Source organism: Numenius arquata, chromosome 2 (assembly GCF_964106895.1).
Source record: "Numenius arquata chromosome 2, bNumArq3.hap1.1, whole genome shotgun sequence".
Taxonomy (NCBI): Eukaryota; Metazoa; Chordata; class Aves; order Charadriiformes; family Scolopacidae; genus Numenius; species Numenius arquata.
Window position 1 is genome coordinate 66,024,927 of NC_133577.1, and position 106,811 is coordinate 66,131,737.

The 106,811-nt window shown below is 49.2% G+C and overlaps 2 protein-coding genes across 4 annotated transcripts; both read left to right on the forward strand.

The window, feature by feature from the left end:
• Positions 1–5,170: 5,170 nt before the first annotated feature.
• On the forward strand, positions 5,171–43,250 carry LOC141479711 (sodium- and chloride-dependent GABA transporter 2). Of its 3 annotated transcripts, XM_074169000.1 has the most exons (16): positions 10,254–10,281; positions 10,383–10,448; positions 11,977–12,195; positions 16,744–16,878; positions 17,909–18,049; positions 18,594–18,678; positions 21,587–21,719; positions 25,721–25,855; positions 34,768–34,871; positions 37,982–38,106; positions 38,656–38,768; positions 38,909–39,046; positions 40,202–40,304; positions 40,968–41,068; positions 41,505–41,675; positions 42,745–43,250. In XM_074169000.1, the coding sequence occupies exons 1-16, from the start codon at positions 10,266–10,268 to the stop codon at positions 42,862–42,864; spliced, it is 1,905 nt and encodes a 634-aa protein (XP_074025101.1). In that variant the 5' UTR covers positions 10,254–10,265; the 3' UTR covers positions 42,865–43,250. The 3 variants fall into 3 exon arrangements, with proteins under 3 accessions (XP_074025098.1, XP_074025101.1, XP_074025100.1); XM_074168997.1 differs by lacking the exons at positions 10,254–10,281; positions 10,383–10,448 and adding an exon at positions 5,171–5,320 and having other exon boundaries at positions 11,961–12,195; XM_074168999.1 differs by lacking the exons at positions 10,254–10,281; positions 10,383–10,448; positions 16,744–16,878; positions 17,909–18,049 and having other exon boundaries at positions 11,982–12,195.
• Positions 43,251–54,758: 11,508 nt separating this feature from the next.
• LOC141462528 (sodium- and chloride-dependent betaine transporter-like) lies at positions 54,759–96,380 on the forward strand. The gene is made up of 15 exons (XM_074144415.1): positions 54,759–54,790; positions 61,517–61,722; positions 65,240–65,374; positions 68,913–69,053; positions 70,609–70,696; positions 72,302–72,434; positions 75,331–75,465; positions 77,664–77,767; positions 79,190–79,314; positions 79,594–79,706; positions 80,123–80,260; positions 81,693–81,795; positions 91,293–91,393; positions 92,468–92,638; positions 95,951–96,380. The coding sequence occupies exons 1-15, from the start codon at positions 54,759–54,761 to the stop codon at positions 96,092–96,094; spliced, it is 1,869 nt and encodes a 622-aa protein (XP_074000516.1). The 3' UTR covers positions 96,095–96,380.
• Positions 96,381–106,811: the final 10,431 nt, after the last annotated feature.

The following is a 106,811-nucleotide window of genomic DNA, read 5'->3' on the forward strand; positions in this document are numbered from 1 at the left end:
TCAGTCCTGGTTACTCCTTTTCACAATTACTGTTGTACGAAAGGAGACATGTTGAAGTAGCTTTCCAGAGGGAAACCAGAGTCTTTGCCTTGTGGAGTGGACAGGCTTCCTGGTAATGAACGTGTGTCTGAAGTGCCTACTGATTGTGAAGGAGGGAAGAAGCTGAAGTAGCTGGACACTGATGCCCTAATCCTTGGACCGTCACACACTGCGTCTGTGGGGAATGTAGCTGCAGAAAAAAGTTGATCATAAGTGGTTTTCAGAAGAATTGAGGGGTTTAAGAGAGTGCTTCCCACCATGTTTGTGATGTTTTAGTGGCCTTTCATCTCTCTGGTATTTTTGCCAGGGAAATGAAGGGATTTGTTAGAAGGGAATGGATGGCAGGTTATGGATTGGATAGTAAAGATGCAATACAGTGCCCTGAAAGGAATCTGCCCTGTTCCCGAATGTGGATGTGTGCACAGGGAATTGAAGGCTGGAACACTGATTTTTTTTTTTTTTTTTTTTTTTTTTCCCCCCCCGGCTTCTGGTAGGAATATGCTTGGGATGGAGGTGACCCAGTATTTAGGGGTGTTAGAGAATACACAAAACTGAACAAATAATGGAAGAGAGTACACAGCATCAGAAAAGCTATTTACAACTTAAAGGTTAGTGTGGTTTTTTTCTTTTTTCTTTTTTTTTTTTTCTTGCTGAGTAAGGCAATTCTAGGAAGCTGATGGGTCAGATTCCTGTTTGGAGCAGAAAGCAGGCACTTTTTTTTTTTTTGTAACTCCTGTTTACAGAGTGTGCAGAGTGCTGCTGCACAAGCAACACCTGAGATTTCTGCAAAAAAAACCCAAAACCAACTTGCTTTGCTTTGTTCTAAGAAACAGCTGTTCAAAGTCCCTGTTTCTCTCTCTGCTCCGGTGATCTCAAAGAAACGCATCTGTTTCATGTGCTTTTTGCTTTCTTCCCTTTGGGGCCTTCCCATTACACCTTGGGAAATCCCTGCTCCCAGGGTAGTGAGGCCAAAGGAAATCAGGACAAACTCCCTTTGCAGGGTCTTTTTGCTCCTCCCAAACCACTTTCCCTTCCCAGCAGGTCTCATCTCCCGCCTTTCTAATTCTAAGGCTGCCTGTCTACTTCCAGAGAAGCTGTGAGGCCATGAACTGCCTCTCCAGAGCTTTTCCTACCTTGCAGCTCAGTATTTCCTTACCCTACTGCAGGGAAGCGTGGAGCTGTCGTTCCCCCACCTCCAAACTGGAGCATCCTCCCTGTGAGTTAGCACCTTGCTGCTGTTCTGCCAGCCCTGGATGATCCTCCAGCTTCTCCAGCAGACGATTGCTGGAAGCAGAGGGACTCTGCTGCTCCATCTTCCAGGCGGCCCTGGGCTGAGCTTGGGAATGGTGTGGGAGCATGTGCATCTTCAGAATACTTTTGACAGTGGCTGTGAGCTATTCCCTGTGCTGCCACAGCCAACAGGCTGTGTGGGGGCATCACTTGGGTCCCTCACCATGGCAGAAAAAGCCTGGTTTTATCTCTCTAGTAAGTTCCTCCCTCCTGAAGTCCCACTAGCCTCTGTCTTTCTTCCTCAGCAAGCCAAGTGCTATGTCTGTGTTCATTAGCATCATTAGGACCAAATTTGGACTGCAATAGAAAAGGGCTGTTGTCGGGTTTGCTCTGGTGTAGACTCATGGCTTCTGCTCTAGCAGTAGGGTGTATGCTAGTACTGCTATGCAGTCTGGACGGTGCAGTAAGAAACTTATAGAATAAATAAGAATATCGAAGACCCAGTCTCTTTTTCCACTAGATTCCAGTTATGGTGAAATATCATGTTTAAAGGTTTAATTGGCTCCATATTTTTAATTATTTCACCCACCTGGACACATCACCATGGATGCTTGCATTTTTTTTCTCTGATTGCCATGAAAACTGCACATCTGGGCTGTGACTGACTTAATGAAACCACATTTGCAGCACTCATCAGATGATTGGCAAGCAGTGCCTGACCCTCTGCCTTCATTTGCAGTGACCAGGAATGAAGTGTCTTCTATCAAGAAGAGCAGTGATGCTCTAAGCCTGTCTGGCTGAAGGAAAGTAATTAACTGATTAATTAAAGTTCATGATGGAAAACTGGCTTTGTGTATTTCACCCTTCTACTTCTTGGTCAGGTCAGTCCCTGTGTGTTTTATTTCCAGTGAGCATCAGCATTTGAATTCAGTGGTGGCAAGAGGGCAATGTGGCTTGGAATTTGATATTCAAAAATGATAGAGTGAAGCACGTGAGCAGCAGCACCCCTTTCCTTCCATCTGGAGATGGCTGCTCTCAAGCAATGCCAAGAAGCTACCTGCTCCATCTGGCATGTGCCTTAGATAATAACTGTCTGTGCCTCATGCCCGGGCCACCAACCCCCTGCCCCACCACTGTTCCTCTTGACTGGAAGGGTTAGCTTTCTTCAGGCATCAGCTGGATCTAATTTGAGGCTTAGCTTTTTCATCTCTGGCACTCATCAATAGAAAAATCAGATTGCCTTAACTCATAAATGACTCTTTACCTAAATTTTTGTGGCAAAAAAATGTCTAAGCCTGAAAGAAAGAGACTCGGTGCCATGATGTGTTGCAACTGACCACCAGAACAGGAATGACTTGTAGACAGAAGTTCAACCTCTGTGTGAAGCTTGCTTCAGGCAGAATCCCATCTGTCTGGGAAGATGTCTTAAAGGCTTTAGGTCTTGCTCGTGTTATGTCTCAGAAGCCCCACCAAGCACTGAAGCCACTTCAGTAGATGAGTGGTAGGGAGCATGTTTGCAGCGTGTGAGCTCCTTTTTAATCTGTCTGCAGGGGTAAATCTGCACTTGTGTGTGTCTACCTACACTACCTTGCAGGCACGTCAGCAGGGCAGATGAGGGGAAGGTTAGAGAAGATGGGCAGCACAGGTCCCTCTGCTTCCCCCTGCCCTGCCTCAGGCTGGAGGTGACCACAGAAGCAAAACAAAGACACAAACTGCTTCTGACGAGCAGCAGCTGGGAGTGGATGTGCTCTGGGATGATGGCAGGGAAGCTCTGCAGAGCCTTGTGGGGTGCCTGGGACCAGGTGGCATTTCAAGGGTGGGCTCTGGACTCTCAGGTGGTGCTTCTCTGTGCTGGCCCAGGAGCTCAGCTGGGGCACTGCTCCTGCCGAGATGAGAGCTGCCTGGGATGTTTTCAAGAGGTAATGCCTCCTGGCAATGCAGGGGCTCTCTAAACACCTGCTGTATTTCTGATTTCTGGGGGCTGGAAAAACTGAACCCATGTTTTATTCTTATTGACATCTTTTGAAATGCCAAAGTTTTTCACTTTGTTGTCTCTAACTTCAAAAACTTAACCTTTAAAAACTTTCATTCTGTCCACCAGTGACCATCTATTGGACTTTCTCCCAGAATGGAAACTTTGTATTCTGAGTAGTTACCAGCCCAGTAGGTCTCACGATTTAAAAAGTATCTTTTTTTTTTTTTTTTGAGTATGTAAATAAGTACAAACAGATTCTCTGAGATCCTCGCTGAGACCTTGCCTGTTTAAAACCAGATTATGGGTTTCCTGTGCAAGAATCAGTTAAGTGGGAGCAACCCTGTCTCACCTCTGAGAAAAGCTTTTTCTCTTTTCTGCCAGAACATCCCTCTTCCAGGCAGACAGGGCACAGGGGCATCTAAAATCCCAGTCCTAGCAATGGCTTTGATTTCATTCGTTCTGCAGACAGCCTGTTTCAGATTTATATCTTCATCTCAGAGGAATAAGGTGTGCAGAGCATAAGGAAAAACCATCATCCTAGTGGTCATAGAATCACAGAATAGTTTGGGTTGGCAGGGACCTTAAAGATCATTGAGTTCCAACCCCCCTGCCCTGGGCAGGGACACCTCCCACTAGATCAGGTTGCTCAAAGCCCCATCCAGCCTGGCCTTGAACACCTCCAGGGATGGGGCATCCACAACTTCTCTGGTCCCAGTATAGAGCTCCTTTGCCCCCCCAGTCTACGCTGTACTTAATCAATCTGCTGATTGCATACATCTCGCTTGGGGGCCACTTCAGCAATACTGCTATTGTTACTAGCCTGAAATTATGATTTCCTTTGGCATATGGTTCTTCGTAGGAAAATGCCCTCAAATTGGCTCCTTGTCTGCAAGAACAAGCTGGTGAGTTTTATTTTCTGGATGCAAACTGTCAATTTTCACATCAGGAGGTCGATGACTAGCCTTCAGAAGGATGATTATTCCTGCCCTCTCCCTAAAATATGCTCAGGCTCTGTTTCTGCAGTTACTCTGTGAGGCTTTGTTCAGGCTGCCCAGTTGCTGGTAAAGTGGAACAAAGGAAGAGCCCCGAGGAACTGGTGGTAGCTGCTGGAGTTGGGAGGAAAGCAGGAGGAGATGCTAAAAAGAGTGAAGTCTCCAGGTGCAGGAGTCTTTTCTTGCTACTCAACTATTGGCTATATTATATATTATCAGCGTATATATAGGTATCTATACATACATTCTTATAACTGCATAACCTTCTAATGCTTTTATTTTGCCCATAAATGAAATGGGGATACTTTGCAATTCTGAGCAGGAAAAAATCCTGTTCCTTGCTCATGTGGGCACAGGGCCAGAGTGTTTAACAGAGACAAGCTGCTAAGCAGAAGCCAAAGCAGAGGTAAGATGCGGAGCACTGCAGATCTGCCTGCCTGGGCACTCCTGCTGTGCTGGTGTTTGTTTGTGCAGCCCAAATGCCTGCACGTTCCCACCTTAGTTTTGTGTTTGCTGTTCCAGAAGAGCAAGCGCACACTTGAGAAGCACTGCTGTTTCCATCCACTTCTGGGGGAACGACTGTCAGCACTGGATGTAGCTGAGACAGTGGCCATGGGAATCGGCAGCTCTGTTGCTGCCCCTCTGTTATGTGGCTAGGAATTCATGTTACAGCCAAAGCAGATCTGAGAGCACGGTCCTTTTGGTCTCAACTGATCTCCCCCTGTGCTCTACCACTTTTGATCAGAGGTGCATAGAGAGGGACTCACCAGCACGCTGTCAGCCTGGGCACCGAGCACCGTGCAAGCTTCACCCTTAGCTTCCGCATGCAGAGGAGCCGGGGGTAGAGCCGTGATATCTGCAGGAGATGGTTCTCCAGCGCTGTACTCGCTGTGAGCACGCTGTCCTGCAGGAGCGTCATTCGTTTATCTCCTGTATGCAGAGCACAGTGCCCACAGACAGTCGTATCTTGCCCCACAGGCAGCCTGGGCACAGAAGTGAGGCCTCTGCTGCTCTGCAGGCATCCAGCGGGGACGGGGTTTTTCTCGACTTGGGATTCTGGCCATTGGGGTCACTATTTGGAGCTGTGTGTTTTCTAGGAAGGCTGTGTCTGAATGAGGCTGTCCAAATGGCTGCAGTAGCATCTTCTGTCACTGCGGGAACTGCAGGCTCTTGCAACGGCTTTTGGCTCCTGCCGTTGGAGTTTCCAAATATATGTGCCTTTCTGGGAGGGAGCTTAGTGGCTCAAGCAGGAGTCAATCCTTTGTGCTTACTTTGGCTTCTTTCTTTGCTGAGCAGTCTCCAGGTTCCTGTATTGTGCCAGCCGATAATATCCCCTTTCTGTGCATATTTGTGACAACTTTGCTTGCTACAGCCATGGTCACTTAAGCTGAATAATATTTTCAGGCTGTGAAAAGGCCAGTAGCAGGGTGGTTATCAGATAGAGGAAATGCATCGTATTTGCTCTGGCCTTTACTTCCCAGATAACACAACGGCAAATTGTGTTCCTGGAAGCTGGGGGGTGGCTTGCGAGATTACAGGCCCCTAGAACACATGGAGGCAGTTTGTCACATGTGACAGAGGCGCGGAGGGGGTGGTGGAAGTGGGGAGTATGGCTGCTCTTGGTGCTCAGCAGAGGTCAGACATGGCTGATGGCTTCTTGACCTCAGGAACACTGAAGCAACAGCAGAAATTGTGCCCTAGTCGCTCTCCTCCAAAATGCTTTGGTGGGTTAGGAGCATAAATCCATTTGAAAGTTGCTGCTACTTGCAGAGCAGTAAGAGATTGTGTATATCTTCCAGCAATCATTTTCCTTTCCTCTTTTCCCTTCATCATCCCTCTAACTGGATGCTTTTGAATCCCTCCTTTTAGGTTCGAACCATCTCTCTGGGTGGCTGGGTGATTTGGAGGAGGGAAATCTAATTAACACTCGTTCCCCGCTCAGCTGGATGTAGATGTGAAGCAAGACTAGATCTGGGAGTAGGTCATGTGGTTCCTACTAGAGCATGCAAGGCCAGCACTTGTGTCTGTTGGCCCTGCATGATGGGGTGGGCTGGGGCCAGTTCTTATGCACATCTGACCCAGAAAATGTCAAAGTACTTTGTTATCTCCAGAGGAAGCTCTTTCCAGGATTGCTTTGTCTGGGCCATGAGCACTTCCTTGGGAGAACAACCTCAGCTGCTGGTGGAAGAATGGTGCAAAACGAAAGACAGAAAATCATAGAATGATTAGAGTTGGACGGGGCCCTAAAGATCATCTAGTGGCAGGGACACCTCCCACTAGACCAGGTTGCTCAAAGCCCCATCCAGCCTGGCCTTGAACACCTCCAGGGATGGGGCATCCACAACTTCTCTGTGCAACCTGTTCCAGTGTCTCACCACCCTCACAGTAAAGACTTTCTTTCTTATATTTAATCTAAATCTCCCCTCTTTCAGTTTAAAACCCTTACCCCTCATCCTATCGCTACACTCCCTGATGAAGGGTTCCTCCACATCTTTCCTGTAGGCTCTTTTTAGGTACTGGAAGGCTGCTGTAAAGTCTCCCTGGAGCCTTTTCTTCTCTAGGCTGAACAACCCCAACTCTCTCAGCCTGTCTTCACAGGAGAGATGCTCCAGCCCTCTGATCATCTTCCTGGCCCTCCTCTTGACTCTCTCCAACAGGTTGTAAGGTAAAGAGAAAGCTGAGCAAAATGCAATGTAAATATCAGGAGAGGAACCAATAGCATCTAGAATCAGGATTGTCCAGCCCTCATCCTGGCTGAGGCATCGGGTACATTGACAGAGACCCTCTGGTCCAATGCTCTTGCTCTTCTCCAAAATAGTTGTTGGGGAGAAGGGACTAACTCATGCCTTGTGCACCAGCACTGTGCTGCCTTGTGCCAGGCAGCTTGGCAGCCTGCCTGGACCTGGAAGCTGCTTCGGGACCCGCTTGGGGAGGCATCACTCCAGCACAGGCTGTCCCAGTAAACGGTGAGTCACAGCCCAGCTGCCTGGGACGGGGCTGGAAGGAGGGTGGTTGCTCCGGCTGGCACGTCTTCAGCCCTGTGCTCTGGGGGCATTTCTAAACAGGTAGCCTTCCATTTCGTACCTCTGGTAGGGGAATAACCCCCTTGTGCCATCCTGGAAGTGGCATGGGAGTGATGCACACGGGACAGGCGCCAGCGCTTCTGGCTCTGGGAGGAAGATGCTCTGCAGCCACCCAGTGAGGTTCAGCTTGCACAACTCTGGGTGGCACAAGCTCCTGTGAAAGACCTTCCCTGGTGTTCTCCCTATTTGTATAAATAAAATATATGTACGTGTACCTGTAAAAATATTTTTAAATGGCATTATCTCAGCAGATCTCTTGGTGAAATTATTTTCCTTTCACTACAGTGTGCATATTTTCTAGGCTTGTTCCTTTATTATTTTGTTAAAGATTCACATTCTTCCATCCCTCTTATTTGTTTCTTGCAAACCTGTTTCTTAAGGTTTTATTTCTGACTGTACCCTTCTTCCATTTGGCTTAAATATGGCTACAGACTCAAAATCTTAGACATTGAGATTTCATCCTTTTGCATTTTTCCCTGTAGATTTTCGTTGCTTCTGATGGGCTGAATAAAGTCCCTCCCAGTTTCTTTGCCTTCTGCTATTTCAAAAATATATATTGAGAACATCATTTTCTGTAGTCTTAACTGATGCGTTGTGATATTTGTTGGTTCTCTTCTCTTCCTGTCCTCAGTAAAAAGATTAATTTTTTTTTTTAATCTCTCAAGTAACATCTCCCAAAACCATATGGACTTCTTCCCGTTTCACTCCAGAAGATGTGTAAAGTGATGTTTTACTTTAAATACGCTTCGCTCGGGACTTTCCAGCTTGCTTTTGCACTTGTAGATTTAGTATTTCCCCTCGCTGCTTATGTTTACGCTGAACATTTGTTTTCATTTTCAACTTATTGTTGTGTTCAGTGCCGTCTTATCTCGCTGGACGGAAGTCAAATTGTTTGTTATTGATTACACAGCGTCCTATCAGAGTCTATTAGTTCCAGCCAATTAGCTTGTCTTGTTGATAAGATTATTGCCATTGGTGTGCTGTGGTGATCATGGTTATACAGGGTTCTTTGAGCAGTGATGCTGATGCAAACAATAGTTTTGAGAATCTCTAGAAATGTTTCCTTATTCAATCTCCTCTCTCCTTACACCAATTTGTTGCACGAGGCAAAGTATTATTTGACTTTGCTGTTGTATTTTAACCCCTATATCCTCACCCTGTTTAACAACTACTCTATTTGCTGTGAAATGGTTTCTCTGCAGGGATGTTCTCTGCTTCTCACTGTCTCGCCTAATTCCTCGTCTAGAACGTGTTCCCTGGTTTCCAACAATCATCAATTTGAGGATTGGAGTGGACTGTTTTATTTGGACCATCCTGTTTAATCACTGCTGCTGAGGAGGAGCAGCCCTTTGTGCATTTGCCTAGTTCCTTTCTGAACAATATTCCATGGCAGCACCCACGGGTACCACATTTAATTAATTATGCACAGTGGGACGAAAAAAGTATTTCCTTTTGGTTTGAATCTGAATATTTCATCAGATGCCATTAGTTCTTGCTCTATGAGATGTAGTGAATGATATATTCATCTTCTCTGTCTTTTCCTTGTTTCCTAGACCTCTGCTGTCATCCTCTTTTTACCCTAGGCATCTCTTCCTGAGATAAGGAGTTGTGTATTTGATCACTCCTTGGTTGAATCTGTTCCTTACCTCTGCCCATCCCTCTTTTCTTTCCCTGTTTCTCCTGTAGGAAGTCCAGTGTTGTGTGGGTACATCATAAATTGATGTGGTGACGCTGCAGTTTTTGTGGCTTCATTCCTGTTGTCCTCCTAACACCTCCCTCAAATTGCCTGTGCACAGCTCAGGTTTTGCTCCTGCTTTGCAGGCCTTATACAAGGACTCTGAACCCAAAAGCATGACTTTTTTTTTGTTCTCTCTTGCCGCAGATATTCATCATTAGATGTAATAAAAATATTTTAAAACCTTGCCTTGCTTATGTTCTTGGACCATCACAGCTGTAACACATCTACTGTGAACAATATCTTGTTCTGTTTGCTTTTTTTATGGCCTCAAAGCATGTAGCTAATGTCATCGAGTAACTACCCGCAGTAATCCCAAGACTTCCTTCCCAAGCAGCCACAGCTAATTTTGCAACCCACTGTTGGGTATGCACAACTGGGGCTGTTTTTCTCCCCGCTGCTTGATTTTTCATCTACTGCTTGATTGCCCGCTCCCATTGCAGCTTCTGGGGTGATGTCCTGGGATGCCTGCCAGTGTTCCTTGCTCTTCTTCATGTCCCAAAGTGTTTTTTAGGGGGAGGGGAGAGGTTGAAAGTACTGCTTTGCCTTTCTTTTCTTTTTCTTTTTCTTTTCTTTTTTTTTTTTTTTTTTTTTTTCCTCTCCCTGGACTGGGGAGAGTGTCATTTGCTGCCAATGCCTTTTCCTACTCTCTTGGCGAGGGAGTTGCAAGCAGGAATGAATAGCAGTGCTGGTCCTGGGAAAGACCAGTGGCAAAGATCCCTGCATGTGAGGGAAGAGAGTTTGCAGCCTGCCGAATTTCTGAATGAGGCTGTTTTGGGCCATTAGTACGGAGCAGCAGAGAGGTTTAGCAGAGTTTAGTTCTAGTTCAGAGCTCTGCTGCTTGCTGCTGCTCCTGGCCACAGCACAGCCCGGTTGCCCCCCTGGGCATCATGGGTCAGGCTGCAATGCAGGACCTTGCCCTGTGCCTATGTCCTCCCTGCTGAGGGGAGACCTGGCGATGCAAATTCACTGTGAATTCCTGTTTCAGCTTTTACCTCTTCCCAGCAGGTCTTCGGGCTTCGGCTCCCTTGCGTAGGACTGTGAGGGCACCGGTGTGTGTGCCCTTTCTCCCGCGCCTCCAGGGACAGCGTTGGGCAGAGGGATGATGGAGAGCGGGAGCCAAGCGGCCCCTGGTCCAGGAGGGAGAGCACTGGCGGAGGCTGTGTGAGCCCTTCTCGCAGGCAGGGGGAACGAGCCCCTTTGCACTGGCCATGAAATCAGTCATGTGTAGGTTTTTGTCCAGCCCTGGGGGGTGGGGGAAGGAATGTGGGTTGGGCAAAGTCTAGGATTACACCACCGCTGAATTTTTCTTTCCACACTTTAAATAGCCAGCACCTTTCGGTCCTGCCTTCGCGTCTCCCGTCAGCTCGCGCCCCGACAGCGCCATCCGCAAGGTAACACCTCTGCCCCTGTTTTCTTCTGCCCTGCTCCCCCTGTGCCCCGCACCCACCTGGGTCTGCCGTGGATGAGAGGTCACGGTGCGCTTTCTGCCTGTTTAATAATTTTCTAGCGTGGAGGGGTCCTCCCAGCCCTTCCCGGCAGCCGCTGTCAAACGCCTGCCAGTGGTTCTTGCTCCTCTTCATGTCCCTAAGTGTTTTATAGGGAACTATGTAGGGGGAGGGGAGAGGTTGAAAGTGCTGCTTTGCCTTTTTTTTTTTTTTTTTTCTCCTTTTTCCCTCTGCCTGGATGGGGGAGAGTGTCATTTACTGCCAGTGCCTCTTCCTGCTCTCATGGCAAGAGAGTTGCAGGCGGGAATGAATGGCAGCATTTGGCTGGGGCTGGGGGAGCTGCCTCTGCGGGACATGAGTGGGCTCGAGGGCTGGCACTGTGCAGGGGAAGGTGGCCTTCTTGGCACAAGGTCCTCAGCAGGCTCTCGGTGGCCAGAAGGGCATCCTGCCCACAAAGAACAGGCTCAAATACCCCCTGAGACTCCTGTGTGGCTGCAGCAGAGCTGGTGCCACCCGTGCCTGTCTCCTCGCCATGCTCTGTGGCACCAGCTGTGAACCAGCAGTCACTGATGCTATGCCCTGGCTTTCCTGAGAGGAGAAGTGTCCTCTCAGGGGTTATTGGGGGAAGGTGGGACAGCAGGAGAGGTGCCCACCTACTCTGTGCTGAAGCTTCTACTTTTCTTAGAGATCTGTATAGACACAGGAGAAGCTCTTGCAGTGCCAAAGCTTCCCAAGAGCGGAACTGTGGGGAGCCTCTGCAGGCAATGGGGAGATGTTTGGAGGGGCAGACTCTGGGAGAGGAGAGATCCCAGATGGCCATGGATGGCATCTGCACTTTTTCTTCTCGTGCAATTACAAGGATAACACCATCCTGAAAAATTACCTTTTTTCACAGCCTAGTAGATTGCCAGCAACTGTTGCCACCGCTGAAAGCGGAGACTTGTTTCCCTCTTACCTCAGTTTGTCCTCTTCCTGTATTTAAGACTTCTGTGTGTTTTGTCACTATCATGACACGATCTGTAAAACCAGACCTTGGTAAGCAGCAACAGGGGAGAAGAGAAACCCTTATAAACTATCTTGTAAAGTATTTGATCACACTCTCTTCCCCCTCCAGTCTTAAGTCTGTTCCCCATATCTGCTGCAGTGGGAGCTCCTGCCTGGCTGAACCACTGGGTCTTCTCTGTAAGGCTGTGCTTAGAGGATGGGCTTCCAGAAGCAGAAGTGTTTTGAAATGAGTCGATTCAGAATAATGAAACTGACAGTGGCTTTTAAGGACTGGTTTTGGACTAAGAAATGAAAGTGTACGCATGCTTTTAGCACCTTGCTGCCAGCAGGAATCATCATAAGGAGCAAGAGAGGAATGATACAGTGTGTGTGTACGTGTGCCCTCTCCCCTCTCTTGCCTTCCATAGCCCAACTTTCTGCCTCGTGGCATGGCTTGTTCTGAACGTAATGGAGGAAACTCCTTCTGAAGGTGCAATGGATTACAGAGTCCCTGGAGCCGTCAGCAATGGTGAAATGGTGCCCACACACCCCGGCATGGAAAAGGAGAAGGAGGAGAAGGAGGAGGACCAGACCTTGGAGCGAGGGCAGTGGAACAACAAGCTGGAGTACGTCCTGTCCGTGGCTGGGGAGATCATTGGCCTGGGAAATGTCTGGCGCTTCCCCTATCTCTGCTACAAGAATGGTGGAGGTAAGTGCAGCCCTGGCCAGCCCCAGGGATGCCTGGTCACTGGCGTACCTCCACGATCTCTCCTGCCTCTGTGATATCTGTGTCTGGCCCTGCTTACTGCTGGCAGCAGCTTCTCAACAATGCCCAAATCATGAGTCTGAAGAGAGGATGCCAACCTGCCGGCGTGGTGCCACTATCTGAGCCATGCAAGGGGGCTGCTTTGACCTTGTGAGACGAGGGTGACCAAGCGGTGATGTCTCAGGGTTTCTGGTGGCCTTATTTCCCCAAGGTGTGTGGAGCACTGGTCCTGCTCCCACTGGTCAGGTGGGTGGCCATCAGCAGGGGGGCAGGCAGAAGGACCTGGCTGGGGGGCTCTATGAGCAGTGTGACTCACTCCAGACACCTCTTCCTTGAGGAGCACTGGGCACCCTGGGCAGACAAGGTGGCAGGTCCTGGTGATGCAGCAGGGAGCAGTGCAGGAGGCTGCAGGGCACTGTAGTCCTCACGGGAGCTGCAACATTTCCTGGAGGCTCAGGGAGCCTCCAAAAGGGCTCTTGACCACAGGTCCTGGTCTCATGTTTGGTCATGGAGGGGTGCCCCGCAGGGACTGGTGCCGGAACAGGGACCGGGCAGAGTGAGAGGGTTTTCCTTGCCTTGGTGCAGAAGCACAGCACCCCTCCTGCACCCCGTGCTGCCCTCAGAGCATCCGCCAGAGCTGTGAGCGTGTGGGATAGTGGTCATATGCCTCTGAGCCACATGGCAGGGCTGTGAGGTGTGCGGATGGATGTGTTTGATGGAGAGAGAGGGAGCGGTGTGTTGCTGGCACATCGGTGCTGCTCAGGCTCTGCCTGGTGGTGACCAGCGGCTGATGCCCCATGAGGCCGGGCTGCCTTGCTGCTTGGCCACAGAGCCCAGCTTTTGCAGGTGGAGGGTTGCCGTGGGCTTTTCCAGGTGTTTGTGCCTGCTTTTAGTTTGTGGTTGCCTTTTAAGAGAGAAAACTATTAAAAAAATGAAAGCTCAAAGCTTTTCTTGAGTTTGGCTTGATGGCATATGGAGAAGAGGGAGTTGCTCTCCCTGTCTGCTGATTAATTGCTAATTGGGCTCTCCGGAAGGGCAGAGGAGAGGGGAAATGGTGCTTGGCTGGGAGCTGGCAGGGAGTGAGCGCTGGGGACCCGGGGCTGAAATCCCCTGGCTTGAGCTTGGGGTAGTCTCATGGGCCTCACTAAACTGCTTTCATTTCATCCCAGTGGCATAAAAGAGGATTAATCACTGTTTAGCTACTTTCACGCCGTGCTTTGCTCAGCGCTTGTTTCTTTTCACCAGGTGGTCGGGCATTTTCTTTCCCTGTTGTTGAAAAAGGAGGATTTATCGTGTTTTCTTTTTCCACGGGGAAAGTTTCTTGGCTACTTGCTGAGCTGTGTCTGCTCCTACCGCTGCACCCTTCCCTGGTGCCGTCCCATCAGGGGGAGCAGGACTTGGGACCTTGTCCTGGCACCCCCTTGCCTTGGGTGCCAGGGGAGAGCTCAGGGAGGGCTCTGGGGAAAGGGGAGCTGTCGTGTGTGGTTGGACAGCACAGGCAAGACACAAAGGGATTTCTCAGCTTTTTTCCCCCCAAGAAATGGGCCTGAAGCAAAGCTGCTGTGAAGCAGCAGAGACTGTAAGGAGGTTGAAGTCTCAGGCAAACTTGCAAATTTTTCACCTCCGGCCCCCTTCCCACGAGGTTAGAGAAAGGATGGTGCACAAGGCTCTCATACAGAGGCGAGAGGCTTTCCCATACGGTTTTCCTTGGGGCAGGGCAGTGCGATGAGGGTGTGCAGGACTGGGGACTCCCTCCTTCACCATGGAGTCCAGCCTGCTGGTGTTGTATCCCATCCCTTGTAATGCCTTGAGATTAGTTTTAAAAGCTGCTGGAGGCTTTGTCCTGTACTCCTTTGGGAAGGCTGGTCTGGGCACTTGCTTCTCTGGTACTTTGATAGAGGTGAGGGACCTTTCTTTAATTTCCAGCTCCAGGTCAATCGTGGCCAGCTTATAACCATGGCCAACCTACAACCTTGTGCCAGTGTCACCGTCCGGCTGAAATAGCTGTGCCCCCCTGCCTGACTTTTCCTCCCCTCGCTGAACTGTGTGTAGGCAGCGGCAAAAACCGCTCCCAGCTCCTGCTTTGCTGCCCTAAATAAGTCAGGCTCTTCGCAAAAAAATGTATCTGCAAAATCCGAGCTATGTAGAGAGGCAGCTGGCCACTTTTCCTTTCTTTAGGGATATTTCCATATAACAAAGAAAGAGTAGTCCCTTATATATTTAGTACTCAGTCTTTGATACTTAGGTCCTATATAGTGGGGGGAGAGGGGGAAGGGAAGGAAAAAACAGCAAAAAGTGTTCATTTTGCTCTTGTTGGCTTTTGCTTTCACTTCCCGTGACGGGGTCAGGCCCTCCCTGGGCAGGCTGGCCCCAAAGATTGGGAAATACCGGGGAATCCTGTCTGGTGGTGTGGCTGCCAGTGCCGCACACCCTCCTCAGCACTCCCCGAACCAGCTGGCCCCAAGGACCCACTGCTGTCCCCGCAAGGCACACCTCTGCCAAGTGTTGGGGTTCACCCCCCGGGGACTTTGGATGGGCTGGGCTGGAGGGATGCCAGCCAGCGCCAGGGGGCTGTGCTGCTGGACCCCCATCTGCTCTCAGCCCCCCACCGTGGGCTGCCCTCCCTGCCACCCCTCAGGACAGAGCAGCTGGGCAGGATGGCCCTGCTAGGCACCTCTCCTCACCTTTTTCTCCCTGCCTGAAGGCTGTCCTGCCTGCTGCCCTTCCCTGCCCCCTGACAGCTGAAACAAGATGGGGGTGGTGGTGGGGCTGGCATTGGGGTTGTCCCACCCTGCCTGTCGCCTCAACCTGGGGAACGAGGGGCTTGGGGCAGGATGACAGCCCCTGGCCTAAATGTGTCTCTGGAAATCCCTCCTTCACCCCACTGTAATTTCGCGTTATTTCGCAGCCCGCATGTTGGGACCCTCCAGTTAAGACTCCCAAAGCGTGAAGCGTGAGATAAACGCTGAGATGCTAAGGAGGGTGACAGGCCAGACGGCAGGCTGCAAAATAAGGGAAACCCAGGCTGGGGATCTCAACCTGCCACGTGAGGACTGTCCCTGGGGTCCCTTGGCTGCAGTTTAGTTAAATATAAACTTTCATACAAGAAAAAGACAACACTTTTTTGATTATATGATTGCATGCAAGTTGGGAGTTGAGGGCATGGTGTCGATACAACCACTTCCCCTGCCCTTTGCCCTCACCAACTTCTCTTTATTGGTAAAGGAAGAGCTTGTGGGCAGATGCTCATTGTTCCCCTGGGGCTGCCAGGTATCAGCATCCCTTCAGCTGCTGCTCGCCCACAGGGAGCTGCTGAGATGCTCTCCCTGTCTATTTTGTTGGTTGCAATATTTTTTGCAAGAAGGGGAGGGCTGTGGCTCTGTACCCTGCTGGGATGAGCGTGAGGTGGGACTTCTGGCTGGTCCCCAAAGCCCCTCTTTCCCTCTCCCTGTCTCTGCATGCTAGCTAAGCTTCTTAATGAAATCTCTTGGGTTTTGAGTTTACTTGTGCACTGGGATTGTTATTTCCCATACACCCCCAACAACCTGACCCCAGACCAGTTAGCATCTCGCTGGCACAGAAAAGGCTTACGCGAGAAAAAAGTAGTTTAGTGGCTGGGTTGTCACCTCCAACACTGTGTGCACCTCCAAGGCCACCGCAGCCCCGCTGCTGCTCTCCGCTCGGGGATACCCCTTTTCACGCCATCTCCCCATCCTGTCCCATGTCCCTGCCTTTGCAGCAGGGCTTGAGCAGCTTTCATGGCTGCATGTTAGTGCAGCAGAGAGTGAGGACCATCTTTCAGGGCTATCTCCTGTGCTCTCTGGGGTAAAAGCCATTCCTGCATTTAACATTAGCCTGGGGTAATCAAAAGCCTGATGCATTTTATCTCCCCCTGCCTGGTTTCGTGGCAGGGCTTGGCCAGGAGGGCAACCCTGGCAACTGGCCCGAGGCACATGCTTTCCTGCACTTCTTGCTTTTCATTTGCCTGTCTGCTGCTATTTGGTGAGCAAATGATTGAGCAAACCCACAGACTGGGTGAAGGTGTCACTCTCTATGTGCTCCTCAGTGCCTTGGTGCTGTCATCTGTGGGCTTGTCAGCTTATTCAGTGAGAATAATTAATGTTAAAAGAGTCACCAACTTGACTAAAAGTCATAATAGTTTTAGAGCAGGCTGTTCTCCTGTATTTCTATATAAAGCTACTGAGAACTTGTTTCACTCTTTTCTGCACAAAAATCAGGCCTAGAGACTTTCCTTTCCTCTCCACCTCTTCTAAATGTTTTCTTGTGCAATCGCATCACTCTGGAACAAGAGACATGAGGAAAATACCTTTTTCCTGGCACCCCTGTCCAAGGCCTTCATGCCCCACAGCCCCCATCCCTCCCAGGCTGTGCCCCCACCAGGAAGAACTTGCTCCAGGCAGGGTTGAAGATGGCCTGACCCCAGTCACCCCATGGGGCTTATTTCTCCTATCTGCTTCTTGAATCTGTCAGGTGCCTTCTTCATCCCCTACCTCATCTTCCTCTTCACCTGTGGGATCCCTGTCTTCTTCCTGGAGACAGCGCTGGGGCAGTACACCAGCCAGGGAGGGGTGACAGCCTGGCGCAGGATCTGCCCCCTCTTCGAAGGTGAGTGGGGTGAGCCTGGGAGGGCATGGCAAGGTGGGGGGACTGCGGGGCCCCAGTGGGATGAGCAGTGATGGGTTTCCCACAGCCCAGCTCCTTAAATACCTCCACACATCTGCTGCCCACCCCTGGGGATCCCAGCCTGGGAGGGCCACCAGCTGCCCCCTTTCCAAAATTACACTGGAAAAATTGATTGCCTTTCCAGCAAAGCAGTTCCCATCATTCATTGCATCCTGGCTTCCTTCTTCATTGCTACAGCTCTGGCCAGGAACTTTGTACCCACTCAAGGTTGTTCTCTAAGAGCTAAACACTGAAAATGCTTCTAGAAGTTATGAGGAACATAAAACATGCTACTGTTTTTTTAAGTCCATGCTATGTCATTTTCCTGAGCTTGTAGATGGCTTAAAACCTTAGTGGTGAAAGGTGTCGGCTGTCTTAATAAACTGTTAGCAGTCAGATCCACTTCTAGCACTGTTTCAGCACAGTCATCCAGCCTCAAGCCCACTTTCCATGATTTCTCTGAAAGTCTCAGTTGCCTCCTTTCCGTGTACATAAACCTTCAGATGCTCCTCAGGCACCTCCCTGAAAAAGTGTGTGGTGTTAATACAAAAGCTTCCCAAACAGTGAAAAGAGATGAGTGAACAAAATAAAAAGTTAATTTTGGTAGAAGAGGTGCTATTCAGCAGGTGGAGCACTGTCATATGTTTCTGTCCCTTTGGGTGGCTTTCCAGCCATAAGCTGCCCATCCCCTGCCCAGACTCCCTCCCGTTGCCACCCTTTCACCAGGGAAGGCTGTGGTGGATTGGTAGGAAGAGGGGATCCCTTATGACCCTGCTTGGACCTCCACTGATGCAGCATGGTGGACTGTGGGGAGGGGATGATGCTCTGGCAGCCACCCCAGTGGCATTCATCTGGCAGTGCAGGCAAAACATGGAGCAGCAGATGAAAATGTAGGGTGAGCAGCTCCCAAGGGGAGTCCTGTTCCTGTCCCCGGGCACGTGGGTCACCTGCCTTCGGGGCTTGCTTTCTGCAGGAATTGGCTATGCCTCACAGGTCATCGTCATACTGCTGAACTTCTACTACATCATTGTCCTGGCCTGGGCCTTGTTTTATCTCTTCAGTTCGTTCACCATCGACCTCCCTTGGGGCAGCTGTGACCATGAGTGGAACACAGGTGGGTGTGGAGCCCTTTCTCAGTCCTCCACCAGCTCTTGGCTGAGGGAAACCTGCTGCTGCCCTGGGCCAAACCTCAGGAGAGTGGCTTGCCCCTGCTTGGGTGGGACTGTTGGTCATAGGGGTGGGGAGTGCTGGGTCACTGCAGTGCTTTTGGGGAAGAGACTCGATTGATCTGGGTCTTTGCTAGAGAGCACCAGCGCTGGCACGGCCCAGACACTTGCAGCACTTCTAGTCATCCTGTGCTGTGTGTTAGCCATAGACCCAGTGCTGATCGAGACTGCTCACCATGTGAGCATGGAACTTCTAGTTCCACCCACTAGAAACAAAAATTAAATGTCATTGTCTTAATTGTCCCAGGTTTCTTGCCAGCCTTACCCTGGAGAGGACTGCTTTTGTGCATTTTTGGGACTATACAAAATTTATCTCAGAATCAATGTCAATGAGTGTTGACACTGTGGATGAAAAAGGAGGAATTTTTCAGATCCTCTGGTACCCCATCCACTGCTACTTACTCTCCCTCTCTCCCTGGGCCTCTCCCGCAGGGAACTGCATGGAGCTCCAGAAGGCAAACTCGACTCTCAATGTGACCAGTGAAAATGCCACCTCCCCTGTCATCGAGTTCTGGGAGTAAGTAAAGGACAGGCCTGTACCCCCTTTTCCTCCAGGACATACCTTCCCTGGGGAAGGAACAAACCCTGCAGCAGCACTTCCTATTAACCCATCTTTGCCGGAAGAGGACACAAGAGAGAAGCTGAACGGGTCAGGGTGAAGGCTCTCAGGGGCAGTGCCGTCAGTGAGGGTAACATCACTGGGCTTGTGGTGTTTGTCTGGAGCTGTGCTGGCATGCTTCAGAGCCATCTGACTTTGTCCTTCTCTGATGTCGCATTCCTGTCTCTCTGGACCTTTTGGGCTTCTTGGTCTCACTGACCTCAGCAATGGCTAGCTGACTGTGCAAGACCTTACCTCACCTCACTGGTGCTTTGACTCCTTTGGTCCTTGATGTTTCATTTATTCTCCTTTTCTCCATTTGTGCTGCTCCTCTCCCTGCCTCCTCCCTTGTTTTTCATTGCCAGCTGTGAACTTCCTTGTACAGTTGTTTCCTCCCGCAATATAGGTGAATTGGCTGCATGTTCCCCATTCTGAAGCTTTTTACCCAGGGTGCAAACCTCAATAAAATTAATGATAATCCCTCAGGGTATAGTGGCCATTACCTGATAGTTTGGTTTAGATGTCTGCTGGATTATCCATTGCTTTTGCTGTGTTTGGAGCAGCCTGCCCCATGCAGTCGTTGACCTGCCTAACCCATGCTCAGGACGTGGATGCCAAGGCTATGGGTGGGAGTGGGGTGAGATCTGTGGTGATTCACAAAGCAGCAGTTCTGCAATGGGCTTTTATCTGCATGTTTTGCAGACAAAACAGATGTTTTGTTCAGCTGTTGAAAAGAAAGCCTTAAAACCCTGTGGTGTACTGTATGCATTCACAGTGGTGATGGAGTAGGTGATCTTTCATTTGAATCCACGTTACTGTGGGGTACTACCATGTTCCTGGGCTGCTCTAGCATGGTGGATGGTGGCTTTTGTATGTGAGGTAGTCCTAGTCTTCATCTTAAAAGCAGGAAAAGTCATGTTTTTACTTTAGAGTGACTAATATGCAAGCTATCTTGAGGGGAGAAGCTCACCAAAACTGAAGAGCTCTTCATGGTGAAATTTGCTCCCTCATTTTCACTGTTTTTTTTTCCCCTTGTGTTAGTTACCCCGAGGTATAGAGTAGCTTTGTTTCCAGGATGAAGGCATAGGCCTGTTGGCTTGGGATCTCTGATGATCCTCAGCATCTCCTGGGAGAACAGGGACAGTTACAGGCTGAGCCCTGGCTAACAGACTGTGCAAGCAACCCCTCTGCTGCCACCGTGAATTTCCCTTGCGCATTTAGATGGACAGAGGGCTCTGCTCTCGGCAGTGCTGCCAGGTGCTGTCAGTGCATGGAGCACACGGTGCCTCCCGGGCATCCCTGGCTCAGCACAGGGATGTTGTTTTTAAATTTCAAAGCTTTTAAACTTTGTCTCCTGTGTGCTCCCTGAGCCTGCGCTCCCCCTGTGCCTGCTGCTCACACGTGATTAGGAGGTGGCCTGCCTTGGACTGCTTTTCCTGAGGCTGGATGCTGGAAAAGCTGATGTTCCCATCACTGCTGTGACCATTTCTGTGTTACTGGGGAGTTGGCACATGGGACTGGAAATTTCCACTGCCCATTGCTTCTAATGCAGCATCTGTTCCGGCCCTCCCTGGGTGGGGAGGTAGGAGGCCACCCTTTCTTCGAGAAGCACTGACCTGCCAGTGGGCTGATGGCATGCTTCTGAGGCCTCTTCTGGCTGCAGTACAGTGCCCAGTTAGTTACGGTCTGCTGGTACCCTTTCTGCACTGGTTACAGAGTCCATGTCCTTAAGAAGCAGGGAAAGAGCAACGTGATGAAACATATCTGGTGGAGCAGAGCGATTTTTCCAACCCCTCTCTCATCCTTTCAATCTGCCATGAGGCTGTGGGGCTGGAAAGGAGATAACGTGTCTTAGACTGTTGTTCTCCGGGAGCGTGACCTTTATTTTGGGATAATTGCTGTCTTTTGCAGCACGGTGGGCATTGCTGCTGGGCTCCAGGGTAGTGTGTGTCCCTCTCTGCCTATCTCAGGCTTGGGATTTTGTGACTGTGCCATGGTGTTTCACACTCAGATCCACCTAAGCGGTGTAGGAGATGGAGGTGTGTGAGTCCATACTTCTGTAAGCGATGAGGAAGATTTGACATACACATGACATGGAAAGGTGCTACGTGGTCGGGGTGAGACCATAAGACCTTAGCTGAACCAAGATCCATCTAGCCCAGGATCCTGTCTCTATACTGGCTGAAAGAGCATGCCCAAGGTGGCCTCTTCTGACTGCAATGGGGATTACTGTGGTCTTGGTTGGGTCTCAGTCATGATATGGGATGCTATGCTGCTCTGGGTCTGAGGTGAAATACATAGCTACTCCTAAAGACAAAAGTGTGCCATGGAGAAGGGGTTGGACAGCATTGCTTCTTGGGTGGTCCTGATGGATTTGGCATGGTAAGTTCAATGTATCATTCACTTTGACATTTGAAGCACATAGGTGAACTTTGTAATGTGCATGAAAAGGCCCAGGCAGAGCTTGCATGTGCAAAGTGCTGCATGTTCCTGCAGAGAGAGAGCTCTTACCCTTCAGGACAAGACAGATGAAGGGTGGGAGGGAGGGCAGGAGAAGAAATATCTTGGCCCAACAGGCCAGCACTGGAGTGAGCATAGAAGCAAGTGTCCAGGAGTGATCTTCCAGGCTTGTAGTACTTTTAAGAGGGGAGCATTGCTTGATGCCTCTGAGGCTTGCAGCTCAGACCTGAGTCTTTTTAGTGAGACAGCTCTTCTCCTCAAAGCCATCAGGTGCTGTGGAGGTGTGGTGAGAACTAGTGTGGTGTTGGGAACATTAGCGGCCAACATCAGTGACACCTGGGTGTTCCTTTGCCTCCCCGCAATGCAGGAGGAGAGTCCTAAAGATTTCTGATGGCATCCAGCACCTGGGCAGTCTGCGCTGGGAGCTGGCTCTGTGTCTCTTGCTGGCATGGATCATCTGCTACTTCTGCATTTGGAAAGGGGTCAAGTCCACAGGCAAGGTGAGTCCTTGGTTCACATCAAGCCTCTTTTCTTGGTCACAGCTGGAGCGCTTGATCTACTTGTCTTTTGTACATTCAGAGAGGTCCTAGGGATCCTGTGGGAACCACTCTCCGAATAAGCTGGAAGGAGCCTGTGGGTCTCAACTTGCAGCAGAAGTGCAAGCCAGGCTCTGTGTTTTGGGTAGGAAAGGATGGGAGTGCTGAGACGTCTCAGAACATCAACTTCCAAGATGTATATTCCCATCTGATCCCTCTCTACCCACAGGCCCAGGAGACTTTGCAGTCTTCCTCTTTATGGGGTGATTGCATGTTCCCTTCCCTCTCACCAGAGTGAGCAAGCAGCATGTCTTTGCCTCTGCTGGCAAGTACTGCTGGAAAATGTTCAAATTCATTAGATATTAACAAAGGTAACTCTGATGGTCTCAACCCTCTCTGCCTCATTGTCATAGAGATCTTCTTTTTTTCTTTTTGTTCATTGTAACTCTTCCTAGAGTTGCTTGTATTCCCCAGGAATAAATGTTGTCTTTTTTTTTCCCCACACTGGCCACCACAGAGGTATTTCTTTGAATCCTTCTGGGAAGGGTTGGTGTGTCCGTCCAGCTCCATTTCATGCTCCCTCTGTTGCAGACCGTGCCACTGTCATTTGCACTGACCCCATTACTTAGTTTCTGCTACTGCCTCCTGACCTGTTCCCAGCCCGCTTTGTCTGGAGCCAGCAAGAACAGATGGAAATGAAAAGGTTTAGTATGTTGTCTAAATGGTGTCTTTTCAGCGTGCTTTGAACAAGACATCATGTGTGATGGGGTGTAAATTTTAGCTGCTTCCATTTCCATCAAGTTGATGGCATGGATGTTAGCAGTTTCTCCTGCTTCCAGAATGGTCTGGGATTATGAAACATGACGGGGAAATCAAGCAGCTTGCAGTGATGATGTTTTCTGGTTTCCATGGAGTAAAATTAGAAGAAAAGAGCAACTGCTTGCTGTGGTGGCCTGCTAAAAGAAAGCAGAGGCAGTACAATAACAGAAAATATGATACTAAGATACAGCAAACATAGTGTGGGAAGTGCTGAGAACAAATTCCATCTATTTTAGATAAAAGTTCTAGGTTAAATGCAAGTTTATTTTAGCAAAAAGGACTAGCAATGGTGAGATGTCTCCTTGAAAATGGAAACCTTTTAGTAAAGTAACAGTGTCTGTAGGTTTATCAACCCTCTGCATGTATAATAATCCAGCTAAAATGATGTCTGTGGGAATATAATCCTGTTGGGGAAGAGATATACCTTAGTCCTGGGGATTTGCCGGTGGAGGGGCAAACACCATGAGCTGGAATCACCCGACTCAGGAGAGCAGCAGCAGTTGGCACCCTCCGACGTGGGGACTGCCTGTCCCTGAGGAGTGCTCGCAGATGCAGGAGGTTGTCACAGATGGAACCACTTTGCCGAGGCATGTGGATCAGATTCAAATAAAACCCTGGATGTTGTTGACCAGCATGTGACAGAACGATCACACTGATCCCGGCAAGGTTCCTAGTGATGTAGTTAGTGCTAACAATGCCCGAGAAATAAAAAGATTGGGTCCAAGCCAAGCATTGAGTAATATCTCATTGGATCCAGATGTTCCTGTTGTTAGATAGAAGTTTGGCATCCTCAATCCAGCAAAACATTCTCCAAATTCAGGCCTCTGGTCTCAGTGCAGATGTGAGTGACTGTTGAGTGAAAAGCTTTATGCGCTAACTCATGCAGGCTGTAAACCACAGAGGATGTTACCAAAATGTGAATCCAAATCACATGCCAGACAACTACCAGTTTGCGTTCTGAGCTCCTAATACTGATGTTATGGAGAGAACCAGCTGAGAATGTGCAAACTGGAGTCCTGGAAGAACGTGCACTAGGATCCAAAGGCAATGGGTTGCTTTTATGATTTTTGTTTTTAATCTTGCTTTCCTGAGCTGAGAAAGATTAGACTTGCACCCTGTCATTTCCTGAAGGAAGATTTTGGTTGTGTGGTAAATACAGGGTTGATTGTTAAACTCACAGGAACTGCAGATTTGATTAACTGTCACTGAAAAGCTCTAAATCAGAGACTCCTTGAAAATTTGAGAATGAAATGAATGATGGTGTTTGCCTGTGTTGGAGGACGCTGTCCCTGGGTTCCTTCAGTCTTCAGGATGCAGATTCAGAGGGACACAGATGGATTGGCTCACAGAGCCATCTCAGGCAATCATAAGCCCCAGCAAGGACGCGTTTGTCACCGACCTCTGTGGCATTACCCAAGACTGCTGTGATATATAGAGCAGGGCACATGAAATGCATAGAAAAACTGGAACTTCAGGCAGAGATGATAACCTAGTAGTGTGTTTTTCAAGGATGGGATATCTCTCAAACCCTTCTGTCCTTGCGCATTACAAAACGGACTCACCGATGAGTGTGTATCTTGACCTAGAGGAGGGTTTGTGCTGCAGCGTCAGGTGCTTTGGACGTTGCTTTATTCAGATGGAGTACATTGGAGTGGATCCAGAAGAAATCTGTTTTTAAATCGTTATTCAGATCATAATGAGTACCTAGGGCCAGAGCGAAGGTGGTTGTACTGTCCAGGGAAACCATACACTCGTTCTTAGTAGGACCTCCTCTAATGCAGAAACAGCTATAGCGGTGGCAGAGCCTGTAACCCCCACTCAGGCATGGTGGGTTTTAGGTGAATTTTGAACCACTTCATTTTGGATGGATGAGCAGGCATGAGAAACAGATCATTTCACATCATTACTTACTGCGGTTCCTCCAGAGACGAGCTTTAGGACTCTGGTGCGTAACCGCCCAAGCTGAGAAAAGAGCTGTAGGGTAGTATTCAGGTGAAGCATGCTGATGTAAATCCTCACTCATCATGTCCACACAAGAAAAACCTGAAGGAGCAACATTTCTTTTTTGGCCTAGCATGATAGAAGAGACTAAACAACTTTTTTCAAGGCGATCAGTAAGTCTTGAAGGTGTGGGAGCAATGCAAAGGGAATTAATGACACTACTTGAATTGCTGGAAAGGCTACATCAGCTCTTGACATTGGGTTGTTTGTGGGGGAAACACAGACCACAGCCTGTTGTTGTGGCACACTACAGCAATTAGCCTGAGCAGTCCTGAAAATACCCCAGTAATCCCCAAATTGAATGTTATATTTACCAGACGTGGAGTCCCTGAAAGGATTAGCTGATGCTGGCCTGCAGTGTTCCCCCAAGGGACACGGCTCCTTTGCTAGAGGAAGGAATTTCAACCCTACCTGAGTACATCTGTGTTGCTCATGGGGCTAGGGGCGTAAAAAGCAAGAGAATACAAGTTAAAGGTCCTGCTTGGGTCTGAGTCCTTGGTGGCAAGTCTGAGATGTGCTGCCCTGCTCTGCCTGAAGTGCCCATGTTGGGGGTTTGAACAGGAATCAGTCAGAGGCAGCGGCTGTGACTCCCTGCAGTGGGCAGCTGTGGGCACAAGCCAGTTGCCAGTGCCAGCCCTGAGTCGGGGACCCCCTGTGTTGTCCCTGGCGGTCCTTTCTTTGGTAGCAATCACGTTTCAGGATGTATCTCTCATCCGCACACCTCCTCACCCTTGCCACCAAATGTTGCAGAGAAGAGACTTCCTGTGTGTGACTCAGGCCTCTGTTTGGGGCAGGGATGTGCAGGGCGATACTTCACTGATGCACATAGATATCACACCGCTGGCTTCACTGGAGCTACTCCAACCTGGTGACAGCCTGGCTTCAGGGTCTGAATCGCTCTTAGGACTAGAAAGGTTTTCTCTGGTTCCAGACACGCCATGATACGTCACAAATTTCCTGAGCACGTTTTAAAATGCATTTCTTTCCACCGCAGGTGGCAGCAAGATGCTCGGCGAGGAAGCCTGACCCATCCGCTGCCACTGCCCATCTCCCCCAGCCTGGGGGTTGGTGCTGTGCTGCCGGCTGGCTCTGTGTGCTCTGCCCCGTGCTGCTCATTCATGCTTGTCCCTTCATCCTCCTCCCAGGTGGTGTATTTCACGGCCACATTCCCATACCTCATGCTGATCGTTCTGCTGATCAGGGGAGTCTCCCTGCCTGGGGCATCCCAGGGAATCCTGTTTTACCTTTATCCAGACATCAGTCGTCTTGGGGACCCCCAGGTAAGGTGGAGGGGGGACCAAATGGCTGAGCTGTGCTTGCATGGATGCTTGTGGCTGTCCTCTTCTCCTTTTCCTTTTCTTACTCTCTTTCCTCCAGTTTCTTCTTTCTGTCTCCTCTTTTTCCCCCGCTGTGGGCATAAGGCAGGACTGTGATATTGATGTGTACTCTGATGGTCCCTGCCCTCTCTCGCTCTCAGCCTTCACCTCTGCTGTTACTGCATTTTCTAGTCTGAGTTGGGTCTGAATTGCCTGGGGTATGGGCAGTGGGATTTAACCCTTCATCATGAGTGGTGCCAGCCACCCCCACCCCCACTTTCTTGGGGAGATTCCTTTGCTGTGGAGGCAGCCAGTGGATGGGGTGCCGCCCTGCACCATGCCAGCCCTGCTCCTGGCGTGCTCACTCCGGCTTCCCTGGGAAGCATGCTGGCTGCATGGATGGTGGGAGCCGTGGCATGCTGCAAGCAGTTCCCTGAGACCCGGCTGCCCTCCTCGCCTCCCAGTCCCCAATGAGAAATTCCTGCCCGTCTGATGGGAGGGTCAGCACCCGACTGCTGCTTTTAATCTCTTTGGGACAAGTTCTTCCACGTTAAATCCTGGCTCCAGCTGAGCTGCTGTACCAGCCTTTGTGTGAAGGTGTTTCCAAAGGAGATTAAAGGGTGCCTGCCTGGAAAATAGGCCAGCAAAACCCTTTGTAACCCCATTAACTCTTTCTGGTCTAGTCCCAGTGTTGCCTTGGTTATTAATTTTGCAAATAGGGGTATAAGTGCTGGTGGAGAAATGACTCCGGCTGATCCTGCCCTCCATGATGGAGGAGAAAGGATCCCTGTTCCCTGTGGTTTGGGGGTAGCAGCGTGTCCGGGGCCACTGGGCATCCCCAGGTCTTGTTTGTGCCACCAGTGTGGTGTGGCTCTGTGCAAGTCAGTTTGACTTACGGCTTCCGATCCGGGGACCTAAACACAAGTGTCCGGTTTCTAGCTCCAGGCAGTCTGGTTTTTATCATGGGAAAGACTCTGAACTCCTGCTCAGCTTTCTGGAAGCTGCTGTCTGGTCAAGGCTGTTCCTGAGCAGGGGGTGAAAAGCCTCATTTTACAGTGTCAGCTGCTCTCCTGCTCTCTCTCGGTTTGTCTGTGGACAGGAGGTGGGTAGGACAGCTGCTCCTCGGTGTGAAGGTGCAGCAAGGCTTGGAAGGGGGTGAGGACAGATCTGTGTATGTGGTGTTTGTGGCTCCATTTGTGCCGATGAGGTGCGAGAGACTTCTAAAATGAAATAACATTTTCAAGCAGTGCTCATTCACTTATGAAAAGTCCTGTTGTTACTGTGGCTGTGTCGCCCAGGGGACTGAATTAAACCACTTCAGGCATGGCATGGTTTTGCTGGTACTAGCTGTGTCCTTATTAGGTCCGTCCTGGCAAACTTTTCCAATTACAGCCTGAGCTTTAGAAGCACAGCTTCCTTCCAGCCTGGAAAATGCTAATGCGCTAGTGGAAAAGCAGAGTAACCCTTCAGAGCAAGAGGATGGCTTGTCCTCCAGTCAGGGAGGGAAACTGGCTCCTGCCTCCCCTGTTCCATTCCCCAATTAATGCTTCACTTCTGCGGGAGAAAAGCAGGAGTCAGGAGCAGTGGTTGCCTTCCTCCAGTGTGCTTTCACCGTGCTACTGAACCAAGTGGCAGGAATTGGGGTTTCTCTTGTGTTTTCCCATCGGAGAGGGAAGGGAAGGGTTAGTGTCCCAAGGCCCACACGTGTGTGGCTGTGCCCCCCTCTCTCCGTGCAGGGACAGCGTGAGTCCTGCCAGCCCATCGGGGCCAAGTCGATTATAATTGATTTGCGCTCAGAGGACGGCGAGCTGTAACTGTTTACCCGCAATCCTGCACTGCCCGGAAAAATGGAAGATTCTATAGTGTCTGGGAAGGCATTCTGGAAATTAAAAAAAAAAAACAACAAAAAAACCCCATTAAAAATACCCTCTTCAATCTGAGCCTTATGATAAGTCATCTCAGGGAGGTTTAAACAAAGGGCAAACAATATACAAGGGGACAAAATCAAAATTCCTTTGAACTATATGAAAAACTAGGTGAAAAGAGGGGATGAATTATTTAGCAGATTCTACCAGGGGAGCAGCAGCAGCCAAGATGTGATTAAGTGTCAGAATATCAGGCTGGTGTGTGAAAATCATTGCTTTTCACCTGCCAAATATCCTTGTACAAAACTGGGAAATCCTGCCCACGAGAGCTCAGGCTAGTTGATTGATGGTAGTCTCTTCTGGCCATGAAGTCTACAGTGCTCTAAATCTTCCTGCACCTTCATTTTGTAAATTTATGAAATGCTTGTAATTAAAATGGTAAATAAAATGCAGTTGATAGGTAGATAAGACTACACAGAGAAACTGCCAAACAAAAGTTTTGAATAATGAAGTCCAGTTCTGCTCAAATACAAGCAGATAACAGCAAAACCACCAAAGAGATCATCTATTTTGAACTAAAAATATAAAAAAACCCCAACACCATGGTTCATTTTTATTTGTATAATATTTAGTATTATGATGTTAGCATGACAGCCATTAGTATGCCCCAATTTCCGCCCCCCACCCCTTGATTACATTTTCTGTGCTCTAGAAGGTTCCTACTTATTTCATAATGTGGGATGTGTTTCAACTGAAAGGGGGTCTCAGGGTTGTTCACCATTTCAACTTTTGATCGCTCCGCTCCTTGCAATTATCTTTGAGGCAATTTTATCAATTGTTTATTTCAGTAGATAACGCTGGGGATTTACAGATGTGATTAAGGAGAGGGATGCACAGTGTGATCCACTAGTGGGAAGCTGAAACGAGAGGAATTCAGAGTACAGAAATAAGGTTTAAATGTGGGAAATGTCATTAGAAGAACTTTTCTCAGGCACTGGCAGGCTCTCTTGCTTGGTGCTTTCATACCACAACCAGGCACTGTTTTAATAGACAGATTTAAAGAGAAGATTGATGGGCTTGATGGAGAAAATGCCGGCTGTGTGTTTGGGTTTGCTTTAAAGAGAAGAAATGTAATGGTCTCATTTCACTCTGGTATCGTCTCAAGTGATTTTAGCTAAATTTGATTAGATTTAATGAGTGAGAATGAAGGAGCTGTTAAATTCAGCAGCCTCTGAGTATAATACCCTCCCCTGGAAAAGCAGCAAATGTTTCTCAAAACCTCCCACTCCTGTTTTCCTCTTGAAATTTCCAGAAAACCCACCACCTTGCTGTATATGCTTAGCTTTATCCAGTCTTTTATGTAAAAGGAAGAATTTTCTGTGGTGAGCTGTTTTCCATCTAGCCTGGATGTCCCAAAGGCACTGGTGGGGGCTGTGCCCCTGTTCCTGGTGGCAGAGAGGCACTGGTGGTGCTGAGGACCTGCAGAGGACCCACAGCTCTGCAGACACCCTGTAAGCACTCCCCACCACGGCACTGACACAGCGCCGTGCTGGGATACCCTGACTTGCTCTGTGTGGCTAAATTCAGAGCATTACCTTCATCTAGCCTCTGCTAATCATTGTCTCTCCCTCTCTCATCTGCACTGCTTTTCAAATAACCTTCCCTACGTCCCTCTCGTTTTCTTGCAGCCATTTCCCTGGTGGTCGCTTTCTGGTGCGGCGTTTGCCCCAGCAGAATCCCCACAGGGCTTCTGCTTCCCTATGGATGTGGCAGGAAGGGGAGGCAAGAGATGAAGATGCCCTCAGCTCTTTGGGCAGCTGCCTGCTGTGCCTGTGTCTGGAGAGGGAGGCTGCCGGCGTCTGGATCATGGTTTGCAGCTCTTGCTGCCATGGCTGCGCTGAGGACAAGACCCTCAGGCCACCACAGGGAGGATGGGATGTGCGTGCATCTTGTAGGGCTGTGACCCGCTGGGTTAACCATGGGCCTCCGTAGCCACGCTGGGGAAGGGGTCAGAACCCCCAGATCCTATCCAAATTCAGGCCCCTCCTGCTGCTGCTCTGTGGCCAGAGAGAGCTGCTGCTTCCCAGCAAGAAGGGAGGGTGACTGTGGGCCTGCTAAATATTATTTGTTCCCCTTATTTATTTTTTTCCCAGCAAGCCTTTAACTTGACCCCATGCACTCGGTTTGTGCTGTTGCCGGCCCCCCGCTTCCCCTTTCTAAAGGCAAGCGTGTTTGTTTTTGTGCTGGAGGGTGACCCGCTGCGTCTGTGCGTGGATGGGCTGCTGCTGGCACTGTGGACATGCCCCACACCCCCCAGCCCCGGCAGAGGGTCTGCAGAGGGTCTGCGAGCCCAGGCACTGCTGTTGTCCCTGCCTGGGGGATGGAGGATAGGTACGGGGCAGCGGGGAGGGAGTGCTGGCAGTCCTCTCCTCCCCCTTGCTGGAGCAGTCCATCCTCTTGGGTTGAACCACAGCTGTATTTACCTTGTGGGGCTTCCTCCTCCTCTTCCTCCCACGCCTCTCACCAGCCGTGCTGGCCTGGGACCCAGGTGGCTGGCTGGCTGTGGCCACGCAGCCCTGCTGAGTCTGATCTCAGCGCTGACATAGCAGGAAGGAATAAAGCTGTCTGTCTTTCTGTCCGCCCAAAAGCAGCAGGGCAGGGAGGACCATAAAGCCCGGCTTCCCAGCCAGCAAGGAGCACTCCTCGAAGCATCCCTCGCTCCTCTGCACCACCCTGGGGCAGACAGCTGTGCTCTTTGGGATGAACCAGAAACCTGTTTGTTTTCATGTGGTGTTTAAAGAAACCCAGCAGTAGGAAAGCTCCCTGGGTGTAAAATGTCCCTGTGGGTCAGCTGGTGCCCCAAGGTGTGGGGGTTACATGAGGTCGGGGCATTGTGGGAGCTTTGAGTGCTGGTACAGGGAGATTAACCAGGGAATAAATGCCCTGTCCCCCACTCCCAAAGAGTCCAAGGATGTATTTTCCAAACAGCTGGGGCTTGGGGCTGGGAACGTGATGCTTGGCTCAGTGCAGGGCAGGCAGAAGGACCAGGAACGCTTTATGGAAATGTCAGTGGCTCATTCCCTGCCTCCTCTCTCCTGGGGTAAATGAGGATGAGGAAAAACATTCACCTAGGCTGTGCAGCATGGCAGTGGGCTATTTGCAGCAGGGCCCCAGGGCCACACAGCCCTGCGCTGCTGCAGTGCTGTGGGATGTGGACCGGGTCTTTGGGCTGGGGTCTGTGGGCCAGCCCTGAATGATGGGAAAAAGGCAATAGTCTGGAAATGGTGCCCTGGGCGTCTCGAGATGAAATCTTAGGAATCAAGATCTCCCCTTGTAAGGCTGGGCTGAAGCGATGCCTTTGCATGGTGGGGCTGGTGGACAGCACAAGCACCACGGGCTGAGCTGTGAGCCGTGATGCTGGGTGAGAAAGAAATGCTGGTTGAACTGCAACTTAAGGCTTGGGTGGTCTTTGCTCTCTGCTCTGCATTACACCGAGTGTGACCCTCCACACAGTATGTACCCCTTTCGTGCTGTGTCATCTCTGCTTGCTGATGGGGACAGTTTGGTGCTTCTCAGCATGGCATCTGTATTTGATGTATGACATGCACTGGGGTTCAATAACATTTTGCTCGAAAATGGTCTTTACTGTTATTTGTAAGTGCTTTGAGACCTTCCTAAGGAAGGATATGTTTCAGTACAGGGGGCTATGAAATTCCAGTACATGTAATAAAGCGAATATTGCTGAGAAAATTAAGGGCTGAAGGAGTATGTCCTCTTACAGGCCATAATCGTCTTGGATAACTGCAGCTCAGGTGTGAAGGCTTTGGCTAAACACAGAGGCTATTACGAACTGGAGTAAACAACATGTTCAAGGAAATTGAATTATGAATTAAATAAACTAGATGGCTTAGAAAACTGCAGACAACAATCAAATCAAAATACCCATGCTGCCAATGTGCCAGCGAAATCTGAACAGGATAAACTCTACCAGTCTCTTTGGGAGCAGTGGCCAGGGAACAGCAGCACGCTTTTATCTGCAGGGGAAAGAGAACCCTGCCTGACCCCAGTGAGCCCCTTTAGTCAGAGTGGAAGTATTAAAATAATGAGAGGCTGTTGAGCAGCAGCACAGGAGGGAAAGGTGGATCTTGGAAGGGCTGAAAAAAACATTTCTCTGAGTCACTGCAGGGACAGAAATGAGCACAGGCAGCGGGTTGGGAAGATTTGAGATGCTGTTTTCTGAAGCGAGTGGTCTGTGTAGCCCCCATGAGTCCCCATGTCCAGGTGGGCAGCAGTGCTTCTCGTGAGGGTCTTGAGGAGGAGGCTGGACCACAGGTGGGATGAGGCCCTTTCTGAGCCCAGTGACCCTGCAGTACTGGGAGTTGCTGCCACTGCTTGGATCCATCAATAGTGGGTCAGGAGCACCCACGGCATCAGCCGTGTTGTAGTCCATTGACCTCCAAGCAATTTGGGAACTGCTAGGGGGCTGGGAAGGACACAAAGGTGGTTTGGTCTTTGGCCCAAGAGCTTTTAAAATTGGAAATAAAGTGCATGCAGCCCAAGCTGGTGCTCAGAATCATGCTGACTGAGTAGGATCATAAGCTCCGCAAGCCAACCTTAGTTTTATTTGCAGTTTCAGCCTCAGGCTGCTTTGCTTCAAATAGGATCATATGCTAAGGCAGGTCCTGTATTCCCTAAAGACGTCCATTTGGGGCTGGACTCCCACACAGCCCAGTGTGCACCCCACGGGTGTTGTGTTGGGCAGGGAGGGCAGCTCACAGCCCACACACTGGTCTGCTGCACAGACAGTCTAAAACACTGAGTTTTAGAAACGAGCCACTTCAAAAGCCACAGAGCTAATGAAGCTTGGTGTCTTGATATTTGGCTTCTACCATGGCTGGTAAAGCACCAGTTCTTTTCCTACCCCTGGGATATTTCTCATGTCTCTTGCTTGTGTGATTTATCTGATATTTAACACTGGTTGACTCTTCCTCCCTGTAGCTTTCTACTCAGTGGGGACACTGATTTCCTGCCTTTTTCCTGTTCCTTGGCTGTTGTGAAATTCATAAGTAGTTGAAAGCTCCTTGAGGTTTCTACCACCTGTTAAATGTGGTTGATACTTGTCAACTGGGTCCAATGTTATAGCAAGTGTGGGGTAGGCAGTTTGATGGCAGAAGTCTTGTTATCTTGACAAATTGAAATACAAGAGGTCCAAAACCCATGAGAAGGTGTGATTTGAGCTTGAATTTGACGAAAAAACAGAGCTCTAGCAAAGAACAGCAAAATAAAAACCAAACCAAACAAAACATTTCACCCCGATCTGTGCAAAGATGCTAAAATTGTTGATGCAAAGGTGTCAGTTGGTCCAGTTCACCTCTGTGCCTCGCTGTGCCTAAAAAGTAGCTGAAAAGGGAAGGCTGTTCCCTTACTGCTCACCAGCATAGTGATGCTTTAGGAATCAATTACAAAAAGGGCTTTGATTTTTTCCTAATCTTTTTGAAATGCAAAAAAGAGCTACTACAATGTTCTCTAAACCCACCTCCCCATGCAGCTCCTCCAAAAAGAGTAAAATACACCGAGGTCAAACACTTTTTCAGTGTCCCAGTGACTTGAATTAGCTGTCCCAGTCCCACCTCATCATCTGTCCCTTCCCATTCTATAAGTAAGAGATTTGATCTGACTACCTATGAAATTGTGAACAGGGTTTTCACGGACCAAAGAGAAGGTATTTGGGGCTGCAGATGCTTGCAAGATGGTCAGGGAGAGCAGTTTCACCAAATGTAGCCCATGTGAGGTGAGGATGGCCTGAGCAACAGGGGCGGTTGGGCAGGTGCTGCCCAGCTGACCATTGCCTCAAGACATGAGGTCTTGGCTGACAGGTACAGGTATGATTTGGAGTCATCAGAACCATTTGTGGTGCTTTCCATTGACCTCTGTTCTTCTCACAGGGGATCCTGGGGCAAGGCTGGAGTTTGTCTGAGGGCTCACCAGCACTGCTACTCTGGGGAAGGAGGGTATAGCCAAATAGAGACTTTTCTCATGAAAGTTGTCCCTGTAACACTTATCTTCTGCTTTTCTTTCCTGGCCAGCTTCTCTTTTGTCTCTAGAATATGGCCGCCCTTCAGCACTGATTGAATGATTGTCTTATCTCTATTTTATAAACCCCCTAGGAAGAAAGATCTTAGGAAACAGAGGGCTTTATTAATTATCTTTGTCATTGCTTCATTCCTCACTGTTGGTTCCTGCTTTTGCTGTTCCCTGCAGAAGGCAGTGGCGGTGGTTGCACTGGTGACTGCACACAGCTAGGCTTTCAGATCAAATTTGGCATTGACAAATGTCAGCCTTGGAGCACTGGGATGTGTTATTGACAGTGAGAGCAAAGCGGAGTTCAAAGGTGCCTCGTGGGACTAACAGAATTCTGGTATTTTCTTTTAGGAGCTGTCTTTGGCAAACAACTCTGTTTATTTATAGTACTCCTCATGTCCCCAGTTAATTTTCTTTTAGGTTTTGGAGCTTTTAAACTAGGTCTTGGAGAGGAAGGCCACCACCAGAAGCTATATGTACCTGTGCTACCCAGTGGGAGACCAGGCTTGCCCAAATCAAGTGCCCCTTCTGTGCTACCAGAGGGCTCTTTCAGCTCCCTTAAAAAGTGTTCATTTGGTCTCTCGCTGCTGGGAGGCTCTGGAGAGTCACAGGGTTCTGCAGATTTGCCCAAGGAAGAAAGAGACGATGATGAAGAGCTATACGTTCCGTGGTTTTGCAAGGCTCCCCGTTCATCCCTTCCCTTTGGCACTCTTAGCACCTCCTGGGTGCCTCACTGAGCGTTGTGATTCCTGGTACTGTATAACTGTCCCTAGAAAAGGCACGTCTAAATGCTGGGCATTGCTGACCTCCTGATCACTGGCCTTTCTGCTGGTTGTGGCAGCTCCTGGGGCTCTGCCTCTTTGCATCCGTTCAGTGTCTGCTCTCTGTGCTGGTCTTTTCTTCTCACCTGTGTTTGCATCTCCCTTGCAGGTCTGGATGGATGCAGGCACTCAAATCTTCTTTTCGTATGCAATTTGTCTGGGATGCCTGACAGCTCTGGGCAGCTATAACAAATACCATAACAACTGCTACAGGTAACTGGAGCACGGCTCTGCTGCCTAGAGCCTTCCCCTCCCTGAATATCAGTGTACATAGGCTGGTGAACTGCTGGAGGCTACTGGCTTTTTGAAGCGTTGTGTTTTCTGTTTCTAGTCAAGGCGTAAGAACACTCTTTCCAGGTGTTTTCTCCCCAAATCCAGTTCTCTGTGCTTCCTACCCAAGGGAACTTTCCATGGATAACAATATCATGGTCCATACCACGGATAACAAACTCCCTCTTCCACACCAGCTGAGACCCAGCAAAGTCAGATCCTCTTCACTAGCTTTGTGGACGCAGCCCACACCACAACCTTCCGTATTACACGGGTGCATGAGTAGCCATAGGGGAAGCAGAGCTGTGAGATCTAATGGCTCTACACTGGAGTCCTTTCACCTTGTGATTTATCCTTCATATGTTCATTTGGACCTAGTGTCTTGCACAGTTCTCAGTGCTCTGGGTTCCTATGTGCTGTCTATGATCTACATATAAGCCTGCAGATATGACTTCTGTTTCTCGTATAATCTCCTCATGCTGGACTGCCCTTCAACAGAGTTGGGCCAGGTTGCCAGATAGATTCAGGCTGTCAAGTTGAAGTGGTCAGGTGAAAATAACTTATTTTGCTGTAGATGTATTCAGCATCTGGAGCTGTATTCCCAGGGGCAAAAGGCTAGTGTAAGTGGAAGGACACCTCTAGGTAAAACTACTCACCTCTCTTCTCACCCTTTCTCTGCTGATAGTGTTGCTTCTGGCACTGGGTTCTTCCCCTGTCTTTTAAATTCAAAATTGTGTTGTTGCCATGGAAGGTCCAAGCAGACCACTGGCTCCATGGTTCTTGCTTGGCATTTTTCTCTCTCTTCACCTTAGAAATAGTTCACCCCTCTGTAGGGATGCCTCTCCAACAGCAGCTGGGCTGGGACTCTTCTTCCTTTTCATGTCCCTTCTCCCAGATGCAGTTTAGAGAGAAAAAGCTGTAGGAAAAGAGGAGATAGTGGATCTAAGTCTGGCCTGCTGCACATCTTTGGGCATTAGCCCTTTGCATCTCCAGTCTGGATGTGTAGCATGGAGATGATGACAAGGGCTGCTTAGCAGCAAGGTTGTGAAGAGCTTCTGTAGCTGCAGCTGGGAGTGCTACAGAAAGGGGAGAGATGTGTGTTCACTCACAGACCCTTTATGCTATTTGGGTTGGCTGGGGAAATTGTTCTTAGTTTTGGTGTCAAACCTCCAAAAAGCCTGATTCCAAACATGGACCCAGTTTTAATGAGTCAGTCCTGTGCTCTGCAGCCTTGATTTGCATAGGAAGACAGGATCAGGCTTTAACATGGCAGAGGGACACGAGCATGGTGCCTCACTCGGTTATCCAGGCCAGGTGACCTGGGGGAGAAAAGGATGTGGGCAGCAGTCCAAGATGGCACCAAACGGCACAGGCCACTTCTCATTTTTTGGGACAGTAAGGAATATCATCAGGGCTCCCTGGCTTCCTTTCAGGTGAAAATCTGAAGAAACCTCTTTGCTCTGGCCATTCCTCACATGTTACCCTCCACCACGACACCACTGCTCACCTACCAGGTGACTGGAGAGCACTTCCCAGCCTTTCCAAGAAGTGTTTGACCTGTCATGCATAGATCCAGGGGAAAGAGGGAGAAGTACCATGAAGGAAGAGGAACTATTTGAAATAAATGGGAATTTGTATAAAATGGCTGAGAATAAAATTTGAGTGGAGAGCAACCAGTTTATAGCAACTGGAGAAACAAGGTTCTGGTGTGGGTTTCCACTGGGTTAGCTGAGCTTGGTGGAGTATGACCCTGCTTACCAGTCAGGAGATTAATGGGGACTCACCCTGCAGGCCTCTTTCACAGAATCACAGAATAATATGGGGTTGGAAGGGACCTCTGGAGATCATCTAGTCCAACCACCCTGCCAAAGCAGGTCCACCTAGAGCAGGTTGCACAGGAACATGTCCAGGTGGGTTTTGAATGTCTCCAGAGATGGAGACTCCACCACCTCCCTGGGCAGCCTATTCCACTGCTCTGCCACCCTCAAAGTAAAGAAGTTCCTCTTCATGTTTAGGTGAAACTTCTTATATTCAAGTTTGTGCCCATTTCCTCTTGTCCTGTCACTGTTCAGTCTCTCCTGCCTTAGAAACCAAGTGCAAAGGCAGAGCAACGGTGCTAGATGCTAGGCAGTACTTGACAATGCAGAGCTGAGCTTTGGAAGGAATAATCTGAATTTGTACAGTGTAGGGGCTCTGCACAAACTGTACTTTCTCTCTAAAAATGGTTGCAGACTGTGAATAGATCTAGTTAATGTGCAGGGAGGAGCATGAAGCCCCCAAAATGCTAGATACCAAAAGACTGATACAGAAAATCACAATGGATTTGCAGAATAGCATTTAATAAAGTCAGAGTGGGCCACAAAATGCCAAAAGGGGTGTGTTCAGTTTGGTTCAGAATATCTCGGAAAGATGCTGGAAATGTTACTGTTGTCCCCAGGGTGGCAGTCACAAGAGGACTAAGGAGACTGGAGCGTGAAAAGGAATTGGATAGATAAGAGATGCTTAGTTTAAAGCATAAATGGATGAGAATGAGATGAAACAGAGACAAAAGAGAATAGATCAGAGAAAATAAATTGGATGGCTCTGTCCATCTTTTTCTCATAATGCGAGGACCAGGAGATATCTACTAGTGCTGAGAACCAAGAAGATTGTGACTGGTCTGAGAAATCTATTAACAAAAAAAGACCATGCCCCCTTCTCAGGCAAAAATAATCTCTGGTACTGTCTGCTACGGGAGGGAACCAGGAGAGAGAGAGAGATAAAGAGAAAAAAAATCAGTCATTTAGATGTGTAGAAAGACTATCTCATGAGCTTAGGTGAGGAATGCATCCCTATGCTAACCTTGGAGAAGGCTTTCCCTGGGGGAGACCCTGCTGTGTTGCCTACTCTGGGACATCCTCCTGCAGCTCCTGGTGCTGAGCTGAGATGTGGGGGTGCTGGGAGAGAGGGCCTGCTGTGGATACAGTGGCTGTGGGGGGAGAGTGGGTGCTGCCCTGGGGGGCGGTCATGGAGTGTGGGTCATACCTGGCTGATGCTGTGCCCCCTCCTCCCAGGGACTGCGTGGCTCTCTGCTTCCTCAACAGTGGCACCAGCTTCGTGGCCGGCTTTGCCATCTTCTCAATCCTGGGCTTCATGGCGGGGGAGCAGGGTGTACCCATCGCCGAGGTGGCCGAATCAGGTGAGTGAGGCTGCAGTGAGATGGAGATGGGGGTTGCTGCTCTTTGCCCCCACTCAGCAAGGGCACCATGCCCACAGGATACCCACCCTGGGACAAATCATATTGCAGCTGCAGGTTGCCATCCTGGCGGGCAGCTCTGCTTTCTGCCTCCAAAAACCAGGGAGACACAAATGCACGCTCATGAAATATTAACATGCAGTGGCCGTGTCTTGAGGCCAATATAAGATGCCTACAAGGGTTATGCAGCTGCTGTCTCTCAGTGTGGGGGTGAGGTGCCTGCATGGCATACGCCCAGGCTTGTGCTGTGCTCCCAGGCTTTCCCCGGCTCCCAGCCCTTGCGATGGTGATGCAGCTGGAGCTTGCTGTGCCCCCTTTCCCTCCCTTCCTGCTGGGCTTCTCTGTTCCTGGAGGAGCCTGGGTTTCAGGCGCAGCACTGGTTGGTATAACAGGAGCAAGAGGGCTGCATGGCTTCAGGCTGTGCCTTGGCCGGGTGGCTGCCTCAGGTGTGGAGCAGGCTGCTGCCTGCTCTGAAAGCACTTCTCCCTGCAGGGCCTGGCCTGGCATTCATCGCCTACCCTCGGGCTGTGGTCATGCTGCCCTTCTCCCCACTCTGGGCATGCTTCTTCTTCCTGATGGTTGTTTTGCTGGGACTGGACAGCCAGGTAAAGGCACAAGGCAATTCCCCGCCAGACAAAAGCCATGGTCCCTTCGGGACAGGCTTGAACTTGGCTGAGGAGGAGACAGTGGGGCGGGGGAGCTGGTCAGGATGGGCTGACAGAGGTGAGATCTCTGCTCTTTGCAGTTTGTCTGCGTGGAGAGCCTCGTCACAGCCCTTGTGGACATGTACCCCACCATCTTCCGCAAGAAGAACCGCCGGGAGACCCTCATCCTGATGGTCTCCATCCTCTCCTATCTGGTCGGGTTGGTGATGCTCACAGAGGTATTTTGGGCTCAGACCACCTGTGTGGTACTTGATGGGTCTGAGTTTCACCCTGGCAGAGGGGACCTGGTGGGTGGGGGGGTCCGTGCTGGGGCCAAGAGCTTGTGGGTGAGCCCCAAACTGCTGTGCAGTGCCTGGGGGAGGTTGTCCTTCCCTCCTCGTGGCATTCGCATTTTCCCTTCCAGCCCTCGCCCCTTGTGCCAGTCACAGTCCTGACATTCTCCTGCCAAGACTGATAATTTGAGTTCTGGACAGCCCATGGGACAGCCCATTATACATTTATCTTTACATGAGCCAAACCTTTACAGCTGCAGCCTGTTGCATGGTGAGGGGAGCGCCTTTGTCCTTCTCTTTCCTCCTGGATAGAGCTACATGAGCACTTGGTGTAAGGAAATTTGGTGTGCCTGAGTGTGCCCACATTTATTACACCAATCTCATATGTATTCCCCTTGCTGTGATTAATTGCCTGGGAGTTAAACTGTTCCCGTTTAAAACCTTTAACTCCTGCTAGCAGTATGTGTGTGGGGATCGATGCTGCCATGATGCTCTTTGCATCTTCTGGTTTCATTCAGGCATAGTTTTGAAAAATCTGCCTTCGGTGCTGCACCTGCAGCTTTGTGCCTGGACTTACACCGTGGGCCCATTTTGCAGACAGCTTGCAGACCCGGGCAGTGAAGCTGCCAGCCTCTGGGCCCACAGCAATAGCTGCTTGCAAAACTGCCACCACAGCTACTTCCCTCTGCAAACTGGCGGGGGGTGTGTGTGTGTGTTTCTCAAGTAAATTAGATTGATTGTGTCTCTAAAGAAGGTTTCCACCCTCATTTCCAGCTGCAAGAGCTGCTTTGTTTTTGCCTTCTCCTAAAATAATCCCATGACCTCTGGCAGCCACTTGACCTCCCCTGCCCTGCTCTGGAATGAAGGGTTGCATAGACTCCTGACAGCAGGGCGGCTGCATGTCTCCATCAGTTCTTGACCACAAGGGACAAGGCCTTTGCTGTTGGTTAAAACCATGCCCCAGAGAGAGGAAGGTGCCTCCAGCTCTGGGGAAGATGTTGAGTTTGTCTCCTGCTCTGGCTGGAGCTCTTTGCTTGTGCCTGATTCCTCTTCCCTCTCTCCCTCCCCACCTTGCCTCGCTGCCCGCTTGGCCCTTCCCAGGGTGGGATGTATGTCTTCCAGCTCTTTGATTACTATGCTGCCAGTGGCATGTGCCTGCTCTTTGTGGCCATCTTCGAGACTCTCTGCATCGCCTGGGTCTATGGTGAGTATGAACTAGGGTGGTCCCCGGCTCTGGTCTCTCAGGCTCTTGCTTGGTCCATCCTAAATATGCTGGTCCATAGCTTCTCTTGGCAATCGCTTGGCAGTGCAAGGCAGACTTCTAAACCCTGGCTCTGGTGCCTGTGGACTCAGCTGGCAGAGGCTTCGTCACAGCAACACCCTAGAGGATGTCCTCAGCAAATATCCCCAGCATGTTCTTATGTGCCCCTACTTTTGAGGCCCTCCTTCATTGTGGGGACTTGAAGTTGGCTGGGAAATCTTTTCCCAGCCTGTGTGTAGAGGAGTCTGAGACCCTCAAACAGTTTTGAGAGCCCTGTCTCAGCCTTGACATTTGCAAGGGATGGGTAACCACCTGGGTTTAGGTCCTAGCCTGAGACATGCCAGCTGAGGGGCTGACCCTGCTGACCCACTGGACTGTTCTGGGGGGCAAGAGGATGTTAGTCTAGGACACAAACTGAAGCTGTCCACACTCTCCTGGTGAGCTCCACAACTGGGCTGTGGGCTGTGCTGAAGTTACTGCCTCCTCTTCTGGGGAGCACCTAAACAGTGGTGGAGCAGGGCCCTGCTCACCATCCTCCCCTGGACACACAGATCCTGCTGCCCTCATTCCCTGGTAGCAGTGAGGCATCCTTCTCGTCTTCCGCAGGTGCTGAGCGATTCTACGATAACATTGAAGATATGATCGGCTACCGGCCATGGTCCATCATCAAATACTGCTGGCTTTTCATCACCCCAGCGGTCTGCATGGTGAGAGGCCACAAGAAGAGGAGCTGTAGGGAGGGAGATGGGCAGAGCTGGGTGCCTCTGAGATATAGGTACCTACCTATATGCAGAGGGAAGTGCATACGTATAAGGGGTTATATGGCCTGTACTTTGGGAGCCTGTTGTTCTGTGTGTGGCTTTTGGGGTCAGGTGTGGGGCTAAATAAGGGGGAGAGGGGCCCCGCTCAGCAGTGATACTGGTGTCTGCTGGTGGAGCAAGCTCCTCGCTGCCGTGCTCAGTGCTGCATACGGGGGCTGTCCCAGCTAAACTTGCTTGACTGGTGTCTCCTCTGTTTGCTGTCCTGGGAAGCTTTTTGTTACCATGAGGCTCTGTGCAGGTGTGGACTCACCAGGAAGACCTCTCTTGGCTAATGGTGTTGATTTTCTTGCTCTTTTTCTCTTGGTCTCTTCCATATTGCCAGGCAACCTTCCTGTTTTCTCTGATCAAATACACCCCGCTGACCTACAACAAGAAGTATGTGTACCCATGGTGGGGGGACACCCTGGGCTGGCTGCTGGCCCTCTCCTCCATGGTGTGCATCCCTCTCTGGATCGTCTACAAACTCTCCACCATCAAAGGCTCCCTCAGAGAGGTGAGGCTGTACTCTGGTATCTGGGCATGGGCTGTGCTTCTGTGTTGAAGTCCAGCCTTGCAAGGGGATCATTTGTGTGTTGCAGGTTAATTAGCAGGGAGCCTAGAATAAATCGATTGAGTGAGTCCATTGCTATAACTGATTGTTGGTTTTATTAAGTTCTGCCCGGCTGGAGGGCTGCTCCAAGCTGGCCGTTGCCTCTTGGTGCCCTTTGTTTATTGCTTTTGTCTCTTTGCAAGCACCGTTAGGAAAAAGTTCATTGGACAGAGAGGATAAAAATGATCTTCAGTGCATCGAGTCAGTTTGGAGGCTGCCTTTGACCGAGCTGTGGGGACTTGCTCTGAGGAAGCTCCAGATCCCTTGAGCATTGTGGGCAGCTGAGTGTCAATGGCCTGGGCCTGCCCAGCTCCTGGAGCTTCTGTGACCCATTTCTGGCTGCCCTGAACATGCCTTGGGAAAGCCAGGGACCTGGAAAAGCAGACCTTGCTCCAAACAGGCATCCTGTCCCTGCCATGGCTCACTAGAGGTTTCGCAGACATCCTGATACCTCAGGACCCCACCTGTTCTCTGCCTCCTGAAAGTGCTCAGGAATGGGTTGTGATAGCAATGGGCCCCTTATTTCCAGCATGGAGGAGCGGGCACAGCTGTGGGAGCACAGCAAGGTCCACATTGCGTGACATAGAAGGTAGCCCCTTACACACTCGCTGTCCTGGTCAGGCTCTCTCTTTGCAGTCTGTGCTGATGGAGGGGACGACCTGGAAGCACTTGGGTAGCAACCTTTCTTTGGAATGCTTTCTAGCCCTGGCCTGGAGCAAATGGAGGACAGAGCTTTCCTACCGTGTCTCAGGTCTTTCACATGCTTGGTGCTTGTCTTGGGACAAGTGATTCAACGATGAGTTTATCTCAGTTTCTGAAATGCTGACTGTCCTTATTTGGGACATCTCTGGCATTTAGGGACCAGACCTGCAGCCCTGCCTGGCTGGGTGAACGATACCCATGAGTGGAAGGGGAGGGCTCAGGTCACCTTTTGTCCTTGTGACTGTGTTCAATGCCTGCCTTTGCCTTCCAGAGGCTCCGCCAACTCACCTGCCCACTTGAGGACTTGCCTTCCAGGCCAGGCACTGGACAGCCCCATCCCTCCACCAGAGCTGGCCTCCTGGTGCTGACAGAGCTTGAATCTCATTGCTAGGACCAGTGTGGCTCTCCCTCCCTCCCCCCAGGACGGTTTCTATACAGCCTTTACCACCTGTTGGATGACACAAGGATTCTTCACTTGCCAAGGAGAGAGGAATTTCTGGGCTGAGCTCCCTTCCCTGGAAGATTTGAAGGGCTGAGGAAGAGGCTGCTGTGGAGATGGTCTGCATGGAGTTAGAAATGCACCTTAATCCTCTCTCTGGAGAGGGCTCTGAAGGGGCAGATCAAGCAACGGGGTTCCTGAGCATCCCCAGCCTTCTGGTGGGCATAATGGAAGGACTGATCCTGGAGTGGAGGGTGTCAGAGAGTCTCAGAGGTGTGGCTCCAGTCTGGACTTTCGGAGCTTCTCCATTCATTCCATTAAATCCTTTTTCCCCCCTCTAGATCTGCTCTGTCTGAGTTTTGTCTCACCAGCATCCCTTGCTCACAGCATGTTTGCTGGGATGTGTGTTAGTGGAGCTCTGCTGGGCATTCAGGTCTGGACCTCTGTGGCACTGGCACATTGGCATGGGAGGGTGGCCAGAGGAGAGGAAGCTTGGTTAGGGTAGGAAGGAAAACAGGGAACATCGCTTTGGAGGCCCCCACAAGCGGTGGACCTGGGTATACCTAGGTGAAGTGTAGAGTGCAATGCCACCTTCTGCTGGAGCCATTGCCAGCTCCCAGACAAAAGAGTCATCTGGCTGATGAGTCACTGGGCTATTCCTGGGGTCTGAGAGAAGAACGTGGGTTTGCGTTTTCTTCATGCAAGTGAAGGATCATGGGAAAGTGTCCCTCGTCTCTGCAGGTCTATGTCTTTTCTGTGCTGACTGCCTTCCAGGTGCTCTAGAGCCAGTCATTTTGGTTTTCCTGCCTATGGAAGAAGGGCTGCGTGGTTCAAGCAGTATCTGCATGTTTTGTCAACAAACAGGGCCCCTCGTTTCCAGGCTGTTTGGGTTAAAAAAAAAACTAAAATCAAAGAGCTTGTGTTTTTAAGTGCTCTAGCCCCAGCATCCGAGGAGGGCAGCCAAAGGACACGTAACCCTGGGAAGCTGGATGACTCCCAGGAAACCCTGGGGAAGCTGGAGCCCGGGCAGAGCTGAGCCAGCAGCCGGAGATGCTCAGCTTCCCGAAGCGCACACGAACACCAGTGGGCACCACGCTACAGCCGAGGCTTGTGGTGCCGCGGGGAGAGGAAGACGCAAATTAAAGCAATCCACGCTACTAGCCACAAGGTGGCCCCAGGACTTCACCTACGGCCGCGGCGCGGGGCCGGGGTCGCTGCGGGGCGGGCGGGGGGCAGCGGGGCCGGGAGCCCCCCAGACCCCTCCTCCCCCTCTTCGGAAGATGCTCTGAGCTGGGTGCCTGTTTACTAGCCGTAGGGCCGGGGAGAAATATTTCCTCTGGGTCACGATGATGGGGCCATTTTTCCTCCCGTTGCCTGTTGAGGTTTTCTCTGCAGACAGCTGCTTCCCATGGGGAATGGTGATCCCAGTTGAGGCACATACTGGTTTAGCCTCCCGAGGACCTATAGGCAATGGGAAGTTGTTGGGCGTGTTTTTCCCCATTTTAGTGTTGTTGGAGCCTGGTGACCTGAGATGGGAGACAGGTCGATGATGAAAAGGGGTCACAAGCTCATAGGCACTGTGAAACTCTGATGAGTGCCAAGTACCGAGGGGATTGCTGCTGGGAGGCCTTGTGGTAGTGCAGTTTTAACCTCCAGGAGGGAGAGCCCACTGATCTGTGGCCCTCTGGGGCTTCATTGGCTCTCTTCCAGAGTAGCTGTGGAAACCTCATGTTATTTCTAGCCTGTTTTCCTTTTTCCCAGCCTATTTTCCATGGGGACTCTGGGGCAGGCGGGTTTCTTTGCTAGGCTGAATGTGCAACCATGGATGAACTCCCCATGATCAGCCTTGCACCTCCCCTACAAAAACCTCAGCCACCGGGTTTCTGCATACCTCCCTCGCTGCCTCTGGAGGACACCGGGGATGCTGAAGGCATAGGGCTGGGGAGCAGGACATCAGGACTGAACTGGCTGTCACCTGGGCAGCCTCAGAGCTCTGAATTCCTCAGCTGCCACAGTGCTTCATGGTGCTCATGTGTGAGCTGAGGGTAGGAAAGAGCTTAGGAACCCAGGGAAAAGCCCCTTTTGGAAAAGATGCACAGTGTGATGGGGGATGGAGCCATCCAGCTGTCCTCCCATTTGGATACGGTACTGGCTGGTAGAAATTACTTCTAGAAATGGGTGAATGGAGTTCAATACAGTAATGTTTTTCTGTTGGCTTTTTGAGTGAATCATATTAGAAGCTCCAGCAACAGATATTTTTATTCATGTAATTCTAATCTTCAACAGAATTATACTTTCATTTTCCAGTAATATCTATAAGAGGCTGGCCCACTGGGAAGGTATTTTAACCCTAATAGAAAACAGTAATTGTCCACAGCTATCTCCAAAATATGGCTGATGTAGAAAGTCTGCTCAGCTGTATGTAGGCAAAGTGGGAGTCTGCTGAAAGGTTTCTGACTTGTTTTGTTTCAAAACAGTCTGGTGTCCAGTGAATTGGGCATGTGGTTTATTGATCTGGTTATATATGAGCCAGGAAACCTCCCAAGCCTGTGTTCCTACATGACCCAATTGCTGTAAAGCTTTGGATAAACTAGGCAGGTCAGAGAAGCAAGAAAACTAAAGGTTTTGCTGGACATTCTTAAATAAGTGTCTTATTTCTGGTAGTACTTTAAGAAAAAATATTGGAACTTGTGATGCCTGGCTTGAAACATGAATCAAGTATATCCTGTATTGCTCATTGAGAAGGTTGATGGACTAAATCTGAAATTAATATATTTGAAATTTCCAGACATGACATTTTTTTACAGAACTTTTTAAGATCCCATGTTTAGAGGGAATTTTGGTGAAATTTGGAATATAGTGATTTTGGCATATAGTAATTGTTCATGATTTGGAATATGATGAAAGGGATTTTCATTGCATTCAAGATCAGCCTACTACTCCTCTTCTTGCAGTCTGTGGAATTTATCCCTACTCATACCTTCTCCAGCTGGGGAGATGCTGATGTCCCTTTAGACATGAGATGTGTGGTTGTTGGAAATTTCCCACCTTCAGAATCTAAAATCTGCAACTTAGCCTGAGATTCAATCCATTATTTCCAGGAAAATGAGGTTAAAGACCCATTTTTCTTCTTTCTTTTTTTTTTTTTTAATTTTATTTTTTAGTTTCAAATGTGAAGTTCACATAAAAATAAAAAAGTCCCTGAGATTCTGCCCCAGGTCATTAGTGCTTGGAAAGGATGACTGACCTTTCCGTCCATCTGTGCATGAAAACCAGGCTCTGCTTTTCCCATGCTGCGGTACTTGCGTCAGTGGTGCCTGGGGAAGTCTCAGCGCCCCGTGTCGACCCTGCCGTCCTCCTCCATGGATGGAGATGTCCACATAGGGCAGGGGAGAGACTTCAGATCTTGGGGATGGACCCGTGGACCTCAGGAGCAGGATGCATCTGTACCCGTGGGGAGCATCCTGAACCCTGGGGCGCCCAGCCTGTTTGAACAGATGCCTTGAGAGGTCCTTCCCCTTTTGCCACTAGTGATATACAAGAGATTTTTCCATGTCTAGTAAAGAATCATGTAGTGTGAGTCGAGTGGCACTGTTCAGTGACACGAAAGGTGGATGTGTTGGGAGAAGACAGGCCATGATGCATAAATGGAGAGAACAGAGTAAGATTAACATTTTAACACGTGGGATACATAATCCTGTGAAGCAGAGATCCCCAAATAATCTGTTAAGTGTGTCCTACAGGCCAGTGCAAATGAGCATATCCCTCAGAGCAGGGTGTTTGGCTGAGCCCTTGTCTGCTAATGTGGTTAGCAGCCTGCAGGATGGGGGTCTGCATGGTGCAGATAAGGGGAACGTGTGTGGGAGCGGATTTGGGAAGTCTTTACTTCTCAGAAGTTACCAGTGACTTGGTTACCCACTTCTCCATCTGACCTGTCCAGACTCACATCAGTTTGGGCAGCAACATGTGCTTCTCTGTCCCTGCAGACCAACCTTGTCCTATGTTTCCTTGTGCCTTGTGCATCAGAGGTGATCGCTGTCACAACACACATCCCACAGCAACAGGCTCAGCTGACCTGAGGAAGCAGGGAGGAAAAGCAGGAGCAAACAGGCATGTACCCATGTATCCTCTGCCTGCCTTTTTTCTGTGGTCCTCCTTGGTCTCTGATCAACAGCGAGCATTGCTGTTAGACTCGGTCTGTGAGATCACAGATGTCTCCCCAGCATCGCTAATCCTCCCTCCTGACCACTTTTATTGTCAACACTAGGTTCTGAAGGCCTTTGCCCTTGCATCATCCTCTCCCCCACTGGGGATGCTGTGAAATAGGGGATGTCTCACCCTGCTCCTCCTTCCAAAGGTGGAGGCTCCTGCAGGAGCAGTGCTGCGGCTGCCGGAGCCCATCACAGTTCTGTGGGGCCTCGTTAGCACTTGTTACTTGGGTTATATTCACTTGTGATTAGTTATGGTGAAACTGTTGTAGGAAGTCGCAGGCTTACTTAAGCAGAAATTAGCCATAAACATAGAAAGTAGATTATACAAATGCCCAGGGGAAGCTCCTCTGCAAACATAGCATTCAGTCAGCTGGGCAAGTTCCTGACTGAAGAAGCAGCAGCGCTCTGCCCATGGGGGAACTGGTGTTGCTCCTGTTTTGTTAGAGAAAGTGTCAAAAGGTGGGGTTAGTCTGGACAAGTGAGGACAGTGGTGGCTTCTCCCACTGGTTGCCCAATAAGGGGGGCAGCCAGGGCTGCAGTCTCCTCTGTCTCCAACACAAAACCCAGTGCCCGCCTCCTCCAGCCCCTAACATTTGGAAAGGAGGAGCACATTTTGGATATGGACCCCTAAGGTGTCATGCTGACAGACTTCTCCCAGAAGCTGGGCTGGGGAAAAATGGACTCGTTTTGGCTTGAAGCCCTACGTCTCCCTGGCTGGCGGAGGAGGGAAGCATCACGGGGTCCAGGGTTTGCTGCTGCTGGGGAGTGTGGCCCTGGTGTGGGCTGATGGTGGCAGCCTGACACTCCGGGCTGGCTCTTTGGGAGGCACATCAGAGCTGCTGAAACGGAAGAAACAGTGGGGAGACCCAAATAATGGGAAAAGCCAACATGTGCTCTGAGGAAGGAAAAGAGAAGGTGAAAAAGAAGGCAAGGGTGCACTACCAGCTGGCAGGAAGTGTGTGGGTTGGGGAGGAGAAGACCTTTGCAGAGGTGCAGGACATCTCTGAGGTTGGGGTTAGCCATCTGTCAGGGCAAAGGCTGGTGTGGCAGGCTGAGTCCTGGTCTTCAGCCACCCTGGGTATGGCAGGCTGAGGGAATCAGGTTGTTTTGAGGAAACCTTTCCCCTTCTGCTGACAGGAGGGGATGAAAACCCATGTGTCAGGCTCTGGGCTGACAGCTACAGAGAGAGCAGGTCCATCTGTGTGGTGGGACCGCAGTGCTTTCCTATTCCTCCTGTGCACCCTGTGTGTACTCGGGGCAGCCCCCTCCTACAGGGGCCACTCGGTCCTGCTGACCTGAGGTGGCTCCCAGGAAGCTCAGTGGTGTGGGGAAGCCCATCCCCATCACTTAGATCTTCAGGACAATGGGGTCAAAATGGCTGAAAATGGCAAAGGCAGACAAACTCAGTCACTGAGCAGGGGGACACCAGCCATGTGGCGAATGCACTGATGCCAAGGCAGGGGAGTATCCCACAGCTCGAGGCCTGCATGCAGGACCTACCGGCAAGAAGGCTGCTGGCCCTGGGGGACAACCATGAGGCTTCCTCGTCTTGGTTTTCCTGCCTGCAAAATCGGATGCTGCCATCGCTTCCTTTGCAAAGCACTGGAGGGAGGGTTACAGAGAGTTTGGGGCTGTCGGTGTCAGGGCCACACATGGCAGGGGGTGTTGTAGCTCTAAGAGGGGTTCATGCTGCCTAGGGAAGGGGTGCTTTGAATGTTTCCAGTATTTATTGGAAACAGCGCTTTCCTTTTGGGGACGGAGTGTTTAAGAGCAGCCTCACCCACACTCTCCCCATCCCTCCTGCCAGGAGGGCCGCTTCTTCCCCCTCAGCTCTCTATGTATCCCTGTGTCAAGATGCCCTTCCTGGGGCTGGCATTTATCTCCCTCCTAGAAGCTCCTCAGGCTCATCCCTGCCAGTGTCTGACCCCTGTGCCAGCCTTGGCTGGGGCTTTTCTCATTGCACTTGCTCACAAATTTGTGTCTGGCTGAAAATCACTCTGCTAGCCCCCATGGGAGGAACCTGTGCTGCGGGGAAACCTGCAGTCAGATTGCTGTGTCCTTTAGCAGGCTTGTCCTACCTGTGCAGCTGTACAGCCCAGGGTGCCTGCTCAGGGGCTGTCTCTGCCAGCGAAGGTGGCAACTAGTAGTCAGGGAGTGCATCACCCCTTCCCTTGCTTTTTCCTGGGATGGGGCTGAGCACAGTCCAAACCCCACAACTGAGCTGGTCAGAAGGCAATTTCTGGTTTTCAGTCTGGGCTGTCACACTAGTGCAGTCCCTAATGTGGAGGCTGCCACAGTGGGATAAACGTGCCCCATGCCTGTAGCAGGATTTAAAACCACAGTGAATTATTGCCTGGTGGGAAACTCTGAAGCCTGAGCGTAACTTCTGGTACCTTCTGGGTTGGAAAGCAGAAATAGCATCCTTTTTTCCCACTGGAGAATGATTTTCACACATTGCTGGATAAAGTTTTCATTTAGCTTGACTTTCTTCTTGTTTTACCTTAATGTCACAGGTCATTTCCCATCTACAGTTTTGCAAAAAACTGTGGTGTTCCTGTGAAACACTTCAGTGTGGATAAATCAAGTTTTTAGGTCAACTCTGCTTACCTAGGCTTATCTCAATCCCCTTTTCATATCTGGATAACCTCTATTGCACCTTTTCCCCAGCTGCGCTGGGTCACACTGGTCCTCTGTGGCAGGATGGGCAGCGGCACTGTCCTTCATCCGTAGGGACGGAGGCCGTGCAGTGCCTGTGTTGTGTAGCCAGCGTATGACGTTAACCTTGCAGTCTTTCAGGACTTCAGGGACAGCCCCCAAAAGGCAGAAGATGGAGCCTGGCCCCTCCGACATTGATCCCAGCCCTTGCAAAGGAAGAATCAGCCTGTATTTCTTTGGGTATGGGACTAACCCACTCAACCAGCACAAATGGTAGGTGAAAGCCAGGGCTTTGAAAAATGGCACGCTTGAGAAGCTTAATCCTGGAAACGGGGTACTGCATGTTGTCTTTGGCTGCCTGTGAAGAGGCATCGCCTGTGCCAGCTGCCACCCCAGCCCTCTGCCCTCTTGGCCCCATTGCCCAACTGGGGTGTCTGGGGTGAGGCTGGGCTGGCTCAGAGCTCCCCAGTCCCAGGGATGTCCCCCAGCCCTCAACCCGAGATGCTCTGCCCCCTCTTTGCACTGCCCAGCAGCGTGGGCTCAGACTAACTGGCCCCAGTGTCAGCTGAGGTAGTAAATAAACACCCCCAAAGTACAAGGAGACATTTTCTTCTACTGCCTCCAGCACTGGCCTCAGAGGTTTATCCTGAGGATCCCGCCATGCACAAGGGTGACTCCCTTCACACACGTTTCCAGCATCGCTTGTTCCCAGGGCACTCTGGCATGCTCTAATGTCATGTGATTCACTGACTTCTGGCACCCGTGGAGGATTTTTTTGAGACAACATTACAAACGACCTCTGTAGAGTGTGCAGGCATGTAAACCTACCACTTCCACGTTCTGTGGATGTGAGGGCTTTTGTCAGCTCCCAGGTTTCCCACTGAGGGGGCCGGGGGATGCTAATCTTGTGAGATCTGACACAGACGAGCAGATTGGAGCGTGTACTGGATGTGTCCTAGCTTCCATCCCACGTGCTGCTGTGGTTTGACTCCATGGGTACATGAAAAGGTCAATGGGAATTTGGCAGGCACATTAACAGACAAAGCGAAAGACAAAACAGTAATAGCATTAAACATAACATTAAAAAAAAAAGAATTGAGATGAACTATCTTGAGAAGATAGCATAACTGGAATGCCTGCTGCTGGTGTTGTTCATGAGAAGCCCTGGAAAAGTGCATTGGGGCTGAGGTGGATACCAAGAAAGCTGCCAAGGCAAAGGCACAGAGGGATTGCTCACTTCCAGCGAGCACACAGACACTATAAAAATAAAGATTCTGGCAGTATCTCCCCCTGCTGAGAGAGTGCTCTCCTATGAGTTGTGTTTGCTCTCGCAGCGTATGGCACAGGCACAGAGGGGTCTGTGTGAGCCTGGGACAAACATTCCACCCGCTTTCTGCCTTTTGCTCCATTTGCCTGTTGGGGAGCCTTGAGCTTGGCCACTGAAGCAGGTTTAGTGCTTTATCAGTCCCCGGAGACGGACACAATTCATTCTGCATATTTGCAGTATGATTTTAAGGGATGCCACTACCCCATTAAAGTACTGGGGCCCCAGAGCAGTGGGGGCGTGCAGCAGCCAGCCTGGGCCATGCTGCAGGGTCTGCAAGGGGAGAGCTATGTCCCACTGAGGTCAAGAGGACCTGGAGTCGCTCCAGTGTCGGCTGTGGTTGATCTTTGCAAACTTTGGGCCGTCACCCTGCCTGACCATGACTGCTTTCTTTTTTTGTTCTCCTGTCAGGACCAGAGTTCAAGGTCTGGAGAGATGTGTGTTGTAAGGGAGCTGGGGAGAAAGTTCTCCTGTTTCGATGCACCTCCCTTCCTGCCATCCCACCACCCACACATGAACTGGGTGATAATTTGGTGGGGAGAGCTGGTGAAGGGGGAGGGACGGGAGGAGGAGAGAGGGGAATCTTTGCCTTAACTCCTGCTGTATCTCTTTGGCACTCAGTGGATTCCTTGTCTGGACTCCAGTGGGACAGGACGGGACAAAACAGGACGGGACGGGCTTGCCTTGGAGAAACCTGCTCTGGGTTCAGGTGAGTTGAGCGTTTACAGATTTGGCTGGATGTGCATGTCATGCTGGGAGTGTCGGTGTCTCTGGTCCTCCCACAGCCAGCTGCTGTGCACCAGCTGCCTGCTGTGCTCTGGGGAGTGGGCCAGCAAATCCGCAAAGGGAAAAGCTTCCCAACATGAAGCAAAGGAAGAGTGAGCTGGAGGATGGGGAGTGAATAATCAGTTGGGATCAACCCAGGGAAGAGTTTTTTCTTTCAGTGGTTTCTACAGGAGAGGACAGGCAGCGATGCTGCTGGGGGCTGCCGGGAAGCTGCAGAACAAAGAGATGCCTGAAGGATGGTTAATTGGTATTGAAGGCTGTGGTGTCAGCGAGAGAGAAATAAAAGGACTCAGACAGCAGAAAGATTGAAAAGAGAGATGAGAGGGGACCAGAGAGGTATGGGGATGGAGAGCAGCGATGGCTAGGTGATAATAGGTACAGGAGGAAAAGTGCTAGGAGTGAGGTAGGCTGTAGGCATTTCAGCTCCTGCAGAGACAAGGCAGTGACTCCCTCTCCTCCTGTGCTGCCCTACAGAGATGCTGGCCCTGGTACATTGACCTGGGGGCTGCAGCGCTAAGAGATGTGCCTGAGAGTGTCCTCCTTATTCTTCTTGTCTCAGGGGCTTCATCAGATTTGTTCCCATGTAGGGGTGAGGCAGGGAGACAGCACAGTTTGTGCAAGTGCCAAACTTTGGGGATCTGTGGGCATATTTGTGAACAAACCCAAGCAGAACACGTGGGGGTTTCATAACACCTGATCTGTGTCTCCTTAAATCAACAATGCTTTTAAAGTAATCACTGCTAATCAGGGCTTTCATCCAATGCCATTGGAAATGCCATTGCCCTGTTTCTTCCTCTTTGACAGCCGCTGATATGAGAGGCTGAACTTTGGACCTGACCTTTGCAGCTCTGCAACATCCCAGCTTTGCTGGGATTCGTGGGTGCAGATGCGGTCATGGCAGAGGGCAGGGTAACAAGCCCTGCTCCGTATCTCTAACTGCACGTGCTCCTGGGCTATAGGAAAGTTTTGGTGCCCCAGGTTGGAGAGCAGATACCTCTCCTCTCAGGGGGTACGGGTAGGATGCAGTCCCTACTATGCCAGGTGAACGGGACCGCACGTGCATTGCAGCAGGTACAGCTAGGAAGGGGTTACGGCACTTTTAGAGTCACAGTCCATTCGTGCCTCTGTCTGTCCCAATTTGCCATGAAGTGACTTGTCCTGTGCACCAACTGGAAATGGCTGAGCCTCCCTGATGCCAGCCAGGTAGATGCTGAGCCCCCACCTGAGTGGGATGTGGGGTGCAGGGCTGGAGAGGGAGCTCGGTGCGGGCTGCGGGGAGGATTGCAGTGGGGCACCTGTGTGGCCTGGCCCCGCTGCTCTGTGGTGCCTGCGCACACATCTCTGCCTGGGCACTCTGCTCTGCCAAATAATCTGATGGCTTCTGTTGTTCTCTGGTCTGGGAGGCATAAGGTAACATTTCTTGCTATACCCTCACCTGCCTTTTGGAAGGGTTTTGCGTGCCTACTCTTCCCTCATGCTCCCCAGCACTTGTCATTTTGACAGTGGGTGTCCCCAGGCTGTGCTTTTGGGAGGTTGCACAGGGTGTTGCCTGGGGGTGTTTAGCTAGAAGATGCCACATCTCCTGTGCTGCTGTCCCACCCCTGAACTGGAGACTTTTGGAGGTGCTGGCTCCTCTGCTCCCCTGCCCCAGAGCAGCAGCCCCAGGGAAGTGACTGCAAGGTTCAGATTTTAGGCATTGCAGGGGTTGGGATTTTTGTGGGGGCCTGCATGCATGTGCAGAGGGTATTTCACTGAATTTTCACTGAGTTTTTAGAGTTGGAAGGGACCATAAAGATCATCTAGTCCAACTCCCCTGCCGAAGCAGGATTGCCCAGAGCATGTCAGAGCATGTTACTCAGGACGGCATCCAGGCGGGTCTTGAAAATCTCCAAAGAAGGGGACTCCACAACCTCCCTGGGCAGCCTGTTCCAGGGCTCTGTCACCCTCACCGTAAAGAAGTTTCTTCTTATATTTGAGTGGAACCTCCTATGTTCCAGCTTGTGCCCGTTGCCCCTTGTCCTGTCACTGGGAACCACTGAAAAGAGTCTGGCTCCCTCCTCCTTCAACCCACCCTTTAGATACTTATAAGCATTGATAAGGTCTCCCCTCAGCCTTCTCTTCTCCAGGCTAAAGAGTCCCAGCTCTCTCAGCCTTTCTTCATAAAGGAGATGCTCCAATCCTTGAATCATCCTCGTTGCCCTTTGCTGGACTCTTTCCAGTAGTTCCCTGTCCCTCTTGAATTGGGGAGCCCAGAACTGGATGCAATACTCCAGTTGTGGCCTCACCAGTGCAGAGTAGAGGGGGAGAATGATTTCCCTCGACCTACTAGCCACACTCTTCCCTATGCAGCCCAGGATTCCATTGGCCTTCCTGGCCACAAGAGCACACTGCTTGCTCATTGTCATTTTGCTGTCTACCAGGACCCCCAGATCTTTCTCTTCAGTTGCCTTGCTGCCCGCCCTTCCCTAACCCCTCAGCCTCCAGCCTCAGGCTGGCCTGGGTCAGCAGCAGGCAGCCGAGCCATGGCCCTGGGGGCTGGCAGCCTCCCTCCCTTCACCTGACCTGCCCGGGACTGCCCGGTGGCATGCCTTGTTCCATGAATTTGCTGCCCTGGTGGGGTGGCAGCCCTGTGGCCACAGTGTCCACTCCTGTGGACTTTGTCCTGTTCCTGTGGGGTACCTCTGGGCTGTACCACAGGTCGCTGCCCCCCCCCCACCCCGTGCCCCTGCTGCCCCTGTTTGCAGAGCGGGTGCTGGAGCAGCGTGGCTGTCACCCTCTGTGCCCTTCACCTGCTCCGCTCCTCCAGCCGGTGATGGGAGCCATGCTGTCCCCATGCTTTGGCTGGGCACAAGGACCTCTGAGCAAGCCTGATGCAGCTGCAGGACTTTGGCCAGACACCTTCATCCACCAGATGAGTGGCTGTTGGGGCTCCAGCAGGGCCAGGCTGGGACCAGACTGGCTCTGTGTCTGTAGGACTCCTGTCACTGTGATGCTCTGTAAGAAAGATGGGTCCTGCTGTGGTTGCGTGCTACTGGGCCTTCTGTTACGTGACAGCAGGTACAATCAGGCTATGGGCTCAGTGAAGGTCTGGAGCATATCTCGTTTGGTGCAAAGGCAGAGGCAGGTTTCTGATCACATTCACACCCCATTTACAGACTTCATCAGTTAGCCTTGAATTTTTTCTAGGCTGAAGTAAGAAACCACCTCTGTGTCTCTGTAGCCCATAGCAGGAAGGTGAGCCACAGGCCCTGACAGAGACTGAACTGGCACTGAGAACAACAGCCTATACTGCTTTTAGCAAGGGATTTGTCACTGGCCCTCAGGAAAGTCCAGCCACCATTAGGTACTTGAGAGGCTCCCCTATCCTGGTAGAAGAGGACAGGGCAGGAACCATTTGGTCCGCTTCTGAGCTGGAGATGTGTATTCTGAAGGATGATGCTCCATAATCCTTGCAGCTTGTATCACAGATGTACATGTCATTAGTAAACTCACAGTTGCTTCTTATCTCACTCTTGCTGGTGTCAATAAGCAGCAAACTCACTGACTGCGGAAGCGTTGCTCTTATTTCACATTGGAGAAAATGTAAGCAGGATCTGATCCTTGCCACAGTCTCTTGTGCCCCATGAACCTTGCTGAACAGATGCTTTGAGAATGCCCTGCAGCCCACGCAAGCTGGAAGTTAATTAGAAGGTGTAAAGAAGCCAACTAGCTTTCAACAGCTTGAAATGAGAGTCATTTTAATTTCTACTGCTGTCCCAGAGTTGATCAGTTTTCTCTTGCTACGTCTTTCCTTGCTTTTCTCCTTCGTGCAGCTGGAGTGAGCCATTCTCCACCAGCATTCGGGTTTGGAAACAGCCATCCCTGCTCACGTAGCTGCTCTTATATTGGCTGGAAAGCACTTACTTCTACGGCTAATATTTTCCTGTCCATCTCGCAGATACGACCTATTCCAGTAGCAGCCCCCACGCACTAATCTAACTGGGTTTGTTCTTTAAGCTCTGCCTTGGCGCTGCTGTTCCTCACTGAGCCCTGATTTTCTGTCTCTGCTCCCACAACCGCCCCCACCTCCTGCCATCGCAATGCAACGCAGGATTTCAGCTGCCGACTAACTGCTGGCTCATCTTGTGCAACCAGAGGGTTTTCTGTGTCCTCCTGCTCCTCCTTTTGTAACACAGCCCAGCCTGCTTGTTTTCCGATTCCTCCTTCCCTATGTTAAATTGCAGTTTACGTGCTCAGTTGCTGCTCGTTTCAAAAGGAAACCAAGAAATATAAATGCAGTGCAGCTGTCTGCAGCATCACCTGCAATTTTGCCTTCTGCAGCTCAGGCAGCACCTATGAGTGTCCAAAGGTGCTTTAAAACTGTGCTTCCTCTAACAAGTGTGATCATCTGCTTTTCGATGACATCTCTGTTCACTCTTGCCATTGTCCTCCTCTCATTTGCCTTAAGATAAAACAGCAGAAGAGGTCAAATGGAGGATGTTAACTTCCCAGCGGTAGGAGCTCCTGTGTGATGGCAGTCGGGAACCGGCAGTAGGTCCGCAGGAAGAAAAGCTTTAGGAGAATCTCTAATGGCTTCTTCCTCTGGTGCCAAAATCCCAGGTGGCTTCTTTCTCTTCTTTCTCCTTTTTTTTTTTTCTCTCTTCTTTGTCTTATTTCTTCCTCTTCTTCCTTGTCTCACCTGAGCAGCCCTGAATAAGCCCTTTTTGCCCTGGGAGAGGTTGAGGATACCACCATACCACCGTGTTTTGCTTTCAAAGGACACTTTCATTCTCTTTTTCCTGCCTCACCCCTTTAGTGTCAGCTTGTTCCCAGATAAAGCAACAAATGCTGTTCTCCTGCATATCTGTTGAGTGTCCACAGCACTTCAGAGGTGTCCTTGGCTTTCTTTGCCTTTTGTGGCCATACTTTAACGATCCCATGCTGGTAGGTGTGGGACAAACATAGCCCAAAATTCATGACCAAGGGGAGACTGGGCTACATCATTCAAATCTGGAAGAAGGGAACTTTTGGTGTGGTCTGTGTTTATGGCTGCCTGCTCTCATTTTGGTACCTGTGGGAATCCACATGTATTCATGTTTTCCCAGTGATAAATCTTGTGGGGAAAAATGTGGCTGCCTCCACACACCAAGCTCAGTACCAAGCCAAAGATTTCATATGGAGCTGCCTGTTGCACTGGGCATGGGGGAAGCCCCCTCTTCTCCGTGGGAGGACGACAGACTGGAGTTATGTCTGCAAAGTATACTCCAGCCCTGGAAAAAGGCACCCCCTCAAAGCGCTGAGGGCTGAAAATACAACGGGGCACCTCTAGAAGAGACTGGTGAGGTCTGAGGGAGCGGAGGAGGAGGTGGTAATGGTGGTGGTGGTAGCTGAGTGGGTCCAGGAGAAGGGGGTAGATTGTCGACTGTCAGATGGCATCTTAACAGTGCGGAAAACTTTACGGCAGCGGGAAAAAAAGAAGCTGAGAATGAAGGAGTCAGAGGATTTTTTTCTCCAAACTGTGGTGAAGGATCAGCAGAAAAAGTGAAGGCAGGCAGCAAGGGGCAAAGTCTTTTCTCCGAACTCAAATATTAAGGAGAGAGGTTTTCGAAGGGAGAAGAAAATGTCTGCCCATCGGGGAGGATGTAACACAGCGGGTGGCTGTGGCTGCTGTGGGAGAGTCAAATTGTTCCTAGCTGGAAACAGGAAGTTATTCGAGTCCCCATCTGGCCTGAGAACATATAGGGCAGGGGCACAGTAGGATTGGATGTTCAGGAAAAGAGCCAGGAGGTGTGTGAATAGGCTTTCTCATAGAAACAGCAGGCAAAGCAGAGAGAAGTAGTGGGGATGTGTAATGCTGTGCGTCGCTTTGTCTGGGAAGGGAAAAGCTGAAGTTCATGGCACAAAGGGCCAAAACTTCGGGCACCGATTTAATCTACCACCTGTTCCTAGTTGAAAAAGTTTGATTCCAGGGTGCTTTCCCCTTTTTTTAAAATAGGAAAATGAAGCCACAAGCACCACATCTTCCCTGCTGGTCTGTGTTTGTCCCAGCCCTGTTCCCCATTGCAGCATCCCAGCTTCCATCCTTCATGTTGACCTCTTCTGGAGTCAGAAAACAGGTGCAGAGTCAAAACCCTGGCCCAGATATGCCTGAGGTGGAGGCTGGTGACAGGGTTGAAGCTGCAGGCTGGCACTCAGGGTGTTCCCTTCCTGGGGTTAGGTGAGGGGAGGTGACTCCCTGATTGTGATCTTTCCCATCCCTGCATGAAACTGGTCTAACACAAAGCCAGGTAAAGCACAAATATTAGTAGAAATCGGCTGGTTCTTGAATCCACCTTGCATTAAAAGAATAAAAGCAAAGAATTAGCTAAGTCCTCTCCTGTCAGCTTCTCATGACATCCTCAATAAGCCTAGACTTAAGCATCATTGTACTTGATAATGTGCCCTGGACTGCAGCAAATTGGAATGTGCCAAGGACTGTGGCAGATCAAACACGTTTCATTAAGTATGTGTTATTTTTTCCCTCACATTTGACAGTGCGTGGAGCTCTGTTCCTCTCAAAGATGAGGAGGCTGTGCTGCAGCATCTGAATGAACTGATTAGCCAGCTGGCAGGCCTTGCTGCAGGCAGGCAGTAGGGAAACGGGCTTTGCCTGGGTTTTAGAAGCTGAGAAAAGACTGGCGGCAGGACCTGATGTTTCCACCTCCCCATCCAACCCAGCAGGCGAGCTAAGTGACAGGGGCAAAGCTCTGGGACTGGGAAGACCTCTGTGCTGGTGAGCTGCAGAGCTGCTAGCTCTGCATCAACCAGCATTTAGGGTGCGTGCCCTGTTTTCTGGGTTGTACTACCTTCTTTAAATGTGGGGTTAGAGGTTTGTATAAGCCTGTTAGAGGACTGATTCAGCAGCACACTCAAGTGTGGATCCATACGTGCTGTAGTGCATGGTGGGTTTGGGGCAACACAAGTCACAGCAGTAAATAGGTGCTTTCCAGCATATGAACCATAAAGGGCAAGAGCTGGGGAAAAGAGGGAGGTTGCTTCCTTAGTGCCTTGGTGCATCTGCATTTGACGCTGAAACAGGTTGTGCCCACAGAGGTACTTCCCATGTGAAAGCCCTTGTTGGAAATAACTCTCAAATTTAATAGGGGACCAGAATGTTTCTGCAATATTCTTGAAGAGGCAGCTATAGAGCCTGGAAGATGGTCTTTGCTGACCCTCGACTGCTCTCCTCCATGGTTTGTGCTCCCTGTTCTTGCTGCAGCCCCTCTTACTGAAGGCAGTGTTAATGCCACGCGTGGGATTCAGCCATCTGCATTCAGAGTGTCCATGGAAATCTGCTGCTGATTTCAAAGGGAATAGGATGGGCCCTTCAGCACCAAGGCAGATGGGGGAACAAAGACTGTTTTTGCCCTCGGCATTTAGAGAGCAATTGGTGTATCATACTGTGAGATCTGGTTTTCTTTCTCTACTTGAATGACAGAGGGAGGAAACATGCCTTGTGCCAAAAACTGCTTGCTTTGCTATGAGCATTCAATAAAAGCTGTCTTTTCATATGCAAGCATCTGTCTTTGCCCCAGGGCCTGATATATCCAGAGGGTTAGCATTTAGGAAATAATTTTGTTTGCACTGGGCAACTTACGGAAGCAAATGAGACACAGTGGTAATGATGCTGCCTTGTGTGGGGTAAGCACAAGCATGGCCAAATAGTTCCTGCTCCTGCTTCCCCCTTGTCTGATTGAAAACCACACCAAAACAAGAGCCATGGTGTTTCTAGGGTACTGGGCCAGTTTGATGTTAGGGTCACACTTGAACTTATTCCCAGTAAGCTCAGACTCCCTGGCAGTCCCTTCTCCTCATGAGATGGCTCATGCCCTGATGCTAGCCTAGAGGGAGATGACTGGAGACAGACTAGGCACAAGGAGGGAGGGAACAGTTTGTCATCGTGATCCTGGTGCACCATCATGGTGCAAAAGGTTGATGGATCGATTTGGTGATCCTATCAGGTAGAGGGTATGAAGTGTGGTGAGGTCTTGCTCATTGTGCTGACTGGGAGAGCTGCCTGGACTAAGCCACCTCCAGAGTCATGCTTGGACTTTGCCTGTGAGAGAGCAAGATGATGTAGTCCGGAGCAGATCCGGGGGCAGAGGAAGAGTTAAGTAGTGTGGGTGATGCAGACTCCTGTCCCTGCTGCTCCCTGGAGATAGGGATGTCCCCTTAGGAGGCACAGATGGAATGATAGATCTGCTATTAGAAAACCTATCAAACCACCAACAAAATAAATCCGTAAGTTAATGTGAAGACACAAAAACCTGATTTCCTAGCACTCACAGCTGATGGGAATGGAAGCCTGTAGCAGAGATGCTGCTGCTTTGGAGAGGCTTGTTTCCAGTGTAGTTTCCTAATCCCAACATGGACATATGTATCCTTGCTGATGCCAATCACTCCTTCAAAGTTCAACTTCTGCTCAGTAATGCTACCAGTGAGATGTAGCTATGCTTAGAGCTTCACTGGCATAGTTCATCAGCTATCCTTCTCAGGTTAGGGGTGTGCTTTCTGGCTGGACTCACTTGTGCATCCCTACCTTAGCTAACTCATTAGACCAAGATTTTGAGGAGAATGTTTTTAGCTAAGTCAAAGGGACCTTTCTCTCTTCACACTTTAGTTTCTTCTCATAATCAAATGCCTGTAAATGATACAAAAATGTTGTCAACAAGGAGATTCAATCTGGTCTGTATGAATTTTGGCTAAATTTAAATTAACTAACCAATTAAAGGACTTTGTGTATGACAGAAAAATGTATCTTGTAACAAGCAGCCACTAACTTTGCTTAATTAAGGCGCTGCTAAACATAATTCAGGATTTAGTATAGACTGGAGAATGTCTTCCTTATACCACCCTATAGGCCCAGCCACATTCAACGTGCCTCCTCCAACAGTGACTTTACTCTGTTTCCATAGCTGAGCTTTTTCCTACTAACCTAGACCTGAAACACCTGGAAGGCTGTATGGTAGTGTGACGTGGTGTCCAGGGGGTCAAAGACAACGCTCCTGGCAATGCCTTGAAATAAGATGGTAGGTTGTCCATTCTTGTTCAGACTATTAGACCACAACATTTCTATCCTATTCTCTGAAACCACTCCAGAAAGAGACAGTTGCTGTATAAAGCACATGGGGAAGGGAAACTCCTGGCCCCATACACTGCTTCAGCTCCAGCTGCTTTTCTTTTCCTCTGAATTACCGTTTCCAAAGTCCCAGCCAAGTTCCCAGCTGTGGTGGAGATGCAGAGCATTTAGCCATTGTGCTGAGGGCAGATGGAGGTACAGTAAGGAGGTGATCTAGGAAGAATGAGGAAGAGTGCTGGGGTGGGGAAGGGTGAATTTGGGTGTGAGTCCTGTGAAGGGATGATGCAGGTGGGTCCTTCTCACCTGATCAGTGACCTTTTCTCTGTCGCTTTAGAACCGACTTTCTGTTCTACAGACATAACTTGGGGAAAATGCTTCATTCTGGTGCTAAATAAGCCATTTTTCCAAGGATGAGGAGAACCTCATGGGGATAATAGGAAGGCATCTATTGTGGTTACTGGTCCCCTCCCTCCTCTTCCCACCAGCATGTCCCACAGCAGCTCCCTATGTCCCATGCTCTCTTTTTCTTCTGTCCCTCAGAGCCATGACAAGAGCTGCGGCTAAGGAAGGAGAGCCCAATGGGGCCATCACGGTTCCTGAAGAGATAAAAAAGGAAGAAATGGAAGAGAGAGGCCAGTGGAGTAGCAAAATGGAGTTTGTGCTGTCTGTGGCTGGGGAGATCATTGGTCTGGGTAATGTGTGGAGGTTCCCATACCTCTGCTACAAGAATGGTGGTGGTAAGTTCATAGCATGCATGAGTTGTCCTAGGTCTGTAGGCACAACTAGAGATACATGCGTGCCTGGACCTGTTTCTCCTATGCCTCATGTGCCCCTACATGCACTCCCTTGCCCTCTCCTCCAGCAAGTTAGCTCCTGCCAAAGCCAGGAGGAGTAGCACTAAGGGGTGAATCCAGTTCCCCAGTGGGTACTGTTTCTCAAAGCAGCTGTCCTGAGTTTGGATGCTAAATTGAACTTTAGTAATTCTTCAAGCTCTTGGGCATCTCGAGAGACAGATAGTCTCTGGAAGTCTCTGATTGCTACCTTTTTCCCAGGCATAGTTCTCCCAGTGGTCACCCCAGTGCTAGGAAAATCCATCCCCAGGAAGAATTCATTCCCCTTTCCTTTTGTTTCTTGCATGACTCTCTTTTTCGAGTAACACTGCAATAAGATCGTTAAATGGTTAAAAATTAAGATTTTTCATAACAATAAAATGAAACTGGGAAAGAAGAAAGGAATAATTGACTGTCACTAACTTTTCTTGGTGAATCAAAATCTAACTTTATAAAAGAAAAGGAGGAATAATAAATTACATGTCAAATACAGCAATAACTTCTCTTTTGTCATTGTTTTCTAGAAACACCTTAAACTAACAGTTTGGAACTTGCATTTTCCCCTCATTTTAAACTTCCTTTCTCTGCAGACCGTGACACAAAGGCCTTTCTTTCCCAAGGTGCTGTGAGCTGTCACCAATGGATGACTGATTTAGCTGTTGTTCATCCCAGGACTACCAAATTCCTGTCCCCTCTGCTGTTGTTGGAGTTTATCCAAATCAAGCAGGAGTCAATAAAATGTCTCCTCCGAAGCAAACGGGGGTTGGATAAGAGGACAGTTAAAGAAAATGGAAAGAGGTTTTCTTGAACCTGGAATGGTTTTTAGCAGATCCTCCAGTCTCCTTCTCTGAGGTTTTGATGGTAGGCACTGGAGGCACCAAAAGCAAGTCAGACTGGCATGGGTTAGCAAACACTAGTGGTGCATCTGACTGAACAGCCCATTCTGCAGTGACGCTTTGAGAGAGAAGTCATGGTTTTTGCATGGAAAATTCCTTCCTGAGCTCAGATGATATCTTTGCATAGTTTATGCCTATGGTATCCGGTTCGGCAGTCCTTGCAATTTGTATGCTAATTAGTATAAGTGAAAAGGATACTTTTGTTCATTTTAGATATCTATTGAATAATGTTTTGGGGTTTTTTTTTGTTTTTTGTTGTTTTTTTTTTTTTTTAAATTAAACTACTCTGGAACATCTAAGGCTGTGATTCAGAGGCCGACAAAGCTAGGCTTGGGAAAGATTAGGATGGGAGAGTCCTTCCCTGACAGCTCATGCACTGTCATTGCAGAAAGTATGCTACTACTGTAGAAGGTGCCCTTCTCTCCCTAGTGCTCTAGGGAACCAAATGGCCAGCAAACTCATATGGGACAAAGCACTGTCTTTCCCATGACACTCAATGATATTTTTACCACTGGAAAAGTCCTTGAAATTGCAAAACAAACATTTTCCACCTATAAAGTCCCTCCCCGGCCCCCCACTCCAACCCAAAGTGGAGACTGCTTCCTGTCACCTTTCTCCACCTTCGGACACAGTGAGACTGTTATAAAGCTGTGAAGACAGATGTTGTAAAAACGATTGTGCTAACTTGCTGTAGAGCAACTGAATGTAAACTTGCACTTCCAAATCTGATATAATTGCTCAGCATTCTGAGCTTGTTATTAACTTGTCAGGAAAGAGGGTCTGTTTCTGGGGACCCCTCTCAGGGCTGAGCCTCATCCAGCAGAGCAGCAAACTGGGAGGAGATCACAACTGGAGTTTCAGCTCGTAACTGCTCTGGGAAAGTTAAGAGAGGCAAGACAATAGAGGTGTAAGAAAGCCCTCATTACTTGGAGACCAAAATGGCTCAACCTCTGGGACAAATGATATCAGAGGAGAGGTTCTGGGACCTGCTGGAAAGCTCATCTGTGTGCAGGATAATAAAGCTCTCTTGCAGATTTGGCATACAGATAGATGTCTTGCAGCACCAAAAGCAGCAGCTGCCTCTAGTTTAGCATATGCAATTCCCATTCCTTGCTCTGCAAACCTGGACCTGCGCTGTGAACCAGCCTCCCTCCCTCTAGCCCCAGGTCCCCTGCAGCTACAGCACAGCTGTGTTTAGGGGAGATTTGGACGTTGCTTGTTGTTGGAACATTGTTGGCTTAAAAACAAGGGGAAGTGTTCCTAGCTGCTAATTGTCATGGGAAGGATTTTTAGTGCGAATGCCTGTGCTGGCAGGGGAGGAGGGGAGCCGGGGGACAACTTCTGGCTGGGGTGAGAAAGGGGCCCTCATCTTGGTTGCAAACAGCTGAAGATGCTCTCCAGGCACTGTTGGTGGGAGATACTCATGAGCAACAGTTTACTCTATGGGATGGCAAGACCTCGACAGTTGTTCCAGTGAGGAAGGCAGTTGCCTTGGTCTGTTTGGTGGGGAGTAAAAGTGTGAAAACCTACAGTAACGATGGGGAGAAAAACTGTGAGGTGGTAGAAGGGAGATCAGCAGTGAAACTGAGATCGCAGGAGCAGTTTTGAGCAGAACAATGGAAGTATTGGGTGTTTTGGTCTGGCAGCAGAACTGAAAAGAAGGGGGAAAAAGTTCAGGTGGCTGAACAGGGCATAACTCTTTTTCATTTTTTTCTTTTGTTTGTATTTTCTGATGCATTGTTTTTGTTGGTCAATGTTTTGGGGAAAAAACCTGCTCTCTCTCCCCTTCCTCTTCCATTTCATCAAGGGTTAATCTGAGGGCTATTTCAGGCTGATTTCTCCTAAGACATTTCTCTATATTTTAATTAAAAAATTGAATTTGAAGAGAGAAGTTAAACTTTTTCATTTTGAAAATGTTGGAAAGATACTCTGTTGCCCTTCCCCTATTTCCATTCTTTTGGTGCAAATTGCTTTTCAAATTTGATGTGAAATATCTCAAGCAAATTTATATGCCACGAATTTTATTACTTACCAAGAAATGTCACCAGCCTCCAGGTTTGTATCCTCTGGGCAAGTGGGAGTTTTGCTGTGACTCCCGGGGAAGGCAGAACAAATGTGGTTATGTGAAACAAGGACTCCTTTTTCTTTGCCTGACTCCTGCTGAAAGCAAGAACGAGGTCATGAGAGTGAAGCAGTGAGAACGTCTCCAGCACTCTTTTTTCCCCCCTCGCTCTGCTACTCCTTACCTCTAGGTTTTGGCCAGGACCAGGCTCAGAAGTACTGCAGTAGCACAAGACAGACCACAGTTGTATTTTTTTTTTCTGAGAAACAATGGTGTTGGAGACCTTGTTTTTTGGAGACCTTGTTTTTTGGAGACCTTGTTTTTTAGCAGAGGTTGCACAGTTAATTCAGGGAAATGTTTGTGTTTATTTAACCAAGTCCATCTGTGGCCCCAGGTACCTGGCAGGGAATGATGAGGATAGGGTTTTAAAGAGGTTCCTGAGGTAACATCTCACCCCTCTCTGCAGGAGCATTCCTCATCCCTTACCTCATCTTCCTCTTCACCTGCGGGATCCCCCTGTTCTTCCTGGAGACAGCGCTGGGACAGTACACCAGTCAGGGAGGGGTCACTGCCTGGAGGAAGATCTGTCCCATCTTTGAAGGTGAGTCAAGTTACAGGAATTGCTGGCAGCACTTTCTAACAATTAGTGACTCAGAGCCTTTTTTGGAAAAGTTATTCTGGTTTGTTTTTTTTTTTTTTTCTTTCTCCTTTATTCTCCCTCCCTTCCTCTCTCTCCCAGCCGTGATATCCCTCCTGGTGTCTGCTGTGTGTGCAGGGGCAGTGCACTGACCACCCCCAGTAGGTGACTGAGGGTGTGTGGTACTGGCTGGGGGGCTGTGCTGGTCCAGCCGAGCCACAATCTCTGCTTTGAGATGCTCAGAGTCCTGGAGAGAGGAGAAACAGGACGGCCAGCAAGCAGGAGGAGGAGGAGGATGGAAGTATTAATGCACAAACACCTGCATGTAGCCCAGGGCACATACTGAGGAGAGAAGAGGATGAGGAAGGCTGGCTGGTTTATGGTACTTTCCCTGCCCATTGCTGTGCCCAGTGCTGCTGTGGCAGCCTTTGCAGGCTGGCTTCCTGCACACTGGGGGGAATCACTCTGCATGCACTGGTGTGACAGCCTGGAGATGGGCTGGGTTGTGGTTAAGGCACAAGTATAAGAACCAGGACTCCTGGGGCCCTGGGAAAGGTTGTTTAATGGCATTAATATCTTGATGAATCTAACATCCGCAATTCTCCCATCCAGAGGAGACCTTATTACCCCGGTTTTGCAGACAGAGAAACCTGTACTCAGGCAGATTAAAGGCCTGGCTAGTTTGCTCAAGCACAGATGTGCAGTGCTGTTTGAAACTCCCTGGAGAGCCTGGGACCTCCTGAGCTGGAGATCCCTGCACTCTGGCACACAGCTTGGACAGCAGTGGCATTTCTTTTCTTTCAAGGCTAGAGCTGGCTTTCCTGCAGGAGAGGAAGTGTAATGCAGTGGCATGGTAGTGGTCAGAAAAATGTTCTCCCATCATAGAATCATAGAATGGTTAGAGTTGGAAGCGACCTTAAAGATCATCGAGTTCCAACCCCCCTGCCATGGGCAGGGACACCTCCACTAGAGCAGGTTGCTCAAAGCCCCATCCAGCCTGGCCTTGAACACCTCCAGGGATGGGGCATCCACAACTTCCCTGGGCAACCTGTTCCAGTGCTTCACTACCCTTACAGGAAAGAATTTCCTCCTAATACCTAATCTAAATCTCCCCTCTTCCAATTTAAAACAATTACCCCTTGTCCTGTCACTACATCTCCTGACAAAGAGTCCCTCTCCGGCTCTCCTGTAGGCTCCCTTCAGATATCGGAAGGCTGCTATGAGGTCTCCCCGGAGCCTTCTCTTCTCCAGGCTGAACAACCCCAGCTCTCTCAGCCTGTCTTCATAGGAGAGGTGCTCCATCCCTCTGATCATCTTCCTGGCCCTCCGCTGGACCCGTTCCAACAGGTCCATGTCCTTCCTGTGTTGAGGACTCCAAAGCTGGACACAGTATTCCAGGTGGGGTCTCACAAGCGCAGAGTAGAGGCGTAGAATCACTTCCCGCGACCTGCTGGCCACACTTCTCTTGATGCAGCCCAGGATCCGATTGGCTTTCTGGGCTGCCAGTGCGTACTGCCGGCTCATGTTGAGCTTCTCATCCACCAACACCCCCAAGTCCTTCTCCTCATGGCTGCTCTCCAGCCATTCTCCGCCCAACCTGTATTTGTGCCTGGGATTACCACGTCCCAGGTGCAGGACCCTGCACTTGGCCTGGTTGAACTTCATGCAATTTGCACGAGCCCATCTCTCAAGTCTGTCTAGGTCCCTCTCGATGGCATCCCTTCCCTCCAGCGTGTCGACCGCGACACCGAGCTTGGTGTCGTCGGCAAACTTGCTGAGAGTGCACTCTATCCCACTGTCCATGTCTCCGACAAAGATGTTGAACAGCACTGGTCCCAGTACTGACCCCTGAGGAACTCCACTCATCACTGGCCGCCAATTGGACATTGAACCATTGACCACAACCCTTTGAGTGTGGCCATTCAGCCAGTTCCTGATCCACCGAGTGGTCCATCCATCAAACCCATGTCTTTCTAATTTTGAGACCAGGATGTTGTACGGTACAGTGTCAAATGCTTTGCGTAAGTCCAGGTAGATGACAACTGTTGCTCTGCCCTTGTCCACCAAGCCTGTGGCAGTATTGTAAAAGGCCACCAAATTTGTCAGGCACAATTTGCCCTTGGTGAAGCCATGCTGGCTGTCTCAAATCACCTCTTTATTTTCCATGCGCCTTAGCAGAGATTCTAGGAGGATCTGCTCCATGATCTTGCCAGGCACAGAGGTGAGGCTGACTGGCCTATAGTTCCCTGGGTCTTCCTTTTTTCCATTTTTGAATATTGGGGTTATGTTCCCCCTTTTCCAGTCAGCGGGAACTTTGCCAGATTGCCACGATTTCTCAAATATGATGGAAAGCGGCTTAGCAACTTCGTCTGCCAGCTCCCTCAGGACCCGTGGGTGGATTTCATCAGGTCCCATGGACTTATGCACTTTCAGGTTCCTTAATAGGTCTCGAACCTGATCTTCTCCTACTGTGGGCAGTTCTTCATTCGCAGAGCCCTTGTTATTGCCTTCCGTGACTTGGGCAGTGTGGTTAGAGCCCTTGCCGGTGAAGACTGAGGCAAAAAAAGTTGTTCAGTAGCTCAGCCTTATCCATATCCTGGGAGGCCAGGTCTCCCGTTTCCTTCCGGAGAGGGCCCACAACTTCCCTAGTCTTGCCTTTGTTCCTGATGTATCTGTAGAAGTTTTTCTTATTGTTTTTTATGTCCCTGGCTAGATTTAGTTCTGCCTGGGCTTTCACTTGCCTGATCTGGTTCCTGGCCACTCGGACAGTTTCTTTATATTCTGCCCATTCTACCCGTCCCTGCTTCCACCCTCTATAGGCCTCCCTTTTGGTCTTGAGCTTGTCCAGCATCTCCTTGTTCATCCTCACAGGCCTGCTGGCTATTTTGCCTGACTTCTTCTTTTTCAGGATGCACCTCTCCTGAGCTTGGAGGAGGCGATCCTTGAATGCCAACGAGCTTTCTTGGGCCCCTTTCCCCTCCAGTTCTTTCTCCCACACTACCCTGCGGATCAGATCTCTCAGGAGATCAAAGTCTGCTCTTCTGAAGTTCAGGTTAGCGAGCTTGCTGCACACCCTCCTCGCTTTCCTATGAATCTTGAATTCTACCATTTCGTGGTCGCTGCAGCCAAGGCTACCCTTGAACTTGACATCCCCCACCAGTCCCTCCTTGTTGGTAAGGCCAAGGTCCAGCACAGCTCCTCTCCTTGTTGGCTCCTCCATCATTTGAAGAAGAAAATTATCATTAACGCATTCCAAGAACTTCTTGGATCGGCAAAAGTTTTTCTCTGTTCCACCATAAACCTGTCTAGAGATACCAACAATGTTTCCTGTCTGCATGAACAGTCACAAAATCCTTTTTCTTTCCCTTTCTTTCACTAGTGAGTCACGTGGCTGGTGTTGCACCCTTCTTACGATGACACGGTCTATGTCTTTGTGGTTAAGCCTAATGTGTTGGGAGTTGGTTGGCAGCCCTATCCTCACCTCCTTTGTTTTCCTTCACAGGAATTGGATATGCCTCACAAGTCATCGAGTGCTATCTGAATATCTACTACATCATCATCCTCTCCTGGGCACTCTTCTACCTCTTCAGCTCCTTCACCACAGTGCTACCGTGGGCCAACTGCAATAACCCCTGGAACTCAGGTACGCCTTCCCTTGGTCAGCTTCTAACTCTTTCCCAATTCCCAGAAATTATTTGGGGTCTGTTGAAAACATATGTTTATTCAGATAAAAAGCTCTCATGAGCTGCTATGTGGCTAGGGACTCCTGCAAAGGTGACTGTCTTCATTCACCATGGGCAAGTGTCAGGAAGGGTAGGTCGTATGACCCTATGCTTAGCAGCAGGGGACAGTAAAACTATTTCCACATAGAGATGTTTTGGGCATTGAGATTTCACTGAAAAAAACACATTTTCTGGCAAGTGAGAGAGGTAGGTGGGTTGGGAGAGTTTTCAAGCCAATCTAGAGTCCTCCTCATGTGGCAGGAGCTTTTCATTAGCTCTGGCACAATTTATCTTACTCTACCCCACTCCTTCAGATTTACTGGGACAACTGCTGCCACATACTGAACAATTTCCTTTGTGCACTCAGCTTTTGGCTAAATCAGGCCAAGCCTGCACTAGAAGATTTTGCCAGTACAGGTCTCCCAATGCAGGAACCATCAATACAAATCTCCAAAGGCACTGTTTTTCTGGTGTAATGACATACAAGCCTCTATACCATTACATTGGCCAGCGATCTCATCTCCTCAGTTCACATAAATGTTTGGGTTTGTTCAAAGCACTTGGGCTGTGCCTGAGAAGATGGGGTGGATGTGAGGTAATCCTCATGAAGTCCTTGACAGACCCGTTTTACCATGTTGAACAGGTTGTTTTGCTTTCAGTGGAAAGCTAGGCTGGAAAGAGCTTTGGCGGCAGTGTGGTTCCCTCCCTTTTTCTCTTGAGTCAGATGGTTCATTTCTGTGATGTGTTAAATCTCTCCACCCTATGGGCAATTCACTCACAGCTTCCTCTGCCCCTTCATCCCAGCAGAGGTAACCAGGCTTTTTTAAAGAGTGAATCTGATTCCTTCAGCTTCCCCAGCATGGGTTTGTTTGTGAAGCAAGCCACAGATGTTCTCTTAACAGGCAGAAGCTTCCCAGCCAGAGTGGGACTTCTTCAGTTTTCCAGTGGATTGTCTTTTGCTTGCCAAATGCAAGATGAGGTGCATTTCTTGGATGCACAGCATCTCCTCTGTTTTTAGTAATTTCATGCTATGTGACAGGGTTGGGGGTGGCAGAGTGGAACATGAAGGCATCTGTGGTGTGTGTGAACATATGTGTGCATGTGTGGACAGGGAATGGTGCGTGGTGTGGGAAGGGAATGGGATTTTCTATCCTGGCTACTTATAGTGGCTCTCCCTCAATAATCCATGTTTTGCAGCCATCTGGTTTCCATTTGGCAGGGAATTGCTCTCTCCTTCCCCTCTCCCCTTCCTGAAGCCCTCTGGCTACTGCTGGATTGGGATTCATAGCTGGGGAGAGCCAGAGTTTAATGAGATGCTTAATGAGATGCTAGAGTTTAATGAGATGCTCTGTAGCATGGGGTGAAGGGTCTGTGTGCTGCCAGAGTGAGTGTTAGGGTACAGAGGGGAAGGAGCATCCCTCACAGAGAAGCCTTGGAGAATTTCTCTGGCTCATCAGCTTCCTTTTCTTTTGGTAGATCTCTGTGTGGACATTCTGAATAGCTCCAGCTTGGACAACAGGACCGTGCCTGCGAACGCCACCTCCCCAATGATTGAGTTTTGGGAGTATGTGATCGCTTTCCCTCTGTTCAGGCTCCTCTCTCCTCCTAAGGCTGCAGCTGTAGGAGTATCTGGGTGGAGGGCTGTGCGTGTCTGTAGGACCCAAACATGGGGAGCACGATGCACTGAGCTGCCAAGGAGATCGGCACAGAGCCCAGGGACATGAGGACTAGATACACCCTGAAGGCTGCTCGCAGTGTTCCTGCCCAGGGGTGCTGGTGTACACACATACACAGGCATATTCCCTTTCTGGCACTGAGGTGCCTGGGTGAGTGTGGCCACAGAAGGAGGCCCCAAAAGAAGATGAGGACTTGCTCTAAGCAGGGGGTACTTGCGGTGGGTGTCACAGGCTACAGTTGGCAAGCAAGCATGAGAGACCAGGACAGACTGAATAACCCTCTACAGTGACGCAGAAAGGGACAAAACTGCCTTTTTGCTTCTTCTGGCCATGTCTTGCTTGGTGCCTAAGGGAGGTGGTCCATCGGGCTCCTCAGACTCATCCCTGGAGAGCAAAGTCTGAGGTGCATGCATGAGATGCCAGAGAGGGGCTTGAGGAGGTTTGGTCATGGGGCTGGAGGCAATAAAACAATAAAACACCTTTGCAGGAGGGGTCCTGCAACAGGTAAGAGAGTGTCCCAGAGAGGGTCATCACTGCAGCCTCGAGAGGTTGAAGTGGCTGCCGAGGCCACACTACCTCTCCACTCAACTGAGGAAGGGCTCATAAAGAAAAGTGGTGCCAGGGGCTCAGCTGCAGCAGTACTTTTCTTTTTTTCTTTTTTTTTTTTTTTTTTTCCCATTGATGGCTCTTAAAGTGCCTCTGAGAGGGCTGAGTGTCTTTTGTCCCTTGCAGCTGCCACAGGGCACACAGAAGATGATATGTGCCATGGGTGCAGAAAGGGAATGCCCAGTGCTGGACCCCCTCTCCTGCCCTATTCTTTGCACATACTATTTAATGAGACCTGTGACCCCTCTGAAACAATTGTTGAGGCTTTCTGCGGAGGTTGCAAGGGCAAGGGAACACTGAGGGGACTAGTTTGGAGAAGAGTGTGCAGAGAAATTTTAAGTGTGGGATCAGGCTTCTGGGGACTGCATGAACTGCAGTGCTGAGCTCTCGTGTGGACCACCTTCATGATGGTGAGTCTTCAAGGTTGAAGGAAGATCATGGGAATTATAAAGGCCATTTATGCTTATATATAGGGTGTCCATAGTCTATGGGGAGGCTACAGGAAGAGCAGTGGCCATGGAGTGATGATGGCATTGGTGGCCTGCTTTGGATTGAGTAGTGTCAGCTGGGAAGCTGCCAGGGGTGGGGAGTAACAGGGAGTGGGTGGTGATTTTGTGTTATGTGGGTCTGACGGGCAAGGTGCCATGGGCTTGAAGACCATGGGATGGCTCAGGCCAGCTACAGGACACAGTGGAGCAGCATCATTAGGAACAACAGAGAGGGGAGCCCTAGGCAGAGTTGGGGTGATTCACATGACTGGGAGCCCTGGGTATATGTGCTGGGGATAGTCTGTTAAGTCTTTGGATGGGGTAATATGGGAAAGGTCTGTATGGATGAGTGGTGTCTGGGGTGTTAATGCTTCTCTCCCTGTCCCTGGACACCGGCAGGAAGCGAGTCCTGGGGCTCACGGATGGTATTCACAAACTGGGCACTGTGCGCTGGGAGCTGGCTCTGTGTCTCCTGCTGGCGTGGATCATCTGCTACTTCTGCATCTGGAAAGGGGTCAAGTCCACAGGCAAAGTAGGAATGGAGATTGTCCTCCTGGTCCATAAGCCTCCTTGCACCCATCTTACATTTCTTTTCCAATCTCTTTTCCCTCTTCATGAAGTAGAGGTGGGAGACACACAGCACCAAAGACAGACGTAAAACCTGGTGGGGCCATACTGATTTACACCAGTTGTGCTTGACCCATAAGAGGAAGAATAAAAGAGTAGGTCAAACAGGGAGGAGAAAACAGGGAAAGACCTGGGAACTGACGGTAGTCTTGGGTCACCTTTTCCCTTGGAGATACCCACAATAGCTGATGGATACTCCCCAGGTGTCCTTGGGAATCATCCAGTCATCACTGTGTTGTCCTGGTGGAGCTTGCTGGTATTTTTAACAAGATCCTCTGCAGTGGCAAACTTCCTATCCCTGGCAATAATTAAACACTTGAGCAAAACAGACAAGCTGCTGCCTGTAACCAGCTCAGTGAATAGATAATGGATCTCTCCTGCTTCTTTATCCTGAAAAATACTGGGGGTGGGAGAGGTGTCTTTGTGCTCTCCTTTGTACTCTCCCTGGCTCTGTGAGCTTTGGCTCAGTGGGTCACTTTCTGCATTTAGCTGGTGAGGCTGGAGCTAGTGTTCCTTCCTGGTGTTGGTCCTGTAGATCAGGTGGGCTGGTTGTCCTTCTGGAGTGAATGACTGTGTGATGCCTTGGGGTGAGTGTTAGGGATGCTGCTATGGCCTTGACTTGTTCAGGACTTTCTTCCTTCCTGGAGCTGCAACGAGATGGGTGGGTCATTAATGATGGCTGGATCTTGTGGGTGTCCATGGGATGTCCCAATAGCAAAGGAGCGGAACCAATTTCTGCAACAGATTTCTTCCGTCAAATCACTATCCCTAGTATTGGCAGATGTTGCCTCTAGTACTGGACACCCATGTTCCAGTGTCAAATCCCACCTCCCACCTTAAAACCGCATTGGGCACCTATTTTAACAGAGCAAGACAATAGCTTGCTCTGCTCGCTAGGTTTCTCCCAGTCTTTGTTGATGACCCTGGCTCTTGCTGGTGCTGACCTGCTGTCCAGCATTTCTCAAGGAGGGAGAACCAGGCACCACATCTATGGGTAGAGGGAACGCTCTGCATTTTAAACCTTAAATCTCTGATGCTTCTTGGTTTGAATACCACAGTGCCATCTTCACAAGAAGTATCATTCTGATCTTGGGAGATTGTGTCTGAGAGGCTGTTTGATCCACATGGAAGTGTAATTAAGTCATCCCAGGGTTCCCTTCAGCTCTCAGCCCTCTCCACTGAGTCTCTCCTTTGCCTGGTGCTGCCCTAGTGTGCAGAGCTTGTCTGCGCAAGCAGAAAGCTAAAGAAATTCAGTCAGCCTGGTGGGGCTGATTGGGTTTGGCAAAGTCAGATGAGAAAGTGAAAGGAAACAGTGAGTGCGCTTAATAGCTGGAATGGTTTTCCTGGGACCACAGAAGATTTTTCCACAAGTTTTAGGATACAGGCCTTACTTTTTACCAGCCGGATGTTATGGACATGGTGCAGCAATACAGGGTGGGTTTTTCTGTCCCGAGACATACCATAGATCAGACAGCCCAGCTGTCTTCTCTGCAGGTAGTCATTTTGAGTTTTACAGGGGCACTGTCAAAAAAATCAGCTCCTCCTTTTTTCTCACTGATTATGTATTAGGCGAAGCAGTAGGGAGGTCCCAGAAATTCTGATTAGGTGCACAATTTTGTTCAACAGTAGCAGAGTAAACAGGATGTTGTGCTTGACTGAAAGGCTGCTCTAATCGGATAACTCTGCCAGAACCTTGTTTTTATGCTTCTGTGATTTAGGGAGTCCAAACTTAAAGAAACAATAGCAACCTCAGGAAAATAATTTCAAATAACTCCATGAAGACTCATTTTCTTTAAAAGCCTTTTTCTTTTATTCATTTTGCCTGCTCTTGTGCTCTTTCCATGTTTCCTTTCCTTATGCATTCAGCTGTTGTGTATAAATATTTCCCAGAAGTGATTTCTGAAGGTAGATTTTAGTTCATGTGCCAAAAGTGCTCACATTTTCATTCAATCGGGGAAACAGCAAAAGTGCCACATACTGTGACTTATTCGACCAATTATCACTAAGCTGAAAAAACGTCATTTTAGGCCCCTCACTATGAATCCATAGAGTAAACAAGCCGTCACATTACTTGGATGAATTTTAATAATGAATAAATGTTGGGAAGTTGCAACTTGCTCACGGATATTTTGCAAATAGAAAAAAAAAATATGTTGCATTACGCAATGGATTAGATATGATTAAGTCTACTATAATATTTATTTACATCACACACGAGAAGTCAAAAGAAGGTTTTACAAAAATAATGGTGTACGTTTTCTTTAAAGGCTTTGAAGTGCCCCCATTTGTTATGTGTGAGCTCAGAGGCATTGAAGGAATGAGAGCGCTGCGTGAGCACCCCTGGCAATGAAACCCCTGAAAGGTGTCTCCAATTGGGCAGCAAAAGTTACTATTTAATTTGGAAAACTCTTGCTGGGAGTAGGACCATTTTAATAACTCCTCATTAAAACTCAGTGACAGGAAGATATCTGGGTTTCTTCTGCAGCTCTAGAAAGATGAAGAGAACAGCTGGAGAGCAGGGAAATTACACTGACTGGAAAGAGAAAATAATGCAGAGCAACCAGTGGCAGGGTCTTGGGTGAGGAACAAAATGTACATTAACTAAATCACGAGTGAGATGTAACCTTGATTAATTTCTTTCCCTCCTCTGTTCTGCACTACCAGTAGCAGCTCTAGCCAGCAGCAGAGTCCAGGGACGTTTGCTGGGGTGGGGGCCTGCAGATGAGATGAGACGAGACGAGATGATGCCTGTGCCCCCCTCCCTGCTGAACCTCTCTCCTCTTGTTTCCCTGCGCCCACAGGTTGTTTACTTCACTGCCACGTTCCCATACGTGATGCTCATCATCCTGCTGGTGCGAGGAGTCACGCTGCCGGGTGCTGTCGAGGGGATCATCTTCTACCTGAAGCCAGACATTACCAGGCTGGCAGACCCGCAGGTGGGTGGGAGGCAGGCAAGTGTTGGCCACGGGAAGGTTTCCAGCGCCTTGGCCCTTGGATCTGCTGCTAGCTGAGGATCTAGCCGTCTACTCTGAAAGGATACAGGAAAACCATTTAGACCTTCTTAAAAAACACTGAGAGAGGTCTAGTCCCCCTGCACAGCACAGCCTTTTTGCTTGTGCATCTGCAGCATATGGGCGTATTAGGTCATTCCCACTCATGGGCTCAGCAAAAGCAGGAGACTATATGAAATATTCAGCATGTAACAGATGGTTTCACTGGGTCTTAAATGCAAATAGTTAAGGAAGGGCGGGGGGAAGTGATTTACCACTTTTCATTTTTTTTTCTGGCCTGGTTAGCACTTAGTTTGGCTCCAACGGGGCCCTCCCAGGGAGTGCAGGGCCCCCGTGCTTGCAGAGACTGAAGGGATGCAGGTAATGTGGGGCTGCGCAGCGGGTTCGCTCCACCCATCCTGGGGGCTGGTCCCTCTCACTTGGGTCAGGGTCTGGTCAAAGGGATCACATGAGCCCCTGCCACCACTCGCTGGAGCTCGTGGCTCCGAGGATGCTGCGTCCACAGGGAGGGCAAGTCCAGATTAGGGCAGGGGGTACAGCCAAACCCAGGACCTGCAAGGCAGTCCATGTTGGCAGGAGGTGGGCAGCACCATTAGGGGGCTGCACAGGGCAGGCAGCAGGACACCCTCCTCCAGAGGATTCTCCCGGGGTGTCTGCTCTGGCACCTTTCTCTAACAGCAGGTTGCTTCCCTTCCCCACGTGGGCTCCGAAACGCTGTGCAGGCTGCCTCCTTCATCCCAGGGAGGTGCTAATGAAACCCCCCTCAAAGAGTATTTAAATGACACTGCCGCTAATTGTTCCACCGCTGAATCTTTTTTTTTGTGGAGGCAGCCAAGCAATATGCTTAGCCCACAGTCTCAGCTTACCTCCCGCATCTTCCCAGATGGCCAAAGCCCCAACTGCTCCCAAACCAGCTGCCAAACACACTGTCTTCCCCCAAATGGCTTTCAGATGCAATTATGTGTTGTCAATACAAAATCTGTGGTGCGCTGAACGCAAAGAGCCAGCTGAACGTAAATGGCATTTTAATATCAAAATAAATAGCAGGGGGGGCGACTGGGGCTGAGTGTGTTTTATTCATGGTCAGAGCTTATTCACTGAAAACTTCCCTATCTTTCACAGCCTAACTAAAGCTGACATGGTCTTTCCAGGCTGCTGCAACCCAGCATAGCAGGAGCGAGAGAGCGAGTTTAGGCAGAATGTGGGGCTTCGGTGTAAAGTGGGACGTGCGCCCATGCCTGAAGGGCTCCCAAGTACGTGCCTATCTGTGAGAGATCCACGTGAATTTAAGCAGCAATGCCTGGCCTGGGATTTTTTGAAGGCTGCCAAATTACAGCTGCCTGGATGTTTGCAGCTGGGGGCTGCTTTGAGGAACAAGAGAGTGAGAGGGAACACACAGACAAACAGAAAGGTGGGCTGTTTTCCTGCCTGCTTGCTAACTCACAGCTCAGGGCTTTCCCTGGGAGGGTATGAGAGTGGTGCTGCAGTTCAGCCCACAACACATTGAGCGAACAAGGGACTCCTCCATGGGGGAGAGGGCTGGAGTGGCAGTGAACAAGTCCGCTCAGCTTTTCCCTTGCAATGCTAGAACAAAGGGGAACCTGGGTCCATGACACCCCATCAGCCTGATATCTTTCAGCCCCCTTTCACCCTGCACGGTGGCCTCAGAGATGTGGGGAACTACATTTGGAAGCAGGGAGGGGAGTACATTGATCATGCAAAGGACTCACTGGCTGTCTCCTGGGATGACTCACCAGTGGCTCTGTGAACCCTGAGCCACATAGGGACCACAGACACCTGCAGTGCCAACTTCAGCCGGAGCCATGCTATCAGGGATGCTGTCTCCATCCAGAAAGCAAAGGTGCAGGATGGGGGGAGTGGTGTGCCCCGTGTTGCTTTGAGTGGGATATGAAAACTTGGTCCCCTCAGGAGCCTTTTCCTAGAGGACTTTCCATCCTATAGCTTAGTTTTTCTGGAGAGGTATGCCAGTTTCTACATTCACTGAGCCCCTCTCTGTCTCATGCAGTTTGTTCTGTGTGTATCGAGGGGCTGTTTCTAGACAGGGAACAGCCATTTGTTTATTTTTTGCCAGGTCTGGAGACCACTAACCCTCTCTGTTCCAGGTCTGGATGGACGCAGGCACTCAGATCCTCTTCTCTTATGCCATTTGCCAGGGGTGCCTGACAGCTCTGGGCAGCTATAACAAGTACACCAACAACTGTTACAGGTAAGAGGAGCCTGGACTCCTTGCATCCTTCTGGAAATTTGCTTGGAGACTAACAGCACAGAGCTGCATCTGAGGCAGGCTGTGCCCCCAGGGGAGACCTCGGGTCATGCTGCTTTGACTAACCAGCTGCTCAGAGTGTGGAATCCTTCTGAGGACTCAGTGTGGGGCAGAGTGGCTGAGAACGCAGGGGATCCAGAAAATGGCTTTAGTACTGTTCCCCTCCATGAGTCAGCTTGGAAACGGGAGAGACTGGAGGAGGGGGAGGAGTGAAAATCGAGAGTGTCTCCAGCCACTGTGGAGACGCCACAGGCTATTTTGACAGGGTGGGTGAGCAGGGGTGGCATGGCCAGCTCTGCTGTCACTTGCTAGGCAGGGAAGATGGTACAAAGATGATGGGTGGGCCTCCTGTCTGCAGTGCTTTACTGCCATTGGGGTAATGTACTGCCAGTGGCATTTTGATCCTATCAAGGAGATTAATCAAGTCTGTCTGGCCTCTTCCTTGCCCTTGGATTACAGATCTATTTTATCCATGGCCTGACATGGAGCTCAGTGAAGCCATCAGGACCATTTCTGACACCTTCCACAGAGCTACGAGGAGCGGGGGCCTTGTTATTCCTTCGTGTATTGCTCTGGCATGGATGGGAAAATGTAATGGTACTCTGGAGACATCAATCATCTCTCCTCTTCTGTTCTCAAATAGGTGCTGCCACGGCTGCTGGTCAGGCAATTAATACTTTCCTCTGGCTCTCCTGAAATACATCTGTCACCAATGAGACTGTGTGCTCATGCCTTTCTAATGCCTTAGGTGCCTTGGACTGGCACCTTGGCTCTGGGTGGTCCAAATGTGCTGGGTGTCCACACTGCCCCATAGCAGCCGATGCTGTGGGTCAGCTCTGGCAGCTGCCCAGGCAGGATCCTGGGGTGCGGGGTTTCCAGCCCAGCCAGTTCATTCTGGTGCCCTATTAGTCTTTGTTTACCAGACTTGCTGAACCTGTACGTGTTCATGCTTCCAGATGCTCCTCTTTCTTGACTATAATTACTTTTGCAACCTCATCCCTTTTCTAATTTGCTGTTTTTCTCATTTTGCCTGTTGTTTTTCTTATTCTCTTGACTCCTGTCAACTTTTTTGTTGCCATGTCCCTACATATATCATAGTGGCAACCTATTCACAAGCCACTGGTGGTGTCCTGTGTCTCTCTCTGTGCCATGTGTAGTGCTGTAACTCTTGAACAGTGGGGTACAAAGTAGGTAGGCTGATTTTTGCCTCTGTTCCGAGCTTTTTATTTCTGAGGAAGTTCAAAAGCAACATTGCTGTTCCTTGGTCCTTGCTGTCTGTCTGGGGAAGCTGAGTACACACATGATCCCAAGTGGACCCCTTCTGCAGCTGGAAACACCGACATCTCTCTGGTCTCCCCCCTGCAGGGACTGCATCATGCTCTGCTTCCTGAACAGTGCCACCAGCTTCGTTGCTGGCTTTGCCATTTTCTCTGTGCTGGGCTTCATGGCTCGAGAGCAGGGTGTACCCATTGCAGAAGTGGCTGAGTCAGGTAGGTTTTTCAGGGAGGCTTCAGAGTCAAAGCAAAACAGAAAGGCTGAAGGGCAGAGGACTTTTCTGAAGTGAAGCCCAGGATGTTATCTACATCCTCTATCACTGTGGGTGTCTGCAGGAAGGTCTGCAGGACAAATGCTCCTGGACACAGCTTTCAGCCCTGTGTGGGCAAGGAGCCATGGTGAGATGAGCTTTGAAGCTCACTCCGTGCTGCAGGGTGGTGGCGGCAGGCAGTGGTGTGGAGGGCACACGTGATCATCCTGTGGTCTGTTGGCAGGTCCTGGCCTGGCTTTCATAGCATATCCAACAGCAGTAACGATGATGCCTGTGTCTCAGCTCTGGTCCTGCCTCTTCTTCCTCATGCTGATCTTCTTGGGACTGGACAGCCAGGTACAGCAAACACCCCCTCTTCATCTAATTCCCAGGTGCCTGTCCCTACCCTGAGCACTCCCCAAGGCCTGTGCTTGAGAGGCACAGTCTTATCCCATCCCTTGGTAGTTCTTGTTGCGCAGCGTCATGCTCTGTTGGGTTTGAGGCAATTCCCTGTATGTCTCAGTTCATCTCCACAGCATGGGGCTGTACTTTTAACCCCTTCAGTCTGCAGCTCCAGAGACCTCACTGATAAAATGAGCTGTGTTTGGGTTCCCTTGCAGTTGCAGCTGGCCCTTGGTGGAAATGAGACAGAGAGAAAGAGAAAACAAAAAAAAATAAGGATTTGAGTGACTAGAGGAAAAAAGGACAGTGAGAGGGGATGTATGCTTGGGGAAGGGGAGACACTGATTTTTCTAAGCTGTCGTCTTCTGCAGTTTGTCTGTGTGGAAAGCATGGTGACAGCTCTTATTGACATGTTCCCGGGGGTGTTTCGAAAGAAGGGTCGTCGGGAGCTGCTGATCCTGGCCATTGCAGTCATATGCTACCTGCTGGGCTTACTGCTGGTCACTGAGGTAAGAAAGGAGTAGCTGGGGTACAGCTGAGCACCATAAACCCCGCTAGACTGCTCTGGAGGAGTGGGTAGAGACAGCAAGCTCATCTTTGATGCTGTTAATTATCCTTCATTCCTAACGCATTAGCTGGTGTCTCTCACAGCTGGTGCTGCTTTTACCCTGCATGATGGTATTGTACTTGCTGCATAACTGAGCCTTCCAGAGAGATGGTCCCACAGTCCAGAGAGGCCACCTGACATACAGCTGCATGCAAATACCAGGTCTGGTGGCTAAAACAAGCTGAGCTGCACACGCGGAAGCTCTTTTGAGGGCAGCAATCATTTACTCGTTGTTTTCCACAAGAAGCAGAGCAGTGGGAGGGAAGGCTGGGGGTAACGGCTGCAACCGTAACTCTGCCTGACCAAGCGGGGATTCTGTGATCCACAGGACCAGAAGCAGAAGAGCTGTGTCAATGCGATGTTACATGCACAGTGTTTGCACTGCTCTGCAGCTAATAGCCAAGAACACCTTTCCCTGTGCAGTGGTGTGCCGTGCTGCACTGTGCATGCCTACTGCATGTTTGGGCAGGGGTCTTAGAACTCCTCTGTGCTGCCTCCATGTGCTGTGTAGTGACAGCTAAGTCCTGCTAAATCTCTTAGGTGCTGCTGAATGATCCTGGGCAGCTCCCATCTCGACTGAGAGAGCTTTGAGTGAAACTGGGTTAAGGATTCCTCTGGCTTTTGCATGCCCCCTTGCACAGAGGCATCTACCCTCATTGTTGCAAGTTGTCACCTCATACCTGGTGGGATGAAGGGCTAACTGCTCTGCTACTCTGGCAGTCTCTAGAGCATTTCAGCACTATTTGAAAGCATCTGCTTGACTTGTATCAGAGAAGCTTTCTCTTTGAGAAAACACATAGAAGTATGAGAGCAGAGTCATCTCCTGACCTGTAGAGGTAGCTGATGGCAACTACGCAGGACTCAGCTCAAAGGCAGAGGCATCAGGGAAGCCACATGCCTCTGCTATTGCAGGGCTTGGACCTTGAGCAATACGTAAAGATGGATGCAGTAAAAATGAGGTACCTGGATGCCCTGATCCTCAGGATCCCAATTTCTTGGGTGCAAAGTTCTGCACTGCTACATGGTGTTTTGAAATGATCCTGGAAACTTACTAACTCATTTAAAACAAGCAAGCACACTGGCTTCCGATCCTATGGACACAGAAACCAGCCTAGACCAGCAGTATCATAAAATGAGCATGGAAAGCTCTCCTGCCACCAGGTATGACCATCCTTTTGGGACAGAGTTGGGGCAGCCCCAAGAGGAGGCTCTTCTCCTTCTCCCACTTGCTCTACGGGTAGTGTTTCTGCTGCTATTCTTCCGCTTGCCCCCATCATTTTTCGCTCACATTGAATAGTCCTGCCATGAGTCTCTCTCCTCTACTTCTTCAACAGGGTGGGATGTACATCTTTCAGCTCTTTGACTACTATGCTGCCAGTGGTACATGCCTGCTCTTCCTGGCCATTTTTGAAGTCATCTGTGTAGGATGGGTGTATGGTAAGTGGAGGAGAAAAGTCTGTGTTGCTGTTTCTCAAGGCAAAGATGGGGTGTTAAGAAATGGGAGTGGATAGAAAAGATCCTTAGGGGGCAAAGGAATGCTGTAATTACCCTCTTTCTTGTCTGCTTTCCACTGTGTTTCCTCACAACATTTCTTAATTGCTCCACATTTAGAGCAGGAATGCTTTTTTCCTCTCTGAAGGTTCCTTATATTGAACTACCTTGCTGTTCTTCCCATCTGTCCTTTGAATTAGACAATCAGCTATAGAGGAATGACTGCTGTTTTTTGGTCTCTGTTACTGTCTGCTTACATTATGCCTTTAGTTTACTTCTGCCAGTTAATTTAACACAAAATGCTGGGATGCAGACTCGCCGTGTGTTACTCCTGCAATGCTTCCTGTTTGCACGGGCTGTGATGGCACTCCTAAAAGAAATGGGAAGGACTGCTTTGGCTCTCAGTGAAGTCTGTAACTAAACTACTCAGGAGTAGGATTAAACTGAGCTCCATGAACTGTCAGAAGGAAACCAACTGCTTATTAGTCTGTGCAGTAAGAAGAGTATCCTGTGATGTCCTACGGGAGATCTCTTCCCTGCTGAATGGTGCCTGAGCACACAGGCTGCAGTTCATCTCCCTGAAGCTCGTGTTGAGGCTGGTGCTTTTCGGGCAAGGGGTCTAGTTGTGTGTGATGTGGGGGACTGCTCTCTCTCCTTAGCTTCATTGAGCTACAGGAGCTCAGTACCTGTAAGGATCATGCAAAGCTATAGTAGATCCCAGCTTAGGCCAGACCCTCAATGTCCCACAATCATGTGTCTGCTGTCTCCTAGCTAGGCCAAGCAGCATGGCCATCCTAACCTAAGGAAAAGATTGCAAGCATGAGCATCGTGTTGTTTCTTTCAATGGCCGAGAATGAATGCTCAGGAAGGAGTATAATAGCAGAAAAGTTAGCAATGATAATTTCTGTGAATATTCCTCCAGCTTCTAACAACTTATTACAGAATCATAGAATGGTTTAGTCTAGAAGGGACCTTTAAAGATCATCTAGTCCAACCCTCCGACATGGGCAGGGAGGGTCATCTTTTACTAGAGCAGGTTGCTCAAAGCCCCGTCCAAACTGGCCTTGAACGCTTCCAGGGATAGGGCATCTATAACTTCTCTGGGCAACCTGTTCTAGAGCCGTAGTAAAAAGTCTCTCCCTGTCTTTCTTACAAGCCCCCTTTATATATTGAGAAGGCTGCAACAAGGTTTCCCTGAAGCTTTCTCTTCTCCAGGCTGAACAATGCCAACTCTCTCAGCCTGTCTTCATAGAAGAGGGGTTCCAGTCCTCTGACTGTTTCCATGACCCTTCTCTGGACCCATCCTAACAGGTCCACGTCTTTCTTGTGATGGAGATCCCAGAGTCAGATGCCATACTCATCTTGTTTCCCCGGGATTTCCAGAACCAAAAGTCAAATCTATTTATTTATCTTCTGTTAATTTTTCTGGTTGACTTAAGTAAGCATTTATCATCCAGAAAATGCTGCAGCAAGGAGCTCCATGTCTTGGTCAGATGTTGTGTGAGGAGTCACACTCTTTTCCTTATTTTGAATTTGCCACCTGCTAATTTCATTTGGTGCCACCTTTGTCCTATTTTAGAAGAGACAGTGAACTGTCAGTCCCTGTGTGCTCTCTTCGGTACTTACGGTTTTATAGAGGTTGCATTGGCTTTAGTACAGTTGCTGATGAAGAGGTTATCAGTTTCTCCAAATGTTTTATGTACAGCAGGAGTTAATTGCTAGTCTGAATGGACTCCTGTCTTACTGAAATGGTAGCAGGTCCAGCTGCATGGGCTTGACCTCCAGGAAAGGCAAGAGAGGTAGATATGTAAGAGAGATTTATTCTAGAGACATGTCTACATGGGAAGCTCACCTGAGAACTTGCAATACTAAACCCTGGCCAGATTTTAATTTAGAGTCTCCTTCTACCCAGTCCCTGTTGGATTTACAGGGGAATGGAGATTCCCATCCATCTGTGACAGGGCTTAGTCATCACCATGCTGGGTTACATTAAACTGAATTATGCTTTAATGTATGGAACCCCCTGCCGTTTTTAGGGTCACACAGTCCACGTGCCTTTTGCCATGGAGATGAGCAATGGCAGACAATGAATAGCAGGAGAGGTGATGTTGTCCCAGCAGCATGGAAGCGAGATGGGGCAGCTCGGGACTGAGAAATAGCACTTTCCCTCACTACCATGTTCATTTGCCCCACTTCAAACAGCAGAATTTTACCCTCTTGATGTTCTGCTTTGCATTAATTGGGTTGATTCTGGTCCAAAATGTAGTCAGAGGGCCAAGGTGAGGCACCTTAGTGGAAAAAAAAGTGCCTGGTGCCAGTTAATGTTTTTTTTTCCTCAGCCTCATAATTGGCAGGGCTGAGCCTCTTGCTTACACTGTGAAGAATTACAGCATTTTTGCTAACACAAATATGCGTTCTGAGTTTCCCCTCTCCCAGCACATACGCCAACCACCCACCACTTGGCAGCTTCCCTCTGCTGCCAGGCAGCTGCTCTCACAAAGATCTGAGGATTTCCTCGCGTACCGCTCTCTGCCTGTGGAAGGGTCGCCCAGCCTTGGACCTGCTGATCACATTCCCTAGGGGGGATCACTGGAGGGTTTTTGACTGTTTTTCTCCCCCCTCTCCTCTCTCCCTTCCACTTTGGGACAGGCAGCCCTCATATAAGCAGGCACAGGTTTTGAGCACTGGGATTCACAACATGGTGCCACCGAAACGTGCTGTGGGGAGGATATTTTCCAGGCAGTCACAGCATGCCCATTAAGATTATCTGTTCCAGGAGAAAGCGAGTGCCTTCATCGCCGCAGGAGAGCCAGGGCTGAAACCATTAGGACTGTTTACAAAGCTAAAGCAAACTGATGCCAGTGGGTACCTGTGGGTGGCCCTAGGGTGAACCCATGTTGTGCTGGTATAAATCTTTCTCTTGCTCACATGCAGCATGGCTACCAGAAGCGGCAGCCTCCTTCTGCCTGGATCCTGCCTCTCAGGCTTGCTCCGGCTGTGTGTGCTTTATCCTCTTGGATGCACCAGCTATAGGCAATCTTACATGCTTATTTATGGGGCATAAGGGGCCTGCTCTGTGCACCTGGTACCCAAAGGGTGCACAGTTGTTGCAGTGCCACAACATCTCTGCTGCTGGCATTTTGCACAGGTTTGGTGCAGGTGTTGGTGCTGCAGGTTTGAGACAGGGAGGGAGTGGATACAAGCCCCAGCATAGAGCCGGGGTCACCACCTGTTGAAAACCTGTGGATGAAATTTGGTAGAGATGGATGCAAATAAATGCATCTTGGGAGAAAAGTTTTAAAAGGGAGGACCTTTATTCATAGATTCCAAACAAGCAGATCTGTGAAACTCACTGTTTCTGGATATTGTAAAAATAAAATAAAATCTTTATCCCTTTCAGTTTGAGTATCACTTGCAGTTGTTATAAGCTACGGAAAACAAGAAGGGCTCCATAAGGACAAGACATAAGGATGTAAGCAAATCTCTAATTGGGTTCATGGGAAATTTATTCCCATGAAATTATGTAGCAAAATTTAAATGATTTGTCAGAAAAACGTGCAACAGCTTTGAAGGCATGTGGGATTGGTCAGTACAAGAGAAGTGGGACCAACATGGATGCATAACTGCCCTTCGCCTGCATACCATTCTTCCTTGTCTTGGGATATTGGTGATAATAGCAGACATCTTTGTTCATTCCAACAAAAATCTTGTTGGGGAAATCTACATGCTTTTCTCTGCAGGAGCTTGATCTAATCCTTCTAATGTGCTGGGAAGGAAGGGGGACTGCACACATCCTCCAGCTTCTGATTTGCTCAAAAAGCCAATGCTGAGTGATTGAACTGATGACTTCTTAAGCTTGATTACTTTTTCATCTGCCTGCGAAACGTAGAGCATGTGAAATCTCCTGTTCATATACTCTCTGAGGACGTTCATGTCAGTCCCCATTGTGTTTCTTCGCATCACCTACTAACTGCCACAGTGGCTGTGGAAACACAGGACCTGATGGTTGTACTACAGAGAATAGGGATAAGGACAGATAGCACGCCGTAACTCACACTGCAAGTTTGGGGTTATTTTCTTGGTGGAGGATGGATGTATATTGTGTCTTTCTTTTTGTTTGACATCTTTGTATTTCTTTACTTCCTATGCCTCTTCCACTAGATCCTAGATCCAAATTGGTAGTGAAACTTTGGCTTCCACAAAGCTGTATTATGAATGAATTTATCCGTCATATGTCTGACATCAGAGTGTTTCTGTGGAAACACTGTATGGTATAAGAGACTGTGCTATACTCATATTCTAAACTGCAAGTCACGTCATTTTTTTCTCTCTCCTTTTTTTTTTTTTTCACCCAGTGGAAGATTTTGGCTTTTTGGCAAAATAATTTTTTTATACCATCTCCTTTTCATCCCCAGTGTATTTTTGGAAATGCTATCTGAAGCCTCATGATATTCACAGCTTGGAAATCTAGGGTTCTGTTCTCTGGTGTAGGCTGGGCTCCCACACAAGGCTATGTCCCTTGATATACCACAGCTTGTTATCTTTGCTTGAGGCTACTTGTTAACTTGCCAACTCAAGATGGGAACCATGAGGTGTTCAAAGAACCTGCCCCCCCAAGCCTAAATACTTCAAAAAGCTGGGTTTAAAAGAGCCTTCCTGCAAGAATTAGTCATGGAATATGGAAAATAATGCAAACAATTACAAAAAAAGAAAAGCCCACATAATATGCTTTTGTAGAATTTATATATTTAAATGAAACATAATACAAGAATTTAATTCTAAGACATAAAAAACACAAACCAAAATAAAACTCACCAGTAAACAAGAGGAGCTAGAGATGTGAGCATGCCTGCAGGGCTATGATCTTATTGGCATTACGGAGATGTGGTGGGATGACTCCTATGACTGGAGTGTTGGAAAAGGAGGATACAGACTCCTGAGGAAGGACAGGCAGGAGACACGAGGAGGAAGGTGTCGCCCTCTGTGTCAAGAACCAGGTGGAGCGCATTGAGCTCTGCCTGGTGATGGATGAGGAGCAGACCAAGAGCTTCTGAGTCAGGATTAAAGGGAATCTGCTACAGTGGGGGTCTGGTACAGGCCACCCAGCCAGGAAGGTCAAGCAGATGAGGCCCTCTATAGACAGATAGGAGCAGCCTCACGTTCACAAGCCCTGGAACCCATGGGACCTTCAACCATCCCCATATCTGTTGGAGGGACAACACAGCAGGGCATAAGCAATCCAGGAGATTCCTGGAATGCGTTGATGGTAACTTCCTTCTTGAAGTGATAGAGGAGCCAATGAGGTGAAATGCCATGCTGGACCTTGTTCTCACCAACAAGGAGGGGCTGGTGGGGAATGTGAAGCTCAAGGGCAGCCTTGGCTGTAGTGACCATGAAATGGAGGAGTTCAAGATCCGCAGGACAGCAAGAAGGGCGCACAGTAAGCTCGCTACCCTGGATTTCAGGAGAGAAGATTTTGGCCTCTTCAGGGATGTGCTTGGTAGAGTACCAAGGGCTAAAACCCTGGAGGGAAGAGGGGCCCAAAAAAGCTGGTTAATATTCAAAGATCACCTCCTCCAAGCTCAGGAGCGATGCATCCCAACAAAGAGGAAGTCAGGCAAAAATGCCAGGAGGCCTGCATGGATGAACAAGGAGCTCCTGAGCAAACTCAAACAACAAAAAGGAAGCTTACAGAGGGTGGAAGCAAGGACAGGTAGCCTGGGAGGAATACAGAGAAATTGTCTGAGTAGCCAGGGATCAGGTTAGGAAAGTTAAAGCCCAGAGAGAATGAAATCTGGCCAGGGATGCCAAGGGCAACAAGAAAAGCTTCTACAGGCACATCAGTGATAAGAGAAAAACTAAGGAAAATGTGGGCCTTCTCTGGAAGAAAACGGGAGACCTGGTCACCCAGGATATAGGTGGCCAATGACTTTCTTGCCTTGGTTTTCACTGGCAAGTACTCTAGCCATCGCCCAAGTCACAGAAGACAAAGATAGGGACTGGGAGAATGAAGAACCACTCACTGTAGAAGAAGATCAGGTTTGAGACCATCTAAGGAACCTGAAGGTACACAAGTCCATGGGACCTGATGAGATGCATCCATGGGTCCTGAGGGAACTGGCGGTTGAAGTTGCTAAGCTACTATCCATCATGTGTGAGAAGATGTGGCAGTCTGGTGAAGTTCCCGCTGACTGGAAGAGGGGAAACATAACTCCCATTTTTTAAAACGGAAAAAAGGAAGACCCAGGAATCTACAGGCCAGTCAGTCTCACTTGTGTGCCTGGCAAGATTATGGAGCAGATCCTCCTGGAAACTATGCTAAGGCACACAGAAAATAAGGAGGTGACTGGTGACAGTCAACATGACTCCACTAAAGCCAAATTGTGCCTGACAAATTTGTTGGCCTTCTACAATGCAGTTACAGTGTTTATGGATAAGGGAAGAGCAACAGTTGTCATCTACCTGGACTTGTGCAAAGCATTTCACACTGTTCTGTATGACATCCTTGTCTCTAAATTGGAGACAAGAATTTGACGGATGGACCACTCAGTGCAGAAGGAACTGGCTGGATGGTCACACTCAAGGGTTTGCAGTCAATGGCTTGATGTCTGAGTGGAGACCAGTGACGAGTGGCGTTCCTCAGGGGTCGGTATTGGTATACTGGTGCTGTTTAACATCTCTGACGGTGACATGGACAGTGGATTTAGTGCACCCTCAGGAACTTTGCCAACAACACCAACCTGTGTGGTGTGCACGACACGCTGGAGGGAAAGGCTGCCATCCAAAGAGATCTTGACAGGCTTGAGAAGTGGGCCTGTGTGAACCTCATGAAGTTCAACAAGGCCAAGTGCAAGGTCCTGCACATGGGTCGACTCAATCCCAAACACAAATACAGGCTGGGCGGAGAATGGATTGAATCCCTGAGGAGAAGGACTTGGGAGAGTCAGTTGATGATAAGCTCAACATGAGCAGACAATGTGCGCTTGGAGGCCAGAAGCCCAACCGTATCCCGGGCTGCATCAAAAGAAACACGACCAGCAGGTCTTAGGAAGTGATTCTGCCCCTTTACGCCAGTCTCATGAGACCTCACCTGGAGTACTGCATCCAGCTCTGGCACCCCCAGCATAAGAAGGACATGGGCTTATTGGAGCAAGTCCAGAGGAATGCCATGAAGATGATCAGAGGGCTGGAACACCTCTCCTATGAAGACAGGTTGAGAGAATTGGAGTTGTTCAGCCTGGAGAAGAAAAGGACCTGGGAAGACCTTATTGTGGCCTTTCAATACCTATAGGGTGCCTACGAGAAAGATGGTGAGGGACTTTTTACAAGGCCATGTAGTGATAGGACGAGAGATAATGGTTTTAAACGAAAAGGGGGTAGATTTATATTAGATATCAGGAAGAAATTATTTACTGTGAGGGTGGTGAGACACTGCAACAGGTTGCCTGGAGAAGCTGTGGATCCCCCATCCCTGGAGGTATTCAAGGCCAGGCTGGATGGGGCTTTGAATAACTTGGTCTAGTGGAACTTGCTCCTTGCCCAGGGGGGTTGGAAGTGGATGATCTTTAATGTGCCTTCTGTGGGAAAGTAACGGAAGATTGGAGAGGAGGACTGTAAATATGCTCAAGTGACTCGCATGCGGGGTGCTGGAAAACACATATATCACACTAATTGTTGCTTAGTTCTGTGTGCTCAACAAGTAGAACATCTGCACTTAGATAAGACAGGCCTGGGATGGACTCAGGGGCACCTTATTGAACACGCCTGAGATTCCTGCCGTGCTGTTGAAGAGAACAAAGCACAGCGGAAAACTCTGCCTGCCGGAATCCTTGAAATACAGGCCCAAACAGCAAGTGTGAACTCTCTCGCTCTCGCACTCCCTTGCTAACAAGGACTCCCTTGCTAATAAGGACTCTCACTGCACGGTGCCTGCGTCCCCTGCTTGTCTGCCTCTGCCCGGGTGCTGCTTCAGAGGTTCCCCGATCCATGAGGTATTGAGATTAAATTTGTTCTTTGCCCTTAATCCATGGTTTTGTGGTTGTTCCTGCGTCCTGCCTGCATCGGCTCACACACCTTCCAACCCAAACCATTCCATGGTTCTATGAAACCCTAAACACTTGCAAGTGTGGTCAGCCCTCTGGGCATATATTTTGTCCAGCCCAGCCTTGTACTGTTAAGATGCAAAGAAGCCAGGTCTAATCACGCTTGCAGGTGGGAACCATGGCATGGCCCTAAATTCACAGCTGGATGAACACCCCTAAAGGCAGAGCCCTTTATCAGCTAAGCACTGTGACAAAACTTTGACAAAATTTCAATAAGATAAATATGGTATGATATCATCCCAGAGTTGCTTAACAGGTAACCCTTTTTCTGAACAAGCTAGCTCCCATTTTTTTTTGTCTAGTATTGTTGCCCTATTTTGCTTGAGGCAGTCTAATATAGTACATCTAGTTAGCTCTAGTTAGGAAGATGTTAGGGCATCTTATGAACGACTTTTTGATTCTTCTTCATTTCACATCTCTCTCTGGCCAACACTAGGCACTTGATCTTTGAAGACATCCTGAAGCTTACTGCAAGGTCTGCTGAAGTCTATCTGTGTTACAACATCTCCTCTTTATACCATTGCATACATTTCCTCTTTGTGCTTTGGGTTGGGAAGAGCCAATGGTTAGGGTCTGGCCAGTGGCAGGGCTTTTAGATGTTCTCCAGATGTATATCCCGTTCTGGTGCACCATGAGATTCAGGTGGGTCCCACATACTGTAAAAAACATGATCTAGTAAGTGAAACTAATGAGAGGCGAAGGAGATCCCGTGCCCGCAGGACAGCTCCCACTGGACAGTACAGAAACACTTGCAGATGGATGATTTGGTTTCCAGCACAGTTTGAATTGCCAGGTCTTCTGGGTTTAGGCCAAAAAAAAAAAAAAAAAATTCTGTAGAGAGCAGGCTCTTGATAACAGGAGAAATGTCCAGCTCAGTGAAGATTTTTAACATGACTTCCCTGGTGTCCCCCAGTTCTCCTTAGCACTCTGGGCTCACACAATCACATTTGCTTAACCTGAAAGAGCTTTCCCTTGCTGACCTTATAAGCCAGGCCCCCCTCCTTGTGTTGTGCTGGTCCTTACCAGCTCTTAGTGGCACATGGGCTGTATCCTCTCACTTACAGCTGCTGCTGTCTGAGGGACAGAGCATTTCTTCCCTGTCAAGCTTTCTGATAACTTATGGCTGAAGTTAAAGGCTTTCATCCGTATTTAGCCACAGATGGGCCTTTTCAATGCCAGAAAAGCCTGCTACCTGCTGCTATGTTATTAGGAGAGCTGCGTTTTTGCCAGGAGTAAACACTGAGAATAAAGAAAGTTGGGTTCTGATGTGAATAGTAGTTGAAACAAAATCAACAATGATCTGACCTCTGATTTTCATCTCTGTGCTGGCTGGTGGCCAAGGTGCCAACCGTTTCTACGACAACATTGAGGACATGATTGGTTTCCGGCCATGGCCCTTGATCAAGATATTCTGGCTGGTGTTCACCCCAGGTCTGTGCTTGGTAAGTGCAATTATGACAACACGGCATACTATTCTGGATCCCTGGGTTCTCAGTAGAAAAGGTTGACTTGTCTTCATGGTGCTGCTGTAATTTTTTTCAAAGTGCTGTGGAGAAGCAGAAGCTTGTCCATAGCTCAGGAGGCAATTTATTTCCTGTGTAAAGCCTTATCTTTTGCTTGCAAAATTAATTGAGCCTGAAAAGCCACTTGTTTACCGTCAAGGCAAAGGGAAATGTATGCTCAAAGTCTGGAGAAGTTTGGTCAAATTACTTTCAAATACAAGACCAGTGAAAATTACCCTGTTCTGAAATACTTGCTTCAGCCTGTGTTCCTGTGGCCTGCTGTGGTTCAGAAATGTCTTTCCATGGCCATTTGCTTTCTATGTTATTAAATCTCTTTTAAAACTTCTGTGACAACTGTGTTTAAAGAAAATGCACCCTAAGTCAGGTGAGTTCTTGCCTGTTTTGAATTTATGTCCAGTCTTGCTCCACTGATTTTTACATGATTTCTGAGCCAAATTCTGCTCCTGCCTCTGATGTTGAGAGTTGTTTTCTTTGACCTCAGTGGGAACACAGATGGGATCTATAGCTACAGCTTACAAAAGATTTCTAGTCCTTTGTCCTCGGCCTCCAGCAGGAGATGAACATCAGGGAAATTTTAAAAGCAAGCCTGATCCAGCCCAAATCATCAGAGAGCTCTGTGGCTAGAGAGTCCCAAGAGAGGTAAATCTGTGCCCACGTGGTACTTCTGGAGGGGTTCTGCCAGGGGCAACAACAATTCCTGACTTTGATATGAATAAATGGCTGTCTCAATGTTGCTGGACCCTCAAAGCTGTTGCCAACTTTGCTGAGGTTGAACCCTTAAGAAGCCTGAAGGCTTTGCGCTGCAGAGAAACCTGGCCCTGGCTTTGAGATAACTCCTTGTGTGGTCAGTATGCACCACGCTCTGCCTCACTCCAGCCAGCTCATGCAAGACTTCCCATTCATTGCCACCCAGCCGGTGCTTGCAGGGTGGCCAGGCTGCCCAGCTTTGCTGCTCCCTTTGGTCTGACTATGTCCGTGTTTTCTACTCCTCAGGCTGTCTTCCTGTTTTCCCTGATCAAGTACACACCCTTGAAATACAACAACTCCTACGTGTACCCTCCCTGGGGCTACGTGGTGGGCTGGCTGATGGCACTCTCCTCCATGGTCTGCATTCCTCTCTACGCCATCTTCATCCTCCTGAAAACCAAAGGACCCCTGAAGCAGGTACTGGGATTGTGGTCACTTGGCGAGTTGCTGCTGCCTCCCTGAGACGGCCCATGGGAAGGGCTCCAGGGAAGATGTCTGTGGCACATTTCTCCTCTGAGAAGGCAAAGTGGGTGAGAGTGGCTCTTGCCCAGAATGCCCCGTAGCTCTTGCTAGCAATTTGGAGGGCTTGGAGAGTCTCAGCGCAGCTTCCAGTGTGATCATCAAATGTCCAGAGTCTCCCATGAGACTTTGCACCACCGTGCTCAGTGCAGTATGTAGACATATGCAGAGGATCTCTAACACTGGCTGCACTGGATGGCAGAGGACCCCCTCAGAGTGGGCTACCTGAGATGACAGACTGGTTGGTTTGGTTATGGTTCAGGTGGTCGTGCTGGCCATGTAATTAAAGATGGCATGCCACCACCTTTGCCTCCTCTTTCATTGCTGACTAGTGCCAGTGCAAACCAGGTGCAAAACCAGGATCTGTTTTGCCTTTACTTCTTGTCCCTTGCCCCTGCTCCCTTTTTAGTCCTGGGTCCGGACTGTGTTATTTTATTTGAAGGAATGACATGTGGCTATTAAAGAGGACATGCTCACAGAGCTGTAAAGGTCTACCCTGTGCCATGCCCAAGCCTGTCCTCTTTCACTGTAGACACCTTGTCCTAGGAAGACACATGTCTAGGAAGATGATGACATACAGATGACACCCTACCTGACCCATGAAGAAAGACCTGAGCGATGTGCAGAACTTTATATTCGCTGTACAATTTGTCTTCTGGTCCTTCCCCATCCCCACTGACTGTAGGCTCATCTGCAGCTGGTCGAGGGGCAGGGAGCAGGTGAACAGGGCATGGGAGCATCTCTGTGACAGTGGTGTAGGTGTGGCAGTCACATTGTGGGGTCATGAGGAGGAGGAACCTCCACTGCCAACACAATCAGGGCTGGGCTGGGTGCAGGACTCCCTCGTTGCAGGGAAGGTGAATCTGTGCCCGCAGGGGCTCTTATTTGCTGGCTGGGAGCTATGACTTAATAAGGAGTGACAGCAATTGTGACAGAGCTGGCTAATGCCCATTTCAGGCTCAGGAGAAGATACAGTGCAATGCTCAGGCAGGAACGGTAGCAATGAAAGTCTTTGGTGACACAGCGAGAGAGGCATAAGCTGTGCAGGCAGGGAGGTGGAGGAGAAGTACAATGCTATGAAACAGCTCCTGTTTATCTGCCTTTGGCCCTTGGGCCTCCTGGTTGCCATTGGTAGCCACAAAGAGATGGCAAGATTGAGAGGGAGCTGGCAGCTGTACACCTCCCAGTATGAGGAACTCCAGGTGAATCTTGGGCCAAGGTGTTGTGATGTGGTTTGCTCCAAGTTCAGACCTTGAGTCCTGCCTCTTACAGACCTCTTCTGCGCTCTGGGCCATTTAGCAGTAATGCATCTGTCCTTTCCCGTGGCCAGTTTGAAGAGTCTGAGTGGGTGGCTCACAACATGTCTGACTCCCCACATCTCAGAGGTTTCACATGTCTAAAGGAGGACTTGGAGCTATTGGTGAAATAATTGCCCGAATGTCCTGCCTGCTAAACAAGCAACATTTCTCACCTGTTGCAAAGTGCGTTGAGCCTTTGGACTGAAATGTTGCTGTGAGCAGTGTTAATGCTTATTTTACAGCACATCCGAGGAATTGATTTGGCTGATTTCAGATTGAGGGGTTTTATATTTGCCCTGGTTTAGGTGATATTAGTGATAATTTCCAGGGACTTCTCAGTTGTATTAGTATGAAGAAACTTCCAAGGATGTGGTTTTGGCATGTAGGAAGGAATCAGCTGCTAAGCCTGGCTGATTCAAGGGAGAATCAAAGCCAACCACATGATACCTCCTGGAATAGTAGCTCCTGTTTTGAAAACAGATTTTCTCAAAATATACCTGTTCCCTTTTTCCAGTCACACCTCAGAAATGTAGTGAATAAATTCCTGACACAGATGCTTCCAGGAACAGTGCCTTTCAACTGAATATTGCAAACCATTCAAACAGCAAGTTTGTAATTGGTAATTATGATCAGTCACTGCGACAAACTGATTCCCCTTGTTACACTTGACTGACCAAGAAACACAAATGTTGTTTCCTAATGTGACTGATTAAGACAGCTCCAGCTCCAAAGACTGAAAGCTCACAATGAACTGCTCACAGAGCAGCTGCAGGCCAAGGCCTATTTCAGAAATCATGGGGCAAATGCTTTTGAATAAATGAGCAAAATCCGGGATTCTGCCAGGCACACTTCACAAGGAGTGGCAGTCCTGAAATTAATCCAACGAGTCACAGATGAATGGCCTGCTCTGCTTGTGATGCTCTCTGCAAGGGAGGAGGGTGCACTGGTGTGAACAGCTTGTCATGGAAAAAGTTAGGAACTGTGAGAAGTCTGTATTCAGCAGGGAAGTGATACACATGGAGCCGGGCAGGTGGCTGCAGGACTCTGTGTGTTACTTGGCCTTGGGAGGAGCCTAAGTGCTCAGTAAACGTGTGTGATACCAGAAGGGCTTCTAAAACGGGAAGAGAAAGACTGGAAAGTCACAGCAGCTGTTTCTGCCGGCTGGCAACTTTTGCCCAGGGAGCTCCAAGTTCTTTATGGTTTGTTTTTTTTTTAAGGATAAATTTCCCCAAAGCTGAGACACCGCTAGCGTATGTGTGTGTGTAACAGCCTGCAGTACTGGCTGCATTACAGAGGGAGCTGAGGGCAGGCAGCTGCCCCACAACCCCTGGTGGTGCCTGTACCACCGTGGTCTGGCTGTGAGAGGGAGCTGGGATGGCTTGGGGGCATGAACGAGTCTGTGGAAGGGCTGCTTTACCAGGGAATTGCCACTGGAGTAGGTATCACCTGCCACCCTGTTTCGGACCATAGCAGGTGATGCCCAGCACTTTCTGAGGGCCAGACCATTTGCAAGGCTCCACAGCTCCCATCAAAGTCAGTGGGAAGCACAGCATGGAATAGGGGAAAAAAAACCACAAAGGGCTTTATGGTGTTTTTTTCACGGCCATAGAAAATGTCTGTGGGGCTAATCGCTAACATCTTTCCTCCCGGAAAGACGTCTGTGAGGAGCCCTGTATGTCAGGTTGTGAGTCCATGGCCTGGGTTTGAGCCCAGAAGTGGAATAATTGTCATCGAGAGCAGTTAAAGTGAGCCTGCTCTCCTCCCTCTCCCTTTCACAGCCATTCAGCAGGAGAGGAGCGGAGAGGTGGGAGCGTTAGCTCTCTAGATGCCTTTGCCCCCAGCGATGGTTGTGGATCACTATTGGGTGTCAGTTTGTTTATCAGTTTAATTAACAGAGACTTCCTCTCCGCAGCGGCTGACACAGCTGATTTCCCCAGCGGAGGACCTGCCGCAGCTGAAGAAGCACGTGGTGGGTCTGTCCGAACTGAAGCGCAAGGGATGGTCCCCTCCGGTCCAGGAGGTTCTCAGCATCACAGAGAGAGAAACCCACTTCTAAGACACTGGGGAAGTCTCCTCCATGCTCCGGACTGATTCGCCCTCTCCTTCCCAAAGTGGTTTCTTTTCTCTCCTGGGCTCTTCCCTTCTCTCCTTCACGCCTGAGACAGAAGCATCTGGGACACCCTCTCCTTCCAGCCAGCTGGTTGCACCCACCGGGGACAGTGTTTCTTTTGACTCCCTGGGGACAACTCTCTCTGTCAGCAGCTGGGGAGAGAGCAACACGCTTTTGTCAAGTGTTCCTCCAGTACTGACACTGGTGGGGATGAGAAAAACCATGTATTACCAAAAAAAAAAAAAAGGAGGGGGGTCATGTTTGGAGGGAGGGAAAGGAAACCACAGTGGTGAGAGAGCAGAGAATAAAGGTGTGCAGGAGCAAAGTTAGGGATGCAAAGGCACAAAACAATGGGGCATTAGCGCAGGGAATAAGTTAAATTGGATCAGAAGTACATAAGAAACTGGAGGATGGCAAAGGAAAGTGCATTGCTAGGTCACCTACGTACGAGGGAGAGGGAGCCAGGAACATATCATAGGCAGTGATAAAAGGAGGCTGCACTGTTAGTAGTTATGGCTTCAGTTGTCACTGAAAGGGAAGAGAGTGACAGGGTGCTCGATGAAATCATAGTTATTGATGATGGCTCTCAAGGCAGTCTCAGGCTGGAAAGAGGGTGAGGAATAACTGTGTAGGGGCTCGCTCCTGGTCAAAACTACACAGCTCAGTGAAAACGCATCCAAGAGCGAAACAGCTGAATTTTCATGGAGTGCAGGAAAAGTCCCAGAGCAGTTGGTAAAAAAAAAAAAGAAAAAAAAAAAGAGAGCTGCAGCACAGCAGGGAGAAACGAGACCCTGGGGACTGCACGCCCACAAATTTAACTGCACTGCTGGGGCATTTTGTAGAGGAATTAATGAAGGAGTTGATGGGCCTGATTCCGTGCTACAGAGTAGCTTTGGGGCGAGGGTGGGAGAAGGATTGCGCTCCCTCTGCTTTGCTGCAGATGACTGCTCAGGGGATAAGGAAGACATAATCGGGTGCAATAATCATAAGCTCGGGCAAGATAAAGCGATAATTAATAAGTAAGATGGGTTCACTGGAAGCAGATTGTGTCAAATTAAAGGTCTCTCGTTGCCAGGGCAGTCATGAATGTGAGGCGATGGCTGGGAGGGATTGCGTTTGCATGTGGCGTTTGCTGCGGTGCCACACAGCTCTGTCCTGTGGAGGCTGGGGCTGTAAAACTCCCTGCCAAAACCTGCTTGAACGCCTATCAGAATTTCACAGTTAAAACCACAGGAAAAGCCAGTGGCAGCATGACCCCAGGGGCTTCGCTGTGGTCAAGGGTACACGCAATGTGCATGGCTGTGTTGCAACAGTGGCGCATCAAACCGCGCCGGAGAATGGCCATTAAAAAGAATCAGAGATGCCACAGGCTCCTTTCCCTTGTTCCTCGTTCCAAGTAATTGCTTTTCCCTGTGCTGTGTGGAGATAAACCACCAGCGCTGAAAGTAAGCGGGAAAATCGGGCCTCATCTGTGCAATGCGGTACCTATTCCAATTGCTATGGGAACCTTATCTTCTGCAGTTTCCTGTGAGTTTAACTGGTGAATTAGCATAGGGTGATCTTTTCCCTATTTAATTTCCTTTCCTTTAAAAACTAAAGCCTAAAAATTGTTGACGGAATGAACACTGAAAGTCAAGTATCAAAATTTGTACCTCTCCGGGACATTATCGTTTGATTGGAGATGATTTACTGTAAAAGGCAGAGATAGCTGGCAAACCTCATTCTTGTTCCCTGCAAAGGACTGCAGCATCACATAAGACACCATTGATTTTATTTTTATTTTTTAAAGAGCTAAATGTCACATTGCAGCCACAGTCAGGGGAAGAACTTAATGTCCAGGGGCTTGCAGTCAGGCCTCACGGTAAGTGTTTTGTTGGTTTTTCCTCTCCCTCCCAGCGGCGTTGCTCACGATTTGGTGGGGGGAGCAGCTCCCCACAGCGGGTCTCTGCATGGAGCCAGAGAAAAAGCCAGTGGCTGCCACCAAGGAGCAGCAGTGCCAGGGTGGCACAGCTGGATCAGCTGGAGAAATCACCGGCCCTGAGGGGTGCCGGGGGTCTGCAGTGTGTTTGCTCTGCGGCTGCCTCCCCACGCTTGGAGTTGCAGTATGGTCGTGCAGAAGAGGTTTGTTTTCAGGCATGGGCTGCGGCTGCCTTGGCAGCACCCGTGGTCAAAATGGTGGTATTTGTTTTGAGAAGGGAACCCACCTTCCCTTTTTCAAGCAACAGAAAGAAAAAGTTAAAGGACTGGGACTTGCCATCCAGATTCAGTCTTGGGCATTAGCACAGGTTTCTTGTATGACCCTCGGTAGGACGTTTAACCCCTTTGCTCCCACTGTCATGTCTTTAAGATGTAAAGTTCTGCCAGAGAAGTCGTGGAGATGCATTCACTCCTTTTTCTCAGTAGTTGGGTAACACTGCAAAAATCCTAGAGAGAAATAAATCACTTTTCAGTTTTGAGCACAAACGTGGGTCTGCGTTATTGAAAATAAATACTGCATGAACTGGTTCCTCTGTTGCTGATGTATAATCTGATAGTAGCATCTCACCTCTGTCAGGAAGCAGCATATTTTAATAAAGTCAGAGGAGGTATTGCTCTCCCCATTGGAAGCAATTGAAAAATTCCCAGAATCAGGAAATTAATCCAGATGCTTTGGATGGGATTAACAGAGTCTCAAGAAGCTTAAGGGAAAGCTCAGTGACCCAGGTACACCCAGCTGGGGGAACAGAGGCTAATGCCATCAATGGCTGTCTTTTGCCCTGAGACCCCCAGCATGCAGGTGTGATGAGAGACCAAGTGATGGTTTGTTACACTGGTACAAACATCTCATGCTTTGCTGCCTGCGTACGGCAGATCTGACAGGTCTCCATCAGCCCCTGGAAGTGGACACTTCTGGAGATCTCAGAGTCTGACGGGAAACTGCTCCTTCCTTGTGCATCACCAGGATGTAAATATGCTACTGAAGGTGTGAAGGGGAGGGAGAGAGATATTTTTTCCTCCTGTAATTGTTGGTAAGATGCCAAGGCATGATGCATTTAAAGTTGAAGTCCAAGGAAAGTTGTGAGGTGGCTGTGCTGTGCTGCTCCTCCTGGTTGGAGGGAAAACGCTGTATGTAGAAGAAAGAGCAGACATCCATCAAGCACCTAATTATCACTTTTGGGTTTTAGGGTGGGTTTTTTTCATTAAAAAACCATTTTCACCCCTCTTTCCAGATAGGAAAGCTGGAAAAATAGTTTGTTAGAAAAGAAATCAACCCAAAAAGTCTTGTATTTGTCTTTTCCTTTCTTCATTCTGTTTCTTTTCTTCCTGTTTTTCCTGTTCCTTCCCCTTCAGCCTTCCCTCCCTTCTTTCTTCAACAGTGGCAAATGGAATAAGAAAAAAAAAAAGAAATTATAGTTGAAAACTTAACTGGACAAAATCTGAAAAAAGATAAAACAAATGGCAAACAAGCCAAACAAGTTGTTAAGAGTTATTTGCTTGCCATGCTTCCTCCACTGCTCATTCACCCTCCCAGCCAGAGAGATTGTGTCCATCCCTGTGTGCACTAAACAAGCCCCTTCCCATGCCCCTCAGGCAAGTTTCTTTTTTCCAAAAAGCCTCTTCCCTTAGATCTTCATCTGAATGAAGGTTATTCCTGGTTTGGCTGGAGTGCTGCCCTCTGCTCTTGGTCAGGTAGGGAGACATCGTGGTGTCCCTCACATGGCCCAGGGCTGCAGTCGGCTGGAGAGCCCTTTACATCCTGCCCCTCAAGGAAGCTTCCAGGCTTTGGAGGATTCTTATAGTGATTCTTGCACTTCTACCTTTGTCCAGCCTGAAGTAATATGTATTTCTTCTCATCATCAAGGTATCTTCAGTTTTCATGACACCAAGATAGTTTTTTTGGGGGGAGGACAATTGCAGTGGCATTTTATCTTGGTTGGAGCTCAGCTCTCAACCCAGGTGACCATGGTAGCCCTCAGGCAAAGGACAGTGATCAGCTGTAGTTCTCAATGAGCTGGAGATGCAGCTGTACCCTCCCTCCAGCTCTCATCTTACCTTTTGGGTGGAGAGAAGCTATGCCCACAAGAGTCTTGCGCAGGGATTGGCTACCAAGGATTGAAGCCACAGCTCCATCCTGAGCAAAGCTTTTGATTTTCCCTTGATCCTGTGCGTGTATTGCACCTTGCCAAGGGCCAGGAAAGGACAAAGGGCAGTAAGGACTGAGCTGGAGGAAATGAGGCATTTTAGTTTGTGAAAACCCTTAGAAGAGCAGGGGAGACTGGTTTCTCAGACCTTAGGTCATGTTTGTGTTGCGTGAGCTACGGGTGCTCTGCAGCAGCTGTGTGCTTTGTGCTTGCATCTGGGGACTTTCCTCAGCTTTTGCTTCCCTGGTGTGTGGCAGGAGGGGTTTGGTGAGGTGCTTTCCTAGTCTTGAAGGGACGTGGGCCTTGCCAGGTAGAAATAAGAGACAGAAGCAAAGTGACTTGGGTGCACAGCCAACAAGGGCCAGGAAAGAGGCAGTCTGCAGTCATGAGGGTACAGAGAGCATCAGGCTGTCTTGCTGTTCTTTGCTTTATGAGGTTGCACGCGCTTATGCACAGTAACCTCTTACTAATTAGCTGAGTCGGGCTTGAACAGGGTAAGAGGGGAGCAATGTTCATCAAAGGAGAAGATAAAATTGTATAAGCTTTCAAAAAGTAAGGATTAAAATTTAAGACCTGAGGGGATGAGGAGATGTGTATGTGCTACCATCCAGTTCCTCCTGCAGGGAAGGACTGGGGCATCAAAGTCAAAGACTTCATTCCTGAATCTCTTGCTAAGGCCAAGGGAAGAGAAGAAATGTGTCTGACAGTGCTGTTTTGTGTTGAAACCCAGAATAAGCTCTGGTCCCTCAGCTGCTCTTGGAGCATGATTCTGGCTCTGTTTTGAATCCCTGACCCATGACTCTCTCTGCAAAGGAGGACATGTATTTTCGGAGCTGTCTGTTCTGGTTTGTCAAGCCTGTGCTTGGAAAGCTATGTGGAAAAGAAAGGGATTCCCAGGGAGGAATGCTTTCAATGGCTGTGCAAAGCCAGTTGTGGCTGACTCTGTCCTGTCTTGGTTTTGGTGACGTGCCAAGACCGTGCTGTGAAATGGTCTCTTGATTTTATTTTTTTTCCTCCTTTTTTTTGTACAGGCTGTAGAATAGTTTCCTCCTCAGCCTGGGTTACAGCCAGGGTGGGGAGCTTCACCCCACCAGCTGTCTAGGGTGGCTGCTCTGGACTGGAGGTGTGCTCACACTCGTTTGTTATTTGCCAGTGGCCACTCGACTTTTCCAAAATGTGCTTTATTGAGCGTGAAGCTTTTGTTGTGCGATGGTGTAGATAGTGGTCTCTGGAGGAAGATGAGTGATTACAGGCAGTCTGGTGCCTTTCTCAACCTTGTATTTCAACAGAAGATGAAACGAGCTTCTTTTTCTCATGGAGGAATAAACCCACCCCCAAACAAAAAAGCAACCTGTCATTTTCCCGCATCCTGGAGAAGGGCCGTAGCCATGTTGTGCAACATGAGCCTCCCTCCCCATGCACTAGCTTTAAAGTGGGGATGACCTGAGAGCTGGAGCCTGGTGTTTCTTGACCAGGCTCTCCAAGAGCAGGGGGCTTTGTGCTGGGATGCTGCAGTCTCATAACTTTGGGGAAAACAAAAGTTTTTTGGGAGAAACAAAGTCCAGACAACGTTAGTTTTCTGTGTTATGCTTTTGGATGAGGTATGAATTACCCAGACAGGCCGGGGGACTGTGGTTCCCATTGGCACTGCTGTGATGTGTATGTCAGTCATACAACACGGAGGTGGTGGTGAAGTCCTCTCTCTCATGCCCCATGCAGTCCTGTCCCATAGGTGTCTGTCCTGTCACCAAAACTGGCAGCTTTGTAGGGCGCAGCCTTACACCTGCTGCTTAGCTAAAGTGTAATCTACCAGCTAAGTAAAACTGGAGCCTGGGGACAGCCTCCAGTTTTCCTGTCCCATAAACCTCCTCGTCCAGGAGCCCAAGTACAGGAGTGTGTGTCCCCACGTGGGCGAGCGGTGCGGTCAGGCACAGTTAGTTTCTTTCAGAGCCTGTGGGTGGAGGGTATTTGAACGTTTTCAGAAAATGTGAATTTTACAGTGACAAGTTGGGAAAATGACAGGAATTAATTTCCTTTCTTTTTTATTTTTTTTTATTTTTATGAGTTACCTGTCCTAGCCAGCAGTTAAAAGATCCAGCTTTTAAAAGTTATTTGGTGCTTAAGATTTTACATAATGTAATTTTCAATATGAGCTGCACCCCATCCTCTTTTGCAGTTCAAGACAGGGATGGCATTTCCCTTGCATTTGGGGGTGGTCGCGTTCAGTCCCACTTTCCTGCTTCCCCGGTCTCCAGACAGTTGGAGCCGGGCTTTATTAGGGCAGTGGGGTGACTTCTGAAGGGTCTCTCCAAGCAGCGGTCATGGCCTGTGGTCAGGGAAGGCAGCTGCAAAACCTTTGCTGTTTGGTCCTTGGCTTCCCACGTGGCTTCATGCAAAGAGGAGAAAGGCAAAAGGGGGCCGGTCCCTTTCAGAAAGTTAGAGATACTGGTCTGAGATGTTGCACGTCTCCACATGGGTGTGTGTGCATCAGGGCAAATACCATCATGCTTTGGTAATTTTTGTGTCTTAATCACACCACTGTTGTCCATGTTGTGACAGAGACTGGTGAGTAAATACGTTGCTACTGGCGTATTGCATTTGTGAGCCTCCGGACCTTGACTATAACTAAACATAATTTGTAATCTTGGTAAAACGTTCAAAAATTTCTTCCCTCTCTGTAAGGAAGGGAAGGGTGTTTTACTGACCCTGGGAAGAGGTGTCAGCAGCACCTTTGAGTTGTTCTGGCCAAAGTCCCTCAGGCGGGCTGACGTACGGCGCATCGAACGACAGCAAAGCAATTTCCCACCGTCCGATTCTATCGATAGAAGCAAATCCCCCGGGGGGTGAAACACGATTGCTGCAAACAAGGGCTCATTTTGGATGTGTGCATCACATGGGCAAGACATTTTCCCTCTTGGTGCAGACACCATCCCTTCCTATGTGCTGATAAATGAGATTGCAGCTGCACGGCACTTCATAGAGGAGTTGGGCCTTTGCTCTTCCTCCTCCTCTTGTTCCTAAGGTCCATGTACTGCCCTGCAGTGGGCAGTGGTTGTACTGCCTCTGTTGTTAACTTGCCTTGGCTTGCATCTCATACCAACATCATCATCTTTTTCCTCCACCCCATCACATTTTTTCTCCACACCCCTGTGCTTTTGAGGTCAAACACAGCCACGCGATAAGGCTTCTTTTCCCTGTAGAGGAGAGCATTGCCATACGGTTGCACTGCGGAGTAGCATAAGCTCTATCATTATAACTGTACTTATGCTGATTTAAAGCATCTACTTCAGAGCTTTTATCAGTATAAGCCTCTTAATAAAGAGGGAAAAAAATCATATGCTCTCCTGGCAGAGTTATACCAATGATGTAACTAGACCTAAGGGCACATTTACTTTAAAGTTAGGTTGGTTTAACACAGTATGTGATTTGAGTTAAATCTTCCAAAGTATGTGAGGACACTTCTATTTATGTTCCATTCACACTAGTTTTAATTTATATTAAGTCCATCAGGATCAAGTTTGAGCTAAGTTGAACACAGTGATACTTTTCACACTATTTGGATGGATTAAAAGCAATAGAGCTAAATCATCAGAGTCCCTTGTGAGAGCAGTTTCACTGATAGAAAGATGCTCAGTTTTTTTAACTACATTTATCAAAACAACCTGCAGACACAGGCACACTTTCATCAACGTGACTATGTCCACTTATCACCCAAATGGTCTTTCAACTGGAATAATCATGCTTACAAAGTGGGCTGCTCTGGTTTAATTTAGCCTAACTGATTTTGATTTAGATGGGCAACACTGGTTGCTTATGCATAGACAAGACCTAAGAGAGCTCTCTGCAGGTAGGGTAGGTACTGTAACCCTGCTGTTACAGAAGTTCTACCAGAAGTCCTTACTCCTGCAGAAATCCCATGGCTGGTGCGTGTGATAGCTCTCTCTTCTGGTTCCCAGGGCCTCATGACCCTTGTTGGTGTGCTGGCCAGGAGGTGCATATCACAGGGATGTTGGACACCCAGTTTCACTCAGATAGCCCTGGGCAGGAGAGATAGCCAGGGAAGATGGGGGAAAGGGGTGTCTCTGCTCTGCTCAGAGTCTGCTCCCAAATCCCACCATGGACACCAGTGATACATGGCCTCCTGGGCCCTCTGGACCCCCCCCGGGAACACCAGTGTCCCTGTGTCACCTGGACCCTAGGCATGCTTGTACTCTAGGGACACTGACCTTAAGAGCACCTCTGGAGAGAGCCGAAATCCCACAGGCAGGTGCCATACCCTTGCCAGTGCTAACAGACTGACCAGCAATCAGCTCGAGAGCCTTCCGGCAGCTCCTGGGAGGCAGGCGCTGGTAATTAAACCTTGGACTTTGGAAGGGCAACTCAGGTCTGGTTTTGGCCAGCAGGAAGCTGAATCTGTGTTGCAGTGAGGTGCTGTAGCTCTCAGCGCAATCAGATGAACGGGCCATCCTCAAGCACCACCACCAGCTTTGCTGTGGCCAGGGAAGGAGATGTTGTGAAGGTGCAGAGGCCTGAGCTTTCACCATGCTTCAGCTGTTAACCAGAGCCATAGGCATGCTACCCCAAGTGAAGCAGTGTGTTTCTCTCCTCTCAGAAACTTCCATATATACAGCCCTATTTACTTCAGTCAAATGGAAAAATCTGTTACATACCTAGACGTACAAACAAACAGACCTACCCAAACAAACTGGAGGTGAAGGTCCTTCATTGAAAGAAAGAGTATGGAAAATGCCAGTGTGACTTCTCTGAATGCATGGATTTTATTTTAGGGGCCATTTCTTTCTCTTCTACCTAATATCCCCAGTCCTCCCATAACACATCTCAGGACATGTCAGATTGATCTTCTTCATTTTGTGCTGGAGGATTCTTAGTCCTTCAGGTCTCACTTGATGACCAAAAGCTCAGTGCTGATAAATCTTTAGCAGAGGAAGCTTTTCTCCCAGGTGTTTCTCAACCACATGAGTTAAGGTGAAGTGCACAGGACAAACAGCAGAAAAAACATTGAGCTTAACAGAACTTGGCTGTTTCGCAGCTGATGAAGCTTTACTGCCAGTATCTCCAGTGACATTATCTCACTCATTCTCCCTGTGTCCAGAGTATTCCAGGGGGAAAAAAAAAATGAATAGGCGAGCCCTGAACAAAAGTGCTCCAACCCAGTCTATTTTTCTTTTGCAGCTCACCTTTAATCTCCTCTAGGGTGGAAATTCCTTTTCTTTTCTCATACTTATTTTCAGTTTTGTTCTTACTATATTTCTTTTACACTTTTTGTTCTTTCACCATGTTCTGCTTTGTTTGCACTGCTGGCAGCGGAAGTGATTTAAAAATGCCCAGTCTTCAAAACGAGTGATCTCCAGATGAAATTGCTCCCTAGGGCTCCTAGCAGCTGCTGGGGCAAGTGGCATAAATGTAGATTTAAGACCAGTGGGTGAAGGCAACTGTAAATAAAAGTGCTAGCTGTGGAAAGTATTGTACAGGTTTTTGGGGAAAAGCTATTTCAAAGAAGCTGTGTGCCCCAGGAGCTTGGCTGACAGCCTGTGGAGAACTATAAATGTGTGGGGCAAGACCTCTCCCTATGCCGTAGGACTGGTTCATCTCATCTTAGCTGGGAGTGATTGCACAGCATGCCCATGATCGGGAGGAGCCCAGGTTCTGGCAACTTTCCTGGGGAGAGGAGGCCAGTGGGGCCGGGAGGTGATTACGTTACTGGGTATTAACAGCCCAGCTGCTGCTGACGGAGCAGTCCTAGACCCCACCAGGGGAGTTTTCAACAGGCCACCTGGGCTGAGAGTCCTGTATAGCAGCTGTGGGTGGAAGCAGGGAGGATTAAGCACAGGAATTGCCCTGTCTTACCTACCCTGGTCTCACACATTTTCCCTGTCTATACCCTACTGACCACCGTTTAGGGGAGGATAGCGTGGATGACAGGAGTCAGACCAGACCTGGCCTCTGAGCCTGCTCAGGGAAGAAGGAGGCAAGAAAACTTGGCCCCCACCACAGGTTGACGAGATCGCTGAGGTTGTGGAGGAGTAGTCCATGTCTTAGACTGGGCTCAGAAAAGCAATACCTGCCAGACCCGTTGTGCTGGCCAGCTTAGCTTCCCTGCGGAGGTGGTGGACTTGGTGGGCTGAATTAGAGCCAGGCCGCCTCACAGCTAGTAGTAGCTCTTTTCAGTGAGCGCAGCCCTCTTCCTCTTTGCAAATTGTCCTTGAGCGATTATACTTCTGCTTATTTTACAATGATTGTGCTAATGATTTTTGCAAATGAATTTTAAACCAAGAGATGGCTAGCCTGATTACTTGGCTGCTTTTACTGCTATCATTGCATCCAATAGCTGTTATTCAGAAAACACTCTTTGCACTTGTGTTTACTCACCCAGATTATATGGTGGGGTCGGGCTCTTTTGCTGGATATTTCCCAAGCCACCAAAAGCTTTGGAGGTGGCAGCCCAAATGCTTGAAATGCAAATACCCAAGCCAGCAAGTATTTGTCTGAGTATCTGCCAAGCTCCCATTTTCTGGGAACAC

Excerpts from the sequence above, each read along its gene's own strand:
- LOC141479711 (XM_074168997.1), top strand. The coding sequence starts at position 5,171 with ATGCAGAGCACAGTGCCCACAGACAGTCGTATCTTGCCCCACAGGCAG. Across the intron at positions 16,879-17,908 it reads GATCTGCCCCCTCTTCGAAG|GAATTGGCTATGCCTCACAG; the intron begins GTGAGTGGGGTG and ends TGCTTTCTGCAG. Across the intron at positions 21,720-25,720 it reads GGGTCAAGTCCACAGGCAAG|GTGGTGTATTTCACGGCCAC; the intron begins GTGAGTCCTTGG and ends TCCTCCTCCCAG.
- LOC141462528 (XM_074144415.1), top strand. The coding sequence starts at position 54,759 with ATGCAGCTGCAGGACTTTGGCCAGACACCTTC. Across the intron at positions 69,054-70,608 it reads CAATAACCCCTGGAACTCAG|ATCTCTGTGTGGACATTCTG; the intron begins GTACGCCTTCCC and ends TTCTTTTGGTAG. Across the intron at positions 81,796-91,292 it reads CTGTGTAGGATGGGTGTATG|GTGCCAACCGTTTCTACGAC; the intron begins GTAAGTGGAGGA and ends CTGGTGGCCAAG.